Source organism: Scyliorhinus torazame, chromosome 3, assembly GCF_047496885.1.
Source record: "Scyliorhinus torazame isolate Kashiwa2021f chromosome 3, sScyTor2.1, whole genome shotgun sequence".
NCBI lineage: Eukaryota > Metazoa > Chordata > Chondrichthyes > Carcharhiniformes > Scyliorhinidae > Scyliorhinus > Scyliorhinus torazame.
The window spans coordinates 6,756,274-6,900,452 of NC_092709.1; the positions used below are offsets into that span (position 1 = coordinate 6,756,274).

Genomic DNA, 144,179 nt, shown 5'->3' on the forward strand with positions numbered 1-144,179 from the left:
TACACGTAGTCATGGAACTTGTCTATGCCGGTTAACAAACCCAGGCACTCCTCGATCTGCACGTAGCGCTGTTCTGTGGGGGTCATGGCCCGCGAGGCATAGGCGACCGGGGCCCATGATGCAGTGTCATCCCGTTGCAGGAGTACCGCCCCAATGCCGGACTGGCTGGCATCCGTCAAGATCTTTGTATCAGGAAAGGTGTCGAAGAACGCCAATATTGGGGCTGTGGTGAGCTTAATTTTGAGCTCCTCCCATTCCTTTTGGTGTGCGGGCAGCCACTGGAACTCCGTGGACTTCTTTACTAGGTGGCGAAGAGCCGTTGTGTGGGAGGCAAGGTTGGGAATGAACTTCCTCATGAAGTTGACCATCCCGAGAAAGCGTAGTACTGCTTTCTTGTCTGCCGGCTGCGGCATGGCTGTGATGGCGCTCACCTTGTCTGCATCCGTACGCACTCCTGACCGGGATATGTGGTCCCCCAGAAACTTTAGCTCCGTCTGAACGAAAGAACACTTTGCTCGGTTGAGGCGCAGGCCGTGTTCCCGTATCCGCGCAAAGATGCGCTGGAGACGACTGATGTGCCCCTGTGGTGTGGTGGACCAGATGATGACATCGTCAACATAGACGCGCACCCCTTTGATGCCCTCCATCATCTGCTCCATGATTCTGTGAAATACCTCGGATGCCGAGATGATGCCAAACGGCATTCTGTTACAGCAGAACTTGCCGAAAGGAGTGTTGAAGGTGCACAGCTTCCTGCTGGACTGACCCAGTTGGATCTGCCAAAAACCCTTCGAGGCATCAAGCTTTGTGAAGATTTTAGCCCGGGCCATTTCGCTCGTGATCTCTTCCCGTTTGGGTATGGGGTAGTGTTCCCTCATGATGTTGTTGTTCAGGTCTTTCGGGTCGATGCAGATCCGGAGTTCGCCAGAGAGCTTCTTAACACATACCATGGAACTGACCCATGGCGTGGGCTCCGTGACCCGGGATAGCACCCCTTGGTCCTGGAGATCCTGCAGCTGCTGCTTGAGGCGGTCTTTGAGTGGTGCTGGGACCCTGCGAGGTGCGTGAATGACCGGGGTGGCATCCGGTTTGAGCCATATTCTGTAGGTAAAGGGCAGTGTGCCCATGCCCTCGAATGCCTCCTGGTTGTGGGCGAGGAGCGAGTGGAGCTGTGCCCTAAATTCCGCATCCGGGAAGTCTGGTGTGCCGCCTGGAGACAGAGCGTGTAACAGCTGAACGAGGTGGAGAACCTTGCATTCCTGTGCGCCTAGCAGGGAGTCCTTCGATGATCCAACTATCTCGAAGGAGAGTGTGGCCGTGTATGTACTGTGTGTCACCTGGAGCTGGCAGGATCCCATGGCCGGGATAACGTTTCCGTTGTAGTCGACCATCTTACAGCGGGATGGCCGAATTGGTGGTCTGACCTTCAAGGCGTAGAAGGCTGACCATGCTATTAGGTTGGCGGAGGCACCAGTGTTGAAACGGAATGTGATTGGTGATCGGTTGACCGTTAGTGTGGCACACCATTCATCACCCGGATTGACACTGTTCACTGGCATCGGCTGGTGGGTCCTGCTTGGAGACATCCGGTTCCTGTCAATGACCGCAACGAGGAAGGCTTCCCGGTCGTCTGTATCACCGGTTTGTATATCGTCCAGGTATGACTCGGAGTACGGAGGCTGAATGGTCCGCACGCCCCTGTGAGGCTGTCGGAATTGGGGAGCGTTGGCAGGTTGAGCTGCTCGACAGCAGGCAGCGTAGTGGCCCATCTTGCCACAGCGGAGGCATTGTCGGTTCCTTGCCGGACATTGCCGCTTTAAGTGTGCGGATCCACAGTTGCCGCATGTCGTGACGTCATGGCGTTCGTTGCGCCATCGTGCATGCGCAGTTCGGTCCTGCGTAGAGCATGCCTGTGCGTCACGTCCCTCTGCGTCGACGTGTCTTTTGGCACGTTAAAGCGTGGGAGGCCGCGGAAAGTGCGCGAAATGGCCGCCCTCGTCCGGGCCGCGGGCCGGGAGGAACTCGATCGCCTGGACCCGCTCGGCCTCGTAGGACCCCTGCCTTGCCGATTCGGCTGCGTAGGACCCCTGCCTTGCCGATTCGGCTGCGTAGGACCCCTGCTGTGCCGATTCGGCCGCCTGGATTTGGGAGTAGCGGCTGGTCGCGTTTTCATGGAGGACGCAGGCTTCAATGGTGGTGACTAGGGTGAGGCTTTTAATTTTGAGGAGCTGCTGGCGTAGGGTGGCCGAGGTGACCCCAAAAACAATCTGGTCCCGAATCATGGAGTCGGACGTGGCCTCGTAACCGCAGGACTGCGCGAGGATACGGAGGTGTGTAAGGAAAGATTGAAAAGGCTCATCCTTACCCTGCAGGTGCTGCTGGAAGAGGTACCGCTCGAAACTCTCATTTACCTCGACGCTGGAGTGTTGCTCGAGTTTGAGAAGGACCGTCTTGTACTTCGTCTTGTCCTCACCTTCTGCGAACACCAGGGGGGTGTAGATGCCGATGGCGTGTTGCCCTGTCGTGGAGAGGAGGAGGGCGATTATCTTGGTGTACGAAGCATTCTCCCTTTCTGTGGTTTCTAGGAAGAACTGGAAGCGCTGTTTGAACAGCTTCCAGTTAACGCCGAGGTTTCCAGCGATTTGGAGCGGCTGCGGCGGGCTGAGGGTGTCCATGGCGCAGGATGGCGGATTCCTGAGGATGCGTAGGTAGGTCTCACAGGTACTGGGTTCCAATCCTGGTACTATGTCGTGTTGTTTGCTCTGCTACACAGACAAACCAACACGGTTGCGGATGGTACAACTCAGTTTTATTACTAACAATAATAACATCTGTAAACTGGCTACTGTGGTTCGTTCATTACCCTCTAACCTGTGGACCTAGCCCTAACACTACCTTGGAGAAGCACTCAGCACATGGTGAATGTCTGAGTGGCTTGCTGTGAGCTCTGTGCCCTGAGCTGTCTCCTGCTGGAATGAGCGGGAAGTGTCGTGTTCCCCGTTTTATAGTGTGTATGCTCTTGCCTGTGATTGGCTGTGGTGTTGTGTGTATTGATTGGTCCGTTGATCTGTCCATCAGTGTGTATGTATGTTTGCACCATGATGTTTACCTGAATATCATGACAGTGGCCGTGCCTTAATTATTCTGGGCCTTAAACCCTGAAATTCCCTTCCTCCATCTCTCAACGTCTCCACCTCTCTCTCTCCTCCATTCAGATGCTCCTCAGGCCTGAGGCCTATCTCTTTGGCCAAGAGGGTCAAAGGGGGCCATCTGTCCTAATCTCCTTCCCCGTGACAAAGTGTCAAACTTTGTTTGATAATGCTTCTGTGACAAGTCTAGGGACCTTTTGCTAAATTCACGACGTGCAGAGAATGCAAGCTGTCATTATTCAATTCCAGATAGCCCAGGTCCTGAAGAATAGACTGGGCCCAGCTTGACACTCTTATACACTTTCCTTTACAGAGACACCTGTGTATAAACCTGTGTTCCAATACACAGCAGAACAAATGAATCCCTGGTTAATGCTCACTGCCTAAATACAATTCAACATTGAATTAATAGAAAGTTAACAGATAGAGTAAGTTAGAAAATTGGTGGCTACTCCGGGCACAAGCCAAGCTCTGCTCTCCCCTGGAAGACTTTGAAACTCATGGAAAAGCAATAAGATGACATTGACCTACTGAACTATTTTTAATATATGTGAGGAACAAAACCTTTCTCTAATGGAAGGTAAGTGAAAATTGGAAAGAAAGAAAGACTTCCCTTTCTATCGCATCCCAAAGCACTTTACAGCGAAGTACTTTTGAAGTGTAGTCACTGTTGTGGTGGAAGAAATGTAGCACAGCAAGATCCCATAACAGCAATATAACAAACGACCAGATAATCTGTTTTTAGTGATGTTGCTTGAGGGATATATTGACCCTAAACACAAGGGAAAGATGTCTTAACTACCCCTGGGATGGGCAGCACGGTGGCGCAGTGGGTTAGCCCTGCAGCCTCACGGCGCCGAGGTCCCATGTTCGATCCCGGCTCTGGGTCACTGTCCGTGTGGAGTTTGCACATTCTCCCCGTGTTTGCGTGGGTTTCGCCCCCACAACCCAAAGGTGTGCAGGCTAGGTGGATTGACCACGCTGAATTGCCCCTTAATTGGAAAAAAATGTTGGGTACTCTAAATTTTAAAAAAATAATTTTTTTAAACAAAACTACCCCTGGGATCAAGTTAAATAATGGAACATTAGAGGAGGTAACTAGTCTGAGATTACCCTTAATTATACCAGGGAAAGAGAGTGAGTAAAAGTAAAGCACATTGAAAGTGGCTGCAATATTTTCATCACATGCTAACACAAGGCAGGAACTTTCAAATGGTCCACTTAGTTTTATTTGGCTTTACAGAAGAGCTCACATTGCCAACTTGTGAATGATTGAGTGTCTTGTGGAAATGCCAAGGTGGATGTGACCTTAACGCAGAATATACAAATAATTAAGTGATTACAGGGTTATTTCAGAATGATCAATGCCCTGTTCAAGTTAGGGCAACAGACAGGTTTATTTTCCCCAGTTAACAAGAGTTGTTAAATATATCCCACCGCTTACGCAGTTTGCGATTATTGTGGGCTCTCACCTATTTCATAGCAAGGAGGAGGCCATTCAGCCTCTCAAGCCTCTTCTGTCATTCAGTTACATCATAGCTGATTGGTATCTTAATTCCATCTATCATCCTTAGTTCCATAACACTTAATATTATTTTATAACTAAAATTTATCAATCTCAATTTTGAAACTTTCAATTGGCCTCCGGCCTCAACATCTGTTTCTGGGCTGGGCGTTCTGGGTGCGGTAGTGCAGTGGTTACCAAGTAATCTAATGGTATGAGGCGGAAATCTCACCAGAGCAATTAACTAACTCTGGAATAACAAGCTAGCGCCTGCAATGGTGACCATGAAACTACTGGTTGTCATAAAAACCCAACTGGTTCACTAATATTGTTCAAGGAAGAAAATCTGGTGTGGCCCACATGTGACTCCAGACCCACAGCAATGTGGTTGACTCTTAACTGCTCCTCTGAAATGGCCGAGCGAGGCACTCAGCTGCATCGAGCTGCTACGAGAAGCTATAATCCTCACGGACTGCAGCAGCTCAAGATGGCAGTTTACCACTTTCTCAAGGGCAATTAGCAATGTAAATAAATACTGACCTTACCATCGGGGCCTACCCCCTGTGAATGAATTAAAACAAACTGCTCAGTTTGCCACAATGACCTGAGGTGGTTCTTGTATCATGTGCAACATTGGCTTTTTCAGGCCGTCCCCTGCACCTCATTTATTCCTCAAAGTGTGTTCAGAATCATTGCCTACATTTCCCATTTTTTTTGTTGCTCTTTATTTAATAATAATCTTTATTATTGTCACAAGTAGGCGTACATTAACACTGCAATGAAGTTACTGTGAAAAGCCCCTAGTCGCCACATTCTGGCGCCTGTTCGGGTACACTGAGGGAGAATTCAGAATGTCCAATTCACCAGTCAAGTACATATTTTGGGACTTGTGGGAGGAAACCGGAGCACCCGGAGGAAACCCACGCAGGCACGGGGAGAACGTGCAGACTCCGCACAGACAGTGACCCAAGCCGGGAATCGAACCTGGGACCCTGGTGCTGTGAAGCCACAGTGCTAACCACTGTGCTACAATGCAAATTTGACACAGCTGTGCTTCAATTCTGCACACGGCAGGAGCATTTACTTTGATCCAATTTCTTCAAACCTTTCAGGAAGGTGATAAATAAAAGGGAGATGTTGGTGGTCACAAAGGAGCAATGAACACTATTGAAGAGGGAAATGGGTGACCAACTTGAGAAAGAGGAGAGGAATGTGGGAAAATATGGGGAGACAGATGAATGGGGTAGAAAGGAGGAGAATAGACAATGTTGACATCATTGGGGAGAGCAGTACCACCTTTAATTGTGGGGGTTGAGAGGATAGCAGTGCCATTTGATCTAGGGGAATGGAGACCAGCTTTAAAGATGATTGGTGTCAGGTGGCACCTTACACTTGGACACTTGGAGTTTTCATGAATTGCAACAACTTCAAAAAGTACTTCACTGGTTACAAATCACTTTATGACATCCCCGGTTTGCTGAAAGATGCTATGTAAATGCAACTCTTCAAACCTCATGTTAACTTGAGCGGGTGCTGATAAGACATCGGGGTTTGGAGATGGGCATACGCCTCTCTGAAGATATGGTGGGTTGGATGGGGTATTGTGGGGCCAATAAAAATTCAAACCAAGAACTGGGGCTCATTTTAATAGAATTGAAAACCAGGTAAAGTATGTTCACCTTAGTGAGCACATTTGGAGTGTAGTGCACCGTTCCTGAAGACCCATTACAGAAACCTATGATCCCGAGTAGCCATCATTCTCGATTTACCGAATATCCACCTCTACTGGTGACGGTTATGGTCTGTACATTACAAAAGTAGCAGAGGCATTCTGGGAGGTGGATGTAACACACAGAGGGAGGGAGGTTAAAATGGTGTCTTTTTCTCATGTCCTTTGGCGACTTTCGTTTGCCAGTTATAATTCTTTCAGAGCTTGGTGAGGAGAAGGGTGTTCGTCTGGCAATGAAGGATTATCCAATTGTTTAATGAAGAGTCCGTTTGCTTTGCGATTGTTTGTGGATGGACAAGAATAGATGTATTGGGTGACCAATGGCCGGAACGTGGTGATGGGGGGGGGGTGGGAGGGGGGGAACAATGAGCAGGGCTAGGACATGCGGTGGAATATGACCATTCAGAGTCATCCATACAAGCTACAAATTGCCCTCAGTAACTCAGGACTGGCCGGACAGGCTGTGATGGTTCAAGTAACTCGCAGGGAAGGGATTGGGGCAATTTTTATCCAAATGGCACAATCCATGTGATCAGCTACAACACCAGTTTTATGTGGTGTTGTGGACAACCCAGGGAGGCCAAGTTGCCAGTAGCATGCACTCCCATCCTCCAGCTGAGATCTTGAATTGTTCTCAATGTCCCCAAGCCCAATAGTTTCTTGATGTTATCACTCCATCAGTCTCCCTACACTAATAAATATTCCTTCTCGGATCATCTTTTCTATAAAGCAAGTAAAGCCCCAGATGACCATAGGCTCTTTCCCCCTTCAGGGGGAGAGCTGACTGGTGGTGATTTAACCTGAGGGTCACCACACCTCAGGCGAGGTTGAGAAGGCAGGGCCTCCATGATCTCAGCCGGTATGGGAATTGAACCTGCGTAGTTGGCCACACTCTCACAACCCAGCTGGCCAGCCAACTGAGCTAAACCAGCCCCTGATCTTTTCTGCACCATTACTTTACGCCACACACCCAAAGTATTTCATATAATAATAATCTTTATTAGTATCACAAGTAGGCTTGCATTGACACTGCAACAAAATTACTGTGTAAATCCCCTGATAACAACCTGTTTGTGTCATCACCCTGCTGTTACAATACCCGCTCATTCCATTTCACCCTGGGCATTGATTGGATAAAGTTCCGAAGAACTGATCTTTTTCCAATCTTCTTTCAACTGAGCGAAGGCAGAGTGCCAGACTGGAGTTTTAGCGTTGGGCAGAGGTAATTATACAGGCCTGAGGAAAGACTGGCCCAAGTAGACTGGGCACAGATAATTGAGGGGAGGACAGTTGAGGAACAATGGCGGATGTTCAGGGAGATATTAACACCTCTCAATTAAAGTACATTCAGGAAAGGAAGAGGAATTGTAAAAGGGAGGAAAACGTTCCATGGCTAAATAAGGAAGTCAAAGAGGACAAAAAGGCAAAAAGTAGAGCCTACCATACTGCAAAAGGTAATGGTAAGCTGGAGAATTGGGAGAACTTTAAGCTTCAGTAAAAGGTAACTAAAAATAAAAAGATGAACTCTGAAAGGAAACAAGCAGAAAACATAAACACTGATATCAAAAGCTTCTATAAGTATATAAAGAGCAAGAGAATAATGTAAATGTTGGCCCTCTAGAGGACGATACTGGCGAGGTAATAATGGGGAACACAGAGATGGTGGAGGCACTGAACCAATATTCTGTCTCTGTCTTCTCGGTAGAAGATAATAAACATTTTCCAAAAACTACAGTTAATGCCGAGGAACTTGGTGCAATAACCATCATTAGGGAGACGGTATTGAATAAACTGATGGGATTAAAGGCAGATAAGTCTCTGGGCCCTGATGGCCTGCACCCTAGGGTATTAAAGGAGGTAGCAGCAGAGATAGTGGCTGCATTGGTTATGATATTTCAGAAGTCCCTGGATTCTGGAAAGGTCCCAGTGGATTGGAAACACGCTGATGGGACACACCTATTCAAAAAGGGAGAGAGGCAAAAAGTAGGAAACTACAGACTGGTTAGCTTGACCTCTGTGGTGGGGAAGTTGCTGGAATCAATCATTAAGGAGGAGATGACTGAACATTTGGAAAGACAAAGCTCAATCCACCATTGTCAGCGTGGTTTTATGAAGGGTAAGTCCTGCTTGACAAACTTGCTCGAGTTCTTTGAGGACGTAACCAGCAAGGTGGATAATGGGGAACCTGTGGATGTGGTATATCTAGACTTCGAGAAGGCATTTGACAAGTTGCCGAATAAGAGACTGATCCAGGAGGTGAAATCGCTGGGGATTGGGGGTAGAGTACTAGATTGGATTGAGGATTGGCTGACTGACAGAAAGTAGAGGGTCGGGCTAAATGGGTCCTTCTCTGGCTGGTGAGCTGTAACTAGCGGGGTGCCGCAGGGGTCAATCCTCGGACCCCAACTGTTTACAATTTATATAAATGATCTGCAAACAGGGACAGAGTGCAACATAGCAAAATTTGTGGATGATACTAAAATAGGTGGGAAAGCAGGCAGCACGGTAGCATTGTGGATAGCACAATTGCTTCACAGCTCCAGGGTCCCAGGTTCGATTCCCGGCTTGGGTCACTGTCTGTGCGGAGTCTGCACATCCTCCCCGTGTCTGCGTGGGTTTCCTCCGGGTGCTCCGGTTTCCTCCCACAGTCCAAAGGTGTGCGGGTTAGGTGGATTGGCCATGCTAAAATTGCCCTTAGTGTCCAAAATTGCCCTTAGTGTTGGGTGGGGTTACTGGGTTATGGGGATAGGGTGGGGGTATGAGCTTGGGTGGGGTGCTCTTTCCAAGAGCCGGTGCTGACTCGATGGGCCAAATGGCCTCCTTCTGCACTGTAAATTCTATGATTCTATGAAGAGGAGATAATGATTTTACAAACATATATAAATAGGCTTGGAGATTGGGCCAGAATATGGCAGATGGAGTTTAATGTGGATAAGTGTGAGGTCATCCATTTTGGCCGATAAAATAGAAAGGCAAATTATTATCTAAATGGAAAGCAGATTCAAGATGCGTCTGGGCAGAGGGATCTGGGTATCTTTGTTCATGAATCACAGAAAGCCGGTTTGCAGTACAGCTTGTAATTAAAAAGGCAAATTAAATGTTAGCGTTTATTACAAAAGGATTGGAGTGTAAAAGTAGAGAAATGTTGTTGCAGTTGTATAGGGTGTTGGTGAGACCACATCTGGAGTATTGTGTCCAGATTTGGTCTCCTTATTTGAGGAAGGATGTGGTGGCATTGGAGGCAGCTCAGAGGAGGGTCACCAGATTGATTCCGGGGATGAAAGGGTTGACGGATGAGGAGAGATTAAACAGTTTGGGCTTATACTCGCTGGAGTTTAGAAGGATGAGAGGGGATCTGATCGAGGTTTATAAAATACTAACAGGGATTGAAAAGTAAATGTGGACCAAATGCTCCCCCTTGTGGGGCAATCTAGAACGAGAGGTCACGGATAGAGGTTGAGAGACGGTAGATTTAAAACTGAGACGAGGAGGAACTACTTCTCGCAGAGGGTGGTGAATTTGTGGAACTCGCTGCCTCATAGTGTGGTGGAGCCTGAATCATTAAATGGTTTCAAGAAGGAGATAGATATATTTCTGATTTAAAAAATGGTTTAAAGGGTTACGGGGAACAGGCAGGGAGGTGAATTTGAGACCAGGAAGAGATCAGCCAGGATCTGATTGAATGGCGGATCCGGCTCGAAGAGCTGAATTGCCGACTTCTGCTCCTAACTCCTATGTCCCGATGTTCTTTGTGTTCCAACATTGAGCTCATTAATCACAATCGGAAACATCAGCTTTAGACCCAGTCCATACTGGCTTCAGTAGAAAGTCAATTTAGGCGGGGTTAAATCCCGACATCGCTCTCAATTCTACAGTTTCCTGAGAGATGTATTGGGCCGGATGGGATCTACCCCAGAATACTGAAGGAGGCTGGAGAGGAAATTGCTGAGGCCTTGACGGAAATCTTTGGATCCTCGCTGTCTTCAGGGGATGTCCCGGAGGACTGGAGAATAGCCAATGTTGTTCCTCTGTTTAAGAAGGGTGGCAGGGATAATCCCGGGAACTACAGGCCGGTGAGCCTTACTTCAGTGGTAGGGAAATTACTGGAGAGAATTCTTCGAGACAGGATCTACTCCCATTTGGAAGCAAATGGACGTATTAGTGAGAGGCAGCACGGTTTTGTGAAGGGGAGGTCGTGTCTCACTAACTTGATAGAGTTTTTCGAGGAGGTCACTAAGATGATTGATGCAGGTAGGGCAGTAGATGTTGTCTATATGGACTTCAGTAAGGCCTTTGACAAGGTCCCTCATGGTAGACTAGTACAAAAGGTGAAGTCACACGGGATCAGGGGTGAACTGGCAAGGTGGATACAGAACTGGCTAGGCCATAGAAGGCAGAGGGTAGCAATGGAGGGATGCTTTTCTAATTGGAGGGCTGTGACCAGTGGTGTTCCACAGGGATCAGTGCTGGGACCTTTGCTCTTTGTAGTATATATAAATGATTTGGAGGAAAATGTAACTGGTCTGATTAGTAAGTTTGCAGACGACACAAAGGTTGGTGGAATTGCGGATAGCGATGAGGACTGTCTGAGGATACAGCAGGATTTAGATTGTCTGGAGACTTGGGCGGAGATATGGCAGATGGAGTTTAACCTGGACAAATGTGAGGTAATGCATTTTGGAAGGGCTAATGCAGGTAGGGAATATACGGTGAATGGTAGAACCCTCAAGAGTATTGAAAGTCAAAGAGATCTAGGAGTACAGGTCCACAGATCACTGAAAGGGGCTACACAGGTGGAGAAGGTAGTCAAGAAGGCATACGGCATGCTTGCCTTCATTGGCCGGGGCATTGAGTATAAGAATTGGCAAGTCATGTTGCAGCTGTATAGAACCTTAGTTAGGCCACACTTGGAGTATAGTGTTCAATTCTGGTCGCCACACTACCAGAAGGATGTGGAGGCTTTAGAGAGGGTGCAGAAGAGATTTACCAGAATGTTGCCTGGTATGGAGGGCATAAGCTATGAGGAGCGATTGAATAAACTCGGTTTGTTCTCACTGGAACGAAGGAGGTTGAGGGGCGACCTGATAGAGGTATACAAAATTATGAGGGGCATAGACAGAGTGGATAGTCAGAGGCTTTTCCCCAGGGTAGAGGGGTCAATTACTAGGGGGCATAGGTTTAAGGTGAGAGGGGCAAAGTTTAGAGTAGATGTACGAGGCAAGTTTTTTACGCAGAGGGTAGTGGGTGCCTGGAACTCACTACCGGAGGAGGTAGTGGAGGCAGGGACGATAGGGACATTTAAGGGGCATCTTGACAAATACATGAATAGGATGGGAATAGAAGGATACGGACCCAGGAAGTGTAGAAGATTGTAGTTTAGTCGGGCAGTATGGTCGGCACGGGCTTGGAGGGCCGAAGGGCCTGTTCCTGTGCTGTACATTTCTTTGTTCTTTGTTTGTTAATATCATTCCTCCATTGAAAGCCTGGTGAAAATCCTGCACAAAAAAATTACTAATTGCAAAAATGGGAAAATGTGTTTGTAAGTAACCAGAATGCATCATTTTTAACGTCAGTATTTCCTTTGGGAGTTTGAATTCTCTGGAGGTACAACACCAGAGTCCTGTGCCTCTGACATTTGGAGTTCCCTTTTAGACCTTGAGGGTCAGAAGTTATTTTCAATGAATGAGTGGAAGCAAAGTTGCCTTTCCACCTGTTTCGGATGTCAGCAGCTTATAATAACTGACTCACTTCAGGTGCCAACATTTGATGGGGTATTTTTGTTTTGGGATTCCTTGACCAGTTTCCTTTCTGACAGGTTTGTAGCCTGGCAAGATTCCTGCGCTCTGTCTTCTCTGGGAGGGCACTTGCTACTTTCAAATAACTCACTGGGAAAGCATGGACTGCTGTTACATTGCTAGTTACCTAGCAACATACAGGAGGGGGGAATCTCTGGAACATTATACAGTGACACTGCCAGCTATTGGAATTTGCAGCACTCCGCATTGCTCTGGCAAGAACCTATTTATTTATTTATATACAAAAGGAATAGCATTTTGCAACAGGTCATTCAGCAAATTAAGGTCATTGACGCATGCGCCCAGTCAGCCGGTTGTTTGCTCTGGCGTTTTCAGGAGTAATGGTGTAGAGAGAGAGACATGGAAGGTGTGTCTGAGTGAAGGAACTGGAAGGAGGTTGTTTGCAGAGTTCCCCTGTGAAGGCGGACGGCAGGAAAGCGCAGAGACGGGGGAGAGGTGCTGCTCGACCTGAGCTCAGTGCCTGGGACAGGTGTGGAGCCGGAGACAGAGGCTCTTGCTGCTGGGAGCATGTGGAGCTGCAGACTGACAGTGTTGCTGGCGACAGGTGAGCGGGGCTGGAGCTGGTTTGAGAGGCACTCCGCAGTCTGCTGCAATCCCGAGGCAGGAAGAGCCCGGACGAAGCTGCTGGCTGGAAACTATGCTGTTTGCTCCCTTGGCGACTGCCTCCCGTGTGTGTTCTGGGTGGGAGCAGAAAGTTGTCAGAGGGTTGCAGTTGTTTCTCTGTTGGCAACAACACCTGATTCTGAAATGTAACCTTCACCCCGGGGCAAAGTATATCCCTCCTGACAGCGGCAGGTTGGGGCAGGACCCAGCTGTGGGTGAGGGAAATGAGATGCACTCTGTGCACCCAGCAATGCAGCATAGTTAATGTTTAACTTTCCTGTGTCAGTGGCGGCTTTCGTGGGAAACACTCTGGTCTCTGAGTCACAACATTCCAGTACTGAGGGAGTGTTGCACTGTCAGAGATTTAGTACTGAGGGAATGCTGCACTGTCAGCGGGTCAGTACTGAGGGAATGCTGCACTGTCAGAGGGTCAGTACTGAGGGAATGCTGCACTGTCAGAGGGTCAGTACTGAGGGAGTGTTGCACTGTCAGAGATTCAGTACTGAGGGAATGCTGCACTGTCAGAGGGTCAGTACTGAGGGAGCGCCGCACTGTCAGACGGTCAGTACTGAGGGAGTGCTGCACTGTCAGCGGGTCAGTACTGAGGGAGTGCTGCACTGTCAGCGGGTCAGTACTGAGGGAATGCTGCACTGTCAGAGGGTCAGTACTGAGGGAGTGTTGCACTGTCAGAGATTCAGTACTGAGGGAATGCTGCACTGTCAGAGGGTCAGTACTGAGGGAGCGCCGCACTGTCAGACGGTCAGTACTGAGGGAGTGCTGCACTGTCAGAGGGTCAGTACTGAGGGAGTGCTGAACTGTCAGAGGGTCAGTACTGAAGGAGTGCTGCACTGTCAGAGGGTCAGTACTGAGGGAGTGCTGAACTGTCAGAGGGTCAGTACTGAAGGAGTGCTGCACTGTCAGATGGTCAGTACTGAGGGAGTGTTGCACTGTCAGAGATTCAGTACTGAGGGAGTGCTGCACTGTCAGAGAGTCAGTACTGAGGGAGTGCCGCACTGTCAGAGGGTCAGTACTGAGGGAGTGCTGCACTGTCAGAGGGTCAGTACTGAGGGAATGCTGCACTGTCAGAGGGTCAGTACTGAGGGAGTGCTGCACTGTCAGAGGGTCAGTACTGAGGGAGTGCTGCACTGTCAGAGAGTCAGTACTGATGGAGTGCTGCATTGTCAGAGGGTCTCTGCTGAGGGAGTGCTGCACTGTCAGAGGGTCAGTACTGAGGGAGTGCTGCACTGTCAGAGGGTCAGTACTGAGGGAGTGCCGCACTGTCAGAGGGTCAGTACTGAGGGAGTGCCGCACTGTCAGAGGGTCAGTACTGAGGGAGTGCCGCACTGTCAGAGGGTCAGTACGAAGGGAGTGCTGCACTGGCAGATGGTCAGTCCTGAGCGAGCACCGTAGTGTCAGAGGGCCAGTGCTGAGGGAGTGCGGCACTGTCTCGGTCAGTACTGAGGGAGCGCCGCAGTGTCAGAGCATCAGGGCTGAGGGAGCGCTGCACTGTCAGAGGGTCAGTATTGAGCGAGCGCTGCAGTGTCAGAGCATCAGGGCTGAGCGAGTGCTGCACTGTCAGACGGCCAGTGCTGAGGGAGTGCTGCAGTGTCAGAGGGTCAGTACTGGGGGAGTGCCGCACTGTCAGAGGGTCAGGACTGAGGGAGTGCTGCACTGTCAGAGGGTCAGTACTGAGGGAATGCAAGAGGGTCATTTCTGAGGCAGTGCTGCAGTGTCAGAGGGTCAGTACTGAGTGAGTGCTGCACCTACAGAAGGTCAGTTTTGAGGGAGCGCTGCACTGTCAGAGGGTCAGTACTGAGGGAGTGCTCCACTGTCAGAGGGTCAATACTGAGGGAGCGCTGCACTGTCAAAGCGCCAGTCCTGAGCGAGCGCCGCAGTGTCAGAGGGTCCGTGCTGAGGGAGTGCTGCATTGTCAGATGGTCAGTGCTGAGGGAGTGCTGCATTGTCAGAGGGTGAATACTGAGGGAGTGCTGCAGTCTCAGAGGGTCCGTGCTGAGGGAATGCTGCACTGTCAGATGGGCAGTACTGAGGGAGTGCTGAGGGAGTGCCGCACTGTCAGAGCGTCAGTTCTGAGCGAGCGCCGCAGTGTCAGAGGGTCAGTGCTGAGGGAGTGCTGCACTGTCAGAGCGTCAGTTCTGAGCGAGCGCCGCAGTGTCAGAGGGTCAGTGCTGAGGGAGTGCTGCACTGTCAGATGGGCAGTACTGAGGGAGTGCTGCAGTGCCAGAGGGTCAGTGCTGAGGGAGCTCCGCAGTGCCAGAAGGTCAGTACTGAGGGAGCGCCGCGCTCTCAGAGTCAGTACTGAGGGAGTGCCGCACTGTCAGAGGGTCAGTACTGAGGGAGCGCGCCCTGTCAGAGGGTCAGTACTGACGAAGGGCTGCAGTGCCAGAAGGTCAGTACTGAGGGAATGCCGCACTGTGAGAGCATTAGTACTGAGGGAGCGTGCCCTGTCAGAGGGTCAGTACTGATGAAGGGCTGCAGTGTCAGAGGGTCAGTATATGGACGATATGGGAATAGTGTAGATGGGCTTTAGAGTGGTTTCACAGGTCGGCGCAACATCGAGGGCTGAAGGACCTGTACTGCGCTGTAATGTTCCATGTTCTATGTACTGATGGAGCGCCGCACTGTCAAAGAGGGTCAGTACTGCGTGAGTGCTGCACCTACAGAAGGTCAGTACTGAGGCAGCGCCGCACTGTCAGAGGGTCAGTACTGAGGCAGCGCCGCACTGTCAGAGGGTCAGTACTGAGGCAGCGCCGCACTGTCAGATGGTCAGTTCTGAGGAAGCTTCGCACTGTCAGAGGGTCAGTACTGAGGGTGCTCCGCACTCTCAGAGGGTCAGTAGTGAGGGAGTGCTGCACTGTCTTGGGGTCAGTACTGAGGGAGTGCGGCACTGTCAGCGTGTCAGTACTGAGGGAGTGCCGCAGTGTCAGAGGGTCAGTACTGAGGGAGTGCCGCAGTGTCAGAGGGTCAGTTCTGAGCGAGCGCCGCAGTGTCAGAGGGCCAGTGTTGAGGGAATGCAAGAGGGTCATTTCTGAGGCAGTGCTGCAGTGTCAGAGGGTCAGTACTGAGTGAGTGCTGCACCTACAGAAGGTCAGTTTTGAGGGAGCGCTGCACTGTCAGAGGGTCAGTACTGAGGGAGTGCTCCACTGTCAGAGGGTCAATACTGAGGGAGCCCTGCACTGTCAAAGCGCCAGTCCTGAGCGAGCGCCGCAGTGTCAGAGGGTCCGTGCTGAGGGAGTGCTGCATTGTCAGATGGTCAGTGCTGAGGGAGTGCTGCATTGTCAGAGGGTGAATACTGAGGGAGTGCTGCAGTCTCAGAGGGTCCGTGCTGAGGGAATGCTGCACTGTCAGATGGGCAGTACTGAGGGAGTGCTGAGGGAGCGCTGCACTGTCAGAGGGTCAGTACTGAGGGAGCTCCGCAGTGCCAGAAGGTCAGTACTGAGGGAATGCCGCACTGTGAGAGCATTAGTACTGAGGGAGCGTGCCCTGTCAGAGGGTCAGTACTGATGAAGGGCTGCAGTGTCAGAGGGTCAGTATATGGACGATAAGGGAATAGTGTAGATGGGCTTTAGAGTGGTTTCACAGGTCGGCGCAACATCGAGGGCTGAAGGACCTGCACTGCGCTGTAATGTTCCATGTTCTATGTACTGCGCCGCACTGTCAAAGAGGGTCAGTACTGCGTGAGTGCTGCACCTACAGAAGGTCAGTACTGAGGCAGCGCCGCACTGTCAGAGGGTCAGTACTGAGGGAGTGCGGCACTGTCAGCGGGTCAGTACTGAGGGAGTGCTGCACTGCCAGAAGGTCTGTGCTGAGGGAGTGCCGCACTGTCAGAGGGTCAGTACTGAGGGAGTGCTGCACTGTCAGAGCGTCAGTTCTGAGCGAGCGCCGCAGTGTCAGAGGGTCAGTGCTGAGGGAGTGCTGCACTGTCAGATGGGCAGTACTGAGGGAGTGCTGCAGTGCCAGAGGGTCAGTGCTGAGGGAGCTCCGCAGTGCCAGAAGGTCAGTACTGAGGGAGCGCCGCGCTCTCAGAGTCAGTACTGAGGGAATGCCGCACTGTGAGAGCATTAGTACTGAGGGAGCGCGCCCTGTCAGAGGGTCAGTACTGACGAAGGGCTGCACTGTCAGAGGGTCAGTACTGAGGGAGTGCTGCACTGTCAGAGGGTCAGTACTGAGGGAGTGCTGCACTGTCAGAGGGTCAGTACTGAGGGAGCGCGCCCTGTCAGAGGGTCAGTACTGAGGGAGCTCCGCAGTGCCAGAAGGTCAGTACTGAGGGAATGCCGCACTGTGAGAGCATTAGTACTGAGGGAGCGTGCCCTGTCAGAGGGTCAGTACTGATGAAGGGCTGCAGTGTCAGAGGGTCAGTATATGGACGATATGGGAATAGTGTAGATGGGCTTTAGAGTGGTTTCACAGGTCGGCGCAACATCGAGGGCTGAAGGACCTGTACTGCGCTGTAATGTTCCATGTTCTATGTACTGATGGAGCGCCGCACTGTCAAAGAGGGTCAGTACTGCGTGAGTGCTGCACCTACAGAAGGTCAGTACTGAGGCAGCGCCGCACTGTCAGAGGGTCAGTACTGAGGCAGCGCCGCACTGTCAGATGGTCAGTTCTGAGGAAGCTCCGCACTGTCAGAGGGTCAGTACTGAGGGTGCTCCGCACTCTCAGAGGCTCAGTAGTGAGGGAGCGCTGCACTGTCTTGGGGTCAGTACTGAGGGAGTGCGGCACTGTCAGCGTGTCAGTACTGAGGGAGTGCCGCAGTGTCAGAGGGTCAGTACTGAGGGAGTGCCGCAGTGTCAGAGGGTCAGTTCTGAGCGAGCGCCGCAGTGTCAGAGGGCCAGTGTTGAGGGAGCGCTGCACTGTCAGAGGATCAGTGCTGAGCGAGTGCTGCACTGTCAGAGGATCAGTGCTGAGCGAGTGCTGCACTGTCTCGGTCAGTACTGAGGGAGTGCTGTAGTGTCAAAGCATCAGGGCTGAGGGAGTGGTGCACTGTCAGAGGGTCTGTACTGACGGAATGCTGCACTGCCAGAAGGTCAGTACTGAGGGAGTGCCGCAGTGTCAGAGGGTCAGTACTGAGGGAGTGCTGCACTGTCAGAGCGTCCGTTCTGAGCGAGCGCCGCACTGTCAGCGGGTCAGTACTGAGGGAGTGCTGCACTGTCAGAGGGTCAATACTGAGGGAGTGCCGCACTGTCAAAGCGTCCGTGGTGAGGAAGTGCTGCACTGTCAGAGGGTCAGTACTGAGGGAGTGCCGCACTGTCAGAGGGTCAGTACTGAGGGGGTGCTGCATTGTCTGGGTCAGTACTGAGGGAGTGCCGCACTGTCAGAGGGTCTGTGCTGAGGGGGTGCTGCATTGTCTGGGTCAGTACTGAGGGAGTGCCGCACTGTCAGAGGGTCTGTGCTGAGGGAGTGCTGCACGGTCAGAGGGTCACTACTGAGGGAGTGCTGCACTGTCAGAGGGTCTGTGCTGAGGGAGTGCTGCACGGTCAGAGGGTCAATACTGAGGGAGTGCCGCACTGTCAGAGCGTCCGTGGTGAGGGAGTGCTGCACTGTCAGAGGGTCAGTACTGAGGGGGTGCTGCATTGTCTGGGTCAGTACTGAGGGAGTGCTGCACTGTCAGAGGGTCTGTGCTGAGGGAGTGCTGCACGGTCAGAGGGTCAATACTGAGGGAGTGCCGCACTGTCCGAGGGTCAGTACTGAGGGAGTGCTGCATTGTCTGGGTCAGTACTGAGGGAGTGCTGCATTGTCTGGGTCAGTACTGAGGGAGTGCCGCACTGTCCGAGGGTCAGTACTGAGGGAGTGCTGCACTGAAGGAGGGTCAGTACTGAGGGTGCGCTGCACTGTCCGAAGGTCAGTGCTGAGGGTGCGCTGCACTGTCAGAGGGTCAGTGCTGAGGGAGTGCTGCACTGTCAGAGGGTCAGTACTGAGGGAGTGCTGCCCTGTCAGATGGTCAGTACTGAGGGAGTGCCACACTGTCAGAGGGTCAGTACTGAGGGAGTGCTGCACTGTCAGAGGGTCAGTACTGAGGGGGTGCTGCACTGTCCGAGGGTCAGTACTGAGGGAGTGCTGCACTGACAGAGGGTCAGTACTGAAGGAGTGCTGCACTGTCAGAGGGTCAGTACTGAAGGAGTGCCGCACTGTCAGAGGGTCAGTACTGAGGGAGTGCCGCACTGTCAGAGGGTCAGTACTGAAGGAGTGCTGCACTGTCAGAGGGTCAGTACTGAAGGAGTGCTGCACTGTCAGGGGGTCAGTACTGAGGGAGTGCTGCACTGTCAGAGGGTCAGTACTGAGGGAGTGCTGCACTGTCAGAGGGTCAGTACTGAAGGAGTGCTGCACTGTCAGGGGGTCAGTACTGAAGGAGTGCTGCACTGTCAGAGGGTCAGTACTGAGGGAGTGCTGCACTGTCAGAGGGTCAGTACTGAGGGAGTGCTGCACTCTCAGAGGGTCAGTACTGAGGGAGTGCTGCACTGTCAGAGGGTCAGCACTGAGGGAGAGCTGCACTGTCAGAGGGTCAGTACTGAGGGAGTGCTGCACTGTCAGAGGGTCAGTACTGAGGGAGTGCTGCACTGTCAGAGGGTCAGTACTGAGGGAGTGCTGCACTGTCAGAGGGTCAGTACTGAGGGAGTGCTGCACTGTCAGAGGGTCAGTACTGAAGGAGTGCTGCACTGTCAGGGGGTCAGTACTGAAGGAGTGCTGCACTGTCAGAGGGTCAGTGCTGAGGGAGTGCTGCACTGTCAGAGGGTCAGTACTGAGGGAGTGCTGCACTGTCAGAGGGTCAGTACTGAGGGAGTGCCGCACTGTCAGAGGGTCAGTACTGAAGGAGTGCTGCACTGTCAGGGGGTCAGTACTGAGGGAGTGCTGCACTGTCAGAGGGTCAGTACTGAGGGAGTGCCGCACTGTCAGAGGGTCAGTACTGAGGGAGTGCTGCACTGTCAGAGGGTCAGTACTGAGGGAGTGCCGCACTGTCAGAGGGTCAGTACTGAGGGAGTGCCGCACTGTCAGAGGGTCAGTACTGAGGGAGTGCTGCACTGTCAGAGGGTCAGTACTGAGGGAGTGCCGCACTGTCAGAGGGTCAGTACTGAAGGAGTGCCGCACTGTCAGAGGGTCAGTACTCAGGGAGTGCTGCACTGTCAGAGGGTCAGTACTGAAGGAGTGCTGCACTGTCAGAGGGTCAGTACTGAGGGAGTGCTGCACTGTTGGAGGTGATATGTTCAGTCCAGGCTGTCTACCCTCTCCCAGGTGGGTGTGAAATATCCCATGGCCTGTGTGGAAGAGCAGGTATGTTTTCCTTCTTTGTCTCTCAATCAACATCACAATAACAATGATCTGGGTCATTATCACATTGCTGTTTGTGTAATCTTGCTGTGCTCACACTGTCAGCGGCGTTTCCTCCATCACAACAGCGGCTGCACTCCAAAAATGACTTAATTGGTTGTGAAGAGATGTGTGGTGTTCGTGACATGTGGTAAACCACTGTGTTCTGATATTAGAGGTTGTACGGTAGAACCTGCAGTATAGGTTCACCTGTGGCCCCTGCCTGCTCGCTCCGCCCAGGAGGCGGGGTATTAATATGCGTGGCCTCCAGCTTGCAGCCATTTCGGCAGCTGCTGTGGGAGGCCACACATCTGATACTAATAAAGCCTCAGTTTGGATTCAACTTCGTCTCCAGTCAAATTGATCGTGCCTCAATTTATTAGGATCAGATTCAGAAGATGGACCCCCGGGTCAAACCGGATTGCCTGCAGCTGGATCCACACGCAAGCGACGCCAGAAAGGACTTCCAGCACTGGCGAGCTTGTTTTGAAGCGTATATCAACGCGGCACCGACCCCTGTACCAGAGGCTCAGAAGATTCAAATATTGTACTCCAGACTCCGCTCAAGTCTTCCTGCTGATCCAGGATGTACCCAATTACGCTGATGCCATGACTCGACTTATGAGCAGAAGACGAACACGCACTTTGCCAGAAATGCGCTCGCGACGCGTACTCAACTACCTGGTGAGTCAATCGAGGGCTTCTGGAGGGCCCTGATCCCACTAGTTCGGAACTGTGACTGCCAGGACGTTACAGGTAAGGAGCACTCAGATCTCCTTATGCGGGACGCTTTTGTAACTGGGATTGGGTCTGATGTTAAAGGCAGAGGCTCCTAGAAGACACCACGCGCGATCTCGCAGAGACTAAAACACGAGCGCTTTCCATGATGGCCGCCCTGCGCAATGTCCAGTCCTATGCCCCCAACCGCGTGGCCCACTCCTCCTACGCTTAATGGGCCCCACAGGCAGCCGCCCCAGCTGCTACTCCCCCAATACGCCTGCGCTATGCACCAGCCAGTGATCTCCGGGTGGCCCCGATGCTATTTTTGCGGCCAACAAAGACACCCCCGCCAACGCTGCCCGGCCCGCGCTACCCTTTGTAAGGCCTGCGGGAAGAAGGGCTACTTTGCAGCGGGGTGCCAGGCCCGCTCAGCGGCCGCGGTCGCGCCCCCCCCCCGGAAAATGGGCGCCGCTATCCTCCTCTCCTCCCCAGGCCATGTGCGACCAATGGGCGCCGCCATCTTCTCCTCCGCGCAACACGTGCGTTCCATGGGTGCTGCCATCTTGCTCCACACCCACAACGTGCGTTCCATGGGCGCCGCCATTTTGTAATCCCCAGGACCTCCAGGCGCCGCCATCTTGTCCACCCCGCAGTACTTGGATACCAACGGCGTTTCAGGACCCCAACTCAACGGCCGCCTCACTACCCGACGATCAACCATGTCTCGCCTCCATGGAAATCGACCAGTCCCGACCACATACTCTGACCAACGCATCCAGCAGCGTGAAAGTCAACAGCCATGTGACCTCCTGCCGACTGGCCTCCGGGAGCACCGAGAGCTTTGTACACCCGAATAGGGTAAGGCGCTGCTCCCTTGAGGTACACCCTACCAATCAAAGTATCTCCCTGGCCTCCGGATCCCATCGCATAGCGATCCGGGGGTACTGCACGGTCACGCTCACAGTCCAAGGCATAAGAGTTCCGTGGCTTTCGCCTCTATGTCCTCCCTAACCTCTGTGCTGCACTTAACCTCGGCCTGGACTTCCAGTGCAATCTCCAGAGCCTGACCCTTAAAATCGGCAGACCCTTACCACCCCTCACTGTGTGCGGCCTCGCGACCCAAAAGGTCGATCCTCCTTCCCTATTTGCCAATCTAACTCCAGATTGCAAACCCGTCGCCACCAGGAGCAGATGGTACAGCACCCAGGATAAGGTCTTCATCAGGTCCGAGGTCCAGCGGTTGCTTCAGGAGGGAGTCATTGAGGCCAGCAACAGCCCCTGGAGAGCTCAAGTGGTAGTGGTTAAGTCTGGGGAGAAAAACCGAATGGTCGTGGACTACAGTCAGACCATCAATAGGTACACGCAGCTCGACGCGTACCCCCTCCCATGCATATCTGACATGGTTAACCAGATTGCACAGTACCGGGTCTTCTCAACGGTGGACCTGAAATCCGCCTACCACCAGCTCCCCATCCGTAAATCGGACCGGCCATACACCGCCTTCGAAGCAGACGGCCGGCTATATCACTTCCTTAGGGTCCCCTTCGGCGTCACCAATGGAGTTTCGGTCTTCCAGAGGGAGATGGACCGAATGGTCGACTGGTAAGGCTTGCGGGCCACGTTTCCGTACCTAGACAATGTGACCATCTGCGGCCATGACCAGCAGGACCACGACGCCAACCTCGCTAAATTTCTCCGCACTGCCACTCTCCTCAACCTCCCATATAACAAGGAGAAGTGTGTGTTCCGTACAAACCGCTTAGCCATCCTTGGCTATGTGGTCCAGAATGGAGTTCTGGGGCCCGATCCCGACCGAATGCGCCCCCTCATGGAGCTCCCCTCCCCCAAGGCCCTCAAACGCTGCCTGGGGTTCTTCTCATATTACGCGCAATGGGTCCCAAACTATGCGGACAAGGCCCGCCCACTCATACAGTCCACTCATTTCCCCCTGACGGCCGAGGCCCAACAGGCTTTCGCCCGGATCAGAGCTGATATTGCCAAAGCTGGAATGCTCGCTGTAGACAAAACACTTCCTTTCCAAGTAGAAAGCAACGCATCGGACTTCGCCCTTTCCGCCACCCTCAACCAGGCAGGCAGGCCCGTGGCATTCTTTTCCCGCACCCTCCGTGCCTCTGAAATTCGGCACTTATCCGTCAAAAAAGAGGCCCAGGCTATCGTTGAGGCTGTGTGACATTGGGGGCATTACCTGGCTGGCAGGAGATTCACTCTCCTCACTGACCAACGGTCGGTAGCCTTCATGTTCAACAACAGACAGCGGGGCAAGATGAAAAATGATAAAATCTTGCGGTGGAGAATCGAGCTCTCCACCTATAATTACGAGATGAAGTATCGCCCTGGCAAACTCAACGAGCCCCCAGACGCCCTATCCCGAGGTACATGCGCCAGCGCACAGGTAGACCGACTCCGGGCCCTGCACGACAGCCTTTGTCACCCAGGGGTCACTCGGTTGTACCACTTCATTAAGGCACAAAATTTGCCCTACTCCGTCGAGGAAGTAAGGACGATCACCAAGGACTGCCAGGTCTGTGCGGAGTGCAAACCGCACTTCTACCGGCCGGACCGCACGCACCTGGTGAAGGCCTCCCGCCCCTTTGAACGCCTCAGCGTGGATTTCAAAGGCCCCCTCCCCTCCACCGATCGACACACATTTCCTCCGTGTTAATGATGAATACTCCCGGTTTCTCTTCGCCATCCCTTGTCCCAACATGACGTCTGCCACCGCCATTAAAGCCCTTAATTCTATCTTCACTCTGTTTGGCTCCCCGGCCTACATCCACAATGACAGGGGATCCTCATTCATGAGTGATGAGCTACGTCAGTTCCTGCTCAGCACGGGTATCGCCTCCAGCAGAACAACGAGCTACAACCCCCGGGGAAACGGACAGGTAGAAAGGGAGAATGGGACAGTACGGAGGGCCGTCCAGCTGGCCCTGCAGTCCAGAAATCTCCCGGCCTCCCGCTGGCAAGAGGTCCTCCCTGATGCACTACATTCCATTCGCTCATTACTCTGCACTGCTACTAACAGTACACCGCATGAACGTCTTTTTGCCTTCCCCAGGAAGTCCACATCCGGGGTGTCGCTCCCAACTTGGCTCGCAGCTCCGTGAACCGTGCTTCTCCGTAAACATGTGCGGCTCCACAAGGCGGATCCGTTGGTGGAGAGGGTGCACCTGCTCCACGCAAACCCACTGTACGCCTATGTGGCATTCCCCGACGGCCGCCATGATACCGTCCCCCTCAGGGACCTGGCACCAGCAGGTTCCACCCCCGGCGCCACCCTCCCCTCCCCCTGCCCACGCCTGTCGATGAAGAGGATTTTGGCACGCTCCCGGAATCAACTTCGACCACGATAGCACCAACATCGCCGGCTCCACTTCGTCGACCCCAGAGGACCATCAAGGCGCGGGACCGGTGAACTAGAGACATTTTTTTTCCTGCTCTGTAAATATTAAAAATTGCTAATTGTATCTCGTTAGACAACGCCGGACTCAATTTTAACAGGGGAATGTGGTAAACCACTGTGTTCTGATATTCGAGGTTGTACGGTAGAACCTGCGCTACAGGTTCACCTGTGGCCCCTGCATGCTAGCTCCGCCCAGGAGGCGGGGTATAAATATGCGTGGCCTCCAGCTCGCAGCCATTTCGTTAGCTGCTGTGGGAGGCCACACATCTGATACTAATAAAGCCTCAGTTTGAATTCAACTTCGTCTCCAGCCAAATTGATCTTGCCTCATGACAAGTGCCAATTATTGACAACAGGTTTTAGGTTTGAGGTTTACAACAATTTGCAAAGGAAACTTCTTTTTTAAAAAAAATATATTTTATTAAAGTTTTCAAACAATTTTTCCACTTTACAAATCAACATAAAAAATAACACAATAACTAACATTATTTAAATAAAATAGTGAACTAACAAAGTAACAAAAAATAGTGCCCCCCCCCCCCCCCCCCCCTGTGCTGCTGCTGATGACGATCTATTTTACCTTAATGTTCCGCGAGATAGTCAAGGAACGGTTGCCACCGCCTGGGGAACCCCTGAACCGATCCCCTCAACGCAAACTTCATCCGTTCCAGTTTTATGAACCCTGCCATGTCGTTTATCCAGGCCTCCACGCCGGGGAGTTTTGCTTCCTTCCACATGAGTAAGATCCTTCGCCGGGCTACCAGGGACGCAAAGGCCAGAATATCGGCCTCTTTCGCCTCCTGCACTCCCGGCTCCTCCGCTACCCCAAATATAGCTAACCCCCGGCCTGGCTTGAATCGGACCTTCACCACCTTTGAAATCACTCTTGCCACTTGTTATAACCTGCCTACTTACCATTGGCTGGGGACTAATGACTATCCCACAATCCTGTGGGAGTATGAGCTTCCCCAATGAGGGGGGAGGAGAAACCACTAGTAAACTCCTAGTATAAATAAAGCTGGCCAGTTTAGGAACCAGCAGGAAGGAGTATGTAGCAAGGGAAGTTGCTGCTGCTGTTATGTATATAAGTTATAGTAAATAAATGTTATTACTTTGTATCCTTAAAACTCGTGCTGGATTCTTCGTGGCCCTCACAAAACCACTCCCCTCCAGTACTCATCCAGTGCCGGACACGACCAGAACATGTGTGTGGTTCGCCGGGCTTCCCAAGCACCTGCCGCACCTGTCCTCCACCCCGAAGAACCTGCTCAGCCTCGCTCCCGCCATGTGTGCTCTGTGTAGAACGTTGAATTGTATCAGGCTAAGCCTGGCACGCGAGGAAGAGGATTTACCCTACTTAGGGCACCAGCCCACAGCCCCTCCTCAATCTCCTCCCCCAGCTCTTCCCATTTTCCCTTCAGCTCCTCTACCCGCGCCTCCCCCTCATCTCATCTCCTGATATATTTCAGATACTTTGCCCTCCCCGACCCACCCGCCCCCGAAATCACTCTATCCTGGATCCTCTGTGTCGGGAGCAGTGGAAATTCCCTCACCTGTTGCCTCGTAAACGCCCTGACTTGCATGTATCTAAAGATATTCCCCGGGGGCAACTCATACTTTTCATCCAGCGCTCCCAGGCTCGCGAATGTCCCGTCGATAAACAAATCTCTCAATCTCCTAATTCCTGCCCGATGCCAGCTCTGGAACCCTCCATCCATCCTTCCTGGGACAAACCTATGGTTGTTCTTGATCGGGGACCATACCGAGGCACCCGTCACACCCCTATGTCGCCTCCATTGCCCCCAGATCCTTATGGTTGCCACCACCATTGGGTTTGTGGTATACCTTTTCGGGGAGAGTGGTAGCGGCGCCGTCACCAGCGCCTTTAGGCTCGTTCCTTTACAGGACGCCATCTCCAGCCTCTTCCACGCCGCCCCCTCTCCCTCCCCCATCCACTTGCGAAACATCGCCACATTGGCGGCCCAGTAATAATCGTCCAGATTCGGCAACGCCAGTCCCCCTCTATCCCTGCTGCGCTGCAGGAACCACTCCTTACCCTCGGGGTCTTCCCTGCCCACACGAAACTCATAACATTCCTATCTATTTTCTTAAAGGCCTTCGTGATCAAAATGGGGAGACATTGAAACACAAAAAGAAACCTTTGGGAGGACCATCATCTTGACCGCCTGCACTCTGCCCGCCAGTGAGAGCGGCAGCATATCCCACCTCTTGAAATCCTCCTCCATCCGCGTCAGATTGAGTTTCTGTAAAGTTCCCTGGCTACCTGAATCCCCAAATATCGGAAGCTCCTTTCCGCTCTCTTTAGCGGCAGGCCATCTATCCCTCTTCCCTGATCCCCAGGGTGTATTACGAAAAGCTCACTCTTCCCCATATTAAGCCTATATCCCCAAAAATCTCCAAACTCCTTCAATATCTGCATAACCTCTGTCATTCCCTCCACAGGATCCGCCACATACAGCAGTAGGTCATCTGCGTAGAGTGACATTCGGTGTTCCTCTCCCCCTCTAACCACCCCCCTCCATTTCCTAGAGTCTCTCAACGCTATGGCCAGTGGTTCAATTGCCAGCGCGAACAGTAATGGGGACAGGGGGCACCCCTGCCTTCCCCTATGTAACCGAAAATACTCCGATTTCTGCCGATTTGTGACTACACTTGCCACTGGGGCCCCATAGAGGAGTTTGACCCAACTGACAAACCCCTCCCCGAACCCAAACCTCCTCAACACCTCCCATAAATACTCCCACTCTATCCTATCAAATGCCTTCTCTGCATCCATCGCTGCCACTATTTCTGCCTCCCCTTCCGCTGGGGGCATCATTATCACCCCCAACAGCCGTCGCACGTTGACATTCAATTGTCTCCCCTTTACAAACCCTGTCTGGTCTTCATGCACCACCCCCGGGACACAATCCTCGATCCTCGTCGCTAGCACTTTTGCCAGCAACTTGGCGTCTACATTCAGGAGCGAGATAGGCCTATAAGACCCGCATTGCAGCGGATCTTTATCCCGCTTCAGGATTAGTGATATCGTCGCCTCCGACATTGTCGGGGGTAGGGTCCCCCCTTCCCTGGCCTCGTTAAAGGTTCTCGCCAGCAGCGGGGCCAACAAGTCCACATATCTCCTATAAAATTCCACCGGGAACCCGTCTGGTCCCGGGGCCTTCCCTGCTGCATGTTCCCCAGCCCTTTAGTCACCTCGCCAACCCCGATTGGTGCCCCCAGACCTGCCACCTCCTGCTCCTCCACCCTCGGGAACCTTAGTTGGTCCAAGAACTGTTGCATCCCCTCTTTTCCCTTCGGGGGTTGGGACCTATACAGCCTCTCATAAAAAGTCTTAAACATCTCATTTACCTTCCCTGCTCTCCGCTCCGCTCCGTAGTTCCCGTTTCATCCCTAACTCCCCCTATTTCCCTCGCCGCTATCCTCTTACGAAGTTGTTGGGCCAGCAGCCGGCTCGCCTTTTCCCCATACTCGTATCTCATCCCCTGTGCCTTCCTCCACTGTGCCTCTGCCTTCCCTGTGGTCAGCAGGTCAAACTCCGCCTGGAGTCTTCGCCTCTCCCTATGTAGTCCTTCGTCCGGGGCCTCTGCATATCTTTTATCCACCCTCAAAATCTCCCCCACTAATCCCCCCCCCCCCCCCCCATTACCAGGCTTCCTACCTCCAGGTCCGGGATACGTCCCAGCATCCGCTTCATAAATCCCGCATCATCCCAGTCATATACATTTACCAGCACGACCTCCCTTCCCTGCAATCTACCACTCACCATCAGATATCTACCACCGTTGTCCACCACTATATTCCTAGCTTCGAACGACACCCGTTTCCCCACCAATATAGCCACCCCTCTATTTTTTGCGTCCAGCCCTGAGTGGAACACCTGTCCCACCCATCCTTTCCTTAATCTAACCTGATCTGCCACCTTCAGATGCGTCTCCTGAAGCATGGCCACGTCTGCCTTCAGTCCCTTTAAGTGCGCGAACACTCGGGCCCTCTTAATCGGCCCATTTAGGCCTCTCACATTCCACGTGATCAGCCGTATTGGGAGGCTGCCCCCCCCCCCCTGCCGACTAGCCATCCCCTACTCCAGGCCAGTCCCATGTCCAGGTCCCGTGCACCCACCCGTCCCCCAGGCGGCGCACTCCCGCCCCGACCACCTCTTCCCTTGCCAGCTCCCTCTCGCTCCCAGCAGCAGCAACCCAGTTATCCCCCCCCCCCCCCCCCCCCCCGCTGCTAGATCCCCATCTAGCATGGTTACTCCCCCCATGATGCTTCCGAAAGTCAGCTGACTCCACCTGACCCCAGCTTCCCCCGCTCTCTCCTTGACCCCCCCCCCCCCCCGGTGTGGAACTCTCATCCTCCTTGCGCCTATCTTCCCGCCATCATCTCTTTTCCCGCGCTTTCCTGGATCAGCTCCGCCCCCTATGGCGCAGCTCCCCCATTCCCCATCCCCCACCTCTGTCCCTTTTTCCACCGGCGCCCACATTTCTCAGTGTTCCCCCCCGTCAAGAAGAGAACCCCCCCCCCCCCCCCCATCTATCGTCCCGATACTGTGAACCTCCCATTCTCCAATTTACATTTCTGTACATCAACATCGCCATCTCCCCCACAGCATCAGTCCCTCAGTTCTGATCCAATTTCTCTTCTTGGATGAAGGTCCATGCCTCGTCCGACGTTTCAAAGTAGTAGTGTCTATCTTGGTGCGTGACCCACAATCGCGCCGGCTGCAGCATCCCAAACTTTACTTTCTTCTTGTGTCGCGCCACCTTGGCCCGATTAAAACTCGCTCTCCTTCTCGCCACCTCCACGCTCCAGTCTTGATACACTCGTATCACCGCGTTCTCCCACCTGCTACTCCGTACCCTCTTGACCCAACTCAAAACCGCCTCTCTGTCGGTGAAGCGGTGAAATCTCACCACTATCGCCCTTGGTGGTTCTCCAGCCTTTGGTCTCGTCGCAAGGACCCGGTGAGCCCCTTCCGCCTCCAGGGGGCCCGAGGGGGCCTCAGCTCCCATTAGCGAATGGAGCATCGTGTTCACATCAGCCCCAACGTCAGTTCCCTCCACTCCCTCGGGGAGACCCAGAATCCGGAGGTTCTTTCTCCTCGAGCTGTTCTCCAGGGCTTCGAGCCTTTCGATACACCTCTTAATGTAGTACCTCGTGCGTCTCCATTTTTACCGCTAGGCCCAGAATCTCATCCTCGTTCTCAGCTGCCTTCGCCTTCACCCCACGGAGCTCTATCGCCTGGGCGTTTTGCATTTCTTTTAGCCCTTCGGTTTCCAACAACATCGGCGCCAGCACCACCTCCTTTAATTCCTCCACACACCGTCGAAGGAATTCCTGCTGGTCCGGGCCCCATGTCGTCTGGGCTCCATCCGCCGCCATCTTGCTTCTTCCTTCTCTCCTCTGCCGCTGCTCCAAAGGATCGTTCGCAATCTGGCCACTACTGCCGATCTTTTCCATACACACCAAGGGGGACTCCTTACTTCGTCACCCCACACTGGGTTTGGTCCGAAAAAATTTCCGTTGGGGCTCCCAAAAAGAGCCCAAAAGTCCGTTCGAACGGGAGCTGCCGAAACGTGCGGCTTAGCAGTGCATCGGCGCAAAGGAAACTTCTATCCCAAGGAATATTTTGCCAGTGTTTGGACAAGCTGTTGCTATGAGTGAACAGTAAAGATAGATTTATGTATACTGAGTACTTCCAGGACCTCCCAGAGCATGTCACGGCCAATTAGGTAAGTTTTGAAAGTGCAGTTGCTGTTATAATGCAGGAAACACAGCAGCCAATTTGACAGAGCAAGATCCCGTTATCCAGATCACCGGTTTTTAGTGATGTTGCTTGAGATATAAATATTAGTCAGGATGCCAAGGAGAACTCAGTCGCTCTTTTTTTTGAAACTGTGTTTAGATTTTTAGGTCCACTGACACAGACCTAACTCCACAGTCTGCTCCTCTGAACATCTCGCCCAACAGACGGCATATCTGACAGCGCAGCTCACGTCCACAACACCATGTCTCATTTTTGCTGGTGATCGAGAGTGGACTGACGGGGCAGTAATTGGCTGGCCTGGATTTGGCCTGCTTTGTGTTGACAGGATACAGCTGGGTAATTTTCCACACTGCCAGATTGACGTCCTTGTCAGGTCTGTACTGGAACAGCTTGGCTAAGGGTGCGGCAAGTTCTGGAGCACAAGTGTTCAGTACTATTGCTGGAATATTGTCAGGGCCCACAGCCTTCGCAGTGTCCAGTGCCTTCAGCTGTTTCTTGATCCCTCGTGGGGTGAATCATAGAATCCCTACAGTGCAGAAGGAGGCCATTCAGCCCATCGAGTCAGCACCGACCCTCTGAAAGAGCACTCTACCTAGGCCCAACTCCCTGTAACCCCACCTAACCTTTTTGGGCACTAAAGGGTCATTTAACTTGGGCAATCCGCCTAACTTGCACATCTTTGGACTGTGGGAGGAAACCGAAGGACCCGGAGGAAACCCACGCAGACACTGGGAGAACGTGCAGACTCCACACAGTCACCCGAGGTCAGAATGGAACCTGGGTCCTTGGTGCTGTGAGGCAGCAGTGCTAACCACTGTGTCACCATGGCAGCCATAGGTATAAGAATCATATTTGCCGAAGACTAACATATTGGGGCCTCCAGAGGAGGGGGAGTTGGATCATTCACTCAGCACTTACGACTTAAAATGACTCCTTGCACGTCTGCACTGATGTGCTGAGCACCCCCATCATTGAGGGCAGGGAACATTTTGGAAGCCTCCTCCACGCATTAGTTGTTTAATTGTCCACCACCATCCACGGCTGGATTTGGCAAAACTGCAGATTTATTGGTTGTGGGATCGCTTTGTTCTGTTTATAAGCAGGGCTGCTTCCATTGTTTAATATGTGTGATCCTGTGTTCTAGCATGTTTAGTATGTGTGATCCTGTGTTTAGTATGTGTGATCCTGTGTTCTAGCTGTGTTTAGTATGTGTGATCCTGTGTTCTAGCTGTGTTTAGTATGTGTGATCCTGTGGGGTGAGGAATAGGATGAGACATGAGGTTACAGATTGTGGTTGCATACAATTCTGCTGCTGCTGATGGCCCTCAGCATCTCAATGATGCCCCATGTTGGGTCGATAGACCTGTTCAAAATCTATCCCACTTGGCATGGTGGCAGTGCCAGACAATGCATGGAGGGTACCCTCAATGTGAAGACAGGACATGTCTCTCTAAGGACTGTGTGCAGTTGTCGTTCCTCCCGATTCTATGACGGGTAGATTATGTGACGGGTAGATTCTCTTGGATGAAGGAAAGTAGGTTTTTCCCTCTTGCTGGTTCTCTCACTACCTGCCACGGACCCAGCTTGGTAGGTATGTCCTTCAGAACACTGGCCAGCTCGGCAAAATCTCCTGCTGCCTCGCCACACTTGGTACTCCAAAGTCTGATGCAGAGAATATTCTGTTCCTTTGCTACACCCAGTACTTCTTCCAAGTGGTGTTCAACATGGAGGAGTACTGATTCATCAGTTGAGAGAAGGTGGTAGGTGGGAATTAACAGGAGGTTTCATTGCTTGTGATGCCATGAAACGTCATGGGGGTCCAGAGTCAATGTTAAGGACTCCCAGGCCACTTCCTACTGATTATTTCCCACTGTGCCACACTTCTGAATGGGCCAGTCTTTACCTCGGGATAGTGATGAAGGAGTTTTGCGTGTTGGCTGATGGGTCTGATTTAAGCAGAACTAAGTTGGGCTGTTGTATGTCTAGCCTGTTGGGCAGCTTCACAAATGCTACCTGTTTTTAATGGAGCAGGCTGTACAGGGTCAAGCAGTCTCTGCATGCCATGATTCACATGGTTAGTATGGAGGTACAGCATGTAATTAGGAAAGCGAATCGAATATTATATTTATTGAGAGAAATTGATTACAAAAGTAGGGAGCTCATGCCTGTAAGTGACTATAAAAGTTTCTATAAATATGCGAAGAGAAAAAGATTGATAGAAACGAATGTCGGCCCCTTACAGTCAGAAACGGGGGAATTTATAACGGGGAACAAAGAAATGGCCGAGGAACTAAATTCTTTCTTTGCTTCTGTCTTCACAAAGGAAGGCATGAATAATATACCAGAAACAATAATATATCTGGGAAACACCAGTTTTAGTGAGGAGCTGAAGGAAATTAGTACTAGTAAAGAAATGATTTGGGGGAAATGAGATTGAAGAGGACAAATCTCCAGAGCCTGATAAATTTCACCCCAGAGTCCTTGTAGCCCGAGTAATAGTAGATCCAGTGGTGGTCATTTTCCACAATTCCTTGGACTCTGGAATGGTTCCTACAGATTGGAGGGTAACTCATATAACCCCGCTATTCAACAAGTGAGGTAGAGAGAAAACAGGCAATTATAGACCAGCGAGCCTCACATCGGTAGTCGGGAAGTTGTCAAGAGTCCATTATCAAGGATTTTGTAGCACAGCTTTTGGAAAGCAGCGGTGTAATCGGATAAAGTCAGTGTGGATTTACAAAAGGGAAATCGGGCTTGACAAATCTCCAGGAATTCTTTCAAGTTGTAAAAGTTGGAATAAATGATTTTCTGATTAGCAGGCAGTGACTAGTGGGGCACTGCAAGGATCTGTGCTAGGACCCCAACTGCTCACATTATATATTAATGATTTGGACAAGGAAACTACATTTAGTTATGTCCAAATTTGCAGATGATACAAAGTTGGGTGGGAGGGTGAGCTGTGAGGAGGATGCAGAGATGCTTCAGCGGGATTTGGACAGGTTGAGAGAGTGGGCACATGCATGGCAGATGCAGAAAAATGTGGATAAATGTGAGGTTATCCGCTTCGGTAGCAAAAATAGGAAGGCAGATTATTATTTGGGTGTAATTTGAGAGAGGCGGATACTCAGCGAGACCTTGGTGTCCTCGTGCATCAGTCGCTGAAAGTAAGCGTGCAGGTACAGCAGGCAGTAAAGAAGGCGAATGGTATGTTGGCCTTCATAGCGAGAGGATTTGAGTATAGGAATAGGGATGTTTTACTGCAATTGTATAGAGCATTGGTGAGGCCACACCTGAAGTATTATGAGCAGTTTTGGTCTCCTTATCTGAGGAAGGATGTTCTTGCTACGGAGGGAGAGCAGCGAAGGTTTACCAGACTGATTCCTGGGATGGTGGGACTGTCATATGAGGAGAGACTAAGTCGGTTAGGATTATAGTCATTGGAGTTTAGAAGAGTGAGAGGGGATCTCATAGAAACTTACAAAATTCTAACAGGATTGGACAGGGTAGATTCAGAAAGAATGTTCCCGATGGTGGGGGAGTCCAGAACTAGGGGTCATGGTTTGAGGATAAGGGGTAAATCTTTTAGGACTGAGGTGAGGAGAAATTTCTTCACCCAGAGAGTGGCAAATCTGTGGAATTCACTCCCACAGAAAGTAGTTGAGGCCAAAACATTGTGTAATTTCAAGAAGGAATTCGATACAGCTCTTGGGGCTAAAGGGATCGAGGGGTATGGGGGGAGGCGGGATCAGGGTATTGAACTTGATGATCAGCCATGATCATAATGAATGGTGGAGCAGGCTCGAAGGGCCGAATGGCCGCCTCCTGCTATTTTCTATGTATGTTTCTATATTTGCTTCAGTTGAACAGGGCGTTGGTGAGACCACATCTGGAGCGCTGTGTACAGTACTGGTCACCTTATTTAAGGTAAGATGTAAATCTGTTGGAAGCTGCTCAGAGAAGGTTTTCTAGATTAATACCAGGAATGGGCAGGTTATCTTGCGGGGAAAGCTTGCACCGGCTGGGCTTGTATCCACTGGAGTTTAGAAGATTTAAGAGGCGACTTGATTGAAACATATAAGATCCTGAGGGGTATTGACAGGGTGGGTGTGGAGGGATGTTTCTTCCTGTCGGAGAATCGAGAACTAGGGTTCACTGTTTAAAAATAATGGGTTGCACATTTAGGTCGGAGATGAGGGTAGAACTCTCTTCCTTTAAAGGCAGTGGAAACAGAGTCTTTGAATATCTTGGCAGAGCTAGATTCTTGATTAACAAGGTGGGGTGTAAGGTTATCGGGGGTAGGTGGGGATGCCATTCAACCCAACTGTCCATGTCAACACTTGTGCTCCACCCAAGGCACCTCTTGGGGTGGCACAATGGTTATCACTGCTGCCTCACAGCGCCAGGGACCTGGGTTCAATTCCAACCTTGGGTGACTGTCTGTGTGGAGTTTGCATGTTCTCCCCGTGTCTGTGTGGGTTTCCTCTCGTTTCCTCTCACAGTCCAAAGATGTGCAGATCAGGTGGATTGGCCATGAGCAATGCGGGGGTTACAGGGAAACTGTGAGGGAGTGGGCCTAGCTAAGGTGCTGTTTCTGAATGCTGTCCAGGAGATTACAGATAGCTGCAAGAAAAATAGGGTGGTAATAGTCGGTGACTTTAACTTTCCCAACATTGACTGGGACAGCCACAGCAATAGGGGCTTCGATGGAGAGAAATGTGTTGAGTGGATTCAGGAGAAATTTCTCATTCAGCATGTGGATGGCCCGACTAGAGAGGGGGCAAAATCTGACCTCCTCTTGGGAAACAAGGAAGGGCAGGTGACAGAAGTGTTAGTGAGGGATCACTTTGGGATCAGCAACCAAAAGTTTTAAGATAACTATGGAGAATGATAGGTCTGGCCCAAAAATTAAAATTCTAAATTGGGGCAAGGTCAATTTTGATGGTATTAGACAAGAACTTTTAAAAGTTGATTGGGGGAGTCTGTTGGCAGGCAAAGTGTTGGTAAGCGGGAGCCTTTCAAAAAAGTGTTAATTTGGGTTGAGGTTGAGCACATTCCTCTTAGAGTGAGGGGTAAGGCTGGTAAAAGTAGGGAACCCTGGATGACTCGGAATATTGAGGCCCTGGTCAAAAAGAAGAAGGAGGCATATGACATGCATCGGCAGCTGGTATCAAGTGGATCCCTTGAAGAGTGTAGAGGTTGTTGGAGTAGAGTTGAGAGGGAAATTAGGAGGGTAAAAAGGGGACACGAGATTGGTTTGGCAGATAAGGCAAAGGAAAATCAAAAGCACTTCTACAAATACATAAAGGGCAAAACCGTAATGAGGGAGAGAGTAGGGCCTCTTAAGGATCTACAAGGTCATCTATGTGTGGATCCACAAGAGATGGGTGAGATCCTAAATGAATATTTCTGTATTTACTGTTGAGAAAGGCAAGGATGTTGGGGAACTCGCTGGGAGCCTTAAAGCGCATCAAGGTAGATAAATCCCCAAGACCTGATGAAATAAATCCCACGGTAGTGTGGGAGGCTAGGAGGAAAATTTCAGGTCCCCCAGCAGAGATATTTGAATCATCGACAGCTACAGGTGAGGTGCCTGAAGATTGGAGGGTAGCAAATGTTGTGCCTTTGTTTAAGAAGGGCCGCAGAGAAAAGCCTGGGAACTACAGATCGGTGAGCCTAACGTCTGTGGTGGGTAAGTTGTTAGAAGTTATTCTGAGAGTCCGGATTCTCAGGCATTTGGAGGCAAGGACTGATTAGGGCTTTGTGAGTGGAAAATCATGTCTCTCGAATTTGATTGAGTTTTTTTGAAGGGGTAGCCAAGGAGGTAGATGAGGGCAGTGCAGTTGACGTTGTCTACATGGAATTTGGCAAGGCCTTTGTCAAGGTACTGCATTGTAGGTTGTTGCATAAGGTTAAATCTCACGGGATCCAGGGTAGCCAATTGGATACAAAATTGGCTCTACAAAGACAACAGTTGTAGAGGATTGTTTTACAAACTGGAGGCCTGTGACCAGCGGTGCCCCTCAGCGTTCAGTGCTGGGCCCACTGTTAGTTGTTGTTTGTTATTTATTTTAATGATTTGGATGAGAATTTAGGAGGCATGATTGTAAGTTTGCAGATGACATTAAGATTGGTGGCATAGTGGACAGTGAAGAAGGTTATCCAGGATTGTAATGGGATCTTGACCAATTCAGCCAGTGGGCCATTCAATGGCAGATGGAGTTTAATTTAGATAAATGTGAGATGTTGCATTTTGGTAGCTCAAATCAGGGCAGGACCCACTCAGTTAATGGTAGGGAGTTGGGGAGAGTTACAGAACAAAGAGATCTGGGGTACAGGTTCACAGCTCCTTGAAGGTGGAGTTGCAGGTGGACAGGGTGGTGAAGAAGGCATTCGACATGCTTAGTTTCATTGGTCAGAACATTGAATACAGGAGTTGCGACGTCTTGCTGAAGTTGTACAAGACATTAGTAAGGCCACACTTGGAATACTTTGTACAGTTCTGGCCACCCTGTTATAGGAAGGATATTATTAAACTAGAAAGAGTGCAGAAAAGATTTACGAGTATGCGACCAGGACTTGATGGTTTGATTTATAAGGAGAGGCTGGATAGGCTGGGACTTTTTTCCCTGGAGCGTAGGAGGCTTGAGGGTGATCTTATCGAGGTCTATAAAATAATGAGGGGCATCGATAAGGGAGATAGTCGACATCTTTTCCCAAAGGTCGGGGAGTCTAAAACTAGAGGGCATAGGTTAAAGGGGAGAGATACAAAAGGGTCCAGAGGAGCAATTTTTTCACAGACGGTGGTGAGTGTCTGGAACGAGCTGCCGGATACCGTGGTAGAGACGAGTACAATTTTGTCTTTTAAAAAGCACGGGAAAACTGGGCACCGAGGGGAATGGGCCAAATGCGGGCAAATGGGATTAGTTCATTGGTAAAACCTGGGCAGCATGGACAAGTTGGGCCGAAGGGCCTGTTTTCATGCTGTAAACCTCTATGACTATGAATGTCGGTGCAGACTCGATGGGCCAAATGGCCTCCTTCTGCATTATAGGGATTCTATAATTCTCTTGCTTTACTTCATCAGTCTCTATCAGTGTAATCCACAGTCCTCCCTCATGTATTTATTTAACTTTCCTGTAAATGCATCATTTTACTTTTATTCTTTACAGCAGTGTGATCTGAAAAGAGTGACGTTCTGGATCACTTCAGTGGTCAATCAGTCATCATCTTTGTTGTGCTCTTGTCTGGGTGGTTGTAGAATGAGTTGTGACTGAATTACTTTCTCCTCTAAACTCTGAGATGGAGGCTAATTCTGATGTCTTTAGTCTTGACTCCAATTCAACATTTAGTTGAAGCAGAGACCTTTTGTTTAATACCTTACATCGCTCGGGAACTGGACCACCTCCTGGAATCAACCTCCGTCATTTCATCTGGGGTTAGCCTTGTCAACAAGAACAGCATCTTTGTGAATTTGTTTTTAACAATTATAATTTATATTGTTTCCCTGTAATCCTGAAGTGTTTAAGATTGAAATTTGTTCTTCAATGACCGGTTTTATTTTGTGTCCATGAAGAGCTTTGTCAGCAGGAAGGTGCAGGGCAAAACTGGAACAAACGTGTCCTCTCCCGAGTGATAATTCCAATTAAATTTATGATTTTGACATAAACGAGCTTGAAGCCATAGAACAAATAAATTAATAGGGTTGGTTGTTATTTGAGCTCCCCCAATACTCGTTATTCCTAATTTCAACAGCGTCCCGTTCACCACACCCTCTGAGCTCACTGACCTACCGGTTAAGCAATGCCTCAATTAAAACATTTTCGTAGTTGTGAGCCTCGCTGGCCAGGCCGGCATTTATTACCCATTCCTAATCACCCTTGAGAAGGTGGTGGTGAGCTGCCTTCTTGAACCGCTGCAGTCCCTCCCCGGGTTTGGCGGCGGCAAGGGGTACACTCAATAGGAACAACAGCGGTTGACAACAGCGGGCCCAGAAGAGCTGACCGCTGACCGCCAGCAAGCCGCTCTCCGTCACTGCAGAACACGCAGCGGGGGAAGGAACATCCCACCCCTAAAGTTACTTCCAAGAGGTATTTTCTAAGGGATGCTTTTTAATATGTCAGTCATCTTGGCCACTGCTATCAGGAGACCATGATTCTCAAGACTGCAAAGTTGTTTCAGCTTTTAGAAAATAATACTTTGTGATATGGCATATGAATAATTTAAGAATGACGAGTGGTGAAATTAGCAGAATAGGTGAATGTGAATGAACATCTTAACGGAAAGTTCCATTTAGCAGGGGAATACAGCCATAGTTCCAAGCACGAACTAATATGCACCTATTCATGAAGTAACGAACTGTATTCCTTTTACTTCTAAACTTCAACAGTACATTAAGACATAAAGTATAACATGCTACAGTATACAGGTGGGGGTTCCAGGTAACTGTGTAAATGCTTCCGGTTGGTGAAGTTATTGAGGCAACATCAGAAATTCCAGCGAGTAGAGAATCCTGATTGGTAGAATGCCGAGTAACACAAGTTTTACTGTATATGAATATTTACTCATGCACTCTCTTCAATACTGTCCAAGTTGGGAGCGATACCCCGGATGTGGACTTCCTGGGGAAGGCAAAAAGACGTTCATGTGGTGTACTGTTAGTAGCAGTGCAGAGTAATGAGCGAATGGAATGTAGTGCATCAGGGAGGACCTCTTGCCAGCGGGAGGCCAGGAGGTTTCTGGACTGTAGGGCCAGCTGGATGGCCCTCCAGACCGTCCCATTCTCCCTTTCTACCTGTCCGTTTCCCCGGGGGTTGTAGCTCGTCGTTCTGCTGGAGGCGATACCCCTGCTGAGTAGGAACTGACGCAGCTCATCGCTCATGAATGAGGATCCCGTCGCTGTGGATGTAGGCGGGGAAGCTGAACAGAGTGAAGATAGAATTAAGGGCTTTAATGACGGTGGCAGACGTCATGTCGGGGCATGGGATGGCGAAGGGAAACCGGGAGTATGCATCAATCACCGTGAGGAAATATGTGTGTCTATCGGAGGAGGGGAGGGACCCTTTGAAATCCACGCTGAGGCGTTGAAAGGGGCTGGAGGCCTTCACTAGGCACGCGCGGTCCGGCCGGTAGAAGTGCGGCTTGCACTCCGCACAGACCTGGCTACAAAATGCATTTATTTTAAAGGTCATGTACACAGATTTAAAAACGTGAACATTAGTGACCGAAGGAGCCAGGTGACTGACCCTCGAGCAAACCAGAATCTGGATGGGGCACCCGAGGTTCTGAGAGCGAGTGAAAGCCTGGCTGAGTTCAAGAAAAAGGTGCAGGATGGGACTTCCGGTGACGGCGGGCGGGAGGCGGCCGCACAATGGAGGGCTCCCGTTCGGGAACGGCATTTTCGGGGCTTTAAGCCCGGTCCCAGGGTCCACGGAGGCGGCAGAAGCAGGGAGAAGGCATGGAGGAGGCACAGTGAAGAAACAGGAAGCGAGGGTGAGCAAGAAAACGGCTGAAAAAAAACAGCCGAAGGTCCGTCGGGGAGTGGAAAGGTCACCGCGGGGTCACCAAGGAGAATGGAGGCTGGAGCACCAGGGAAGGCCGCACTGCTTACGGCTGAAGAAATAACGAAGGTGATGGCTGCGGAATTTGAAAAGCAGTTGGCGCAGATTGCGAAATGCATGGAGACGGTGAGGAAGGAGATGAGGGAGGTTTTGAGTGCGCTGGTGGAGGAGGCGGTTTCCCTGGTGAGGACGGAGGTGGCGAGCGCAGTGGCGGAGGTGCGAGAGCAAGGGGAGGTGCTGAAGGAAGTGGAGGAGACGTTATTGCAGCACGGTGATCAACTTGCCTCGATGGGGAAGGAGATGCGGAAGGTGATGGACACTAACAAGGATCGGCGAGGAAAAATGGAAGACCTGGAAAACAGATCCAGGCGACAGAATTTGAGGATTGTGGGGCTGCCCGAAGGAGTTGAAGGACCGAAGCCGACTGAGTATTTTGCCGCGGTGTTGGCAAAATTATTGGGGGAGGGGGAGGATCCCCCTCGATATGAACTGGATCGGGCTCATCGGTCATGGAGGCCTGTACCAAAGGCGAGTGAGCCGCCAAGGGCAGTGACTCTGTGCTTCTGTAGGTACAGTGTGAAGGAGAAGGTCCTGAGCTGGGCCAAGCAGAAGCGGGTGGTGCAGTGGGCTGGAGCTGGTATACGTGTATACCAGGACTTTACGGTGGAGCTGGCAAGGAGGCGGGCTGCCTTCAACCTGGTGAAGAGGGCACTGTACATTAGCAAGGTGCAGTGCGGCATTGTATATCCAGCGAAGCTGAGGGTGACTTATAAGCTCAGGGGCTTTTATTTTGGAACGGCGGAAGCAGCGGAGGAGTTTGCGAAGGCAGAAGGACTGTGGCAGAACTGACAAATTGAGGAATGGCCATGTGCCGATGTAACCTCATGACTGTATTTTCTTTTTTGTATCACTGCGCGCGGGTGTAGAGACTAAAGGAGCCAATGTGGTATACATTTGGACAAGGGAAGGGACAGGACTTTCACTCGAAATGAGGGCTCTTTGGGGTGGAGATGGATATGCGGGGTTTGTGTGCTAAAAGGGGATCTTTGGAGACTTCCGGGTGCGGCGATGACCAGCTAAGTCGCACGTTTCGGCACCTCCCGTTGAAACGGACTTTTGGGCTCTTATTAAGAGCCCCAACGGCAATTTTTAACGGCCAAAATCATTGTGCGGTGAAATAGGAGGGAATCCCCCCGGATAAATATGGATAAAGGAGAGGATAGCGGCCGGATTGCAGAGGATCCACTGGAGCAGCGGCAAGGAAGGGAAGCTCGAAGCAAGATGGCGTTGGAAGGTGGCTGTTCGGTATGGGGCCCGGAGCAACAAGAGTTCCTGCGGCGCTGTGTGGAAGAGCTGAAGAAGGAGGTGTTGGCCCCAATGCTACAGGCGATTGAAGGGCAATAGGAGGCGCAGAGGACCCAGGAGTTGGAGCTTCGGGTCGTGAAGGCAAAGGCTGCGGAGAATGAGGATGAAATACAGGCCTGGTGGTAAAGACAGAGACGCACGAGGCACAGCACAAAAGGTGTGTGGAGAGGTTGGAAGCCCTGGAGAATAACTCGAGGAGGATGAATTTAAGAGTCTTGGGTCTTCCCGAAGGCATAGAGGGGGCGGACGTCGAGGCATATGAGAGCACAATGCTTCACTCGCTAATGGGATCGGAGGCCCCGACGGGCCCTTTGGAGGTGGAGGGAGCTTATCGAGTTCTGGCGCGAAGACCAAAGGCAGGAGAAATCCCTCGAGCCATAGTGGTGAGGTTTCACCGCTACAATGACAGAGATGGTTCTAAGATGGGCGAAGAAAACTCGGAGCTGCAGATGGGAGAACGCGGTGATCCGCGTGTACCAGGATTGGAGTGAGGAGGTGGCGAGAAGGAGGGCAAGTTTCAACCGGGCCAAGGCGGTGCTCCACAAAAAGGTTGAATTTGGAATGTTGCAGCCGGCGAGATTGTGGGTCACACACCAAGGGAAGCACCATTACTTTGAGACGGCAGAAGAGTCATGGACATTCATTGCGGACGAGAAGCTGGAATAGTCTGGCGACAGAAAAAGCTTCTGTAATAAAGTGGTGGGGTGATTATGTGGGAAGGAAAGGGGAAGGGAACTGCGCCATCAGGGGTGGGGCCGAGTGGTAACCGGGTGAGGAGCTGGGTTAGAAAAGGGGATGGCTAGTCGACATGGGGGGGGGGTAAAAGAGCCCCCCCCCAACCCGGCTGATCACGTGGAACGTGAGAGGGCTGAATGGGCCGATTTAAAAGGGCATGGGTACTCACACACCTAAAGAACTTAAAGGTAGATGTGGTCATGTTGCAGGAGACGCACTTGAAACTGGCAGATCAGGTCAGACTACGTAAAGGATGGGTGGGGCAGGTGTTCTATTTGGGCTTAGATGCGAAGAATAGGGGGGTGGCTATCTTAGTGGGGAAACGGGTACAGTTTGAGGCAAAGACCATAGTGGGGGTAGATATGTGATGGTGAGTGGCAGATTGCAAGGGGAGGCGGTGGTTCTGGTGAACGTATATGCCCCGAACTGGGATGATGCAAACTTCATGAAGCGCATGCTGGGGCATATCCCGGACCTAGAGGCGGGAAAGCTGGTAAGAGGGAGACTTCAATACGGTGCTTGATCCAGGGCTGGACCGGTCTAGGTCTAAGACCGGGAGGAGGCCGGCAGCGGCCAAGGTGCTTAAGGACTTCATGGAGCAGATGGGAGGAGTAGACCCCTGGAGATTTATTAGGCCTAGGAGTAAGGAGTTTTCATTTTTCTCCCATGTTCACAAGGTGTATTCACGGATAGACTTTTTTGTCCTGGGAAGGGCACTGATTCCAAAGGTGACAGGGACGGAGTACATGGCCATAGCCATTTCGGACCACGCTCCACATTGGGTAGATCTGGAGATAGGAGAGGAAAAGGAGCAGCACCCACTCTGGAGATTGGATATGGGGTTGTTGGCAGATGAGGGGGTATGTCTAAGGGTGAGGGGGTGTATCAAAAGGTACCTGGAGCTTAATGATAACGGAGAGGTCCAGGTGGGAGTGGCCTGGGAGGCGCTGAAGGCGGTGGTCAGAGGGGAACTGATATCCATAAGGGCCCATAAAGGGAAGTAAGAGAGCAAAGAAAGGGAGCGACTGTTGAGAGAACTTCTGAGGGTAGACGGGCAATATGCAGAGGCTCCGGAGGAGGGACTGTACAGGGAAAGACAAAGGCTACATATGGAATTTGACCTGCTGACCACGGGCAAGGCAGAAGCACAGTGGAGTACAATATGAGTATGGAGAGAAGGCGAGCCGGTTACTGGCCCAACAACTGAGGAAGAGGGGAGCGGCGAGGGAGATAGGTGGGGTGAGGGATGAGGAAGGTGAGATGGAACGGGGAGCGGAGAGGGTGAACGGGGTGTTTAAGGCATTCTATGAGAGGCTGTATAAGGCTCAGCCCCCGGAAGGGAAGGAGGGAATGATGTATTTCCTAGATCGGCTGGAATTCCCGAAGGTGGAGGAGCAGGAGAGGGCGGGACTGGGAGCACTGATTGAGGTGGAGGAGGTGGTAAAGGGGATTGGGAGCATGCAGGCAGGGAAGGCCCCGGGACCGGATGGGTTCCCGGTGGAATTTTATAGGGAATACATGGACCTACTGGCCCCGCTTTTGACGAGAACCTTTAATGAGGCCAGGGAAAGGGGGAAGTTGCCCCCGACTATGTCGGAGGCGACGATATCGTTACTCTTAAAGAAGGAAAAAGACCCGCTGCAGTGCGGGTCTCACAGGCCTATTTCCCTCCTGAACGTGGATGCTAAGCTCCTGGCCAAGGTGATGGCGACAAGGATAGAGGACTGTGTCCCGGGGGTGGTCCACGAGGATCAAACTGGGTTCGTTAAGGGGAGACAGCTGAACACGAATATACGGAGGCTGCTAGGGGTGATGATGATGCCCCCGCTGGAGGGGGAGGCGGAGATAGTGGTGGCAATGGACGCTGAGAAAGCATTTGACAGAGTGGAGTGGGACTACTTATGGGCAGTGTTGAGGAGATTTGGTTTTGGAGAGGGGTTTATTGGATGGGTACAGCTGCTATATAGGGCCCCGGTGGCAAGTGTGATCACGAACAGGCAGAGGTCCGACTACTTCCGTCTTTATAGAGGGACAAGACAGGGGTGTCCCCTGTCCCCATTACTGTTTGCATTGGCAATTGAGCCGCTGGCCATAGCACTGAGGAGCTCTAGGAAGTGGAGGGGAGTACTCAGGGGAGGAGAAGAACACCGGGTATCATTATATGTAGATGATCTGTTGCTGTATGTTGCGGACCCAGTGGAGGGGATGCCTGAGACAATGCGGACACTCAGGGAGTTTGGGGAATTTTCGGGGTACAAATTGAATATGGGGAAGAGTGAGTTGTTTGTGGTGCATCCGGGGGAGCAGAGCAGGGGAATAGATGATTTACCGCTGAGGAGGGTAATAAGAGATTTCCGGTACTTGGGGATCCAGATAGCCAGGAGCTGGGGAACCCTACATAGGCTTAATTTAACACGATTGGTCGAACAGGTGGAGAAGGATTTTAAGAGATGGGACATGGTGTCCCTGTCACTGGTGGGTAGGGTGCCGGCGGTCAAAATGGTAGTCCTCCCGAGATTTCTTTTTGTGTTCCAGTGCCTCCCGGTGATGGTCACGAAGGCTTTTTTCAAAAAAATTGAGAAGAGTGTTAGGAGCTTTGTGTGGGCTGGGAAGACCCCGAGAGTGAGGAGGGGTTTTTTGCAGCGTAGCAGGGATAGGGGGGACTGGCACTGCCGAGCTTAAGTGATTATTATTGGGCCGCCAATACCTCAATGGTGTGTAAGTGGATGGGAGAAGGGGAGGGAGCGGCGTGGAAGAGACTGGAAATGGCGTCCTGTAAAGGAACCAGCCTACAAGCATTGGCGACGGCGCCGTTTCCGTTCTCCCCGAAGAAATACACCATAAGTCCAGTGGTGGTGGCAACGCTGAAAATTTGGGGGCAGTGGAGACGGCATAAGGGAAATGCGGGTGCCTCGGTGCGGTCCCCGATAAGGAATAATCATAGGTTTGTCCCGGGGAGAATAGATGGGGGATTTAGAACATGGCAGAGAGCAGGGATTGTGCAACTGAGGGATCTGTTCCTAGACGGGACGTTTGCGTGTCTGGGAGCGCTGATGGAAAAATACGGGTTGCCCCAGGGGAATGCATTTCGGTACATGCAATTGAGGGCTTTTGCGAGGCAACAGGTGAGGGGATTTCCGCAGCTCCCGGCGCAGGAGATTCAGGATAGAGTGATCTCAGGGACATGGGTGGGGGATGGTAGGGTGTCAGATATATACATGGAAATGAGAGACGAGGGGGAGATCATGGTGGATGAGCTGAAGGGAAAATGGGAAGAAGAGCTGGGGGAAGAGATTGAAGAGGGGCTGTGGGCAGATGCCCTACGCAGGGTAAACTCTTTGTCCTCGTGCGCCAGGCTTAGCCTGATACAATTCAAGGTCACATGACCGGAGCAAGGCTCAGTAAATTTTCCGGGGTAGAGGATGGGTGCGGGAGATGCGCGAGAAGCCCAGCGAACCACACCCACATGTTTTGGTCATGCTCGGCACTGCATAGGTTCTGGGTGGGGGTGGCGAATGTGCTTTCGAAGGTGGTGGGGCTCCGGGTCGAGCCAAGCTGGGGGTTGGCTATATTCGGGGTTGCAGAAGAGCCGGAGTGCAGGAGGCGAGAGAGGCTGATGTTTTGGCCTTTGCGTCCCTAGTAGCCCGGTGAAGGATATTGCTTATGTGGAAGGAAGCCAAACCCCCGGGCGTGGAGACCTGGATAAACGACATGGCAGGGTTTATAAAACTGGAACGGATAAAGTTCGCACTAAGAGGTTCGGCTCAAGGGTTCACCAGGCGGTGGCAACCGTTCATTAACTACCTCGCAGAACGATAAAGGAAATGGGAAGGTAACAGCAGCAACCCGGGGTGGGAGTGGGGGGGGGGGGGGGGGGGGGGGGGTCCTCAGGGGTGTTTTTGTATGGATATTTTTACTTGGTTATGTATATTGGATTGTTTGACTTTATTACTTGGGAGAGTTTATATTTTGTTATGGCTGTTGCCATTTAGTTTATATATTATTTATTTATTTGTTAAAAAATGGTCATTATTATTTATATTGTTTTATTGTAAAAAGGGAAAAAAAAATTTACTGTTTTGTTTGGCCGAAAAAAAAAATTTGAATAAAATATATTTTTAAAAAAAGGGGATCTTTGGGCTTTCCTAGGGCCGGGCAAGTGGGAAAGGGACCCGGGCGGGGGCCTCCACGCTGGCCGGTTTAAGCCGGCCAGTGAACAGGAGTGAGGTGGGGGGAGGGGCTGCGGCCATCGGAGCCTGGCAGAACAGGGTCCGAGTGGTCTAGCCGGGGTGGAAAGTTGGGGGGAAGGAACCCAGGTTGGGAGGAGGAGTTTTACAAGAGGCAGTGGACGGGAGGAGCTGGAGACCGGGGGGAGGGGGGCTGTGTAAGATTAAGGGTGACTACGGGTAATCCCTGATTCCTTTTTGCCATTTGTTTATGTAAACATGCGGGTTGAGGTTTGGGGGTTGGTGGGTAGATGGGATCGTTGTTATTATGGGGACTGACATATCTTGCTGATTATTGTTTATTGTTGATGGATGTAAATGTGGGAGAAAATGTGAAAAAGGAGGAGAATTTTAAAAAAAAGAAAGAAAAATGTGCAGGATGAAGAAACCGTTAATGCCTCTTTTTAATGCCAGCAATCTCTGGCTAATTGGTTGCCTGGAGTAATGATTCTCATTGGCGTGATTGATAATTAACTAGCTATTGAATAACTAACCAAGTCCACTATTGCTGATGTTTTTGAGGCTGGGTAGGAGTAATGTTACTGCCAAGTTCAATTCTAGAGAGACATCGTAAACATTTGAATGCCCTCCCCCCCCCACCCCCTTCCTTCCCCCAGAATAAGGCCCAGGAAAAAATAAAAGTTGTGAATGACTTGGGTTTACTCTGTGTGGAAGGTGATCATGGGCTCAAGATGCACGCCAGAGATTTGATTTAATAATCTAGGCCGAATTTTCCCAGCGCAATACTGAGGGGGTGTTGCATTGCTGGAGGAGGGACGTTTTGGATGAGATGTTAAACCGAGACCTGTCTGCCTCTCGGGTGGATGTACAATATCTCACGGCGCTATATCAAAGCAGCTCAGTGGGGGTCCTCCCTGTGTCTTGGTCAATATTCACCCTCCGACTGACCGCTAACACACATTATCCAGCAACTATCGGTGTCTGTGGGAACTTAATTGGCTGCTACATTTCTGACTATACAAAAATGACTTCACTTGAAAAGCACATCATTGGCATAAAATGATGCAGCTGTTCGATAGGTGGGCATTGGGAAGATGTTTCCACTTGTGGGGGAGACCTGCGACTTTAAGGATCATTTCTAATATGTTGAACACTTGTTTGTTTCTAGTTGGAACAAGGTCACTTTAAGAGTTCGATCACATGACGTACTGATTGAGATTTATTGTCCTGTGTACCGAGGTACAGTGAAAACTATTGTTCTGCGTACAGTCCAGGCAGATCATTCCATACATTTAAAATTTTTTTTAGAGTACCCAATTGTTCTTTCCAATTAAGGGGCAATTTATCGTGGCCAATCCACCTACTCTGCACATCTTTGGGTTGTGGGGGCGAAACCCACGCAAACACGGGGAGAATGTGCAAACTCCACACTCTGGGCAATGACCCAGAGCCGGGATCGAACCCGGGCTCTTGGTTCCGTGAAGCAGCAGTGCTAACCACTGTGCCACCGTTTCACCTAGATCGCAGCATACATGGAATAACATAGTACATATGATAAGCACACAATATAAATACATAGGCACAGACATGGGGTGAAGCATACAGGAGTGTAGCACTGCTCAGTAGAGACGATGTGTGGAGAGATCAGTTCAGTCCATAAGAGGGTCATTCAGGAGTCTGGTAACAGCGGGGAAGAAACTGTTTTTGAATCTGTTAGTGCGTGTTCCAGACTTTTGTATCTCCTGCCCAATGGAAGAGTGAATAAGCCAGGTGGGAGGAGTCTTTAACTATGCTGCCCGCTTTCCCAAGGCAGTGGGAGGTGTAGACAGAATCAGTGGATGGGAGGCAAGTTTGTGTGATGGACTGGACGGTGTTCACGACTCTCTGCAGTTTCTTGTGGTCCTGGACCGAGCAGTTGCCATACCAGGCTGTGATGCAGCCCGATAGGATGCTCTCTATGGTGCATCTGTAAAAATTGATAAGAGTCATTGTGGACATGCCGAATTTCCTTCGCTTCCTGAGGAATATCGACGCTGTTATGCTTTCTTGGTCGTAGCGTCGACGTGGGTGGACCAGGACAGATTGTTGGTGATGTGCACACCTAGGAATTTGAAGCTGTCAACCATCTCCACCTCGGCCCCATTGATGCTGACAGGGGCGTGTACGACACTTCACTTCCTGAAGTCCAGCTCCTTAGTTTTGCTGGCATTGAGGGAGAGATTGTTGGCGTTACACCATGCCACTAGGTTCTCTGTCTCCCTCCTGTACACTGACTTATCGTTGTTTGAGATCTGACCCACAACAGTCGAGTCATCAGCAAACCTGTAGATAGAGTTGGAGTCAAATTTTGCCACACGGTCGTTTGTGTGTAGGGCATATAGTAGGGGTCTAAGCATGCAGTCTTGCGGAGCTCCGGTTTGAGGACTACGTGGAGCAGGTGTTGTCATTTATCCTTTCTGATTGTGGTCTATAGGTCAGGGAAGTCGAGGATCCAGTTGCAGAGGGAGGAGCCAAGTCCTAGGTTTTGGAGTTTGGATATGAGCTTGGCTGGGATTATGGTGTTGAAGGCGGAGATGCAGTCAATAAATAGGAGTCTGATGTAGGAGTCCTTGTTATCGAAATGCTCCAGGGATGAGTATAGGGCCAGGGAGATAGTGTCCGTTGTGGTGTATGTGAATTGCAGCGGATCAAGGCATTCTGGGAGTATGGAGTTGATGTGTTTCATGACCAACCCCTCAAAGCACTTCATAATGATATATGTCAAGACCACTGGCCAACAGTCATTGAGGCACGTTGCCTGGTTCTTTTTTGGCACCGTTACGATGTTAGTCTTCTTGAAGCAGATGGAAACCTTGGACCGGAGTAGCTGATGCCATTGGTGGCTTGTCCGGGTTAATAGTTAGCCTATCTTTATAGCCTGTTGAGTAAACACCTTTCTATTAAAGCTCTTGTTTGTATCTTTGTGGTCTGCAAGCCTTTCTTTTTAAAAATACCACAAAGAAAATTGGCAGCAAGGATGGGATGAATCACGCTGGCAGACTCCCAAAGAAGAAAATGAATTGATTTGTGCGCAGCCATCCGAAAAGGATTAAGAAGCTAAAACATTGTTATACCAGAGCTGGAAATGGAATGGTGCAGAATAAAAGCAGCAACCATAGAAGGGACTGAAATTTAAACACCGATATTGGAGCAAAGAGTATCAAAAGAAGCTTGCCATGTGTTCTGCCCGGAAAGTTCTGGAGCAGTGCTCCTCTACTGTAACAAGTAAAGTAACAAATACCCTGCAACAATAGTTTCGAGCTGGGGGTGTTGCAAACTCAGAAGGGAACAGGTTGAGCTCTGTTGAAATAAAAAGTGAGGTAGTGCTTAAAAAATAAAAACCCGTGGCACGCCTGTGCTTGGGTAAGCCTTCCCAGAGTAAAATGGCAGGAGGTTTATACACCGAGCACTGGAGCTCATGCACTGAAAGACTTGAATACTTTTATCAGGCAAACAAAATTTCAGTGGACATAGTAGTCCCAACTTTCCTGAGCACGATTTGGGGGGGGGCGGGGGGGGAGAATCATTCAACCTCCCGTGAAATCTGGTGCAACCATAAATACCAGACTCAAACTTACGGTGAGATTGTGGAGATATTGCAGATCCACTTCTCACCTGAACCTTTGGTCATTGCTAGCAACTTAGGCCTAAAGAAGGCTTCGGAAATCACAATCACGATGGAACTGGGAACTGGCAGCTAAGGAAAGCCAACAATTAGGCTTGGACCCGCAGCAACAGACCAATGGAGTAAAGAAGCAGAATTCAAGAATTGTGGTAAATAGGGGGCAATTAAATGTGCAGGTTGGAGAAAAAAGCAACCAGTTTTAACCAAGAATTCCAATTATAAAAAGCCAGAAGTGTATCAAATGGGAAACAGAATAGAGGGAAAGAAATCCACCTGATACAAAAAAGGCCCAGAGTCACAATCATTGCCATTGAGCTGCCATTGAACGTACTCTCTATTTTGGGCGCAACAAACTGTTACTGGGTCACTCCTACTCGACAGACGAGCAGTGACAATGGAGGTTGTCACTGGAGCAGCCATTTAATTGGTACCAGAAACTGTTTACCAATAAAACTATGACGTACCGCCCTAAAACCCTTAAATATAATAACACTTCAACATGTACTGGGGGAGCAGTGCCGTTAAGGGGCCGTATCAATTTAAATGTGAAGCTAAACTCACACACCGCAGACTTGTCCCTGCCCAACCCTAATGGGGAGGACCTGGCTGGAGAGACTCAAACTAAACTGGGCCGAGGTGAATCTCGTGCTGGAGTCCGAAGCAGGTCTACCGAAGATTCTAAACCAACCTGATACAGCCTTTTAGTGGAGATCTACGAAGCATAAAAGAGATCTCGGTCTCAGTCAAAATAAAGATTTAAGGACAAAAGCCAAGAAAGATGCCTAAAGGCTGGGACAGTGCTGTACGCCATCAGGTCTAAGGTTGAGGTAGAATTAGAGAGGCTGGTCAAGACAGGAATTCTCGAACCCATTAATAGAAGTGATTGGGTCACCGGCATAGTACCCGTTGTGACAAATGCAGGATTTTAGATATATTGGCTTATCAACATTTGGGTTAGAGTGTGTTTGACTTTGGTAGCCATGTTTTTGAAAAATCTTGCTTTGCAAGACCAGGAAACATTTAGGAGCCAGAGAGTAAATTAACCAGCGGAAAAACGGTCGGCGCTAATGCAATGTCGTTTGACTAGTGTGTGTCCCTGCGGAATGAATGTGTTTTCAGCTCCAAGAGATGATGCTATTGCTGGGTGGAGCTAAGGTATTCCGATATTTTGAGAGAGTTTTTTGAATTGAGTTTTAATCTGGCTACCCTTTTAGGCCACAAGTCTTTTGCCCTCACACTAGTTTTTGAAAAAAAAGACAAATATTATTTGAAGCAGTGCAGACTTGTCTGAGGACAAGAAGCTGAAACAAACCAGTTGAAAACCGCTTTTTGAAGATATCCAGCCAGAGTCCGGAGGGGTTCTAACAGGAGCCAAATCTGTTCTGGGAAGCAAGTATTACTCTGTGCCTGGGGGATGGATTGAGAGCTGTACCTTTTTTCCTTTCTTGGTGTTTAATTGCGAATAGAGATAGTAATTCAGTTTTAGGTGTTGTATTTACTGTATTTTAGTAATTGTAGGCTATTTTCGATTGTGATGCTAAAGGGTTTAATATTGTGTTAATAATAAAGTTTAAAAAAAAAAAATACCAAATCCCTATTTCTTCAAGCAAGCACTCCTGGGGTGAATCATACTTTCCGCACAATTTTACAAATGAACTAAAATATTGGGGTTTCGACCCTGTATCCTAGCTATTGTTGTGGTCTGGGCTGGGCTGGTAATACCGTTATGAAGAAAGATGGTTCGGTATGAATTTGTGCTGATTTTAAAGTCACTGACAATCCGGTGCTGTGCCCAGAGCAATGCCCTCTACATTTAATTGATTTATTTGCTGGGTTGGCTGAAGACCAGAATTCAGTAAAGTTGACCCTGGTCATTATCTCCAAATAAATGTAGATACAGATTCACAATATTTGACAATGGGGGCACACCAAGGGCTATTCAGATACAAATGACTTCCATTTGGCATCATGTCCACAGTGTGTCATGGATCAAATTCTAAGCGGACTAGGAGGAGTCCAGGGCTACTTAGACAATAGTTACAGGAAAAAATGAAAAAGAGCATCTTCAAAATTTAGATGCTACATTCCAAAGACTAGAAGGTTACGGACCAGAGTACAGAGGGATAAGAGTGGATTCTTCAAATCATAGAATTCCTGCAATGCAGAAGGAGGCCAATCGGCCAAGCAGGTCCGAACCGACCCTCTGAAAGAGCACCTTACCTGGGCCCAATCCCCCACCCCATAACCCCACCTAGGGGCAATTTGGCATGTCCAATCCACTTCATTGCCCATCATTGGGATTGTGGGAGGAAACTGGAGCACCCGGAAGAAACGCACACAGTCACCCAAGGTCGGAATTGAACCCGGGCCCCTGGAGCTGTGAAGCAGCAGTGCTAATCCCTGTGCCACTGTCCCTTCGTCAATTGAATTTTCTATTGACTACCTGGGACACGTCATGGATTCAAAGGGAACTGCACAAACCGCCTTCAAAAGTAAAAGCCACAGCTGAGACACCTGCACCTTCTGGATTCTCCTACAATGACCAATGGTGAAGAGAAGCAAATAGCGCTAGCATCAAGGTCCTTGAACAAAGCAGAAATGAAAAATGCACAGAGAGAGAAGGAAGATCTAGCCGCCATTTTCGGAATAAAATGTTTTTACCAATACCTATATGGACAGCAATATACCACTGGGAACGATACTTGGGCCACACACCTGTATTCCATCTCTAGCAACGAGCCGGATGCAGAGATGGGCTTTGTTGTCAGCACATACGTACACAATAACAAAATATCAAATCTCCATGGTAACGTTGATGGACTCTCTAGATCACCTTTACCCCAATGTGTCGTCAATGAATGGTTCGAGTGGTTATATTTTCTATTTTGAAGAAATCGATCACACTCCAGTAACAGGACAAGTTAAGAAGGAACCAGAAATAATCCACTCGCGTCAGAAGTTCTGGACATGGTGCTTCATGGCAAGACCATGGGAGCAAACCCGGAGTTGAAGCCACATGTTACCCAAATTCTCAAACTATCCGTTCAGGCTGGAGGCCTCCTCTGTGCTGTACTTTTCTTTGTTCTTTGTTCTATGAGGGTCATCATTCCGCCATTGTTAAGAGAATGTGTCCTAAACCAAATTCATGAAGGTTATTATGGGATAGTCAGGATGAAGGAGATAGCCAGAAGCTATCTTTGGCGGCCAGGACTTGAAAGTGAAATCAAGGAGAAGGCGGGCATGTGTTTGGTTTGTGCAAAGATTCAAACCCTGCCACCACTAATGCCATTAGCATTGTGGATAGCACAATTGCTTCACAGCTCCAGGGTCCCAGGTTCGATTCCGGCTTGGGTCACTGTCTGTGCGGAGTCTGCACGTTCTCCCCGTGTGTGCGTGGGTTTCCTCCGGGTGCTCCGGTTTCCTCCCACAGTCCAAAGATGTGCAGGTTAGGTGGATTGGCCATGATAAATTGCCCTTAGTGTCCAAAATTGCCCTTCGTGTTGGGTGGGGTTAGTGGGTTATGGGGATAGGGTGGAGGTGCTGACCTTGGGTAGGGTGCTCTTTCCAAGCGCCGGTGCAGACTCGATGGGCCGAATGGCCTCCTTCTGCACTGTAAATTCTATGGAAATCCATGGGAATGGCCAGAAGGGCCTTGGCAAAGGGTTCATATAGGTTATACCATTGGAAGGTTTTTGATTATGGTCGATCCACCCTCGAAATGGCCTGAAGCCGCCATTATGAAGACAGCGTCCTCGGAGAGATCAATAGAAAGACTGGGCGAGATTGTTCAAGATTTAATGACCCTGAACAATCTGCAGCGGGATTCTTCATCCCGGCAGCCGGCCAATGGGCTTTCCCATTGTGGCCACCCCACGCCGCCGGGAAACCCGCGTGAGTGCGCTGCCGGCAAAGCGGAGGATCCCGCCGACGGAGAATCCAGCCCTGTATATTTTGATTGTTGACATTATATTGTGTTTCATGGGGCAGCACAGTGGTGCAATGGTTAGCACTGCTGCCTCACGGCGCTGAGGACCCGGGTTCGATCCCAGCCCCGGGTCACTGTCCGTGTGGAGTTTGCACATTCTCCCCGTGTCTGCAAAGATGTGCAGGGTAGAGGGATTGGCCACGCTTAATTGTCCTTTAATTGGAAAAAAGGAATTGGGTACTCTAAATTTATTTTAAAAATATAGAAACATTGTGTTTCATTGAAGGAACCTCCTGATGTAAAGGGGGAGGAATGTGTTGTGGATTCATGTTTGTTCCTAATTGGATTGAGATCACTTTGATCAGGGGATGTATTGATGATGTCACGGCAGTTTGGGCAGGCTGACGTCAGTCCATCTTCACAGCCTGTTGAGAAGTCTCCTTTCCAATAAAGCTTTTGTTTGTTTGTACTTTCTCGGCCTGCAAGAAATCCTTTTAAAAAATACCACAATGCATCCCTTTTCTTTACCCAGAGAGTGGTGCAAATGTGGAACTCGCTGCCACCAGGAGTATTAAGGCAAACAATACGTTTGAGGGGAAGCATGAGGGATAAAGAAATCGGAGATTATATGGTGATGGCAGTAAGAGGAAAGAGTTGGGAGTAGGCTGATGTGGAAACTAGTATAGACCTGTTGCGCTGAATGGCCTGAAAATCCTATGTAATTCTTTTGGGATTTTGAAATGAAAAATGAAAATCGCTTATTGTCACGAGTAGGCTTCAATGAAGTTACTGTGAAAAGCCCCTAGTTGCCACATTCCGGCACCTGTTCGGGGAGGCCAGTACAGGAATTGAACCCGCGTTGATGCCTTGTTCTGCATTACAAGCCAGCTGTTTAGTCCACTGTGCTAAACCAGCCCCATGGTTTTATATGGTTGCGAAGGACAGTAAATAAACGCAATGTGTTCTTTTTGCATGTTTACCACTCCAAAACCTCGGGTAGTGTAAAGTGTTATTTGCTTTTTAACTTTTGTATTTGTTCTTGATCCAGATGTCAGTGAAGTTCTGTATTCTCCTGTTATCTGTTTTTAACCTTGTTTAGATTAAAGTTTCTCAATGTCTTTGCACCGTATTTAATTTCTATCTTCAAACAAGAGGCAAGAAGTAGGTGTGTTTGCTCAGAGTTACGAAATCAGAAGGTCAAAATTAGCCGTGGTATGAACCTGTTTCAAACAGATTTTCTGCGTCACTTTCCTTGGATTACAGCACAAGTCTGTGTTTCCGAACTCCAGGCTGCAAGCCATGTCGTACGCTGCTTAAATATCATTTCCCAGAATGTTTTAACTTCATTCAACTGTCTGTTGCCGCGTGCAAGAATATTGTCTGGCCCACCCACGGATGTATATTAAATGTTTTTCCCCTCTTGTTTTACACTCAAACTATGCAGGGAATTCCTGTGTCTCAGATTCCACGTTAATCTAACAAAACACAGTCCCTTTTATTTTGAACACCCATTTTGCAGTGATGATATGTAAGGATAGTTCAGGATTGGCATTTGTATGATAAGCATTATCCATCTTGTGACATCAGATACCAAGAGAATAAGTTTAGAATGTCTCCCTTGTGTGTGAAGTCATCTGCTTGGGGGAAGCAATGCTTTGTCGATGCTTTAACTTATATTCCGAGTGTCTCCTCTCTCTTATTACCTCACTTAGCCATGGCATCATATAGTTCTTCTCTTTCTCACTCCATTCCAGATTACCTCTGATAGTCACTTATTCCAGATACCCTCATTGGATAATGTTGGCAGCACTCAGGAGGCATGGCATCTGGGGAGGGAGCGGGGGAGAGAGCGGGGGAAGAGCGGGGAGAGAGGGGAGAGAGAGAGATGAGGTTAATGCTTCAGCCCTAATGACTAAGGTCAAGAGGCTTGTCCGATTCTCAGCAATCCCAGAGCTGGGAAGAGGCCAGGTGGAGAATGGAGAGGGAAGAACATTGCAGAAGGAACTCATCCCGTCATCGTGACTCCATGAATGTCTGCGATAGGGTGGAGGGCATTTTAATATGTAAACGACAATAACTTGTATTTATAATATGGCACCTTTTTATAACATAATTCAAAAATGCCCAGCAACACCACCCGAGGGTTGTGGAACAGACTTTGATGCCAAGCCTCAGGAAGTGTGATGGTCAAAAGCTTGATCGAGGAGATAGGTTTTAAGGAGCATCTTCAAACATAGAGAATAGGAGCAGGAAGAGGCCATTCGGCCCTTCGAGACTCTTGCTGCCATACATTATGATCATGGCTGATCTTCCAACTTGGTAACCTGATCCCGCTTTCCCCTCATATCCTTTGATCCCTTTAGCCTCGAGTGCTCCATCTAACTCCCTCACACTCTTTTGGCCTCAACTACTTCCAGTGGTAGCGAATTCCACAGGCTACCACACTCTGGGTGAAGAAATGGCTCCTCATCTCTGTCCTAAATGGTTTACCCCATATCCTCAGACTGTGCCCCCTGGTTCTGGACACCCCCACCATCGGGAACATCCTTCCTGCATCTTCTATGTCTAGTTCTGTTAGAATTTTATAGGTTTCTATGAGATCCTCTCCCTCATTCATCTGAACTCCAGAGAATATAATCCTAACTGATTCAATTTCTCCTCATATGTCAGTTCCGCCATCCCAGGAATCAGCCTGGTAAACCTTCGCTGCACTCCCTCGAGAGCAAGATCATCCTTCCTCAGATAAGGTGACCAGAATTGCACACACTACTCCAGGTGTGGCCTCACCTAGGCCCTGTATAATTGCAGCAAGACATCCCTGCTCCTGTACTCTAATCCTCTCGCAATGAAGGCCAACATACCATTAGCCTTCTTTACGACCTGCTGTACCTGCGCGCTTACCTTCAGTGACTGGTGCACGAAGACACTTGGGTCTTGTTGCACTTTCCCCTCTCCTAATTAATGGCCATTCAGATAATAATCTTCCTTCCTGTTTTTGCTACCAAAGTGGATAATCTCTCATTTATCCACATGACCCTGCATCTGTCATGCATTTTGCCACTCACTCAACCTGTCCAAATCACACCTAAAGGATCTCTGCATCCTCCACACAGCTCACCCTCCCACCCAGCTTTGTGTCATCTGCAAATTGATATTACATTTCATTCCCTTATCTAAATCTATATTATATTGTGAATAGTTGGGGTCCCAGCACCCATCCCTGCGGGACCCCACTAATCAATCACTGCCTGCCAATTTGAAAAGACGCATTTATTCCTGCTCTTTGTTTTCTGTCTGCCAACCAGTTTTGTACCCATCTCAATGCACTACCCTTAATCCCATGCGCTTTAACTTTACACACTAAACTCTCAAGTGGAACTTTGTAAAAAGCCTTCTGAAAGTTCAAATAAATCACATCCACTGGCTCCCCCTCATCAACTCTGTTGGTTACATCCTTGAATGCCAGTAGATCTCCCCTTCATAAATTCATGCCACCTCTGACCAATACTGCCACTATTTTCCAAGTGCACTGTGGGACTGGAGATTCCCACCCACATCTGCATGGACGTGGGATTGAGCACTGGATGAGCTGAGACAGGGACAGAATCAGACAATAGTATTGAGGTGGAAATAGGCAGTGTTGGTGCCAGTGTGGATATTTAACTAAAGTGCATTCCAGCTACAGTTATAACACCGAGGTTGTGAACTGTCTGATTTTAGCCTCGGAGAGTTGCAAGGGAGAAGGATGGAGCTGGTAGCTAAGAAATTGAGTTTGTAGCGGATACCAAGGACAATGGCCTTCGCTTTCCCAAAGGAAGATCTTGTTGATCGTGTGGGTTGAGGGTGGAGTATAACAATTGGCAGCACGGTAGCATTGTGGATAGCACAATTGCTTCACAGCTCCAGGGTCCCAGGTTCGATTCCGGCTTGGGTCACTGTCTGTGTGGAGTCTGCACATCCTCCCCGTGTGTGCGTGGGTTTCCTCCGGGTGCTCCGGTTTCCTCCCACAGTCCAAAGATGTGCGGGTTAGGTGGATTGTCCATGCTAAATTGCCCTTAGTGAACAAAATTGCCCTTGGTGGGTGGGGTTATTGGGTTATGGGGATAGGGTGGAGGTGTTGACCTTGGGTAGAGTGCTCTTTCCAAGAGCCGGTGCAGACTCGATGGGCCGAATGGCCTCCTTCTGCACTGTAAATTCTATGAATTGGATTATTGGGACCATTTGACTTTTTTGTGAGCTGGATTATCCGTGTAATTTAATCTAAATAAATCTGTTTCCAGCTGAATACTAAAACCCTGTTTTAATGTGTTTAGGTTTGGCCTGGTTTAATCCTGCAACTGCTGATGTGAATTCCACCCTCACAATGGAAGCAGAAAAATATTTGTGTGCACAAGGAAAGCAAATCAACTGTACAGGTACACAGACACCGTCTCTGGTGTATTTCGTACAGTTTAACCACCGCATTAATGTGTATCGTGTGGACAGACTTTACAAATCCTTGATTATGTTCCTACTTTCCTCATATCGAAGATTAAGGCGTGATCTAATCTGAGGTGTTCAAGACATTTTCAGAAGTCAGTAGGGTAGAAAGGGAGAAATTAGTTCCTCTGGAAGAGAAGGCGGAGGAGCCAGGTCATTCGGGGTGACATCAGGAAGCACTTTGTCGCGCAAAGGGCAGTGAGAATCTGGAACCCTCTCCCCTGGAAATCTGAGGCCAGGGGGTCAGTTGTAAATTTTAAGCCTGGTATTGATAAGTTTTTGTTGGTTAAGAATATTCTGGGTTATAGAACCAGCTAGTTGAATGGGGGAACAGATCAGAAGGGCTGAATGATCTCTTATTTTGACGTTTCGATTGGAGTGACCTGAATTTGTGAAAGGTGCTATGAAAATGCTATCCCTTTTTAAACACACATTTGCAGTGACCATAAGACTGCCTTAGGCTTTTCCAAAACCTAATCGGGTGCACCTGATACTTGGGTCCTAAAGTCGAAAACCTCTCCATTTACAACACTGACATCACTTACACAGAACACAAAAAATCAAAAGGAAAGGTATTGTTGTATATTTTCATGCCTGGACATTGGAATCTCCCGCTCAAACCTTTTTAGTTTATCATAATCTCTAAAATTGTTGCCTTGTAATTGTGACTTTAAAAAAATATATATCATGAATGTGATGTGGGCGCCATTGGCATTGCCAACACCTATTGCCCATCCCTAATTGCCCTTCGGACGGTGGTGGTGAGCAGCCTTCTTGAGCCGCTGCAGTCCCTGAGGTGTGGGTACACCCACAGTGCTGTTAGGGAGGGAGTTCCAGGATTTTGACCCAGTGACAGTGAAGGAACGGCGATATATTCCCAAGTCAGGGTGGTGAGTGACTTGGAGGGGAACCTCCAGGTGGTGGGGTTCCCAGGTACCTGCTGCCCTTGTCCTTCTAGATGGTAGTGGTCGTGGGTTTGGGAAATTCCATTGAATATTTAATTATCCCACTCTAAAGCTCATTTATAATCTCTGTATCCAACCATATAATTTACTAATTCCCAAATCAGGCATTTGAGGAAGTTAAATTCAAATTCAATTAAGTTTACTGAGTTTTTCACTCACCGCTCTGCAGGATGTATATTTTTTCAAATTGCAGCCCTGTTTGAAGCCGTTTAGTTTATATTCTACACAGTATCAGTAATTATTTTCAGCATGGTCATTCTCTGTGGATTGCAAACACAACCCTCTCCCCCTCTATTTCATCTCGTCCTCTCACCATAACCTTCTATTGTTCTTCCTCTCCCTCGCCCAGCTTCCCCCTTAAATGTCTCTGTGCTATTCACCACAACCACTCCCTGTGGGAGTGAGTTCCACATTCTCACCGCACTCTGGTTGAAGACGTTTCTCCTGAATTCCCCGTTAGATTCCTTGGTGATTATCTGATATTGATGAGCCCTAATTTTGGTCCTGCCACCCTGCCCCTCCCCCACCCCCCTGCCCCTCGGTTACAGAGGAGGAGGTGCTGGAAGTCTTAAAGTGCATCAAGGTAGATAAATCCCTGGGACCTGATATATCGCAGGACGTTGTTGGAGGCTAGGGAGTAAATTGCGGGTCCCCTCGCAAAGATATTTGAATCGTCGACAGCCACAGGTGAGGTGCCTGAAGATTGGAGGGGAGCAAATGTTGTGACCACCTTTAAGAAGAGCCGCAGGGAAAAGCCTGGGAACTGCAGACCGGTGAGCCTAACGTCTGTGGTGGGTACGTCGTTAGACGGTATTCTGAGAGACAGAATCTACAGGCATTTAGAGAGGCAAGGACTCATTAGGGAAAGTCAGCATGGCTTTGAGAGTGGAAAATCATGTCTCACGAATTTGATTGAATTTTTTGAAGAGGTTGTCATAATGTACACCAGTATATCATGGTGCAGACACACACTGATGGACACACAGCGGGACCAATCAACGCACACAACACCGCAGCCAATCACCAGTTAGAGCACACTCACTATAAAGACATGGGGCAGATTCCCGTGCAGCTGATCTCCCTGCTCTGGCTCCAGGTGACGACGTCAGTGTCCATCTTCCGGATGGTGGCTGGTCTGCAACCGCCGTTGTCCTTCGGCAGGTGGCCCCCCGCTCGTTCCTGGTTCGTCTACCGGATGGCTCTCTTCTGCGCTGCAATCGACGCGCCCTTCGTCTCGTTCCACGCTCACCACGTGACCTCCACTGTCGCCTCGCCCTCCTGCTGACCCTGCCACGGACTATGCAGAGCTCCCTGTCACTCTGCATCCCCCTGACTCTGACGCGGTCCAGCCCGCTCCTGAACCGGCGGTTCTCGACCCACCCTTGAGGCGGTCAACCAGAATTCGTCGCCCACCTCAGAGACTTAATTTATGAACTTTGCGGACTTATAGACTCTCTGAATTGTTCTGTTGCTTTGTTTGATCGTTTCCCTGGTTTGTATATAGTGTTGATCTCGTTACTCTTGTTGCATACTGCTTCTCTGCACCAGGCTCCTTCCCATGTAAATAGCTTAGTTCACGTGTACATAGTCCTGTAAATATGTCTTCGCACCCCACACGTAGTTAGGAACATTCTCACCGCACATTATTTATTGCCACACACATACATACTTTTATAAAAGGGGGGATGTCATAATATACACCAGTATATCATGGTGCAGACACACACACTGATGGACACACAGTGGGACCAATCAACACACACAACACCGCAGCCAATCACCAGTTAGAGCACACGCACTATAAAGACAGAGGGCATCAGTTTTCCCGCTCATTCGGGATGCAGCCTCCTAGTAGGACAGAGCTCACAGCTTACAGCACAGATCCTCACCATGTGCTGAGTGCATAGACTGGTTAGGACAGGCAATAGGTCTTTAGTTTAATCTAACATCGTGTTAACCCACAGTGAAAGTGTGTTCAACAGTTTCTAACTTAAAATAGTGGAACACTATTTTATTAAGTGTTGGTGGCCTGTATGTGTTCCACGGATCCAGAGCACCCAACACATCAGAGGTAACCAAGAAGGTAGATGAGGGCAGTGCAGACAAGCACTGACAAGCCGGGAATCAAACCTGGGACCGTGGTGCTGTGAAGCTATAGTGCTAACCATTGTGCTAACCTGCTGCCCACATACTGTGCTATTCACAAACGCCAAATCTGCACTGACCAAGATTTGCGTGAATTATCTTCCAGTCGGATAGGATTGAAAATAAGTGAACCCTGTTGCTTAAGTAAAAGCAAAATACTGCAGATGCTGGAAATCTGAAATTAAAAACAGAAAATGCTGGATGAACTCGGGGGTGGCACAGTGGCTATCACTGCTGCCTCACGGCATCAGGGTCGCGGGTTCTTTTCCGGCCTTGGGTGACCGTCTGTCTGCGTGGAGTTTGCACGTTCTCCCCGTATCTGCGTGGGTTTCCTCCGGGTGCTCCGGTTTCCGAAGTCCAAAGATGTGCAGGTTAGGTGGATTGGCCGTGATCAATGTGCGGGGTTACGGGGATAGAGCAGCGAGTGAGCCTGGGCAGAACGCTCTTCGGAGGGTTGGTGCAGGCTCGATGGGCCGATTGGCCCCCTCCGGCACTGTAGGGATTCTATGGTTTCTATGGTCTGGCAAAATCTGTAGAGTGAGAAACGGAGTTGACGTTTCTGGGTGAGTTGATCTTTGATCAGAATTGCTCTTGAGGTGAAAGATGGCCACAGAACATGAACTCTTTCTGCTGTTGGCCATCCAGCTGAGACCTGCTGCATTGTTTGTTTTTTATTCCGCATTTTCAACAGCCCCAGTATTTTGTCTTTTGTAATATCTCTCGTTGTGGTTCGATGTCAGACGATGCTTTATAAACCCTGCTGTGAAGCATTTTGGGTTGTTCCATTCCGTGTTCAAAGGTGCTACGTCAATGTAATTTGCTGTAGTCTCGCCAATTTTAGTAAATGGCATCAATGAAGCCCTCTGACCCTCGGTGATGTGGAGAAGACGTTGAAGATGAACTGGGGACGAGAGTGGGATTGTCTCAATAGTTCAGCCTGCTGACATTCCTGCTTCAGAACGATCGCTTCCCCCACCATACGTCCAATCACACTCCGTGGTGATGGACTGTGCTGTGAAATGATGTGATCAGAAAATCCATCCCAGATTTTCCATTTACCTTCTGCTGTTTAACTGCCCTGGATCTGAGAATTCTTTTTAACCCTTCTCCCACTTATACTTACGGCTGTCAATGCGTTCAAAAATAATGTTCACGCTCATTGATTCTTTTTTATAATTGTAGTCATCACCTTTGGCATTTTGATGCCAAATATAGACTTCAAAGCCCGCTGAAAGCTTTGTTCTTGTGTTTATGATGCTATTTGAACTCCTCCGTCAGATTTTTACTTTGTAGCCACTCCCGAGATGATTAATCTTTTACAATTTTAATTAATTTTCAACAGCCTTGCCAGTGACTTTTATTATCTTGAAAGTCGGCCGCCTGCTTCGGAGTCCTTCCTCCCGCCGGTTCCCCTTTTTCACGTGAGGTTAAGGGGCAACTTCTGTGGTCTGGCGGTCGTTTTCTGTTGCTGTGGTGCTATCGCCAGGTGAACAGACGCGAGCTTGCTTTCGGGGTGCCCCTGAGGGCCGCTGATAGCCCTGGTTTAAAAAGGGCTTTACTTTTTTAATCTTCTTTCAGAGCAGCCAACCGCTCGATATTGTCGATTTCAAAAACTCTATAGTGGGTGACGATTCCAACAAGGTCAGACCGGTGGAGGGCCTGCTGATTTTAACTCTTTGGTGATTCTCTTCCTACCCTTAACAAAAATAAAAGTAGTTTTAAGGGATTTATATTTATATTGCCGAACATTACAATGAAGGCATAGTTTGAAGTGGGGTATTCGTTCACGCGATGTGGGCATGGCTGGCTGAGCCAGCATTTATTGCCCATCCCAGAGGGCATTTTTCAGAGTCGACCGCATCACTGTGTGGGCCTGGAGTCACGTGTAGGCCAGATGTAAAGGTGGCAAATTTCCTTCCCTAAAGGACATTAGTGAACCAGATGGGTTTTTGTGACAATTGATGACACTGGTTTTATGACAAAAGAGAAAATGCTGGAAAATCTCAGGACGTCTGGTAGCGTCTGTCGGGAGAGAAAAGAGCGAACGTTTCGAGTCCGAGGACTCTTTGTCAAAGCTGGTCATTTGTTTTTCCAGCTTTGGTTTTATGGTCATCGTTGGACTTTAAATTACAGATTTTTAATTGAATTCAAATTTCATCGTCTGCAGGGGCGGGATTTGAACCCCGGCCCCCGGGGATTTGCCTTTGGTCCCTGGATTACTAGCCCACTGACAATACTACTGCACCACCCTCACCGCCTGGGAAGGGTAAAACCTATAGTTAGATTTCTGCTGGACAATTGTGTGGGGGTTGGTGTCCATTCCAACTGTGATTCTATTGTGCTTAGAGAGGGCTACAGCATGAAGTGCAAGTAAAAGGCATAGAAATGTGGCCGTTGCTTAGCAAATGGAGGTCCTTGTAATTTAAAAAGCTTTTCGGTTTAATTTAGGTAGTTTGAGAGCAGTTGGAGACAGGATCACTGGGAGTGAACATCTCTCAACACTGCCGGAAGAAAGACTGGACAGGACAGGAGCTGCAAAGAGGCAGGTTTCCTAAAGTACAAGTTACAGTCCAGATAACCAGGGAATTGGGACAGAAAGAATGTAAAGACGACTGGAGTTAAGTGAAGAGACCAAGATATTGTTCAGAAGAATTCAAGGAAGAGTAAGTGTCCTGAGTTAAAGAGACAATTGCAGTAACCAGATTTAAAGTGGGACAGCAGCCTTCAAAGATAAATGAAACATCTGGGGCGGGATTCTCTGACCCCCCGCCGGGTCGGAGAATCGCCAGGGGAGGGCGTCAATCCCGCCCCCGCCGGCCGCCGAATTTTCCGGCGCCGAAAATTTGGCGGGGGCAGGAATCGCGGCGCGCTGGCCAGCAGGCCCCCCCCCCCCCCCCCCCCCCGGTGATTCTCCGGCCCGCGATGGGCCGAAGTCCTGCTGCTGTCATGCCAGTCCCGCTGACGTGAATCAAACCACCTACCTTATCGACGGGACTGGCGGTGCGGGTGGGCTCCGCCGTCCTGGGGGGTGGGGGGGGCACCCCCACGGTGGCCTGGCCTGCGATCGGGGCCCACCGATCCGCGCGCAGGCCTGTGACATGGGGGCACTCTTTTACTATGCGCGGCCATGTAGGTCTCTGCGATGGCCGACGCGCAGGTGACCCCCCCCCCCCCGCACATGCGCGGGGATGACGTCAGCAGTCGCTGACGCTCCTGCGCATGCGCGGACTTCTGCCGGCCGGCGAAGTCCTTTCGGCCCCGACTTGCGTGGGGCCAAAGGCCTTTCCCACCAGCTGGCGGCGCGCCAAGCACTCCGGCGCAGGGCTAGCCCCTCAAGGTGAGGGCTTGGCCCCTAAAGGTGCGTAGAAATTCGCACCTTTTGAGGCGGCCCGAAGCCGGAGTGGTTCATGCCACTCCATCCCGCCGAGACCCCCCCCCGCCCCGCCGGGTAGGGGAGAATCCCGCCCCTGATGCTATTTTAATACAGTGTGGAAATCGAGAGTTCAAGGAATGTCATGAAAAGTCATTGGCAAATAGGGTTAAGGAAAATCCAAAGGCTTTTTACACGTACATAAAAAGCAAGAGGGTAGCCAGGGAAAGGGTTGGCCCACTGAAGGATAGGCAAGGGAATCTATGTGTGGAGCCAGAGGAAATGGGCGAGGTACTAAATGAATACTTTGCATCAGTATTCACCAAAGAGAAGGAATTGGTAGATGTTGAGTCTGGAGAAGGGTGTGTAGATAGCCTGGGTCACATTGTGATCCAAAAAGACGAGGTGTTGGCTGTCTTAAAAAATATTAAGGTAGATAAGTCCCCAGGGCCTGATGGGATCTACCCCAGAATACTGAAGGAGGCTGGAGAGGAAATTGCTGAGGCCTTGACAGAAATCTTTGGATCCTCGCTGTCTTCAGGGGATGTCCCGGAGGACTGGAGAATAGCCAATGTTGTTCCTCTGTTTAAGAAGGGTAGCAAGGATAATCCCGGGAACTACAGGCCGGTGAGCCTTACTTCAGTGGTAGGGAAATTACTGGAGAGAATTCTTCGAGACAGGATCTACTCCCATTTGGAAGCAAATGGACGTATTAGTGAGAGGCAACACGGTTTTGTGAAGGGGAGGTCGTGTCTCACTAACTTGATAGAGTTTTTCGAGGAGGTCACTAAGATGATTGATGCAGGTAGGGCAGTAGATGTTGTCTATATGGACTTCAGTAAGGCCTTTGACAAGGTCCCTCATGGTAGACGAGTACAAAAGGTGAAGTCACACGGGATCAGGGGTGAACTGGCAAGGTGGATACAGAACTGGCTAGGCCATAGAAGGCAGAGGGTAGCAATGGAGGGATGCTTTTCTAATTGGAGGGCTGTGACCAGTGGTGTTCCACAGGGATCAGTGCTGGGACCTTTGCTCTTTGTAGTATATATAAATGATTTGGAGGAAAATGTAACTGGTCTGATTAGTAAGTTTGCAGACGACACAAAGGTTGGTGGAATTGCGGATAGCGATGAGGACTGTCTGAGGATACAGCAGGATTTAGATTGTCTGGAGACTTGGGCGGAGAGATGGCAGATGGAGTTTAATCCGGACAAATGTGAGGTAATGCATTTTGGAAGGGCTAATGCAGGTAGGGAATATACAGTGAATGGTAGAACCCTCAAGAGTATTGAAAGTCAGAGATCTAGGAGTACAGGTCCACAGGTCATTGAAAGGGGCAACACAGGTGGAGAAGGTAGTCAAGAAGGCATACGGCATGCTTGCCTTCATTGGCCAGGGCATTGAGTATAAGAATTGGCAAGTCATGTTGCAGCTGTATAGAACCTTAGTTAGGCCACACTTGGAGTATAGTGTTCAATTCTGGTCGCCACACTACCAGAAGGATGTGGAGGCTTTAGAGAGGGTGCAGAAGAGATTTACCAGAATGTTGCCTGGTATGGAGGGCATAAGCTATGAGGAGCGATTGAATAAACTCGGTTTGTTCTCACTGTAACGAAGGAGGTTGAGGGGCGACCTGATAGAGGTATACAAAATTATGAGGGGCATAGACAGAGTGGATAGTCAGAGGCTTTTCCCCAGGGTAGAGGGGTCAATTACTAGGGGGCATAGGTTTAAGGTGAGAGGGGCAAGGTTTAGAGTAGATGTACGAGGCAAGTTTTTTACGCAGAGGGTAGTGGGTGCCTGGAACTCACTATCGGAGGAGGTAGTGGAAGCATGGACGATAGGGACATTTAAGGGGCATCTTGACAAATATATGAATAGGATGGGAATAGAAGGATACGGACCCAGGAAGTGTAGAAGATTGTAGTTTAGTCGGGCAGTATGGTCGGCACGGGCTTGGAGGGCCGAAGGGCCTGTTCCTGTGCTGTACATTTCTTTGTTCTTTGTTCTTTGTTGAATTATGAGCAGTTTGCACAGCAGTCAAGACAAAGAAATCCGAAAGGGTTGCTGTGAAATCCTGGACTGAATTCACTCTTGTAAGTGGAACAGAAACTTTGTTTGGAAATGCCATTTATTAAACCTAGACTGGATTTCAGAATACAAACCACCAAGGGAAAGTATAATTATGAGATTTTCTAGCGTGTTTTGGGGAATGGAGTTTGGAAACTCTCATGTGACAATCTTCTGAGGAGACATCCACAAACATTAACTTGGGTTCAGAGTGGGGAGTGTATTTGACCACAGTCATCCTGTGTTCTTAAAGAGACTTTGTGTTAATGAGACCATTGTAGCCTGAGTTTTACTTTGTAAATCTGTTAATCTTTAAATATGTGTGCAGTTGTTAAGCTAAGGGGAGAGTAAAGGAGTATTCTATAATAATCCAATTTTTCATTTTTAATACCTGTTTTTGTAAAATAAATAATTAGCGGCCCTGTAACCCTGCACCTCCACATTTGCAGCAGGATTCTCTGCCGGTGGGATGCTCCGCTTTTCCAGCAGTGTACCCAAGCCCACGGGCCTCCCGACGGTGTGGGGTGGCCACAATGGGGAAACCCCATTGGCCGGCTGTGGTAATGGAGAATCCCGCTGCCGTCGGGGGTTTGCCGAGCCGAATAACACGCCTGGCGGGACGGGAACTCCGGCCCACTATCCTTTGAGCCAGTGTTCCATTCTGGGACCGTCCAATCCAGTTATGACATCAACTGGGATCATAACACCCTCCCACCCCCAAATGTCACCCAACCTGCTTGACTGCCTTGCCACGGAAGAGGAATTTAGTGGCAAGAGGCTGCAATCTAAGGCCCCTCACAGTCACTGGAGGGAGGGCTGGAGGAAGCCTTGCAATTGGTGGGGGTAGGTGGAGGAGTGCCCTTGCTCCTTTGAGACCCATGAGGGCCTCTTACCTGGGGTCTGCTGCGGGGCAGTGAAGGACTCCCCCTGACGATCAATTTGTTGTACACTGTGTGGTCATTATGCTATCAGATGGTGACTTTCAAATGTTCAGATAGATGTTTAACTGCTTTTCGCAAGAGTTAGATTCGTGTCCAAACCTGAAGTAGACACATTGGACAATCCTCTCCCCCCCGCCCCCCCAGGAACCAATAAGAGAGGCTGCCCCCCGCCCCCCCCCCCCCCCTTGACGGGAACCATGGCGTCACAGTCTCGGAATAAGGTTTCGGCCATTTCTTCACTCTGGGGCCCTGCGCTTTTGGAATTTTCGGCCCGGACATGTCCAGCCGTCGAGTATATTCAAGACTGAGGAGATAGCTTTTTGGATGCTCGAGGAACGGAGGGATATGGGGAAAGTGCGGGAAGGCGGAGTTCGATGATCAGCCAAGATCCTGTCGAATTGTGGAGCACCCTCAAAGCCCATTGACCTGCTCCAGCTTCTATTTCTCATGTAAACAGCTGGGGAGGGGCCAGAGCCTGGGAGCCGGGGTCGATTTAAAAAAAATATATCTATATTTTTCCTCCCTCCCCATGATTCATTTCCTGCTGGACTGGGTTGTGTTAAAATCAGGAGCGACGGCCTGTAGCCTGTGACAGACTCCCTGCTGTGCAGTAACGTTACACTCAGATGGTACTTACTTCTTTTAAACTTTGACAGTAAAAACATCTTGTTTGAGATTAAAAACCACAACTGTGTTGTAAATTAATTTGGGGCAACAATACAACGACGGCCTCCCACTCCGGCTATTGACCTTTTGTAAGAAGTGGAAAGAATGAATGGGGGAGATTCTCCGAGCCCCGCACCCGGCTGGAGAATCGCCGCGACCGCGCCACCACGCCGGCGGGCGATTCTCCGAGGTGCGGAGAATCGGCACCGTTTGCGCCGGCGCGTTTGACGCGGCGCTGGCTGCGGGCCGCTGGATTCCCCGGCCCGGATGGGTTGCGCGGATACGACAGAGTCCCGGCGGCGCCGTTAACCCCTGGTCGCTGCCGGCGGGAACTCTGCGCGAAGGGCCGGTGGGCGGCCCGTGGGGCGCGGGAAAGCGATCCTTCACCGGGGGGTGGCCTCCGATGGGGTCTGGCCCGCGATCGGGCCCCACCAATCAGCGGGCCGGACTCTTTCCCCCCCCCCCCCCCGTACCTACTCTGTTGCGCGGCCGGCCCCTGAACACCGACGCCATATTGAGTCGGGGCCGGCGCGCAGAAGTCCCCCGTGCATACACACGTTGGCGTGACCCAACTGCACATGCGCGGGTTAGCACAGCGCGCATTTGGCGCCGGGATGAGAGGCTGGGGCGGCGTTCACGACGGCGCGAACACTTGGTCTCCATTTTGGAGAATCGCCCCCACTATGTTTAGAGGTCAAGTACAGGGGCAGGGAAATGAGTGGTTCGCGGGGGGGGGGGGTTGGTGCGGGGGGGGGGGGGGGGTGTCGTCCTTTCACCCAATCGCACACCTTCTGTTTCTGTCCTACCCCCCCCGCACCCCCCCCCCCGCACCCCACCCCCCCCACCCCCCCCCCGGCACCCCCCCCCCCCCCCCAGCACCCCGCACCCCCCCCCCGGCACCCCCCCCCAGCACCCCGCACCCCCCCCCTCAGCACCCCGCACCAACCCCCCCCCGCACCCCACCCCCCCCGCGCACCCCCCCCAGCACCCCGCACCAACCCCCCCCCGCACCCCACCCCCCCGCGCACCCCCCCCCCCGCACCAACCCCCCCCCCCGCACCCCCCCCCCAGCACCCCGCACCCCCCCCCAGCACCCCGCACCCCCCCCCCCCCCCCCGCGAACCACCCTGGGGACTATAAAGTTAAGCCCCCAAGTTCAAATCGTCCTTCTTGACAGGGTCACTCAGCAATGCGAACCAACCCTTGACAGTGACCTGGTCAGCTGCCGCCAAAACACCGTAAGTCTCAAGTCAACGCTCGCTACGAGATAGGCGCTCCTAGCTACCAGTCCATACCAGCTTTTGAATCCCGCAGACTCAGAACCAGAACGATAAGCCATTTTTCCCCTGACCTGGTGGGCCAGTCCGAAGCTAAGTATAGGCCTTTTAGTTAGAGAAGTAGCTGATAAGTAGAATTTATGCATGAGTAGCGATTTACTGTGTATAATAAATGTGCTTTGATTTGAATCTTACTAATTGGTGTATTGAGTTATTGATCATTACTTGAATTTGAACCATGTGACGGTATCATAAAGATACATGGCGACTCGAGAGCAAAGGTTATAAAACGGAGCCAATTGAACCAACCAAATGTTAGCAACACAGCCCATCGTGCCTGCTCTGCCACTCTGTTTGTGAGTGGCCATCCACTTCAATGGGTGGGATTCCCCTCCCCCACCCTCCTCCGGCGTGGCGGAGCCAGATCCCAATTGGTTTCAAACGACACTCGAGGCTTTTTGAGGCTTTTCCTTGAGGGAGGAAAACTGGAGGTTTCCATTCGCCCATTTTTAATCACTGAGCGACCAATCATCATGTCGAATAACTGATGCGGAAAATAATTCTGACGCCATCATTTTGCCAAAGACTCGTAGCAAATTTAATTTTGCCTTTTTCAAAAACAAGGAATGAATCAATTGATGAAATGTTCTGTCCACTGATCAGGAGGGGGGTTTCGACCACATGGTGAAGGCACAGCAACCAGATTATTATATCATCACGCAACAGGTCAAAGAGCAGCTGACAGTGCGGCACTCCCTCAGTACTGACCCTCGGACAGTGCAGCGCTCTCTCAGTACTAACCCTCTGACAGTGCGGCACTCCCTCAGTACTGACCCTCTGACAGTGCAGCACTCCCTCAGTACTGACCCTCTGACAGTGCGGCACTCCCTCAGTACTGACCCTCTGACAGTGCAGCACTCCCTCAGTACTGACCCTCTGACAGTGCTGCACTCCCTCAGTACTGACCCTCTGACAGTGCAGCACTCCCTCAGTACTGACCCTCTGACAGTGCAGCACTCCCTCAGTACTGACCCTCTGACAGTGCGGCACTCCCTCAGTACTGACCCTCTGACAGTGCAACACTCCCTCAGTACTGACCCTCTGACAGTGCGGCACTCCCTCAGTACTGACCCTCTGGCAGTGCTGCACTCCCTCAGTACTGACCCTCTGACAGTGCAGCACTCCCTCAGTACTGACCCTCTGACAGTGCAGCACTCCCTCAGTACTGACCCTCTGACAGTGCAGCACTCCCTCCGTACTGACACTCTGACAGTGCGGCACTCCCTCAGTACTGACCCTCTGACAGTGCAACACTCCCTCAGTACTGACCCTCTGACAGTGCAGCACTGCCTCAGTACTAACCCTCTGACAGTGCAGCACTCCCTCAGTACTGACCCTCTGACAGTGCAGCATTCCCTCCGTACTGACACTCTGACAGTGCGGCACTCTCTCAGTACTAACCCTCTGACAGTGCGGCACTCCCTCAGTACTGACCCTCTGACAGTGCCGCACTCCCTCAGTACTGACCCTCTGACAGTGCAGCACTCCCTCCGTACTGACCCTCTGACAGTGCAGCACTCCCTCAGTACTGACCCTCTGACAGTGCGGCACTCCCTCAGTACTGACCCTCTGACAGTGCGGCACTCCCTCAGTACTGACCCTCTGACAGTGCAGCACTCCCTCAGTACTGACCCTCTGACAGTGCAGCACTCCCTCAGTACTGACCCTCTGACAGTGCAGCACTCCCTCAGTACTGACCCTCTGACAGTGCGGCACTCTCTCAGTACTGACCCTCTGACAGTGCAGCACTCCCTCAGTACTGACCCTCTGACAGTGCAGCACTCCCTCAGTACTGACCCTCTGACAGTGCAGCACTCCCTCAGTACTGACCCTCTGACAGTGCAGCACTCCCTCAGTACTGACCCTCTGACAGTGCGGCACTCTCTCAGTACTGACCCTCTGACAGTGCAGCACTCCCTCAGTACTGACCCTCTGACGGTGCAGCACTCCCTCAGTACTGACCCTCTGACAGTGCAGCACTCCCTCAGTACTGATCCTCTGACAGTGCAGCACTCCCTCAGTACTGACCCTCTGACAGTGCAGCACTCCCTCAGTACTGACCCTCTGACAGTACAGCACTCCCTCAGTACTGACCCTCTGACAGTGCAGCACTCCCTCAGTACTGACCCTCTGACAGTGCAGCACTCCCTCAGTACTGACCCTCTGACAGTGCAGCACTCCCTCAGTACTGACCCTCTGACAGTATGACACTCTCCCATCACTGTGTTTAAGCTTCTGACATGGGGCCTTGAACCCAGAACCTTCTGACTACGAGGCGAGGGTGCCAGCCATTGAATCATGGGGCGAGATTCTCCAACCCCATGCGCGGGAATGCCGTCAGCGGCCGCTAACGCTCCCACGCATGCGCCGCCCGGAGATGTCATTTCCGCGCCAGCTGGCGGGGAACCAAAGGCCTTTTCCGCCAGCTGGCGGGGCGGAAATTAGTTCGGTGCGGGCACCTTTGGGGCGGTGCGATGCCCGACTGATTTGCATTGTTTTGGGCGCCAGTCGGCGGACATCGCGCCGATACCGGAGAGTTTCGCCCCTGGTTTCCATCTGCGGGCACATTCAAAGTGATTGGTGTGCGATCAATTTTTCTGACTGCTAAGTTTGGATGCTGAATGCACATTTGGGATTTAATTCGACAAGCACACAAGGTGTGCTGTCAATATTACTGACAATGAACTCCTTGATCAGCTTAATGGTAGCAAACACTTCTCAGCAATTCTGTTTTTTTCTGTGCCTAGATTCATTGAGCACATCACTGAATCTCTCCTCTTGTCTCTCTGTATGGGTATGGGTCTATGACCCGAGGAGAACGGCCATAAGAACCGTCCCAACTTCTCCAATCTATCTTCGTATCTGAAGTTCCTCATATCTGGAACCATCGCGTGAATCTTTTCAGCACTGTCTCCAATGTCTTCACATCCCTCTTAAAAGATGGTCCAAGAACTGGACACTATGCTTGAGTTGAGGCCAAACCCATATTTATTACTCTCGAATCTGCTTCCACTGCCCTTTCAGCTCGAGTATTACAGGTCACCAAAACTCAGCATGTGAAAAACTTAATCTCTTGATCTTCCCTCTTTTTGACAATCACCGTAAATGTGTGTCCTCTTATTACTGTCTTGTCTCCTCTTGTCTCCAATTATCTACTTGCATCAAATCCTCTCATAATTTTGAACGCCTCTATGGAAGTATACTTCCATCTCTGATGGAAGGAGAACAATCCCACTTCTCCAGACTCTCCACATAGCTGAATTCTCACATCTCTGGGACCATTCCTGGAAAATCTCCTCTGCCCCCACCTCAAGACCTTGACACCCTTGCTAAAGTGTGGCATCTAAAATTGGACATTATCCAATTATCCTGCTGAGCCAGAGCTTGTAATCCGGGTTGGCAGAACCCCCTTTGCTATCGTGTTCCAAGCATTCATTGAATCTGTAGAGAATTCCTCGACATTTCAGTCAAGGTGAAGCAGTTAACATTAGATTGCCGAATGTGGGTTACAGGCAAGTTGAATCCAAAGATGCAATCGTAATAAATATTTTTATGATTTGATGGCAGTCCATAAAAAACAGTATTTATCCAAGAATGCTTAAACGTGGCACTGGCATGCCTGAGGAAACTGCCGAGTCATCGATTGGCGGTAGTGGTTAGCACTGTGGCTTCACAGCATCAGGGACCCGGGTTCGATTCCCGGCTTGGGTCACTGTCTGTGCGGAGTCTGCACGTTCTCCCCGTGTCTGCGTGGGTTTCCTCCGGGTTCTCCGGTTTCCTCCCACAAGTACCGAAAGACGTGCTTGTTGGGTGAATTGGACATTGTGAATTCTCCCTCTGTGACCCGAACAGGCGCCGGAATGTGGCGACTAGGGGATTTTCGCAGTAACTTTAATGCAGTGTTAATGTAAGCCTACTTGTGACAATAAAGATTATTATTATTATTCAGTGATGACTGCCAAGACCAGGTTAAAGTCCAACAGGTTTGTTTCGAAAACTCGCTGTCGGAGCGCAGCTCCTTCCTCAGGTGCTCCGAAAGCTAGTGACATCGAAACAAACCTGTTGGACTTTAACCTGGTGTTGTAAGACTTCTTACTGTGCTCACCCCAGTCCAACGCCGGCTTCTCCACATCCAGTAAAATAAGCAATGAAGGATTTATTTAACTTCTCCTCCATGTTACATGTATGTACAATCATATTGGGTACTTTGAAAATTAGTCACTGTTGTAGGGAACTTGGCAGTGGAATTGCGCACAGCAAGTTCCCACACAGGCCAAGAGGTAATGATCAGATGGTCTGTTTTCTGATGTTGATTGAGGATACACGTTGGCTGTTGACTCCAGGGGTGGGGAACGTCACTGTTCTTCTTCCAGACTGTGCCATGGGATCTTCAGCGTCCCCCCAAGATGCAGATGGGGCCTCGGTTTAATATCTCACCTCAAAGTTGACACCTCTGGCCATTTTGCACTCCCTCTGTACGGCACTGATCACCAATGTCAAGCCTCTGGACTGGAACTTGAACCTTTGACCTCCTGACTCGTTAGATATGTATCTTATTTATGATTGTTTCTTTTCAATGGAATACTTTCAAAATACTATAATGGCAGAAACGTGGCAGTGTATTTGCACACAGCACGATCCCACTAACTAAAGTGAGATGGCGGCAGGGTGATATTGGTGGAGCCAGTGTTTCCCAAGCTGGGTTCCGCAGGAGACGTCCAGGGTCCCGGGGTAGGTCCGACCATTTAGAATTTGAAAGAAGCTGTCCTCCCAGCATGACAAAAGGGCGATCGTCACACTGCGCTCGCTGCGGGTGGGCGCGATAGTCAGCCCTCCAGCAGCCAATCCACTCAGAAACCCGCCTCTGATCGCACGAGCTGGAAATCAGCCAAGTCACTGTGGAAAGGCCAAGAGAGCTGGCAGCAGAGTGGAGGGCCGAATGAGATGGACTGCGTTCACGGAGCAAGTGTGTGGGCGTGTGTGCGGGGGGGGGGGGGGATGCGTGTGTGGGGGGGTTGTGTGTGGGTATGTGGGGGTGGGGGGGAGGTGGTGTGTGTGGGGGGGGTTGTGTGTGTGTGGAGGGAGGGGGTGTGGGAGGTGTGTGGGGGGAGGTGTGTGTGGGGGGGGGAGGTATGTGTGTGGGGGGGAGGTGTGTGTGTGTGGGGGGGAGGTGTGTGTGTGTGTGGGGGGGAGGTGTGTGTGTGGGGGGGGAGGTGTGTGTGTGGGGGGAGGTGTGTGTGTGTGGGGGGGAGGTGTGTGTGTGGGGGGAGGTGTGTGTGTGGGGGGGGAGGTGTGTGTGTGGGGGGGAGGTGTGTGTGTGGGGGGGAGGTGTGTGTGTGGGGGGAGGTGTGTGTGTGGTGGGGAGGTGTGTGTGTGGTGGGGAGGTGTGTGTGTGGGGGGGAGGTGTGTGTGGGGGAGGGGGAGGTGTGTGTGTGGGGGAGGGGGAGGTGTGTGTGTGGGGGAGGGGGAGGTGTGTGTGGGAGGGGGAGGTGTGTGTGTGGGGGGAGGTGTCTGTGTGTGGGGGGGAGGTGTCTGTGTGTGGGGGGGAGGTGTCTGTGTGGGGGGGAGGTGTCTGTGTGGGGTGAGGTGTCTGTGTGGGGGGGAGGTGTCTGTGTGGGGGGGAGGTGTCTGTGTGGGGGGGGAGGTGTCTGTTTGGGGGGGGAGGTGTCTGTGTGGGGGGGGAGGTGTCTGTGTGGGGGGGAGGTGTCTGTGTGGGGGGGGTAGGTGTCTGTGTGGGGGGGAGGTGTCTGTGTGGGGGGAGGTGTGTGTGTGTGGGGGGGAGGTGTGTGTGTGGGGGGGGAGGTGTGTGTGTAGGGGGAGATGTGTGTGGGAGGGGGAGGTGGGTGTGTGGGGGGGAGGTGGGTGTGTGGGGGGGAGGCGGGTGTGTGGGGGGGAGGCGTGTGTGTGTGGGGGGAGGCGTGTGTGTGGGGGGAGGCGTGTGTGTGGGGGAAGGGGAAGGGGAAGGGGAGGCGTGTGTGTGGGGGAAGGGGAGGCGTGTGTGTGGGGGAAGGGGAGGCGTGTGTGTGGGGGAAGGGAAGGTGTGTATGTGGGGGAAGGGAAGGTGTGTATGTGTGTGTATGGATGGGTGTATGTGTGTATGGAGGGGTGTATGTGTGTGTGTGGGGGGGTGTATGTGTGTATGGAGTGTGTGTGGGGAGGGGGGGGTGGAGGGGAGTGGTGTATGAGGTGTATGTGTGTGGATTTGGATTTGTTTATTGTCACGTGTACCGAGGTACAGTGAAAAGTATTTTTCTGTGAGCAGCTCAACAGATCATTAAGTACATGGGAAGAAAAGGGAATAAAAGAAAATACATAATGGGGCAACACAACATATACAATATAACTACATAAGCACGGGCATCGGGTGAAGCATACAGGGTGTAGTGTTAATGAGGTCAGTCCATAAGAGGGTCATTTAGGAGTCTGGTGACAGTGGGGAAGAAGCTGTTTTTGAGTCTGTTCGTGCGTGTTCTCAGACTTCTGTATCTCCTGCCCGATGGAAGAAGTTGGAAGAGTGAGTCAGCCGGGTGGGAGGGGTCTTTGATTATGCTGCCCGCTTTCCCCAGGCAGCGGGAGGTGTAGATGGAGTCAATGGATGGGAGGCGGGTTCGTGTGATGGACTGGGCGGTGTTCACGACTCTCTGAAGTTTCTTGCGGTCCTGGGCCGAGCAGTTGCCATACCAGGCTGTGATGCAGCCCGATAGGATGCTTTCTATGGTGCATCTGTAAAAGTTGGTAAGAGTTAATGTGGACATGCCGATATGGGGCAGGATATGTGTGTGTGTGGGGGGGTTGGGGGCACTGAAGGCTAACATGCTGGTGCAGCGAGCTATTATGAAGACTAATGGAATGTTCGCCTTTAACACCAGAGGATTTGTGTCCAGGACTAGTGAGGCCTTGCTTCAGTCGGCAGGAGCTTGATTCGACCGCACCTGGAGTACCGTGAGCAGTTTGGTCCCCTTAGATGAGAAAGGATGTTATGACATAGAGGGGGCGGAACAAAGGTTCAACAACCTTGTACCGGAGATGATGAGAGCCTGATGAAGAGGGATTGGAGCAAAAGGGATCTGTCCAAAGACGTGCAGGTTAGGTGGATTGGCCATGCTAAATTGCCCTTTGTGACCAAAAAGGTTAGGAGGGGTTACAGGGATAGAGTGGAAGTGAGGGCTTAAGTGGGTCGGTGCAGACTCGATGGGCCGAATGGCCTCCTTCTGCACTGTATGTTCTATGTATTCTCTAGATTTTCGAAGAGTGAGAGGTGATCTCATTGAAATCTACAAAATACTTAAAGGAATGGACAGGGTAGATGTGAGTGAGATGCTTCCCTTGGTCAGGGAGTCTAGAACCGGGGCACAATTCCAAAATAAAGGGCAGAGCTGAGGAACAATGTGCGCGATTCTTTGAAATGGAGACAGAGTGTTCGCGCCGTCGCGAACGCCGTCGAGTTTAACGACGGCGCGAAATGGCCCCTATCCCGACCGATTCAGTGCCAGAAAATGGGCTAGGAGCGACGGCCCGTCATTTATGCGCGCCAGGCCTTGGCGCCGCGTAAAGGCGACGCTGCATACATGACGCAGCCGGCGCCGCATAACTGGCGTCACCCGCGCATGCGTGGTTGCCGTCCTCCCCAGGTCCGCCCCGCAAGAAGATGTCCGATGGATCTTGCGGGGCTGCGGAAAAAGGACGTCCTCCTTCAGAGAGGCCGGCCCGATGATCGGTGGGCACCGATTGTGGTCCAGACCCCATTTGAGGCCCCCCCCCGGTGCAGGATCCCCACTTGCCCACCCTGCAGGCGCCCCCCCCAGCGTTCCCGCGCTGTTCCCGCCGGCAGCGACCAGGTGTGGACGGCGCCGGGGGCAACACGCCGTTTTGGGCAGGCCGCTCGGCCCATCCGGGCCGGAGAATCGCGGGGGTACCGGTGAATCGCGGGGGTACCGGTGAATCGCGGGGGTACCGGTGAATCGCGGGGGTACCGGTGAATCGCCAGTTTGGCTGTCTCGGGCGATTCACTGGACCGCGCCGCGCAAAACGCGATTGTGCCGATCTGGCCGCTTCCATGAATCGCGGGAGGGAGTCGGACCGGCGTCGCGGGAAAATTTGGCGACCCAGGCGATTCTCTGAATCGGCGCGAGGAGCAGAGAATCGCACCAAACGCCTATACTTTGGGGGGGGTGGGGGGGTGAATCTTTGGCATTCTCTGTCACACAGGCTGTGGGAGCTCAGTTGTTGAGTGTGTTTAAAGCAGAGATTAATAGATTTCTGATGAATTTGACTCCCTGTTGTGGAGCGGATAATATGGCCAACATCACATTTAAAAAAAAATATTCATGAGATATGTGTGTCGCTGGCTCAGTCGGTGTTTATTGCCAATCTCTAATCGTCCTTGATAAGGTGGTGGTCAGCTGCCTTCTTCAACCATTGCAGTCCATGTGGTGTAAGTAAGTAAAGTCACCACGGTCCCAGATGACCACAGGCTGCTTTCCCCTTTGAGGAGGTGGTGGTTTAACCTGAGGGTCACCACACCTCAGGCGAGGGGTGAGGTTGAGAAGTTCATGGATAACCTCAGCCGGTGCAGGAATTGAACCCTCGCTGCCGGCCTCGCTCCGCATCACAAACCAGCCGTCCAGCCCACTGAGCTAAACCAGCTCCCGGTTTACCCAGAGTGCTGTTGGGGAGGGTGTTCCAGGATTTTGACCCAGCGACAGTGAAGGAACGGTGATATATTTCCAAGTCAGGGAGGTGAGTGGCTTGGAGGGAACCTCCAGGTGGTGGTGTTCCCAGGTATCTGCTGCTCTTGTCCTACTGGGTAGTGTAGGTGGCAGGTTTGGAAGGTGCTGTTGAAGGAGCCTTAGCGCATTGCTGCATTGCACCTTGTCGGTGGTGCACACTGCGGCTACTGCATACCAGTGGTGGAGGGAGTGAAAATTGATGAATGGGCTGCCAATCGAGTGGCCTGCTTTGTCCTGGATGGTGTTGAGTTTCTTGAGTGTTGTAGGAGCTTCTCTCATCCAGGCAAGTGGAGAGTGTTCCAACACACCCCTGACTTGTGCCTTGTAGATGGTGGGTGGACTTTGGGGATTTAGGAGGTCAGTTACTTGCCGTGGAATTCCTAAGTCGGGATTCAGTGATGATAATGCAGTTGAAAGCAGCAGCGAGAACAGAAGTGATAGAACATAGAACATTACAGCGCAGTACAGGCCCTTCGGCCCTCGATGTTGCGCCGACCTGTAAAACCACTCTAAAGCCCATCTACAATATTCCCTTATTGTCCATATGTCTATCCAATGACCATTTGAATGTCCTTAGTGTTGGTGAGTCCACTACTGTTGCAGGCAGGGCATTCCACGCCCTTACTACTCTCTAAGTAAAGAACCTACCTCTGACATCTGTCCTATATCTATCTCCCCTCAATTTAAAGCTATGTCCCCTCGTGTTAGACATCAGCATCCGAGGAAAAAGGCTCTCACTGTCCACCCTATCCAATCCTCTGACCATCTTGTATGCCTCAATTAAGTCACCTCTTAACCTTCTTCTCTCTAACGAAAACAGCCTCAAGTCCCTTAGCCTTTCCTCATACCAGGCAACATTCTGGTAAATCTCCTCTGCACCCTTTCCAATGCTTCCACATCCTTCCTATAATGCGGCGACCAGAATTGCACGCAATACTCCAAATGCGGCCGCACCAGAGTTTTGTACAGCTGCAACATGACCTCATGGCTCCGAAACTCAATGTCTCTACCAATAAAAGCTAACACACCGTACGCCTTCTTAACAACCCTCTCTAGGGCAGCACGGTAGCATTGTGGACAGCACAATTGCTTCACAGCTCCAGGGTCCCAGGTTAGATTCCGGCTTGGGTCACTGTCTGTGCGGAGTCTGCACATCCTCCCCGTGTGTGCATGGGTTTCCTCCGGGTGCTCCGGTTTCCTCCCACAGTCCAAAGATGTGCAGGTTAGGTGGATTGGCCATGATAAATTGCCCTTCGTGTCCAAAATTGCCCTTAGTGTTGGGTGGGGTTACTGGGTTATGGGGAGAGGGTGGAGGTGTTGACCTTGGACAGGGTGCTCTTTGCAAAAGCCGGTGCAGACTTGATGGGCCGAATGGCCTCCTTCCGCACTGTAAATTCTATGAAAACCTGGGTGGCAACTTTCAGGGATCTATGTACGCGGACACCGAGATGATAGGGCCAACCTGTTGCCAATAGCAAGTCAATTTCTGTTAAATCGGCCTGTCCTGCTGCCAGGGACGAAAATGGTGAAGCTGGAATTGAGCAAGGTGACTCTTAGTCTGAAAAATGGGTTTCTATTTACCAACTGTCACAAAATTCTGCAAGTTTGTGTTAAGTTTTTAAACGTTTTGGGTGTAGCACCAAGAATTGCCAGCTGGGTTTGGCCTTCTGGAGGTTGAGAGGATCGTGATATTTGCTGTGGGTTTGTTTGAAGGCTAACATTTTTTTGTTTGATTTGTTATTCCTGGTGACTTGTTAGAGAAAACAGAAAAATGCAAAGAAGTATGTGTTACGTAATGCCATTGGAATGTGGTGACATTCCGGAGTTATTGTGGGTGTGGTTGACAATAGTTAACCTGTCACCTGTGCTGTGAGTGGAACCCCTCCTACTGTCAATTTGTTAGCAAGCCAGGTATGTGACTAAGAAGAATTTCCAATACAGTGGCCATACGTTACCAAGGTATCCTTTTGCGATGACCTGTGTCTTACATCCGTTTCATGTCTTTTATCAATTCTTTCCAGTAAGATTTTAAGAAAATGTGGACTATTTTGCTAATTTGAGAGAGAAATAGGCGGTTTTATCATTTGTGGGTGAATAGAACAATTTGAGTAAAGGCTGGTGGAGGTTAATAGACCCAGTAAATAATCAAAGGTTCACAACTATGAGTTTTATCAACATTTGTCAAGTCCGCATTTCACACACAAGTGCAAACCCAGCAGCCATGAGCATTTTACACAGTCTCCCCATTAATCTGTGTATCTCGGTCCTAACGATTCAAAACATAGGAACAGGAGGAGGTCAGTCAGCTCCTCGAGCCTGTCCATTCATCGAGATCCTGACCGGTGAGTGACCTAATCCCATTTACTTGTTTTGGTTAACAAAAATCTCAGTCTTGGATCAAAAATTAACAATTGGTCCAGCATCAACTGTGTATATGGAAGTGCATTCCAAACCTCTAAAACACCGCAGGTGGACATAAGAGGCAGTGGCGTAGTGGTAATGTCGCTGGGCGAGTAATCCAGAGACCCAGAGTCATTCTCTGGGGTTCCGGGTTCGAATCGCACCCCGGCAGATGGTGGAATTTGAATTCAATTAAAAAAATCTGGAATTAAAAGTCGAATGGTGACCATGAAACCATCGTCGATTGTCGTTAAAAACCCATTTGGTTCACTAATCTCCTTTAGGGAAGGAAATCTGCCGTCCTTACCCGGCCTGGCCTACTTGTGACTCCAGACGCACAGCAATGTGGTTGACTCTTAAGTGCCCTCAGGGATGGGCAATAAATGCTGGCCCGCCCAGCCGAGCCCACATCCCATAAATGAATTTAAAAAAGAGGTGTTTCCTAATTTCACTCGGAAAGATCTGGCTCTAATCTTTAGAGGATTCCCCTGGCTCTGGACACTGATTGGATCGCGATTCATATTCATAACAATTTTAACCTTGAGGAATTTTAAAAAGACACAATTAAAATCAGAGTTTCCGCTACCATTTGTTCAACTCAAATTTCCAGTACATTCATGAATAAAATTATACAATATATATTAAAACTACAGAGCAACGAGAGAGCATAGAAAGCAAGGTATTGTGACATATGTTACAGGCCAAAATCACAAGACTGTCGCTAATGAACCATTTCAGGAATTCAGGAGAAACATTTTCTGATTGATTGATATTTATTGTCACATGTGCCAAAATACAGTGAAAAGCATTTTTCTGCGGCCAAGGGAACGTACGCAGAACGTACATAGTAGACAAAGCGTCGGGAGAATGGAGCTCACCCCCACAGAGAGTGACTCGGGTGAATGATGTAGAGGAAGCCTGGAAACCACGAGAGTGAGGAAGGGATAGAAGGAAATGGAGAAGGAGTGAAATGAAGAGGGATGGGTGGGGGCTCGTGGAGCAGTTCGGCTCTGTAGCGCACAATGACTTACGAGAGAGACGAGTAGAGATGAAGTCGATGAGGCTTTATTAAGCGAGACTTGTTCCCAGCAGTTCAGCAACAGAATGGAGCGGCGGGGAGAAGCTCGGGTTCTTATACTCCGCCTTCAGGGCGGAGCCAGGAGTCAACAGCCAACCAGGACCCGGGATCTGTCAGCCAATAGCATCACGGCTTCACAGTCCCACATGACCCCTAATACATACTACCACATTCACCCCTTGTTAAAAAATGAACCCGGCGGGGTGGTGGTTCGCATGGTGGTAGGGGTTTACAAGGCTGGTCCTGGGAGGAAAATTTCGGGCATGTCATTACAGTTTTAGCCCTACACTGGGCTATGTACAAGGTTTGTGAAGTTTGTGAAACTATTTACATATTAGTAAGAGAAAAAATTTTTGTTACAGTCCAACAACATTCTTGGTGTCACGCCGATGCCACGAGTCGAGCGGGCGGTCTGGTCTTCCTCGTCGATCGCCTCAGCCCCGGTGGTGGTGCAGGTGCTTGTTCCGGCGTTGTCGTCTCCGGGAGCGTTTCGGTGTTTGTTCCTGTTTCACTCCTGGGCGGACACGGGAGGAGGACCGATCCTCCCGGGAAGGGGGCGGTCGCGGGGTGCGCCGGTGGCAGGGAGGGGATGATCGGTGTCGGGGGGGTGTGTGTGTTGCCGGCGGGCGCCAGGTCTCGCAGGGAGACCGTGTCCTGTCGGCCGTCGGGGTACGCCACGTAGGCGTACTGCGGGTTCGCGTGGAGGAGGTGAACCCTCTCGACCAACGGGTCCGACTTGTGCGCCCGCACATGTTTCCGGAGCAAGGTGGGTCCTGGGGCCGCCAGCCAGGTCGGCAGCGACGTTCCGGAGGAGGACTTCCTGGGGAAGACAAGGAGGCTCCTCATGAGGCGTTTGGTTAGTGGTGGTACACAGCAGCGACCGGATGGAGTGGAGAGCGTCCGGGAGGACCTCCTGCCACCGGGAAACTGGGAGATCCCTGGACCGTAGGGCCAGTAGGACGGTCTTCTAGACCGTGCCGTTCTCCCTCTCTACTTGCCCGTTCCCCCGGGGGTTGTAGCTGGTCGTCCTGCTCGAGGCTATGCCCTTGCTGAGCAGGAACTGGCGCAGCTCGTCACTCATGAAGGAGGACCCCCTGTCGCTATGGATATATGCGGGGCAACCGAACAGTGTGAATATGGTGCCAAGGGCTTTAATGACTGTGGCCGCTGTCATGTCGGGGCAGGGGATGGCGAAGGGGAAACGGGAGTACTCGTCCACCACGTTCAGGAAGTATGTGTTGCGGTCGGTGGAGGGGAGGGGCCCTTTGAAATCCAGACTGAGGCTTTCAAAGGGGCGGGAAGCCTTAATCAGGTGCGCTCTATCCGGCCTGAAAAAGTGCGGTTTGCACTCCGCGCAGATGTGGCAGTTCCTGGTGACTGTACGGACCTCCTCCACGGAGTAGGGGAGGTTGCGGGACTTTACAAAATGGTAGAACCGAGTGACCCCCGGGTGGCAGAGGTCCTCGTGGAGGGCTTGGAGACTGTCTATTTGTGCGTTGGCACATGTGCCGCGGGATAGGGCATCGGACGGCTCGTTCAGCTTTCCGGGACGGTACAAGATCTCGTAGTTGAAGGTGGAGAGCTCGATCCTCCACCTTAAGATCTTGTCATTTTTAATTTTGCCCCGCTGTGCATTATCGAACATGAAGGCTACCGACCGTTGGTCGGTGAGGAGAGTGAATCTCCTGCCGGCCAGGTAATGCCTCCAATGTCGCACAGCTTCCACTATGGCTTGGGCTTCCTTTTCCACTGAGGAGTGGCGGATTTCTGAGGCGTGGAGGGTTCGGGAGAAAAAGGCCACGGGTCTGCCCGCTTGGTTAAGGGTGGCCGCCAGAGCTACATCGGAGGCGTCGCTCTCAACCTGGAAGGGGAGGGACTCGTCGATGGCGCGCATTGTGGCCTTTGCGATATCCGCTTTGATGCGGCTGAAGGCCTGGCGAGCCTCTGTCGACAGGGGGAAGGTAGTGGTCTGTATTAGCGGGCGGGCCTTGTCTGCATACTGGGGGACCCACTGGGCGTAATATGAAAAGAACCCCAGGCAACGTTTCAGGGCTTTGGAGCAGTGGGGGAGGGGAAATTCCATGAGGTGGTGCATGCGTTCGGGGTCGGGGCCTATTATCCCATTGCGCACTACGTATCCCAGGATGGCCAGCCGGTTTGTGCTAAAAACGCACTTTTCCTCGTGATATGTGAGGTTCAAGGCGTTAGCGGTCTGGATGAATTTTTGGAGGTTGGCGTCGTGGTCCTGCTGATCATGGCCGCAGATGGTTATGTTGTCGAGATACGGGAACGTGGCCTGCAACCCGTGCTGGTCAACCATTCGGTCCATCTCCCGTTGGAAGACCGAGACCCCGTTCATGACACCAAATGGGACACTTAGGAAGTGGTATCGACGCCCGTCTGCCTCGAAGGCTGTGTACTTGCGGTCACCTGGGCGGATGGGGAGCTGGTGGTAGGCGGACTTGAGGTCCACGGTGGAGAAAACCTTATACTGGGCAATCCGATTTACCATGTTGGATATGCGGGGGAGAGGGTACGCATCTAGCTGTGTGTACCTGTTGATGGTCTGGCTATAGTCTATGACCATCCTTTGCTTTTCCCCGGTCTTTACTACTACCACCTGGGCTCTCCAGGGACTATTGCTGGCCTGGATTATGCCTTCCTTCAGCAACCGCTGGACTTCAGACCGAATAAATATCCGGTCCTGGGCGCTGTACCGTCTGCTCCTAGTGGCGACGGGTTTGCAATCCAGGGTGAGGTTTGCAAACAAGGATGGGGGTTCAACCTTGAGAGTTGCGAGGCCGCAGATAGTGAGTGGGGGTATTGGGCCGCCGAATTGAAATGTTAGGCTCTGCAGGTTACAGTGGAAATCTAATCCCAGTAATGTGGGCGCGCAGAGTTGGGGAAGGACGTAGAGCCTGTAGTTTTTAAACTCCCTCCCTTGCACCGTTAGGTTCGCGGTGCAGAACCCTTTGATCTCTACGGAGTGGGATCCTGCAGCTAGGGAAATCTTTTGCGTAATTGGATGGATGGTCAGGAAACAGCGTCTTACCGTGTCGGGGTGAATGAGTGCTCCCGGAGTCGATCAGGCATGATGTCTCGTATCCGTTGACCAGCACCGTTGTTGTCGTCGTCTGGAGCGTCCGGGGCCGTGATTGATCCAGCGTCACCGAAGCCAGTCGTGGTAGTAGTGTCGCGGCGTCTTCTTCGGACCCCGTGGAGCCGTCGATGCTGGGGTCCTTTGTTGTCATCCAAGATGGCGGCATCCATGAATCGCACGCGGCCGGGAGTGGACAAAATGGCCGCCCCCATGGATCGCACGTGGTCGGGGGTGGACAAAATGGCCGCCCCATGAATCGCACGTGGCTGGGGAGTCACAAGATGGCGGCGCCCATCCTCCCCTCGTGGTGGCCGGGACCCAAAATGGCGGCGCCCGCGGGTCGCACACGGGACGTTGGGGGGGGGGGGTTGGGGAGCGTTTGGGACGCGCTGGGCTCGTTCTTCTCCGGGGATTGCGGCGACCCCCCGGGACCGGCACACAGCCGCGTAATGGCCCTTCTTGCTGCAGCTTTTGCAAATAGCTGCGCGGGCCAGGCAGCACTGCCGGGGGTGTTTCGCTTGCCTGCAGAAATAGCAGCGGGCCCCCCCGGGATGATCTGGCGCTTTAACCGCGCAAGCCTGTGAGGGGGGGGGGGTTTGGCGCGATGGGGGTCCACGGAGCCCAAGGGGCTGCCGCGCGGTCAGGGCCGTAGGCGCGGGCGTTTTGCGAGGCCACATCTAGGGAAGCTGCAAGGGCCCGTGCCTCTGAGAGTCCTAGCGACTCTTTTTCTAAAAGTCTTTGGCGGATTTGGGGAGAGTTCATACCTGCCACAAACGCATCGCGAATTAGCATGTCCGTGTGTTCAATCGCGTTCACCGGCGGGCAGCTGCAGCCCTGTCCCAAAATTAGCAGCGCGGCGTAGAATTCCGCTAACAATTCTCCGGGACTTTGCCGCCTCGTTGCGAGTTGGTAGCGTGCGTAGACCTGGTTCACGGGGCGAACATAGATGCTCTTCAGTGCTGCGAGCGCCGTCGGGAAATCCTCTGCGTCTTCTATGAGAGGGTAAATTTCCGGGCTTACCCTCGAATGCAGGACCTGCATTTTCTGGTCTTCTGTGATCCGGCCGGGGGCCGTTCGGAGGTAGCCTTCAAAACAAGCTTGCCAGTGTTTAAAAACTGCTGCCGAGTTCGCTGCGTGGGGGCTGATCCGCAGGCATTCCGGGGCGATCCGGAGCTCCATAGTCCTTTAAGCTCGCTTAATAAATTGTAGCGCACAATGACTTACGAGAGAGACGAGTAGAGATGAAGTCGATGAGGCTTTATTAAGCGAGACTTGTCCCCAGCAGTTCAGCAACAGAATGGAGCGGCGGGGAGAAGCTCGGGTTCTTATACTCCGCCTTCAGGGCGGAGCCAGGAGTCAACAGCCAACCAACCCCCGGGATCTGTCAGCCAATAGCATCACGGCTTCACAGTCCCACATGACCCTAATACATACTACCACAGGCTCTATGTTGGAAACGCGGTGTATTTCCGTCATGTAGCCGAGAAGGAAATCGACCATCATTTCTGTGGAGCTATCCTTTATAAATACAATTCAGCAACTCTTTTTGAAATGCAATGAAATGAAAATTGCTTATTGTCACAAGTAGGCTTCAATGAAGTTACTGTGAAAAGCCCCTAGTCGCCACATTCCGGCACCTGTTCGGCGAGGCTGGTATGGGAATTGAACCGTGCTGCTGGCCTGCCTTGGTCTGCTTTCAAAGCCAGCGATTTAGCCCAGTGTGCTAAACCAGCCCCTTTTAGCTTCTTACCCACGTTCCCAATTATATAGTGCCTGGTGAAACATTTCATATCCTGAAAATCCTCTGTATAAAGAATAAAATTCTCTTGACTGCTCCTTTCATTAATCCAATGGCCCTTTCAAATGGTGGAAATAGGAACATAGGAGCCGGAGTAGGTCATTCGGCCCATCGAGTCTGCTCTACCATTTAACTAGATCATGGCTGATTTTCTACCTCCATGCCATCTTCTCGCACTATACCCGTATCTCTTAATGCCACCGGTATGGAGAAATATATTGACATTTGCTTTAAACACACTGTCATGAATTTGCCTAGCAGCAATAAAATGAAGTTTAAAAAAATATAATAGGATGTGAGATGTCCAGCAACAAGTAGAGATCTGCCTGGAGACAGCAGTAGATGTACCTTCATAAAGGCAGTTCAAATGTTTTCACTGGACCAGGAAAAGGCATTCGCTGTACTGTGTGGCAACTATAAGCTGAGCTTTTAGCTTGTATTTATTTCATTTGGATGTTGTTTGGGGTACAGGGGAAGCCTTAAGAAGTTCGGGTATTGTAGATATATTTTGGAACTAGGGGTACATGTGTGTGTGTTTAGTAATTCATACACTGTAATTGTCTGAGAATAGAGTCCTGTTTAAGGGCGGCGCAGTGGTTAGCACTGCTGCCTCACGGGGCTGAGGACCCGGATTCGATCCCAGCCCCCGGGTCACTGTCCGTGTGGAGTTTGCACATTCTCCCTGTGTCTGCGTGGGTCTCACCCCCACAGCCCAAAGATGTGCAGGGTCGGTGGAATGGCCACGATAAATTGCCCCTTTAATTGGAAAAACTAATTGAAAAAATGCGTGGTCCTGTTTGTGTGTGTTTATCTTTACTTTACTTCAATAAACAGTCTTTAATAATTGTTACATGACGACTGGGCTGTTTACTCTCACTGGAGTTTCACTTGTCTCCTCCCACCAAAACAAAATAAAACGATCCACCCCCACAAACCGATGTTCCGAGGTGGAATACCCTCTCAGATAACGTCAACGTGTTTCATGGCGGAAAGTTGGGGGTCTTAATAAGCTAATTCCTTGGGCGTAGGGAATTTTTGACTTTTGAATATAATGGATGGTGCCGAGTAAGAACGTGTTACATTCGTAAGGCGGCTGCAATAGAGACCCTTGATCCAGCTCAATCTGATCTGGACATAGCCAATGGGCAGCACGGTAGCATTGTGGATAGCACAATTGCTTCACAGCTCCAGGGTCCCAGGTTCGATTCCGGCTTGGGTCACTGTCTGTGCGGAGTCTGCACATCCTCCCCGTGTGTGCGTGGGTTTCCTCCGGGTGCTCCGGTTTCCTCCCACAGTCCAAAGATGTGCAGGTTAGGTGGATTGGCCATTCTAAATTGCCCTTAGTGTTAGGTGGGGTTGCTGGGTTATGGGGATAGGGTGGAGGTGTGGATCTTGGGTAGGGTGCTCTTTCCAAGAGCCGGTGCAGACTCGATGGGCTGAATGGCCTCCTTCTGCACTGTAAATTCTATGAAAAAAAATTCTATGAAACCGTAGTAAGTTTGAAAAGTGTTCCTAAAACCCAATTGATGGAATTGGCAGATAAATTGGAAGTAGTCTTATCGACAGGAGTGAAGACGGCTTAGATAACGGAAAGCTCAGCAACACATTTAAATATAGGAGAGGGGTTAGCCGGACGCAGAATTTCGAGAAGCGAGGATATTGAAATAGAGAAGCTTCAATTACAAAGAGACGTAGAAATTAATCAGTTAGAGATGCAGGAAAGGAAGAGAGAGAAAAAGAGACTTCCAATTTCACACACTGTCAGCAGCCACCGAAAGGTTACAGCAGAGGGCGAAGGAAGGTGGTTCTCGATGGGGACTGAGTGGGGAGATGCTCCGATATGTACAAGCTCGACTGAAATTCGATGAGCAAGTTGCCGAGACATATTTTGTGCTTCAAAAGTAGCACAGTTGTTAGCACTGTTGCTTCACAGCACTAGGGTCCCAGGTTCGATTCCCGGCTTGGGTCACTGTCTGTGCGGAGTCTGCACGTTCTCCCCGTGTCTGCGTGGGTTTCCTTCGGGTGCTCCGGTTTCCTCCCACAAGTCCCGAAAGACGTGCTTGTTAAGTGAATTGGACATTCTGAATTCTCCCTCTGTGTACCCGAACAGGCGCCGAAATGTGGCGACGAGGGGATTTTCACAGTAACTTCATTGCAATGTTAATGTAACCCTACTTGTGACACTAATAAAAAGATGATATTTAAAAAAGTAAAAAGAATAGAGAATTCAAAAGTCATTTTGATAGGTGGGTATGAGCAATGAAAATAGGAGGAACCTCTGCAGCCCATTAGAGAGAGAATTCTGCGGGAGGAATTTAAAGATTCGCTCCCCGGTATGATTAGAACTCCTGTTGAGGAACAGAAAGTTTGAACTGCCACACAAGCCATGGGGGGGTTGCGGACGGTTATGAGCTGGTTCATCGATCAAAACCTTTCTTTTGACCCAATTTTAAATCGAAGAAAGCTGGAAATTGGGAAGGAAACAGAGGACTGGTCAACCAGAGGGGGAGTGGTCAGACACTCCAAGGAGGATTGACCACAAAATACAACAGAGTCTGCTGGAGGGGTGAGAGAGATTTCATAGAATTTACAGTGCAGAAGGAGGCCATTCGCCCCATCGAGTCTGCACCGGCTCTTGGAAAGAGCACCCTACCCAAGGTCAACACCTCCACCCTATCCCCATAACCCAGTAACTCCACCCAACACTAAGGGCAATTTTGGACACTAAGGGCAATTTATCATGGCCAATCCACCTAACCTGCACATCTTTGGACTGGAGATGAAAAAGGTCAGATGTTTTCTTTGTAAAACGATTGGCCACACAAAATCACTGGGCTGGGGTTTAAACAATCGGCCAGTTGGGGTTACAAATCTTAAAATGGGAAATATGAAACTAGTGACTGGAGAAGAGGAGAAGCAGATAGGATTTGTATGCAGGCAATAGGAAGGAAACTGTGTGCACAACTTGCACAAGGGCAGAGTGGCGGATTTGTTTATAGAATTTGTATGCCAGGGTAAAATATTTCCGTATGGACGGGGTCAACGGGGAAAAGATATTAAAATAAAATGAGATACAGACCCATGAGAATCTCCAACGCTGTACGATAAAGATATTTGTTGTCCAGAAGGGACATTAAAGGAAAAGGTTCTGGTCAGCAGCATTCTCTGAGAAAGGAAATCAATTCCTTTAGTAAGAATAAGCTTATAGAGTAGCTTGAAGACAGGGGAAGTAGTAGACGTGGTCAAAACCTTGCCTATTGCAGGCATTCTGTTCATTGTAGAGAATGATATGGAGAGATCCCAGATGGTAGTGGTGCCTACTGTAGTTGAACAGGCGGTAGAGAATCCTACCACAGAGAAATTACAAACAGACCCTCTGGAGTATTTCTGGACTTTGTGGCAATCAGAGGCTTGTAAGCTGAGGCAAAAGAGGGCAAATTTGTGAACCCACGATGAGGACCCACGATGAGGCCAATGAGATCAGGTTATCTGGTACCATTTTTAGCCATCATCAAAATGAGAATGAGCCAGACACCGAATTTGAGGCACATGTATTCAATTTAAAGAGGTTGATTGAATTTCGAAAGGAAATCATTTAAAACCAGCCCAGCAGGGAGTAAAAACCAGGGCTGACATCAGAGTTTGATACCCGGAGAGAGAGTGCTCATGTTGTTACCTGCGTCAGGCAAACCCTTGAAAGCTCGATTCAGGGGGCTGTGAAGGGAAATTAAGTGAGGCAAACCATCTGGTACACACCGCAGATAGACACAGACACAAATCACACAGCATGTGTCACGTGAACATTTTAAAAAGGTATTGGGTTAGAGGAGATGAGAACAAGCAGGAGATCTTGTTAATAATAAAGCAGGGGGTCGGCAAAGGGTCAAATTCTGACAGTGACTTCCCTATAATTCAGTTCGACACTGAGGAAGCTTTGGAACATTTATACCAATGGTTAAGTCATCTCCCAGATAAGAGCCGGAGCGACATGACAGAGTTACTGCATCCTATACATGCTATTGGCGGCAATAACCCAGGTAGAACGGGGTTAGCAATACATGACATCGATGTGGGGGACACGGTTCCAATCAAACAACATCCATATAGGTTAAATCCAGCAAAGTTATCGCCGGTACAGAGGAAATTGAGTATATGCTCAGGACTGACCTTATTGAAATGACTTCTAGTGATTGGAGCTCCCCTATCACCATGGTGTCTGTACCGGATAGAACCCAGAGACCGTGCGTGGACTACAGGCGGGTAATGCCGTAGCCCAGAGGAATTTGTTTTGTATTCCATGTTCAGAAGACTGGACCGAAAGTGACGATCAAAATTCATCACCAAAGTAGACCTGCTAAAGGGCTATTGGCGAGTACCTCTGAATGAGAGCGCAAAGGAGATGTCCGCTTTGATGACACCCCAACACTGTCAATTCAAGCGATGAAGAACGCTGCAGAACTTTTCAAAGGCTCATGAACAGAATGATTCGAGTATGGAGTCACTGTGCTGTATGCATTAATGACCGAGTGGTGGTCAGCCAGAATTGGGAAGAGCATCTACACCCCAGCTAAGGAACTGTTGGACCACTGAGAAGAAGCCAATCTTGTGTGAAGCTAGCAAAAAGTGAATTTGCTCAGACCCAAAATTTCATATCTGGGAACACAGTGGCAGATGGTTAAATGGCCCAACAAGGTGCAAAAATACAGGCCATTTGGGACTACTTGGAACCCACCACCGGAAAAAAAACTTTAAGCGAGATCGGAGCACCCGGTTATTCCGATGGAGTTTGCTATCGCAGCTGTGTAACTTAAAAATCTTTTCATGTGGACGGGAGAGAAAATGTAATTGCGGATGCTTTATCCCAAGCATAAAGGAGACATTTGGGAAAGGAGGGGGGGGGGTACTTTCTGGGGTATCTTCTCTGGTAATGCACGCTCTTGAATTTCGTAATACTTAATAAGATGGAACTAATAAGGAGAGGGTGGAGGAAAGGAACTTCTTTCAAATTGAGACATTTCAGTTTTAAAAACGGGGGAACATATCATGAATTTGCCTAGCAACAGCAGTAAAATGAAGTTAATAAAACCGAATAGGATGTGAGGTGCCCAGCAACAAGTAGAAATCTGCCTGGAGACAGCAGTAGCCAGTATTCAAAAGGCCATAATTAGATGCTTCTCTCCCAGTTTAGAAGGGAGTTCAGATAAGAATCAGGTGTGAATGAGTGAATGACTTATGTTTAGGAACAATTTACATAGACGATTGGGAAAATCAACAAGGTATACATATGTTAATGTCTAGATCAATGAAGTTGATGGGGGCAGACAGCCGCAATCAAAGGAGAATAATTGACCAGACCCTCAGAAGCAATGGAGACCAGTTAACATCGAGAAGGCAAAAGCAGACATGCCACTTTCCGGCCACCAAGCCTGAAGGCCAAGTTTTACATCGAACACCCTCTAACTCTTAGAGCCAAGGCAGTGCAGAAAACCTTTGTAAAGGCAGTTTAAATATCTTCGCTGGACCAGGAAAAGATGTTACCCAGCCTTGATTATCATCCCCATATTATGTGTTATCATCCCTATATTGTGTGGTTATTATAAGTTGGTATAATTTATAGGTTTATTTATTTAATTTGGATGTTGTTTGGGGAAATGGGGTAGCCTTGAGGTTAGGGATTGCAGATATATTTTGAAATACATAAACTGTGTGTTTGTATGTGTGTAGTAATTCATATACCGTAATTGTCTGAGAGTAGAGTCGCCCTGTTCATGTGTATTTGTGTCGTCTTTACTCTAATAAATAGTCTTTAATAATTGTTACACGTTGACTGGGCTGTTTACTCTCACTGGGGTTTCTCACTGGGGTTTCATATGTCTCCTCCAAGCCAAAGCAAAACTGTACACCCTCACTGGTCTTCCGTGTTCAATACCCTTGAAGATAACATCAGCGTGCTTCACGACAGCACAAAACGACTGCGGCTCCCACAGCCCACTGGGGTAGAGAATTCCAAAGATTCACCACCTCGGACTAGGGAAGTTCCACCTCCTCCCCTGTCCTAAATGACCACGTATCCTGGTCGTAGACATCCCCCCCCCCCCCACAACCAGGAGAAACATCCTACCTGCATCTACCCTTTCGAGCACTTTAAGAAATTTGTAGACTTCTATGAGATCGCTTCTCATTCTTCCAAACACAAGGATTATCTCAGCTCACCTCCGCTTTATTTAAGAAAGGGACTTGTTAAGTGCTCTCACATCCTCTTTTTCCTCTGCAGAAACTTCTTTTGATGTGCTCCAAGAGGTGTCACTTATACCTAGATGTTTATAAACATTGCGGTTAGTTTCACAGCAGGGTACTTGGGATCCATTCAAACAACAGCTGAATGTGTGCAAGCTGTCAATCGCCGCCTAGTAAAACCAATTCTCATTGATGTGCCTGGAAGCCTTGCAGATCAAAGGTCTGAGGGGGTTTAAGCCCAGCTGATGTAGTTTTCACTTTTTAGGAATTTACAAGGGCTGCTTTCTCTGCCTGAGCCAGCAGGTCTATTGTACTGGTGAACTTTAAAGCAGTGATATTTTTTTTTTTACTGTCTCTGTCTGGTCTGCTCTCTAACTTCCAGACAGGGGTATCTAGTGGGGGTCTTTGTATTGGGGGGGGGGGGGGGGGGAGGAGGGAAGTTCTGACGGGGGGGTCTCTTTATGGGGATATTTCTGGTGTGAGTCTCTGTAATGGGGGGTAGCTGGGAGTCTCTGTAATGTAATAATCTTTATTATTGTCACAAGTAGACTTACATTAACACTGCAATGAAGTTACTGTGAAAATCCCCTAGTCGCCACATCCCGGCGCCTGTTCGGGTGCACAGAGGGAGAATTCGGAACGTCCAAATTACCTAATAGCACGTCTTTCGGGACTTGTGGGAGGAAACCGGAGCACCCGGAGGAAACCCACGCAGACACGGGGGGAAGGTGCAGATTCTGCACAGACAGTGACCCAAGCCGGGAATCGAACCTGGGACCCTGGCGCTGTGAAGCAACGGTACTAACCACTGTGCTACCGTGCCGCCCAATATTACATTTGGTCCCCACTTCCAAATCATTGATATAGGTTGTGAATGTGTGACACCCAAGCACTGTTCCTTACACTGCCCCGTTAAGTCACAGCCTGCCCACCTGAAAATTAATTGTTTATCCCGACTGCTTTCTGATTGTGAACCAATCTCTCGATTCACACCGGTGTGTTTTCCCCCAATCCCATGAACTCTCATTTTAATGCCCTGTGTGGGACCTTATCAAAAGCCACCTGAAAATCCAAATACACCACATCCAATGGGTCCTCCTTTTCTAATCTAACATCCTCAAAAACTCCAATAGGTTTGTCAAACGTGATTTCCCTTCTATGAATCCATGCTGATTATGCCCAATCTCATCATTATTTTCAAAATGCCGAGCTATCTCATCCTTAAGAAAAATTCTGAACTATTTTTCTAGGTTTACCTTCTTCAGGATTTTTGATCTTCGTTCAATTTTCCCTTTTAACTTTCCAGTGGAAAGCTCCAATATTTCAAATCTTTCTTCATGTAAGTAGTCTCTCTTTCCGGTTTAATTTGAATGAATCTTTGTTGCATTCTTCCCATGGTTCTAATCCAACGGGTTAGTCAGAATTTTATTCAGTTTGCTGAATGACGCTACAAATAGCCAGTGATGAGAAACATGAAGTGAGGGAAAAGAAAAGTAAGACTTGCATTTATGTCACGCATTTCACAGCCTTGAGACCTCCAAGTGCTTCACGGCCAGTGAAGTAGCCAACGTTGCAATGTAGCAAACACGGCAGCACATTTATGTGCAGGAATAAAATGTGATGTTGCCGGTGGTTGCTGTTTGTGGGATCATGCTGTGCAACAGATTGGCTCCAGAATTTCCCATGTCACAGCAGTGATTCCCTCATTGGCTGTGGAATGCTCTGGGAGGTCATGAACTGGTTAAAAGCGCTATATAAATGCAGCTCTTTCTTTATCACGTAAAGAATCCTATCGATATAGAACAACAACTATTCTCGCCATCAAGAGCATTGCCAGGTGCGATCTTTTGGTGTCATATTTCATACACCAATGTGACCAATTGTATTGTTTATTTGTTTAATCGTTTAATCCATTAATTAAAATCCACCTTTATTTCTTGCTCGATTTATGTGAGTAATTTTAGGGTTAAAATACAAGATACCCGATTCTCCCAACTTACTCGTAAGTTAGTGAATCTCTAGTGTGTACCAGAATGACCCTTTATTTGCCCGATTTACTCTTGCCAAATTAATCCATGTTTTCTTTCTGCTCATAGATACCCTTACAGAACCTCCCCAGTTAGGACACTTCAGCAAGTGTCCAGAGAGGTTTCAGGACTACTGTATTGAAGGGGAATGTCGGTTTATACACTCTGAGCAACAGCCTTCATGTGTGTAAGTGTTTACCGGTTGGAATGCATTCAATCCTTTCCCACCTGGAAAAAGCACATCCAGGCTTGGGCTGATAAGTGGCAATTTCACGCCCCACAAGTGCCAGGCAATGACCATCTCCTACAAGAGAGGATCTAACCATCGTCCCTTGACATTCAATGGCATTACCATCGCTGAATCCCCCACAATCAACATTGGTCAGAAACTGAACTGGATGTTGTGTTCTTTGTGTTGCTTATTTCAGGACGGTTGGCGTAGTGTTCACAAAGACCACAGAATAGCTTCAACTTAAACAAAGCTCTGATTTTATTTACACTACGAAACTGGGATTCAACACTCAGGCCTGAAGAATACACAACTGCTCAATAACATTTAACTCCACTCATCTACTGCTAATCTCACTACTGGTGTAAACTATAATCTAACCTTACTCACCCTATCTGCTGTTATGACCTTCTCTAGCATTCTCCTGCATACACTTCTCCCCTAAGGTCTAGCCTTATATAGTTGTATCTGCAGCTCCCTCTAGTGAAAAATGAAATGAAAATCGCTTCTTGTCACAAGTAGGCTTCAATAAAGTTACTGTGAAAAGCCCCTAGTCGCCACATTCCGGCACCTGTTCGGGGAGGTTGGTACGGGAAATGAACCGTGCTGCTAGCCTGCCTTGGTCTGCTTTAACAGCCAACTTTTAGCCCTGTGCTAAACCAGCCCCTACTCTCAGTGGCTTCTCTCGACACAACATTAACCCTTGCAATGCTGATAGCTATGATCATATCACACTGGACTAGCCATATAAATACTGTGGCTACAACAGTAGGTCAGAGGTTAGGAATCCTGTGGTGAGTGACTCTCCAAAGTCTGTCCACCACCTACAAGGCACAAGTCAGGAATGTAATAGGATACTCCTCACTTGCCTGGATGAGTGCAGCTCCAACAACATTCAAGAAGCTCGACACCATCCAGGACAGAGCAGCCCACGTAATTGCTCCCCCTTCCACAAACATTCAAACCCTCCACCACCGACAAACAGTGGCAGCCGTGTGTACCATCTACAAGATGCACTGCAGGAACTCACCAAGGTTCCTTCTTTCACCAATAAAGAGTCACTAAAGACAGTTGCAGATCACTATTGCTGCCCTGTCTCCGATCCGGTAACTTGCAACAGACCTCAGAAAGCATGAAGGATAGCAAGTAAGCGGCTTGCGATTTCTAAGGTAGTTAATTGATTAACGTTAACAAAGCAGTGAGACTGAAGGCAACCTTCAAGCTGTCAATCATCGGTTCTTTGCCTTTGATACCTGTTTTAAAATGATGGATTTTTGATTACATAGTGAACTTAGTACAAGTGGCTGGATGTGAATGAGCAATGTGTGGAACACGAAGGAATGAAGACCATGCACATTGCTTGGTACTGCAGCAAAAGGTTTTCCCATCAGTAAAACTGGGAAGTGTATGAGAAACTTTGCTTTTGAGCTTGCAAATGTAGGAAAGTTTTCATATGTGGCCTGTTCTACTTTAAATACGGGATAAAGGGTTACTTTGGGAGTAAATGCATTTGCAAAGCAATTGAACAGGTTTGATGGGGTTTTTTGTTTGCACATTTGGGAGGTGATATTCGGGCCCCTGTGGGACTTTGAATAGTTGGTGCTTTCAACAGCGAGGAAAGGAAGAAAAATAATCTTGGAATTTTATTCTTAGCCACAGCGTACAACTTACTTTTAGTGTTAGCCCTTATTACAATATCGAACGTGCCCACGGAGTTATTAATAAATTTTGGTGGATTGCGAAATAATCCACAATAAAATTGATTCACTGGAGGCTACGTACGTGCTTGGTTAAACAGTGCACTATCTACTTGTTCACCTTGAGTTGTTGCATAATAGTTGCCAATTCTTTTTTCTGTTGTATCAGCCGTCACCCTTCTGTTGATCTGTACTATCAATTGTGCCACTGTCTTGCTTAAGAGTTTATCTTTATATTCTGAACTCTTACAGCTTAATTTCTTATCTTATTTTCTAAATGGGGAAATGCTGAGGAAATCAGAAGCACAAAGGGACTTGGGAGTCCTGGTTCAAGATTCCCTTAAGGTTAACGTGCAGGTTCAGTCGGCAGTTAGGAAGACAAATGCAATGCTAGCATTCATGTCGAGAGGGCTAGTATACAAGAGCAGGGGCTGTTTAGCACAGGGCTAATTCGCTGGCTTTGAAAGCAGACCAAGGCAGGCCAGCAGCACGGTTCGATTCCCGTAACAGCCTCCCCGAACAGGTGCCGGAATGTGGCGACTAGGGGCTTTTCACAGTAACTTCATTTGAAGCCTACTTGTGACAATAAGTGATTTTCATTTCATTTCATTTTTCATGTACGTCTTGTCTGAGGCCTCTGGTCAGACCCTATTTGGAGTATTGTGAGCAGTTTTGGGTCCCGTATCTAAGGAAGGATGTGCTGGCCTTGGAAAGGGTCCAGAGGTGGTTCACAAGAATGATCCCTGGAATGACGAGCTTGTCATATGAGGAATATTTACGGTCTCTGGGTCTGTACTCGTTGGAGTTTAGAAGGATGAAGGGGGATCTCACTGAAACTTACAGGATACTGTGAGGCCTGGATAGAGTGGACTTGGAGAGGATGTTTCCACTTGTAGGAAAAACTAGGACCCGAGGACACAGCCTCAGACTGAAGGAACGATCCTTTAAAACTGAGATGAGGAGGAATTTCTTCAGCCAGAGGGTGGTGAATCTGTGGAACTCTTTGCCACAGAAGGCTGTGGAGGTCAAATCACTGAGTATCTTTAAGACAGAGATAGGTAGGTTCTTGATTAATAAGGGGATCAGGGGTTATGGGGAGAAGGCAGGAGAATGGGAATGAGAAAATATCAGCAATGATTGAATGGCGGAGCAGACTCAATGGGCCGAGTGGCCTAATTCTGTTCCTCTGTCTTATGGTCATAGACAGCACCATCCAAACCCACGACCGCTGTCATCTAGAGGAAGGACAAGAGCAGTTGATACCTGCGAACCCTAGCTCCTGGAGGCTCTCCCCAAGCCAGGGGCCACCCTGATTTGGAAATAGATCACTGTTCCTTCACTATCGCTGGATCAATATCCTGGAATCCCCTCCCTAACAGCACTGTGGGTGTACCTACAGCTCAGGTTCAAGAAGGCAACTTAACCACCACCTTCTGAAGGACATTTAGGGTTGGGCAATAAATGCTGGCCTAATCAGCGACGTCCACATCCCGTAAATTAATTAAAAAATCTCTGACTTTATTGATTACAGTTTAATTCAGTTTCTACCCATTTCCTGCAATTTCCATGTAATTTAGTTTGGTAATCGTTGTAAAGAGAAAAAAACTTGCATTTCCACAGCACCTTTCGCAACGTGACAGCGAAGGAATGGCGATATATTTCCAAGTCAAGATGGTGAGTGACTTGGAGGGGAACCTCCAGGTGGTGGTGTTCCCAGGTATCTGTTGCCTTTGTCCCAGATGATTGAGGTGGTGGGTTTGGAAGGTGCTGCCTAAGGAGCCTTGGTGAGTTCCTGCCATGGATCTTGTAGATGGTACACACGGCTGCTACTGTGTACTGGATGTGAAGGGAGTGAGTGTTAATAGTGGCAGATCAAACTTCAACGAAGAGGGCTGTCTTTTTCTGGATGTGTCCAACATTTATGGGTGTTGTTGGAGTTGTAAGTGAAGAGTAGTCCATCACACACCTGACTTGTACATCTTGTAGATAATGGACAGGCTTTGAGTAGTGAAGAGGTGAGTTACTCACCACAGAATTTCCAGCCTCCAAGCTGCTCTTTGTAGCCACAGTATTAATATGGCTGATCCAGTTCAGTTTCTGATCAATGGTAACCCCCAGAATGGTAATGGTGAGGGATTCAGCGACAATAGTGATGTTGCATGTCGAGAGGAAATGGGTAACGGTCATTGTCTGTCAACCTGGTACTTGTGTGGAATGAATGTTACTTCCACTCATCAACCTGAACTTTAATGTTGACCAGGCCTTGCTGCACGTGGACATGGACTGTCTAATTATCTGAGGAGTTGTGAATGGGACTAAACATTGTGCACTCATCCACGAACATCTCCACCTCTGACCCTATGATGGAGGGAGGGTCAACGATAAAGTAGGAAAGACAAAGGGGGGGAAGTACAGAGCTAAGGGACGACAGTGGGCAGAGTGGTGGGGTTATTTATCGGCATCATTAATCAACTTGTCACCAATTAGGAAATTACGATTAAAGCTGCCCCTCTGGATACAAAAGGCTGTAGCTCCTGAGAATCTGAATTATTGGAGAAGATGTTCGGGTCACATGGGAAGACATGACTGGAGGATTTGCAGCATTGTTTTGTAACTGTGGGGGTGACACTGAAGCTCTGAGATTGGAAAAACTGTTATTCTGATTGTCTATTGTTATTGGGCCCATTCATCTCTTTAAATTAAAATATTTAATAACGGAATTAATTTGATTATTTGCTCTTGTTTTTGACAGGTGTAAATTTGGTTATGTGGGATCCCGGTGCCAATTGGTGGATATGTTTTATCTGACTGGAAAGCAGGACAAGTTCATCATCGTTGGCCTGATTCTGACAATGCTGGTGCTCATCGTTCTGATAATAATCATCTGTATTTGTGTGCAGTTAGGTATACTTTAATCCATTTCTGTTGTGTCTTAAGGAATTACAGAATAGTTGTGAATGTATTACCAGGCAAAAGCGAAGTACTGCGAATGCTGGAAATCCAAAATAGAAAAACAAAAAAATGCTCAGCAGGTCAGGCAGCGCCTGTGAAGAGAAACCAAGTTCAGGCCGAGGTGACCTTTAGAAACAAAAAAAATAGAAGCAGGAGGTGGCCATTCGGCCCTTCGAGTCTGCTCCCCCATTTATTATGATCATGGCTGATCATCAAGTTCAATACCCTGATCCCACCTCCCCCCCATATTCATAGATCCCTTTAGCCCCAAGAGCTGTATCCAATTCCTTCTTGAAATTACACAACGTTTTGGCCTCAACTACTTTCTGTGGGAGTGAATTCCACAGATTCCCCGCTCTCTGGGTGAAGACATTTCTCCTCACCTCAGTCCTAAAAGGTTTACCCCTTATCCTCAAAGTATCATCAGAACTGTAAACTTTGTGATGTTGTGATGCAACGCAGAGGGAGGTGAGTTGGCCCTGTGTCTGTATTGTTCTTCAGAAGCACAATTGCACAAACATAAAAAGTAGGGGCAGGAATAGACAATACGTATCCTTGAACCTGCATTCTGTATGATCCTGGCTGATCTGCATCAACTCCACTTCCTCGTCCTATCCCCATATCTCTTGATTCCCTTTGAATCCGAAAATCTATCGATCTGAGCCTTGAGTATCCTCAACTGGTTGCCGGTTTAGCTCAGTGGGCTGGACAGCTGGTTAGTGATGCAGAGCGAGGCCGGCCGCGTGGGTTTAATCCCCCGTACCGGCTGAGGTTACTCATGGAGGCCCCGCCTCCTGAACCTTGTTCTCGCCTGAGGTCTGGTGATCCTCGGGTTAAATCTCCACCAGTCAGCTCTCCCCCTCAAAGGGGAAAGCAGCCTATGGTCATCTGGGACTGCGGCAACCGTACTCAACAACTCGGCATCTGGAGCTCTCCTCCGGCCTAAATGGTTGACTCCATTTCTAGAAACCCCTGGCAGGGGAAAAATCCTCTTAAGTATCTACCCTGTCAAACCATCTCAGAATCTTGTATGTTTCAATGGTGTACCTCTCATTTTTCTAAACTCCAAAGAACATAGGTCCATCCAATTCATTCCCACCTCGTAAGACAGCTCTCCCATCTCGGGAATAAATCTCGGGCTTCTCCACCTAATCCCTCAAAATTGTCCTGCAAATGTTCCCTCGTCTAGTATTCATCCATGGCATGGTGGGGCCGAATGCACTCCTGTGCTGTTCGATTCCACGTATGGTGCTCCAGAGCTGCCATTTAAGTAATTCAATTTGGGAGCTGATTGTGGAGTTGAGGTTGCTGTGGTCAAACTCTGTGCCAAGCTTGTTACTGAGTCATCGTTTAGAAAGTACTTTGCAATTATTCGAGGTGTATTGTGTCTGATGCAGTGTAGGTGCTGCTGCTGGGTGTAACTGTTGTTTGAGAAAACATCCGTTACTAGAGAGATTACTAGTGGAGAGTCGGTCCCTATTACCATGTAAATGCTGATGGAGTTTATTTTTAATGATCCTTTTTCTTTATATTCATTTATGGGATGCGTTTGTCACTGGCCATTTATTGCCCACCCCGAATTGCCCTTAAGAACATAAGAACATAAGAACTAGGAGCAGGAGTAGGCCATCTGGCCCCTCGAGCCTGCTCCGCCATTTAATGAGATCATGGCTGATCTTTGTGGACTCAGCTCCACTTTCCCGCCCGTACACCATATCCCCGAATCCCTTTATTCTTTAGAAAGGTATCTATCTTTTTCTTAAAAACGTTTAAAGAAGGAGCCTCAACTGCTTCACTGGGCAAGGAATTCCAGAGATTCACAACCCTTTGGGTGAAGAGGCTCCTCCTACACTCCGTCCTAAATCTACCTCCCCTTATTTTGAGGCTATGCCCCCTTGTTCTGCTTTCCCCGACCAGTGGAAACAACCTGCCCGCATCTATACTATCTATTCCCTTCATAATTTTATATGTCTCAATAAGATCCCCACGCATCCCACTAAACTCCAATGAGTACAGTCCCAGTCTACTCAACCTCTCGTCATAATCTAATCCCCTCACTCTGGGATCAACCTAGTGAATCTCCTCTGCACTCCCTCTAGTGCCAATATGTCCTTTCTCAGGTAAGGAGACCAAAACTGAACACAATACTCCAGATGTGGCCTCACCAACACCTTATACAATTGCAGCATAACCTCACTAGTCTTGAACTCCATCCCTCTAGCAATGAAAGACAAAACTCGATTAGCCTTCTTAATCACCTGTTGCACCTGCACACCAACTTTTTGCGACTCGTGCACCAGCACACCCAGGTCCCTCTGCACAGCAGCATGTTTTAACATCTTACTGTTTAAATAATAATCCATTCTGCTGTTATTCCTCGCAAAATGGATAGCCTCACACTTGGCAACATTGAATTCCATCTGCCAGACCCTAGCCCATTCACCTAACCGATCCAAATCCTTCTGCAGACTTCCGGTATCCTCTGCACTTTTTGCTTTACCACTCATCTTAGTGTCGTCTGCAAACTTTGACACATTGCACTTGGTCCCCAACTCCAAATCGTCTATGTAAATTGTGAACAACTGCGGGCCCAACCCCATTTGGAGTATTGTGAGCAGTTTTAGAACATAGAACATAGAACAATACAGCGCAGTACAGGCCCTTCGGCCCACGATGTTGCACCGAAACAAAAGCCATCGAACCTACACTATGCCATTATCATCCATATGTTTATCCAATAAACTTTTAAATGCCCTCAATGTTGGCGAGTTCACTACTGTAGCAGGTAGGGCATTCCACGGCCTCACTACTCTTTGCGTAAAGAACCTACCTCTGACCTCTGTCCTATATCTATTACCCCTCAGTTTAAAGTTATGTTCCCTCGTGCCAGCCATATCCATCCGCGGGAGAAGGCTCTCACTGTCCACCCTATCCAACCCCCTGATCATTTTGTATGCCTCTATTAAGTCTCCTCTTAACCTTCTTCTCTCCAACGAAAACAACCTCAAGTCCATCAGCCTTTCCTCATAAGATTTTCCCTCCATACTAGGCAACATCCTGGTAAATCTCCTCTGCACCCGCTCCAAAGCCTCCACGTCCTTCCTATAATGCGGTGACCAGAACTGTACGCAATACTCCAAATGCGGCCGTACCAGAGTTCTGTACAGCTGCAACATGACCTCCCGACTCCGGAACTCAATCCCTCTACCAATAAAGGCCAACACTCCATAGGCCTTCTTCACAACCCTATCAATCTGGGTGGCAACTTTCAGGGATCTATGTACATGGACACCTAGATCCCTCTGCTCATCCACACTTTCAAGAACTTTACCATTAGCCAAATATTCCGCATTCCTGTTACTCCTTCCAAAGTGAATCACCTCACACTTCTCTACATTAAACTCCATTTACCACCTCTCAGCCCAGCTCTGCAGCTTATCTATATCCCTCTGTAACCTGCTACATCCTTCCACACTATTGACAACACCACCGACTTTAGTATCGTCTGCAAATTTACTCACCCGCCCTTCTGCGCCTTCCTCTAGGTCATTGATAAAAATGACAAACAGCAACGGCCCCAGAACAGATCCTTGTGGTACTCCACTTGTGACTGTACTCCATTCTGAACATTTCCCATCAACCACCACCCTCTGTCTTCTTTCAGCTAGCCAATTTCTGATCCACATCTCTAAATCACCCTCAATCCCCAGCCTCCGTATTTTTTGCAATAGCCTATCGTGGGGAACCTTATCAAACGCTTTGCTGAAATCCATATACACCACATCAACTGCTCTACCCTCGTCTACCTGTTCAGTCACCTTCTCAAAGAACTCAGTAAGGTTTGTGAGGCATGACCTACCCTTCACAAAGCCATGCTGACTATCCCTGATCATATTATTCCTATCTAGATGATTATAAATCTTGTCTCTTATAATCCCCTCCAAGACTTTACCCACTACAGATGTGAGGCTCACCGGTCTATAGTTGCCGGGGTTGTCTCTGCTCCCCTTTTTGAACAAAGGGACCACATTTGCTGTCCTCCAGTCCTCTGGCACTATTCCTGTAGCCAATGATGACATAAAAATCAAAGCCAAAGGTCCAGCAATCTCTTCCCTGGCCTCCCAGAGAATCCTAGGATAAATCCCATCAGGTCCCGGGGACTTATCTATTTTCAGCCTGTCCAGAATTGCCAACACCTCTTCCCTACGTACCTCAATGCCATTTATTCTATTAGCCTGGGGCTCAGCATTCTCCTCCACAACATTATCTTTTTCCTGAGTGAATACTGACGAAAAATATTCATTTAGTATCTCGCCAATCTCTTCAGACTCCACACACAATTTCCCACCCCTGTCCTTGACTGGTCCTACTCTTTCCCTAGTCATTCGCTTATTCCTGACATACCTATAGAAAGCTTTTGGGTTTTCCTTGATCCTTCCTGCCAAATACTTCTCATGTCCCCTCCTTGCTCGTCTTAGCTCTCTCTTTAGATCCTTCCTCGCTACCTTGTAACTATCCATCGCCCCAACTGAAACTTCACACTTCATCTTCGCATAGGCCTCCTTCTTCCTCTTAACAAGAGATTCCACTTCCTTGGTAAACCACGGTTCCCTCGCTCGACGCCTTCCTCCCTGTCTGACCGGTACATACTTATCAAGAACACGCAGTAGCTGATCCTTGAACAAGCCCCACTTATCCAGTGTGCCCAACACTTGCAGCCTACTTCTCCACCTTATCCCCCCAAGTCACGTCTAATGGCATCATAATTGCCCTTCCCCCAGCTATAACTCTTGCCCTGCGGTGTATACTTATCCCTTTCCATCATTAACGAAAACGTCACCGAATTGTGGTCACTGTCCCCAAAGTGCTCTCCTACCTCCAAATCCAACACCTGGCCTGGTTCATTACCCAAAACCAAATCCAACGTGGCCTCGCCTCTTGTTGGCCTGTCAACATATTGTTTCAGGAAACCCTCCTGCACACACTGTACAAAAAACGACCCATCTATTGTACTCGAACTATATCTTTTCCAGTCAATATTTGGAAAGTTAAAGTCTCCCATAATAACTACCCTGTTACTTTCGCTCATATCCAGAATCATCTTCGCCATCCTTTCCTCTACATCCCTAGAACTATTAGGAGGCCTATAAAAAAACTCCCAACAGGGTGACCTCTCCTTTCCTGTTTCTAACTTCAGCCCATATTACCTCGGAAGAAGAGTCCCCATCTAGCATCCTCTCCGCCACCGTAATACTGCTCTTGACTAGCAGCGCCACACCTCCCCCTCTTTTGCCTCCTTCTCTGAGCTTACTAAAACACCTAAACCCCGGAACCTGCAACATCCATTCCTGTCCCTGCTCTATCCATGTCTCCGAAATGGCCACAACATCGAAGTCCCAGGTACCAACCCATGCTGCCAGTTCCCCTACCTTGTTTCGTATACTCCTGGCATTGAAGTAGACACACTTCAAACCACCTACCTGAACACTGGCCCCCTCCTGCGACGTCAAATCTGTGCTCCTGACCTCTATACTCTCATTCTCCCTTACCCTAAAACTACAATCCAGGTTCCCATGCCCCTGCTGCATTAGTTTAAACCCCCCCAAAGAGCACTAACAAATCTCCCCCCCAGGATATTTGTGCCCCTCAGGTTCAGATGTAGACCATCCTGTCTGTAGAGGTCCCACCTTCCCCAGAAAGAGCCCCAGTTATCCAGAAATCTGAATCCCTCCCGCCTGCACCATCCCTGTAGCCACGTGTTTAAATGCTCTCTCTCCCTATTCCTCATCTCACTATCACGTGGCACGGGCAACAACCCAGAGATAACAACTCTGTTTGTTCTAGTTCTGAGCTTCCATCCTAGCTCCCTGAAAGCCTGCCTGACATCCTTGTCCCCTTTCCTACCTATGTCGTTAGTGCCAATGTGGACCACGACTTGGGGCTGCTCCCCCTCCCCCCTAAGGACCCGGAAAACACGATCCGAGACATCACGTACCCTTGCACCTGGGAGGCAACATACCAAACGTGAGTCTCTCACGCTCCCACAAAATCTCCTATCTGTGCCCCTGACTATAGAGTCCCCAATTACTAATGCTCTGCTCCTCTCCCCCCTTCCCTTCTGAGCAACAGGGACAGACTCCGTGCCAGAGGCCCGTACCCCATGGCTTACCCCTGGTAAGTCCCCCCCCCCACAAGTATCCAAAGCGGTATACTTGTTTCTCAGGGGAACGACCGCAGGGGATCCCTGCACTGACTGCTTTTTCCCAGTCCCTCTTACAGTTACCCACCTATCTCCAATCTTTGGTGTAACTAATTCCCTGAAGCTGCTATCTATGACCCCTTCTGCCTCCCGAATGATCCGAAGTTCTTCCAACTCCAGCTCCAGTTCCCTAACTCGGTCTTGGAGGAGCTGGAGATGGCAGCACTTCCTGCAGGTAAAATCAGCAGGGACACTAACTGCATCCCTCACCTCAAACATCCTGCAGGAGGAACATTGCACTCCCTTCCCTGCCATTCCTCTAACTTTCTACCAAGATCTGGCTAACAACTAAATTACATTTTTTATAAAAAATAATAATAATATAATAAAATATGGTACTTACCTCAGACCAATGGGTTTTATTATTAGGTTAGAGGAGGAGGGCGGGTGGGAGACACTACACGTGTAGTGTCTCGGGTTTCCTCTCCACCAGAATTTATTGGTGAGGGTCTTCCCAGACATCCGCGGGTCGACTTCCTGTTCCCGCCTAAAAAACTAATTTAAAAAAAAAGAAAAATTCTCAGCTCCTGCTGAAATTGACTAACCAGCCAGCTCCACTCCCGCCGAAATCGACTGGCCTGCCCCTGCAAAGACAAGTGCTTTTAAAGGTTGACTTACCTCCCAGCAGCCACTTCCGCACTGCTCCCGCTGAAACTGACTCACCAGCTGTTCTCACGCCGAAATCGACTGGCCTGCCCCTGCAAAGACAAGTGCTTTGAAAGGTTGACTTACCTCCCAGCAGCCACTTCCGCAATGCTCCCGCTGAAACTGACTCACCAGCTGATTCTCCCACCGAAATCGACTGGCCTGCCCCTGCAAAGACAAGTGCTTTTAAAGGACAGACTTACCTCCCAGCAACCACTTCCGCAATGCTCCCGCTGAAACTGACTCACCAGCTGATTCTCCCGCCGAAATCGACTGGCCTGTCCCTGCAAAGACAAGTGCTTTTAAAGGTTGACTTACCTCCCAGCAGCCACTTCCGCAATGCTCTCGCTGAAACTGACTCACCAGCTGTTCTCACGCCGAAATCGACTGGCCTGCCCCTGCAAAGACAAGTGCTTTTAAAGGACAGACTTACCTCCCAGCAACCACTTCCGCAATGCTCCCGCTGAAACTGACTCACCAGCTGATTCTCCCGCCGAAATCGACGGGCCCCGTATCGAAGGAAGGATGTGCTGGCCTTGGAAAGGGTCCAGAGGAGGTTCACAAGAATGATCCCTGGAATGAAGAACTTGTCGTACGAGGAATGGTTGAGGACTCTGGGTCTGTACCCGTTGGGAGTTTAGAAGGATGAGAGGGGATCTATTGAAACTTACAGGATACTGCGAGGCCTGGATAGAGTGGACGTGGAGAGGATGTTTCCACTTGTAGGAAAAACTAGAACCATAGGGCATAATCTCAGATTAAAGGGCCAATCCTTTAAAACCGAGATGAGGAGGAATGTTTTCAGCCAGAGGGTGATGAATCTGTGGAACTCTTTGCCGCAGAAGGCTGTGGAGGCCAATTCACTGAGTGTCTTTAAGACAGAGATAGGTAGGTTCTTGATTAATAAGGGGATCAGGGATTGTAGGAAGAAGGCAGGAGAATGAGGTTCAGAAAATATCAGCCATGATTGAATGGCGGAGCAGACTCAATGGGCCGAGTGGCCTAATTCTGCTCCTATGTCTTCTGGTCCTATGGTCTTATTGTTACTCAAACTGGCAGAACACCACGAGTACAGGCCATCCCCTACCTAAGATGCCACGAGACCACCTTGTGTGCGGTGTTGACATGGCAACCCAGCGGAAATTGCTGGCCGAACCATCGTTGGACCTGCTGGGCCGTGATTGGCTACAGAGGCTCCGTTTGGACTTGGATTTTCAGGATTGGCATTGGGGGAATTGTACGAAGTCCCGGGGAAGTACCTGGACGTTTTACAGGGGGACCTGGGTAAAATCAAAGCTGCCATGTCCAAGGTACACGTAGACACCTGAGGCCCAACTGAAGTACTTCAGGGACCGCCCAGTTCCTTGCACCTTGCTGACAAAGGCAGAGGATTGGTACAATTTGCAGATTGGGCAGCGCCTGTAGTCCCAGTACTGAAACCAGACCAAACCATCTGCCTGTGCGGGGATTAGAAGCTAACAGTGAGCAAAGCCTCTTGTTTGGACAGATACCCGATGCTGCGAATAGTGGACCTCTATGCAAATCTGGCTGGCAGACAAGAAAACTCTATATGAGCCACCTGTGTCTCCAATTGGAGCTACATGCGGATTCCAGAAAACACGCGACCATTAATAGCCATAGAGGCCTCTATGAATATGCAAGGTTCCCATTCGGAGTGTCATCGGCTTGAGCTATTTTCCAGGGAGTCATGGAGAACATCCTCCAAGGGCTACTGTGAGTGGCGGTCTATTTGGACAATGTCCTGGACACCAAAGCCAATGAAAACAAAGGGGTTGAAACACATTCCATGGCAGATGGAATTCAATGTTGCCAAGTGTGAGGCTATCCATTTTGGGAGGAATAACAGCAGAATGGATTATTATTTAAACGGTAAGATGTTAAAACATGCTGCTGTGCAGAGGGACCTGGGTGTGCTGGTGCACGAGTCGCAAAAAGTTGGTGTGCAGGTGCAACAGGTGATTAAGACAGCTCTTACATGTCTGTCCTTAGCCTGCTGCAATCTTCCAGTGACGCTCAACACAAACTGGGGGAACAACATCTCATCTTCCAGTTAGGCACGCTACAGCCTTCCGGTCTCAACATCGAATTCAACAACTTCAGATGATTAGCATATATATATATTATATATATTGTGGATGAAGGAATTGACACAGTTATTTTTGGTGGTCAGGATTAGATGCTCAAATTGAAGAGAAAGTAGGGCAATGTCAATCTTGTGCAAAATTAAAGAACACTCCTTCATTACAATCATTGTATCCATGGGAGTGGCCGCACAACAGAGAATAATAATCTTTATTATTGTCACAAGTAGGCTTACATTAACACTGCAGTGTGTTAAATAATGGGTTAAGAGACATTGCAATTAATTGTCTCATTTATGTTAAGTATCCATTAATTGACACGGATATGTAAAGGGGCTTCAGGTGGCCTCTGTCAGGTGATGTATAGTGAGAGATTTGTGTAAAGGCTGTTGGAAGGAAATAAATGTGTGTTTGTGGAAGAGGAACAGAACTTTAGACTCTTCCTATCACAGCAACTAAAACGTCTAACAATTGGTAGCAGAGGATGGTTGCTGTGTAAATGTGAAGGGTTGAAAGATACAACTTTTCCAGATCAAACCAAGGAGTGAGTGAGAAAAGGGGAAAAAAAGGGATATATGGCTGAACCGAGGATAAAGATGGCTGGATATGACTATCCTCCCTTATTTTCTGAAAGGGAATCGTACGACCAATGGAGAAGTGTCTGACTAATTTGGTAGAATTTTTTGAGGACGTTACCAGTGCAGTAGATAACGGGGAGCCAATGGATGTGGTATATCTGGATTTCCAGAAAGCTTTTGACAAGGTGCCACACAAAAGGTTGCTGCATAAACTAAAGATGCATGGCATTGAGGGTAAAGTGGTAGCATGGGTAGAGGATTGGTTAACTAACATAAAGCAGAGAGTGGGGATAAATGGGTGTTTCTCTGGTTGGCAACCTGTAACTAGTGGGGTCCCCCAAGGATCAGTGTTGGTCCCGCAGTTGTTCATAATTTACATAGATGATTTGGAGTTGGGGACCAAGTGCAATGTGTCAAAGTTTGCAGACGACACTAAGATGAGTGGTAAAGCAAAAAGTGCAGAGGATACCGGAAGTCTGCCGAAGGATTTGGATAGGTTAGGTGAATGGGCTAGGGTCTGGCAGATGGAATAAATGTTGCCAAGTGTGAGGCTATCCATTTTGCGAGGAATAACAGCAGAATGGATTATTATTTAAACGGTAAGATGTTAAAACATGCTGCTGTGCAGAGGGACCTGGGTGTGCTGGTGCATGAGTCGCAAAAAGTTGGTGTGCAGGTGCAACAGGTGATTAAGAAGGCTAATCGAGTTTTGTCTTTCATTGCTAGAGGGATGGAGTTCAAGACTAGTGAGGTTATGCTGCAATTGTATAAGGTGTTGGTGAGGCCACATCTGGAGTATTGTGTTCAGTTTTGGTCTCCTTACCTGAGAAAGGACATGTTGGCACTGGAGGGAGTGCAGAGGAGATTCACTAGGTTGATCCCAGAGTTGAGGGGATTAGATTATGACGAGAGGTTGAGTAGACTGGGACTGTACTCATTGGAGTTTAGAAGGATGCGGGGGGATCTTATTGAAACATAAAATTATGAAGGGAATAGATAGGATAGATGTGGGCAGGTTGTTTCCACTGGTCGGGGAAAGCAGAACTAGGGGGCATAGCCTGAAAATAAGGGGAAGTAGATTTAGGACCGAGTTTAGGAGGAACTTCTTCACCCAAAGGGTTGTGAATCTCTGGAATTCCTTGCCCAGTGAAGCAGTTGAGGCTCCTTCTTTAAACGTTTTAAAGAAAAAGATAGATACCTTTCTAAAGAATAAAGGGATTCGGGGATATGGTGTACGGGCCGGAGAGTGGAGCTGAGTCCACAAAGATCAGCCATGATCTCATTGAATGGCGGAGCAGGCTCGAGGAGCCAGATGGCCTACTCCTGTTCCTAGTTCTTATGTTCTTATGTTCTAAGTGCAGTAGTTATGTGGACTAAGGTAACTGCTTTGGGAAAGAGAAAACAAGGTATGGCATTGGCTCTTTCTCTACCATATGGCAGTAAAATCCGAAACAAAGTGCTTTCTGAGCTGGAATTGGAAGAGTTAGACTCAGAAGAAGGTCTGGAGACTTTATTACATTATATGGATAAGATTTATAAGAAAGATGACTTGTTAAGTGCGTATGAAGCATGGTCGGATTTTGATATGTTCCGGAAAATGGAGGATATCTTCATGGAAGACTATATAATGGAATTTGGCAGACTATATAAAAGGCTGCAGAAACACAACCTGGAATTTCCACAGTCTGTGTTGGCCTTTAAATTACTTGACTGTGCTAGAGTGAGCAACATGGATAGGCTCCTGGTTTTGACAGGAGTTCAGTTTACTGATAAGGATACCTTATTCGAACAGATGACAAAAGCTTTACAAAAGTTTCTGGGGAAACATTCGATTCCGATGGCTCTGATGACCCAAATAAGTCAGCCTGCAATAAGGCAGAATATGGAAGATACACTACTAACAGGGTGGCGAAAGCGTATGGCTACGAACAGGGCTCAAGACTATAGAAGGAGACCGAGACAAGGAAATTATGAAGACAGAAACCTAGTTAGAACCTACAATAGGAAGATGAACCACAGAAATGCACGGGGCATGATAAATCGATGTTTTCGATGTGACTCTCAATACCATTATGCTTTCAACTGTCCAACTCGTTATGATAGAGTGTTTGAAGCGACACATGACACGGAAGAGTCAGAAGAGGAAAAGGATAGTGACCAGAAAGAAGGCATTGTCCTATTGACAAGCAGGTTTACGCCAGTAATGAGGGTGTTGGTTGCAGAATCCTTCAACTGTGCTGTATTGGACAGTGGCTGCACATCTACTGTGTGTGGAATTGACTGGTTAAAATGTTACCTGGACTCTTTGAATGCTGAAAATCGTAACAAGGTTAAGGAATTTGAAAGTTCCACAAGTTTCAGGTTTGGGGATGATAATACTCTGAAGTCGCTGAAAAGAGTGGTGATCCCTTGCAATATTGCCGGAGTGAATCATTTCATTACCATGGATGTTGTATCAAGTGAGATACCTTTGCTTCTGAGCAGACCATCGATGAAGAAAGCACACATGAAACTGGATATGGAACAGGATAAGGCAACAATTTTTGGAAAGACGGTGGACTTACAATTTACACAGTCGGGACACTATTGTATTCCATTACTGACAAATAATATTTCAAGTAGAGTGGTTAAGGATGTGTTAATGGCAGTTGAAAATGGGACTTTAGCTGATAAAAAGCTTGTGGTATTAAAACTGCATAGGCAATTTGCACATCCGTCTCCTCGGAGGCTGAAAAATGTATTAAAGGATGCAGGTGTAAGGGATGACGACTATACTAAACTGATAGAACAGGTTAGTGACCGCTGTGAAGTTTGTAGGAAGTACAGAAGGGCACCAGCACGACCGATAGCCAGGGATTTTAACGACATTGTGGCCATGGACCTTAAGATCTGGGGTAAAGCAAATAATATATTTATTTTGCATTTTGTAGATTTAGCAACCAGATTTAGTCAATCAACGATTGTACGAAGTAAAGAAAAGAGAGTAATTCTGGATCAAATCGTGGAAAAATGGATAGGGACAGGAATGGGTCCACCGGCAAAATTCCTTATGGACAATGGGGGAGAATTTGCTAATGATGAGTTTAGGGATATGTGTGAAAACATGAATATCCAGAGTTATGAATATGGCTGCAGAAAGCCCATTTAGTAATGGTGCCTGTGAAAGAAATCATGCTGTCATCGATGACATGCTTCGGAAAATTTTGGCAGATCGACCAAATTGCAGGCTAAATTCAGCTTTAGCATGGGCAGTACATGCAAAGAATTCATTGCAGATGGTTGGGGGCTATAGTCCTTATCAATTAGTGTTTGGTAGAAATCCTAAAATTCCGTCCATTTTGGATGACCAGCCTCCAGCTTGGGAGGGGACTACAATTAGCTCTGGTTTTGCTGAACATTTAAATGCATTACATCGCAGTAGAAAAGCTTTTTTGGAACCAGAAGTCTCTGAAAGCATTCGCAGAGCTTTAAGACCTAACGTACGGCCATCAGATGCCGTTTTTCAACAAGGAGGCATGGTATACTATAAGAGAGACAATTCTAATGAATGGAAAGGCCCAGGGAAGATCATAGGCATAGATGGCAAAACAATTATTTTGCAACATGGTAATCAAACTGTTAGGGTACATTCATCAAGGATAATGGGTACAGATTACAAATTTTCAAACTTAGACAGAGCAGACAGACATGACGAGGAACCAGAGTCATCTGGTACGCATGTGTTACAGAACTATGAGGACCAATTAACTGATATAGACGGTTTCTGTGGAGGAACACAACACTTCTGATGAATTAGAACAGGCCATTTTTCTGAAAGGGCAACTGCCAAAAGTTGGTACAAAAGTGACATACTTGCCTGAAGGGTCTAGTCAATGGAAGGATGCAACTGTTATTAGTAGAGCAGGGAAGGCCACTGGAAAGTATAAACATTGGTTGAATGTACAGCATTCAGGGGAAGGAGTCAAGACAATGGATTAGGAAAACGAAGTTCAAAAATAGAGGGCACAGAAACGCAGTGCCAGTTCAGATAGTACATTGGATAGTGAACAGGTCCGCAGGAAAAGGTCGAGAACTATTGAAAGGACATCCCACAGCAGAAGGGAAAGATCAAGCAGTAGCAGTACAGAACGAGATACCAGGCGGGAGAGGGGACGTAGTTTATCAAGATCTCGGAACATGAGTAAGACTACGAATACTAATAGGAGTAGAAGCCCACATGCACGTGAGATTTTGGTGGCTTCAAATAAATTAGATGAAAAAGTTATCAAAGAAGCTAAACAGCAAGAATTGCATAGTTGGAGTGAATTTGGGGTATACACAGAAGTACCGGATAGGGGACAAAGAGCTCTATCCCACAGATGGATTTGCACAGAAAAGGTTCTTCCGGATGGAACTTATAAGGCAAAGACCAGGCTTGTGGCAAGGGGATTTGAAGAAATCTTAGAAGATCAGGATTTAAGGGTAGATTCACCTCCAGCAGGAAAGGTTATTTTAAAGATCTTCTTGGCTCTATTAGCCACAAAGGCATGGGAATGCAAATCTATAGATATAAAAGCTGCCTTTTTGCAGGGGCATCAGCTCCAGAGAGACATTTTTCTCCGTCCTCCTAAAGAAGCAGCTAACACAGAAGGGGTACTCTGGAAGTTGAACAAATGTGTATATGGATTAAATGATGCATCTAGAGTCTGGTATTTTTCGGTAAGGTCAGTTTTGTTAAAGTTAGGCTGTTGCCAGTTGAAAGCAGACCCTGCAATGTTTTACTGGCACTATAAAGGAAATCTTTCTGGCATTTTTTATGATGCATGTCGATGATCTTTTGTGGGGTGGGACTAGTGATTTTGAAGCTATTGTAATCTCTGGTTTGAGGAAAGAATTCAGGGTTGGAAGTCAGGCTTCCGGTGCATTTAAATATATTGGATTGGAAATTGGACAGACTAAGTTAGGGGCAACTTTACGTCAGCAATCTTATTTGGAAAGCATCAGCTCAATAGCAATTAGTCGTGGCCGAGTTTCACAAAAAGACGCAATGGTTTCAAAGATAGAAAAAGTGCAACTGTGAAGTTTAATTGGGCAACTGAACTGGTTAGGTAGACAGACTAGACCGGACGTGAGTTTTGATGTCTTAGAGTTGAGTACAAAAATGAATGATCCCAAAGTGGAAGACATAATAAGAGCAAATAAAGCATAAAGCATTGGCCAAACTAAAAATGTAGGAGTGTGTTTTGAAGTTCCCGGTTTTAGGTGACCTTAGGCACTTGAAACTCATAGTTTATAGTGATGCGTCCTTCGCAAATTTATGTGATGGGGTTTCAAGCGCAGGAGCTTTTATAATTTTCCTTTTGGGGAACAATGGTAAATGTTGCCCGCTTGTGTGGGAAACAAAGGAATTAAGGAGAGTGGTAAAAAGCACTTTGGCTGCTGAGACGTTAAGCCTTGTAGAGACGGTGGATATTGCCTTTTATATAAGTATGATATTGAAATTTAGGGTTTACGGGATTTGGGTAATATACCTATTGACTGTCACATTGACAATAAATCCCTGTGGGAAAATGTGCACTCTACAAAAACTGTCAATGAAAAGAGGTTACGGATAGACATCGCAAGTTTAAAGCAGATGTTGGACAGAGGGGAAATAACAAAAATTAAAGGGTCGACAGGAGCTATCAACTGTCGGACTGTTTTACGAAAAGAGAGGCGAGTTCACAGAAACTTTGGGATATTGTTAATGAAGGGCGTTTGTTTCTGTGACTGTTTTTTTTTCTCTTTCTCGTCCAAAGAAAAAAAAAGGGGGAAATCATGTGTGTTGTTTTTGAGTTTCTTGAAATTTTGTTTTCACCTAATTGTTTTTTTCTCCAAGGAAGGGGAGACTGTTAAGTAATGGGTTAAGAGACATTGCAATTAGTTATCTCATTTATGTTAAGTATCCATTAATTGACACTGATATGTAAAGGGGCTTCAGGTGGCCTCTGTCAGGTGATGTATAGTGAGAGTTTTGTGCAAAGGCTGTTGGAAGGAAATAAATGTGTGTTTGTGAAAAAGGAACAGAACTTTAGACTCTTCATATCACAGCAACTAAAACGTCTAACACAGTGAAGTTAACTGTGAAAATCCCCTCGTCGCCACACACCGGCGCCTGTTCGGGTACACAGGGAGAATTCAGAATTTCCAATTCGCCTAACAAGCACGTATTTCGGGACTTGCGGGAGGCAAACCGGAGCACCTGGTTTTATACATATCAAATACATATCAGCTATGCTGGTCCACTGGAGGGACACAAGTTCTTGTGATTGTGGACATGCATTTGAAATGGCCGGAAATCACGATAATGAAGTCCATGATGACTGATCAGACCATTGAGAAACTAGACAAAATATTTGCAAGATTTGGAGCACCGGAGCAGATTGTTAGTGTTAATGGTAGTCCGTTTACATAGAATTTACAGTGCAGAAGGAGGCCATTCGGCCCATCGAGTCTGCACCGGAAAGAGCACCCTACCCAAGGTCAACACCTCCACCCTATCCCCATAACCCAGTAACCCCACTCAATACACTAAGGACAATTTTGGACACTAAGGGCAATTTATCATGGCCAATCCATCTAACCTGCACATCTTTAGACTGTGGGAGGAAACCGGAGCACCCGGAGGAAACCCACGCACACACTGGGAGGATGTGCAGACTCCGCACAGACAGTGACCCAAGCCGGAATCGAACCTGGAACCCTGGAGCTGTGAAGCAATTGTGCTAACCACTATGCTGCCATGCTGCCCAAAAGTTTACTTTGTAGGAGTTTGAGGACAACTTGAAAGGGAACAGTATACACAATATCAGCTCCATATTATCCAGCAATGAATGGATTGGCTGAAGGTTTTGTGCAATTATTAAAGCATTCTATCAAAGCATCGAAGGACCAAGGGACATAGCTAAGAAGAGTAAGCAAATTCCTAATGTCTTACTGAAACACTGTACATCCTACCATGCAGAGTTCACTGGCAATGCTGTTGGGAAACAATGAACACAGTTTGATTCCACCTGATACTTCAGAGATTGTCAAACAACAACAACAAGCAACAGGTTGCTCGGAGAGAACAAAACTCCAAACACTGAGTATTCAACCAGGGAGCGAGAGTGCTAGCTAGGAGCTACACCACCAGGGAGAGAGAGTGCTAGCTAGGAGCTACACCACCAGGGAGCGGGAGTGCTAGCTAGGAGCTACACCACCAGGGAGAGAGAGTGCTAGCTAGGAGCTACACCACCAGGGAGCGGGAGTGCTAGCTAGGAGCTACACCACCAATGAGAAATGGGTACCTACGACATCACGCTGATCAACTATTAGCGTGCAGAAACTTCTCGAAGTTTTTCCCTTGGAAAATCTCGAGAGCGATACTTCGGAATGGGGACCAGACACGATGACAAGTACAGATTGTGTTTTTGACGACTTTTCAGTACCTCTAGTGACAGAAACTGGAGTAACTTCCCCGGAAGGAATAAGGACATTTCCATGGAATCATGACATCAGCAGAGTGTTTGTGCAGACTTGGAGCGAATCACCATCTTGATTGTATTGAGCTACACCCTTAATAAACCTCTCATCATGTTAGATAAGAATACTGAGTGTGGGCACCTCCATACCTTTCCTCCAAGTCCTACCACCCAAACTCAAATATATTAATCAGCTGAACATCCACAACCACCTAGGATAGCGAATTCTAAAGATTGACGGCCTAGCACAGGGCTAAATCGCTGGCTTTGAAAGCAGACCAAGGCAGGCCAGCAGCACGGTTCAATTCCTGTACCGGCCTCCCCGAACAGGTGCCTGAATGTGGCGACTAGGGGCTTTTCACAGTAACTTCATTTGAAGCCTAATTGTGACAATAAGCGTCGTCTTCTTCCTATGTGAAGCGATTTCTCCTCATCCAGTCCTAAATGGACAACTCTTTATCTTGAGGTAATGACACCCAGTTCTAGATTCCCCAACCAGAGGAAGCCGAACGCTTGTACTGCAATCCAGCTGTAATAAAGGCGACCGTACCATTTGCCTTCCTAATTACAATCTCTTCAAATGTTTATGTAGAATTGAAAGATTTACAATTAAAGAAGATTTGACATGAGATCTGATGAGTTACAGCGAGAAATATTTTTTGTAACATCTCTTTCTCCGAATTTTGTTTACCCAAAGTCGATTTCGCAGGAAGCACAAAGCACGAAGGAAGCGTGGTGACGAAGTTGAAGCCTTGAGCTCAAACCCGCTGGGAGGGAAAGATCTACGAGGTGAAGATGAAGACACGCCTATGACCACTCTAGCTTGAGTGAGTACCAATTTATTGGCCCATGCAATTGGCCCATTTCTGCATGGGTCCAATGTTTTATTTTCCAGTGACCAATTTTATTACAGAAACAAGGTGCACGGCCTAAACTACCGAAACACATTTTGATGGATTGAAATTGTGTAATTATGGTGCAGTAATGATCAAGGCAGATGATAAGCAAACTGGGTAAAAGCAGCTAATGCGGTAATACTGGCCAGAGTTATCAAGATTATAGAGAATTCCTCAGTTAATCCCCAGTCTGTGTTGAGTTTATATCTTGCACCCAGAGCAGTGCTGGTCTCGTCTTTTCATCTTTGCCAGGTAACATTCTTCATTCTTCAAGGATTGCCAATCTGTGACAGCAGGTTGGGCTGTTCCATGAGTTGATGGAGGGTGGGACAAAGTTCATGTGCAGCATAAACACCAACCTGTTTCTGTGCTGCAAATTCTTTTTTAAAAATAAATTTAGAGTACCCAATTCTTTTTTTTCCCCAATTACGGGGCAATTTAGCGTGGCCAAAACACCTACCCTGCATATCTTTGGGTTGTGGGGGTGAGACCCAGGCAGGCACGGGGAGAATGTGCAAACTCCACACGGACAGTGACCCGGTGTCGGGATCCAACCCGGGTCCTCGGCTCCGTGAGGCTGCAGTGCTAACCACTGCGCCGCAGGTCCACCCACATGCTGCAAATTCTACGACTCTAAGTGTAATAACGCTGAGGTACGAGAAGCTGACTGGCTGGGGTTCCGTCTCCCAGTTCTTGCTGCACTCTCGAGGTGTGATGGCTGTAAGGGTTGGAGACAGGATCAAATCGGTTAGCGTGCCGTTCCTGGCCGAACGAGCTGTTTAATCTCGCATCAGAGGCCAGATTCTTCGGTGTGGCAAGGCTTGACGCCCTCAGGAGGGAAGATTGAAATCAACAGGGGGGAAAAGATGATCTTGATTTCTCTGTGCAAAGCTTCGTCGCTGTTAGAAAAAACGAATTTTTAAAAAATTTTTATTCCCCTGTTGCAGGATCTTTCGAAGTAGGATGCATCTGCTGGCAGAATGGTCCTTCAGGAATGCACAAAGACCAGCCGTTTTCTGTCATCAAAACCAATCTGAACATTCTCAGCAGCAGATTCAAATCTGAAAGGATGTGGATTAGATTTGGGGGATAAAAAAGCGAGAGAACATGTTACTAACCGTAAACGAAACTAACAATTACCCGCAACTTGTATGATACCTGTACTCGTCCTTCTTTGTGTTTCGAAATGGTGCTGCCGAGATTATAGGCTTCGTATCACAAATTGGGGGGAAAAAATTCTAGACTAGACCACAATCAGACCAGGAAGCCTTTTCCAGACAATACGTCATCCATTATAACCTTGTAGAAATCGCACTGAACAAAAGCAAAACACAGGCTACTAAAAAAAGTCGGGGCAATTGAGGAGGTGAAGAAGTTCTCTGCTAATTTTAGCTAAGACTGTCATGATATTCAAACACATACATCATGATGGACACACTAACAGGCAAATCAGAATACACAACACCACAACCAATCACAGACAAGAACACCAACCACATAAAAAGCACGAGCACGACACCTGGTGGGCAGTTGGTCTGGGGAGAGGGGAACAAGAAAGAGCTGTTGAAACACCACAAGCAGGGAGCCCCCCACGTGCAGAGTGCAAAGACCAAACTGTAAATAGTGAGTTTAAATAAAGAAGCGTTGTACCATATACAACTGTGTTGGCTCATCTGTGTGTCAGAACACCCAACACCACATGGTACAGGAGTGGATCGATACCTGCCTACCAACCTGCCATTCTGGACATGGACCACACCGGCAAACCGCAGCCGATGCAAGTCACGGGGAACCTAGGCACCAACTGGAAGCTCTACAGGCAGCGATTTGACCTGTACATCCGTGCCACCGAAAAACAGAATGTCTCGGATGACTCGAAGATTGCAATGCTCCTCTTCTACGCAGGCCCGCACGCAACCGATGTTTTTAACTCACTGGTGTTCGAAGAAGGCGAAAACCAGGCCAAATATGTCACGGTCATCCTCAAACTGGACCAGCACTTTCAAGTTGAAGTAAATGAAAGTTTTGAAAGATACATCTTTCAGCAACGCCTGCAAGGTAAGGAGGAGCTTTTTCAACCCTTTTTGACGCACCTCCGGATTCTAGCGCAGTCCTGCGGTTACGGCACCACTACAGAGTCCATGATCAGGGACCAGATTGTTTTTGGCGTTGCCTCTAGTGGCCTACGCCAGCAGCTTCTTAAAATGAAAAGCCTCACCTTAGCGTCTGCTGTGGAAGCCTGTGTCCTCCACGAAAATGCTACCTGCCGTTTTGCCCGATTTCAGGCGTCCGAGCTGGCACGGAGGGGGTCCCCAGCCGTCGAATCGGCAAGCCAGGCCGCCCACGACGTCGAACGCATCCAGGCCGTCAATTACCTCCCGACCCACGGCCCGGACGACAGCGGCCGCTTCCCGCGCTTTTCGCGGTCTCCCGCGCAGGTGCGCGCCAAAAATAACGGCCACAACGAGGGACGCACTGCGCAGGCGCGCCCACCGCAAGATCGCACTGCGCATGCGCAGTGGCGCAACGAACGCCGTGACGTCATGACGTGCAGCAATTGTGGAGGTCTACACTTAAAAGGGCAATGTCCTGCAAAAAACCGACAGTGCCACAGATGTGCCATGATGGGCCACTACGCAGCCCGCTGTCGTGCGCCTCAACCCATGGATCTGGCGCATCCTCGACAACCTCGCACACGAGTCAGGACCGTCCAGCCCACGCATCAAGACTTCCAGTTAAGTGATGCAGATGACCAGGATGCATTCCGAGTCTCCGTCATTGATGTCAACAAGGTCAATGCCATCAATCCAGCCGATGAGTGGTGTGCCACCCTGACGGTCAACCGATCGCGCGTCGCCTTCCGTCTGGACACCGGCGCATCCGCCAACCTGATTGCTTACTCTGCAGTCCAGGCCATGAAGGTCAAACCACCCATCACACCATCCCGGCTTAAGGTGGTTGACTATAACGGGAACGTTATCCCGTCCATAGGATCTTGCCAGCTACAGGTGACTCACAAGAGGTACACGGCCACACTCCCCTTCGAAGTTGTTGGCTCATCAAAGGACTCGTTACTGGGCGCACAAGCGTGTAAGGTCCTTCACCTGGTACAGCGTATTATGTCTCTCTCTCCAGATGAGATATCCGACTTCCCGGATGCTGAGTTCCACGCAAATCTCCATTCCCTCCTCGCTCACAACCAGGAGGTTTTTGAAGGCATGGGGACATTGCCACACACGTACAAAATTCGACTCAGACCGGACGCCATCCCTGTCGTTCACGCACCTCGCAGGGTTCCTGCGCCTCTCAAAGACCGCCTCAAGGCACAACTGCAGATTCTTCAGGACCAAGGGGTCCTATCCAAGGTCACGGAGCCCACGCCATGGGTCAGCTCCATGGTCTGTGTAAAGAAGCCCTCTGGCGAGCTCCGTATATGTATAGATCCAAAAGATCTGAACAACAACATCATGCGGGAACACTATCCCATCCCGAAACGAGAAGACCTCACCAGCGAGATGGCGCGAGCCAAGATATTCACTAAATTGGATGCGTCCAAAGGATTCTGGCAGATCCAACTGGACCCGGCCAGCCGGAGACTATGCACATTCAACACCCCTTTTGGCAGATTCTGCTACAACCGGATGCCATTCGGCATCATTTCGGCATCTGAAGTATTCCACCGCATTATGGAGCAGATGATGGAAGGCATCGAAGGGGTACGTGTATATGTGGACGATATCATCATTTGGTCCACCACTCCGCAGGAACACATGCATCGTCTACGACGTGTCTTTACCCGCATCCGACAAAATGGCCTGCGTCTCAACCGTGCGAAGTGTGCTTTCGGCCAGACGGAGCTGAAATTCCTCGGGGACCACATCTCAAGGTCCGGGGTCCGTCCCGATGCAGACAAGGTTAGCGCCATCACAGCCATGCCACGACCGGCTGACAAGAAGGCTGTCTTAAGATTCCTGGGCATGGTCAACTTCCTTGGGAAGTTCATTCCCAACCTGGCTTCTCATACAACAAATATGCGCCATCTTGTAAAAAAATCGACGGAATTCAACTGGCACCAATCGCATCAGCGGGAATGGGAGGAGCTCAAGCACAAACTGGTCACGGCACCAGTGCTGGCCTTCTTTGACACGACTCGCCCTACAAAGATATCAACAGACGCCAGCCAATCTGGTATTGGAGCGGTACTCCTGCAAAAAGACAGCACGTCATCATGGGCCCCGGTTGCGTATGCCTCACGAGCCATGACCCCTACCGAACAGCGCTACGCGCAAATCGAAAAAGAATGCCTGGGCTTGTTAACTGGACTGGACAAGTTCCACGACTATGTGTATGGCCTGCCACGATTCACGGTCGAAACTGACCACCGCCCCCTGGTCAACATCATTAACAAAGACCTGAACGACATGACTCCTCGCCTCCAGCGCATCTTACTTAAACTCAGGAGGTACGATTTTGAACTGATCTGCACTCCGGGGAACGAACTCATCGTGGCGGACACTCTTTCCCGAGCAGTGAGCACACCACCAGATGCAGAGGGGTTCGTGCGCCAAATTGAGGCACACGTGACTCTGACAGCAGCAAATCTGCCAGCTGATGATCCTAGTCTGGCCCACATACGCGCAGAGACGGCGACTGACCCCCTTCTGCAGCGAGTGATGCGCCACATGACGGAAGGGTGGCTAAAAGGGCAGTGCCCCCAATTTTATAATGTGCGGGATGATCTCACCAATATAGACGGGGTCCTTATGAAATCGCACAGAATCGTCATTCCACACAGCGTGCGCCAGATGATTCTTCATCAACTACACGAAGGCCACTTGGGCGTCGAAAAATGCAGACGAAGGGCCCGGGAGGCGGTATATTGGCCGGGTATTAATGAAGACATAGCCAACATGGTGCTCAACTGCACAACCTGTCAGAGGTTTCAGCCGGCGCAACCTCCGGAAACACTTCTACCACACGAGATGGTGACGTCCCCCTGGGCGAAGGTGGGTGTTGACCTATTTCACGCGCTCGGCAGAGATTACATTGTTATTATAGACTACTTCTCAAACTACCCGGAAGTCATGCCTCTCCATGATCTGACGTCGTCCGCAGTCATTGGGGCCTGCAAGGAAACGTTTGCTCGCCATGGCATTCCAAGGACTGTCATGTCAGACAATGGACCTTGTTTTGCCAGCCGTGAATGGTCGTCCTTTGCCGCAGCATATGGTTTCACTCATGTGACATCCAGCCCTCTGCATCCACAATCGAACGGGAAGGCTGAAAAGGGTGTCCACATCGCAAAGCGGCTCCTGTGCAAGGCGGCTGATGCCGGATCGGACTTTAACCTTGCCTTGTTGGCCTATCGATCGGCCCCGTTATCCACGGGCCTCTCGCCAGCGCAGCTACTAATGGGTCGCTCCCTCAGGACGACGGTACCTTCCGTCCTGGCACCGACAACAGACCATGAGGCGGTTCTTCGGAACATGCAACTGCAGCGTGATCGCCAGAAAGGTCGGTACGACACACGAGCGACGGACCTGCCCCCCCTGTCCTCCGGAGACAAAGTACGCGTCCATCAACCGTATGGTGGCTGGTCAGCACCGGCCGAAGTCCTCCGACAAGTGGCTCCCCGCTCGTTCCTGGTTCGCATGCCGGATGGTTCCGTGCGTCGCCGCAATCGGCGCGCCCTTCGCCGACTTCCACGCTCACAGCCACACAGCACGCCAGATCCTCAACAGGCTTCCGAGGATAACTTTGTGGAGCTGCCGCACATCACGCCCTTTCCATCGCCACCCATGGCCATGCCTGCACAGCAGCCGGTGGTTCTTGATCCACCCTTGAGGCGGTCAACCCGAATTCGTCGCAAACCCATTAGACTGGACTTATAATACCGTTCATATGTTTAACAAGTTCCACGATTTTACATGATAACCTGTTGTTGTTTATCGTTCCAGATGTCGTCTGACTGGACAACTGTTCAAGTTTTTTTTTTCTTCTTCTTCTCTCGTTCGCATTTCTGTTATGTTATGGTACAACTTGATTCATGTGACGCACCCGACATCGCCCCATGTACATAGTTCCGTCATAGGCACATGCTGCACACGACACACACACACTCTTAGATGCACTCACGTCACGATCATATTTATTACCACGTAGGCACATATCTTTGTAAAAAGGGGGGATGTCATGATATTCAAACACATACATCATGATGGACACACTAACAGGCAAATCAGAGTACACAACACCACAACCAATCACAGACAAGAACACCAACCACATAAAAAGCACGAGCACGACACCTGGTGGGCAGTTGGTCTGGGGAGAGGGGAACAAGAAAGAGCTGTTGAAACACCACAAGCAGGGAGCCCCCCACGTGCAGAGTGCAAAGACCAAACTGTAAATAGTGAGTTTAAATAAAGAAGCGTTGTACCATATACAACTGTGTTGGCTCATCTGTGTGTCAGAACACCCAACACCACAAAGACAGGAGACCATATAAAAACAAGAACAATAATATGACCATGACTAGTCTCTGTTTTTGCTTCATTTAAGAGAGGGGGGGGGGGGGGGTGGGGTGGGAACAGGCGGACTTTAAGCGAACTTATTTTGACGGCACACACAATTAATGTGAATGTACACGGAGCGAATAACCGCTCCGGAAAACACTTGTGTATCTTAAAAAGAACCACTTTTTTTTTTTGCCTAAGAAAAGTGTTGCGATCTATTTATGAATGTTGCGAAATGTGTTACAGAGGAAAGAAGATATACCTGACAATAAGTTGGCTGGTTCACTTCCATTGCTTGTCGGTGCATCTCCAATCTGTGAAGTACCAACAAACCGATTGTGAGAGTATTAAAAAGCAGTTTTCCTTTTTCCTTTACTGCCTTTGTAGTGAAGGTCGGCTATTCAGAAATATAAACGGATGCATTTTGGGGGAATGTTGCATTCCATTGTTATTTAATAAATGCATTTCATAATTGACCTAAATGTCTTTCCAATGTTTTCAGCTCCCTATTTAGCTGTCCGTACACGTACAGTGATCAGGAAATATAAAATGCGAGGAGCATTCAGCAGGTCTGGCAGCTTTCCGGAGAGAGAAACAAGGAGTTAATGTCTCAACCTTTTATCAGAACACTGTAAGCGAAGGGCTCGCTTGATTGATCAAGACTAGTAGCGGGATTCTCCGACCCACCCCGCCGGATATTCGGCGGGGGCGGGAATCGCGGCGCGCCGGTTGGCGCCCCCCCCCCCCCCCCGACGATTCTCCGGCCCGTATGGGCCGAAGTCCCGCTGCTGGAATGCCTGTCCCGCCGGCGTGGATTAAACCACCTCTCTTACCGGCGGGACAAGGCGGCGCGAGCGGGCTCCGGGGTCCTGGGTTGGGGGGGGGGGGTGCGGGGCGATCTGGCCCCGGGGGGTGCCCCCATGGTGGCCTGACCCGCGATCGGGGCCCACCGATCCGCTGGCGGGCCTGTGCCGTGGGGGCACTCTTTTCCTTACGCATTCGCCACGGTCTCCACCATGGCGGAGGTGGAAGAGACTCCCTCCACTGCGCATGCGCGGGGATGCCGTGAGCCGCCGCTGACGCTCGGGAGCGTGCGCCGCCCTGCAAAGTAATTTCCGCGCCAGCTGGCGGGGCACCAAAGGCCTTTCCCGCCAGCTGGCGGGGCGGAAGTCAGTCCGGCGCGGGCCTAGCCCCTCAAGGTTAGGGCTCGGCCGCTCAAGATGCGGAGGATTCCGCACCTTTGGGGTGGCGCGATGCCGGACTGATTCACACCGTTTTTGGCGCCGATCGGCGGACATCGCACCGATTGCGGAGAATTCCGCCCTATGTGTCCGCCTTTCAAGATATGGGGTGGAATTTTCCAAATAACATTTCAACGCGCCACGTTCTGACTGAAAACCAGCGTGTTTCTCTCCGCAAACACGGCCACATTTTCTGCCGTTCTGTCAAAAAGGAAAGTCGGGGTGTGCAGTTTGCACCACCACCGTGGGAGGGTGGGGCCTGATGGAGGCAGCAAGGCCGGCTTCACCAGTGATTGGGACACCACCTTTAAATGGCACTTCGATCAGCGAAAAAACCAAACCCCATCCCAACCCCCACAGCCATGGATGACCCCCCCCCTCAAGAAGCTTTGGGGCATTTCCCACTCCCCCCAACCCACGGAGGTACTGGGAAGTACACTTCCCCGTCTCCCCTCCCCCCACACTGTTGTCAGTGTGCACCCCTCTTTCTCCACCCACACTAAACAGAAGGGGAACCCCCCTCCCGCCAATAGAGGTGTGTTATCCCCCTTGCATTGCACCTGGCACTGCCAGGGGGCACTACCAGAGTACCGGGGAGCAATGCCAGCACCAGCCCTCAACGTCTGGCCTCCAGGCACCTCCGCACTGCTGGCATGGTCATTGCGACTGGGGATAATTTGTGCCAGTGTGATGTCACGTCGCTGGGGGTTGGGTGTGGGGGGGAGCATCCCACAGAGACAGGAATCTGGGCGTGAACCTGATCACTGACGGGGGGTGGGGGGGAATTCATGTTCTGAAATCTTGCTGGCGCAAACTCGATCATGGCCCTCTCACGGGGTTGCGGCCATAACAGGATTTTCGCCCACGGAGAATGGGCCTGTTAAATCCCGGCCACATACAAACATGCAAAATTGGTGGCATAGTGGTTAGCACTGCTGCCTCACAGCAGCAGGGACCCTGCCTGTGTGGAGTTTGCATTTTCTCCCCATGTCACCCGGTTTCCTCCGCGTGCTCCGGTTTCCTCCCACAGCCCAAAGATGTGCAGGTTAGGTGGACTGGCCATGATAAATTGCCCTTAGTGTACAAAATATTAGCAGATTAGGTGGGGATAAAGGTTGTGGGGATAGGGTGAGGGAGTGGGCCTAGGTGGGGTGGTCTTTCAGAGGGTCAGTGCTGACTCGATGGGCCAAATGGCCTCCTTCTGCACTATAGGGATTCTATGAATTTGCTTTGCTAAATTTCCCCTTTGCGTTCAAAAGGTTAGGTGGAATTTCAGGGATTGGTGAGGGGGGGGCCTCGATAGGGTGCTGTTTCGGAGGGTTGGTACAGACACGATGGGCTGAATGGCTCCCTTCTGCACTGCGGTGATTCTCGTTCTCACAGGGCCAGAAGTAGACCATTGGCCCTTTGAACCTGTTCCACCATTCAATAAGATCATTGCTGAGCTGTTTCGAATCTCATATTTTCATTGACCCCGATAAGCTTTGATTCCCTTGATAAACAAGAATCTATCCTTTTTAAAAAAGATATTGTTACTGAAATTTTCACGATTTTTTTTTTTTACAAAGTTTACAAAACAAAAACCATACATTAACCTGTAATAACAGGAATAAATCCCCCCCCCCCTCCCCCCACACCAATATCAACCAGATGGAGAAATTCCGACAGGTCTACCAGCCAGTCTGCAGCTGTGGGTGGTGCTGCCGATCGCCAGCGAGCAGGATTCTCCGGCGGGCGATTCAGGAAGCAAAGGCAAGGGCGTTGGCCCCCCTCCCCATGAATAATTCTGGCTGGTCTGATACTCTGAAGACTGTCACTTGGCCCCACCTTCACCCCCACCACCTTGGGCATTGCTTCAATAAAGGTTGTGCACCACTTTGAGCTGCATTAGGTTTAACCTTGCACATGTAGAGGTGGAGTGGGCCCTGTTCAGTGCTTCGCTCCAGAGTCGCCACCCTCTTTCTCCTCATTTTTTCCATGACTCGTCCAGCGGGGAGCGTGCCCTCTCTAACAGTCGCCCATACGGGTCCCTGCATTCCCCTCACTGGGGCGTCCAACCGTTCCTCTAACATTTGAGTGTCTCGGTGTCCATGGGTAAGATGTTGTCTCCTTGCGGAGGACGTTTACAAGAATCAACCTGAGGCAGCTCTGTCCAAAACAGTTCCCGCTAGACTAACCCACAAGAGGAAACATCCTTTCCACTTTCAACTTGTTCAGACCATTCAGGATCCTTTATACTTCAATCAAGAGTCGAATAACGCGAGTCAGAATTCAGGAGGGAGATTGAGAATCTAGTGGAGTGGTGTAGCGACAACAATCTCTCCCTCAATGCCAGCAAAACTAAAGAGCTGGTAATTGACTTCAGGAAGCAAAGTACTGTACACACCCCCTGTCAGCATCAACGGGGCCGAGGTAGAGATGGTTGCCAGCTTCAAATTCTTAGGGGTGCACACCACCAAAAATCTGTCCTGGTCCACCCACGTCAACGCTACCACCAAGAAAGCACAACAGCGCCTATACTTCCTCAGAAAATTCGGCATGTCCACATTAACTCTTACCAACTTTTACAGATGGCCCATAGAAAGCATCCTATCGGGCTGCGTCACAGCCTGGTATGGCAACTGCTCGGCCCAGGACCGCAAGAAACTTCAGAGAGTCGTGGACACCGCCCAGTCCATCACACGAACCCGCCTCCCATCCATTGACTCCATCTACACCTCCCGCTGCCTGGGGAAAGCGGGCAGCATAATCAAAGATCCCTCCCACCCGGCTTACTCTTCCAACTTCTTCCGTCGGGCAGGAGATACAGGGGTCTGAGAACTCGCACGAACAGACTCAAAAACAGCTTCTTCCCCACTGTTACCGGACTCCTAAACGACCCTCCTATGGACTGACCTCATTAACACTACACCTTGTATGCTTCATCAGATGCCGGTGTTATCTAGTTACATTGTGTACCTTGTGTTGCCCTATTATGTATTTTCTTTTATTCCCTTTTCTTCCCATGTACTTAATGATCTGTTGAGCTGCTCGCAGAACAATACTTTTCACTGTACCTCGAATCCAATCCAATCCGAAGTCAGCTCTTCAGTCTACTAAACTCCAGAGAAACAAGTATTCAGGCGTCCTGACTCCCAAACACACCAACACCCGTTGGCGCCACACACCTCTTTGGGAGCCTGTCTTGCACAATTTGGGCTTGTCACCTGCTGCAGTATAACTCCAGTCTGTGGCTTTAAATTAGAAACACGAGTTGGCCAATTGGCTTGGTTAGCCTGCTCGAAGCATACCATGAATAGTTGGCAGGATTCCCCCTTTCATCTCATTTCTCGTCTTGTTGGCTTTAGGGAGTACTTGAAAGTACAGCACACGCCTAAATCTGAGTGTTGCCATGGTGTTGCCATGGTTAAAACAATCTAGGCCATGACTAATGTTGGAGATATTTATCAATTACTGGCTAAGTCGCTCACGGATATTGGAACTATCTGGGCATCAGGTAACATAGAACATACAGTGCAGAAGGAGGCCATTCGGCCCATCGAGTCTGCACCGACCCACTTAAGCGCCACCCTATCCCCGAAACCCAATAACCCCTCCTAACCTTTTTGATCACTAAGGGCAATTTATCATGGCCAATCCACCTAACCTGCACGTCTTTGGACTGTGGGAGGAAACCGGAGCACCGGGAGGAAACCCATGCAGACACGGGGAGAACGTGCAGACTCCGCACAGACAGTGACCCAAGCCGGAATCGAACCTGGGACCCTGGTGCTGTGAAGCCACAGTGCTATCCACTTGTGCTACCGTGCTGCCCACACTTGAGAAGGACAGATTTACAGGGTGATAGGGAACGGGCATGGTGACTAATTTTAAAGCTCTTTCAAAAATCTGCCACCGGTACAATGGTCCTAATCGTGGTCTCCTGTAAGATTCGGTGTTAGATTGTAATCTCCAAGGATCTGGCACTGGGACCCAATCAATTTGGGCTCTTAAGAATGCAAATTGGACTTTTAATTCCTGTTACATTTTGCTGTGTCTTGCAAGATGGTGATAAGGTGTGGACTGTTACTTATCATGATCAGAGATACCTACTTGAGACGCCTTTGCTCATAACCCGACTGTGAAAGCTTGTTGGTGAAGTGTTCACTCAGAGAGTTGCAGTGGAGGTCTATTTGCCCAAGGCTGTTTCTGAATCTTCCAGGACACTGCCTCGAACTGGGGCCTAAATTAGCATGACCCAGTTTAACACCAATCTGATCATTTCCCATTAAATCGAGCATCTATTAATGGCAACCAATGATTCTTATTGTCAACCCTGGAAGTCCAATGACTCGGCACGGCAGCACACTGGTTAGCACTGTTGCTTTGCAGCATCAGGGACCCAGGTTCGATTCCCGGCTTGGGTCACTGTCTGTGCGGAGTCTGCATGTTCTTCTCAATTCTGCATGGGTTTCCTCCCGGTGCTCTGGTTTCCTCCCACAGTCCAAAGATGGGCAGGTTAGGTGGATTAGCCAAGCTAAATTGCCCTGTAGTGTCCAAACATTAGGTGGGGCTGCTGAATTACAGGGATAGGGTGGAGGTTTGGGTTTAGTTAGGGTGCTCTTTCAGGGGCTGGTGTAGACTCAATGGGCCGAATGGCCTCCTCCGGCACTGTAAATTCTATGATTCTAGACTCGCGTGGATTCAACTAATACACAAAGAAACATCACTGACTGTAACGTCCCAAAATTCTGAAGTAAAAACAAAAAATGCCAGAAAAACCCAGCATCATGCAGAGACAGAGAGTTCATGTTTAATTTAACGGAACTTCCAGCACTTTCTGTTTTTATCTTAGATTTCCAGCATCTACAGTATTTTGCTTTTGTCCCCAGGACCTGGTTTGACATGATTACTCTCACCATGATGTCATGGGAATGAGTTGCTCCAGTGAAAGCTGAGTAGAACACTCAAAGGATTACTCTAAATTACCTCAATTACTTCAATCCAATTTACAGGATGAATTTGCATGTGGGCTATTAAATTACTGGTGACAAATTCAGCCTGCTGCCAGCAATAAAGAACACTAATGTGGCTGTGGCAAAATGATCTAATGATGATATAGTATTTACAGCACACAAACAGGCCATTCGGCCCATCTGCTCTGTGCTGGTGTTGCTGCTCCACACAAATCTCCTCCCACTCCCCCTCTACATCTCACCCTATCACCATCTTCGTTTATCCAGCTTCCCCTTAAATGTCTCTCCACTATTTACCTCGATCACTCCCCGTGGGAGTGAGTCCCCCATTCGTACCCCTCTCTGGGTGAAGACGTTTCTCCTGAATTCCCCACTGGATTTATTAGTGACTGGACTGTGTCGGTGACCCCAGGTTTTTCTCCAGTGCAATGGTTAAGCAATGCATTCTTGCAGAGAAACAAGCAGTTTGGCCCACCCAGTCCCTGCTGCTCCTTGTGTTTCATTTGAGCCTCAACCCACTAGTCGGGATAATCCTCCACAAGTCATTTTTTAAAACAATTTAACTGTGGATGTTAGAAAGCTGACATGACGGGCGGGATTCCCCGTTTTGCAGCAGGGCGCGCCCCCACCCACAGCGGGATCCTCTGTTCCCTGTTCCCGCAGCCGGCCAATGGGATTTCCCATTGTGGACCACCCCATGCCGTCGGGAAACACGTGGGTGTGGCAACGCTGCCAGCGGGGCGGAGTATCCGGCCAACGGAGAATCCGGCAGGACGTTTCCAAAACTTCAAACATATTGACCCTGCCCCCTTCCACCCCCCGCCCCCCCCAAACCTTATCAGCCATGATTGAATGGCGGAGCAGATTCAATGGGCCGAGTGGCCTAATTCTGCTCCTGTGTCTTATGGTCGTATGAACTCAAGTTGGTCCTGAATTGTGGTGCCACTAGTTACACTAGTATAACTATTCTCTTCTCCAATTCTGGCTTCTCGAGAATGGCCGATTTTAATGACTCCCGCATTGGCAGACGTGCCTTCAGCTAACTGGGCCTTAAGTTCTGGAATCCCCTCCCCCCAACCTTTCCTTAAAACTCACCTGGTTGACTGCTTTTCCAGTCACCTTTCCTGACATCTACTTTCGTGATTCAGTGTCAGATTTGATTTGATTATTGCTCCTGTGACCCCAGGATGTCCGGAAGGACCTTCGAGCCAATGAAGTAGCTTCTGAAGTGTTTATCACTGTTGTAATGTAGGAAATACAGAAGCCAAGTTGTTCACAGCGAGTTTCCATAAACATTTAATTGAAAACGATTATGAGAAACCCTCCTCTTTTTCAAAATAGTTCCATGCGCCTTTATCATCCATCCAAGAGAACAGGCGGCAGCTGTGACAGTGCAGACACTGACACTGGGAGCATCAGCCTGGGCTTCTTGCTAAAGTCCGTAAAGGGCGACTTGAAAGTGGTTATATATTTGTTGCTGCTGCAAAGAGGAAAAGAAGTAGAGGTGCCACACTTTAAGTTTGTAAGATTTTATTGCCGGGTTTTATGAAGAGATGTTGCTTCTACAGAGCAAGGTGGTGAACTCCCCCAACAGCTCGCAAAATGCTCCGCTGACCTCACTGTGTATCACGTGACATTTCATCAGCCAATAGTGTTACTCGAATACATAACACCCCTCCCCCTTTGTTCCTTCAGTGCCAATAACTTTTCTTTTGAACACTTCAACAACAGATCCAACACAATATTCATTACATTTCATCATCATGTTATTTATACATATACACATCTGTAAGACAGTCTATTTGGCGGGCGTCTGTCTCGTGTAGGTAAGATCCCATCACGTTCAGGAACTTGGCTCTTTGAGATCATCAAAGTGTCTTCCTGTTCACTTATTGGTAGTACTTCTTGGGAAAAGGACTCTGTCTCTGTTGGTACCGGTGATTCTGTGGTGAACAATTCAGTAATCTCTGCAGGAGTAGATCTCCGTTCTGTCGTACGGCTGTCCATACACTCCAATGTGAATATTTCTGGCAAAGACTCTATGTTCACTTTGTGAAGCTAATAACTGTTCAGCATGCTGATGCCAAACTGTTCATCGTCTACTTGACCTGTGTCAGATATCAGGCCAACCTTGGCTAGAATGATGGATGGAGTCCATTTTGCACTCATGGTATAAATTCTAGCTAAAACACATTCTCCATGGCTAAAATCTCTATTCTTCGCCTTATTTGACACAAAGCAAAGTGGGACTAGCCTAGTGATAGGAACTGGGCGGCATGGACAAGCTGGGCCGAAGGGCCTGTTTCCATGCTGTAAACATCTATGACTCTATGACCTGCCTTCCCACGGCCAACGGAAAGCAAAACGATTCTTGAATACCTGATTCAATCGTCCAAGACTCTTAGTCAAACAACCTTTTCTGACCCAATATTTTTGCAATGAACAAACCGAATTGTTGAAAGGCAATGAGGTTGTTTTACGCGCCCTTGATGATTTTACTCCCCATGTTCTCCGAGTACTGTCCTGGATGATATTCAAACACTCCAGACCAATTCTGGAGGGCTTGCAGCCCTCGGAGAAATCCAGACTGTTTAATTCATTCACTCATTTCAAAACAATTCTTGGTCATACTTTTTTCATTCATGGGCTGTGAAGATCACCGGCAAAGGTTGCATTTATTTTGAAGGTGGTGGTGAGACATCACCTCAAGGCTGGAGAGAAAGCTGTGGACTACCTTGTACCAATGTTACAGGTAAGGCTCAGGAAGAAGGTCTACTGAGGGAGTATGAACAGCCAATAGTTAAGTTAAAGAGCAGAGATACAAAAATAATAATCTCTGGGTTGTTGCCAGAGCCATGAGCAAATGGTGAAGGTCACGGAGGAAACATCTTCAGCGGCTCCATCAATGACCATCATAAGGTCAGAAGTGGGGATGTTTGCTGATGACTGTTTAATGTTCAGCACCATTCACGATTCCTCAGATACGGAGGCAAGCAGTCCATGTCTAAATGCGGCACGGTAGCGGCAGGGTAGCTCAGTGGTTGGCACTGTTGCTTCACAGCGCCAGGGTCCCAGGTTCGATCCCAGGCTTGAGTCACTGTCTGTGCGGAGTCTGCACGTTCTCCCCGTGTCTGCGTGGGTTTCCTCCGGGTGCTCCAGTTTCCTCCCACAAGTCCCGAAAGAGGTGCTGTTAGGTGAATTGGACATTCTGAATTCTCCCTCACTGTACCCTCAGTGTGGCGACTAGGGGGTTTTCACAGTAACTTCATTGCAGTGTTAATATAAGCCTACTTGTATAATAATAAAGACTATTATCATTAAGACCTGGACAATATCCAGGCTTGGGCTGATAAATAGCAAGTAACTTTTTTGAGTCGAGGGTTCACATGAGGGGAGATTTGGAAAGGCAAAAAGAACATAGGTTGGCAGATAATGATAATTTTTAAACTGAGATGCGGAGGAATTTCTTCTCTCAGAGGGTCTTAGTATATGAAATCCCCCCCCCCCCCCCGCCCCCGAGAGCTGTGGAGGCTGAGCCATTTAGTATATTCATAGCTGAGTTAGACAGATGTTTGATTGACAAGGGAGTCAAGGGTTATGGGGGCGGGGCAGGGCCAGGAGTGGGCAGATAGGAAAGTGGAGTTGAGGCCACAATTGGATCAGCCACGATCTTATTGAATCGGGAACCTCTCAGCTTTTCTGTAAGAAAACCCATACAATCGAGTAATGATTATCTAAAGAGTAGCTAACGAAGGAAAATTTAGAAATGAGAAGAAGTTTCCAGGTGGTCTGAGGTTAAGGGAACTAGAACAGAGGTCAGTAAAGGCAGACATAACTCCATGAAAGGCTGAGATGTCAGAAAAGCATCTGGAATGATTTCCAGTTTTATGAGATTGTACCACAGCCTGTGGAACGTGAATTGAAATACCTGTGGGGAATGTGGTTGGACCCCAAGTGTGCAAAAGCAATTGAGACAAAGAAAACCTATGAGGGGTTGGTGTAAAACCTAGAAGTGGAGCGGAAGTTCTGTTCAAAATAGTTATTTGAAAAACGTGAAGTGCATTTTCGCATGTAAACCGCGAACGGAAAGCCTTATTATGAGAGAAGGTTTTAAAGTGTGTTTTTGGGAGTGGAGTTTGTGGTGTTTTTTGTGTTGCTAAATTCAGGATGGTTGGCGTAGTGTACACAAAGACCACAAATAACTTTTAAATTGAACAAAGCTATAAATTTATAACACTACTTAATTGAATTCGACACTTACTCCTATATAATACACAGTTGATAATAAACATATAATCTACACTCATCTACTACTAATCTCCACACTATTACATTACCTATGATCTGCTCTCACTCACAGTATCTTTCCTTCAGTCTGAACTCTCGCTTTCTCCTCAACCTCTCACTCCCAAGGCTTAGCATCAATGCCTTATATATTTGTACATATAGCTCCCCCTAGTGGTTGATTTAGACATTACATTAACCCTTGCAGTTCTTGACATTTATGATGCTGTCACAGAGTTTGGAAACTCTCATATGACAATCATCTGGGGGTATTCTGAGGAGACATCCACATACACTAACTTGGGTTCAGGGTGGAGTGTGTTTGATCAAATTTAAGGAAGAAGATGTGGAAACATTCTTTATTTCTTTTGAAAAGGTAGCTAAACAGGCGAAATGGCTAAAAGAAATTTTGACATTACTTTTACAAAGTAGACTGGGAGGTAGAGCTAATGAGTTGTGCGCATCATTGTCGGAAAAGGTGTCTATAGATTATGATGCAGCAAAGAGAACTATCCTTAGTGTGTATGAGTTTGTTCCTGAGGCATACAGGCAGAAATGTTGAAACGCAAGAAAACAGCCTGTATAAACTCAATGAATTTGAGACGGTGAAGTTAAGTTATTTTGACCATTGGATTTGGGCGTTAAAGATAGAGAAAACTTATGAAGCTGTTAGAGAGATGATTCTTTTGGAAGAATTTAACGATTCACTTCCTTTGGTTATTAGGACACATGTTGAGGAACAAAAAGTTAAAACTGCTAGACAGGCAGCAGAGCTAGCTGATGATTACGAACGGGTCCACAGAACCAAACCTTTTTTTTTAACCATCCTTTTAAACATGAGAAGGCTAGAAAGTGGGAAGCAGTAAAGAAAACAAATAGGCAAGAAAGAGCTAGAACAGTTGAGAATGGTCAGGACATTCAAAAAGAGATTGCGGTGAGGGTGTAATGAAGTGGGACATATTAGCGCAGAATGTTGGAAACTAGATGGAAGTTCAGTTTCAGTAGTAGGAAAGGAAACATCTAAAAAATAATTGGTTGTTAAAACTGTAGCAGTGGTACAGGTGAAACTTGCTCTTTTATAGTCAATGAGAAAGGGGGATGAATCAAAATCTCTTTTCAGTTGGTGAATGATAGAACACGGTTTTAATTCTGTGAAGTATTAGTTGGAGTAGCTATATCGAGAGTACCTAGCTACCTGTGAATATTATATTGAATCATTCACTGAAAGCTCAGATATTGGGTGCAATCTGGCAATGTCCCACCAAAAAAGGGTGCGATGTGGCTGGTAGAAGCCAGGAGAGGTCACTTCTTAGATTTACCTGCCTCGCCACGCCTCGTGAGATCTCACAAGATGATGCGATCTGGATCCCGGCCAGTGTGAGCGAGATCAGAATTTGGCGAACCTGCATATTAGAGTGAATAGCTACTCTCACTCAGCTCACCTGATCTACCCGAGGTGTTGGGATCTAACCCCGTCGCCTCAGAGACCCTGGGTGAGCGCCGTTCAATACTGGTTCCCACTAATAGATACACAGCACTTGGGGGGGGGGGGGTGTTCTCCCAGGGATCGGAGGTCCCTGGATGGTTTCCCTCGGAACAGGGTGGCACCTTGGCGTTGGCAGTCTGCCATCCTGACACGATCACCCTGGCACACTGGCAGTGTCGAGGTGCCCAGCTTCGGCAGAGCGTTCACACTGAGATCCAGGATTAACAGGACTAAGTACAGCTTCGGCAGAGCGATCACGCTGAGATCTGGATTAACAGGACTAAGTACAGCTTCGGCAGAGCGATCACACTGAGATCTGGATTAACAGGACTAAGTACAGCTTCGGCAGAGCGTTCACACTGAGATCTGGATTAACAGGACTAAGTACAGCTTCGGCAGAGCGATCACACTGAGATCTGGATTAACAGGACTAAGTACAGCTTCGGCAGAGCGATCACACTGAGATCTGGATTAACAGGACTAAGTACAGCTTCGGCAGAGCGATCACACTGAGATCTGGATTAACAGGACTAAGTACAGCTTCGGCAGAGCGTTCACACTGAGATCTGGATTAACAGGAGTAAGTACAGCTTCGGAAGAGCGATCACACTGAGATCTGGATTAACAGGACTAAGTACAGCTTCGGCAGAGCGTTCACACTGAGATCTGGATTAACAGGACTAAGTACAGCTTCGGCAGAGCGTTCACGCTGAGATCTGGATTAACAGGACTAAGTACAGCTTCGGCAGAGCGATCACGCTGAGATCTGGATTAACAGGACTAAGTACAGCTTCGGCAGAGCGTTCACACTGAGATCTGGATTAACAGGACTAAGTACAGCTTCGGCAGAGCGTTCACACTGAGATCTGGATTAACAGGATTAAGTACAGCTTCGGCAGAGCGTTCACACTGAGATCTGGATTAACAGGACTAAGTACAGCTTCGGCAGAGCGATCCCACTGAGATCTGGATTAACAGGATTAAGTACAGCTTCGGCAGAGCGATCCCACTGAGATCTGGATTAACAGGATTAAGTACAGCTTCGGCAGAGCGATCCCACTGAGATCTGGATTAACAGGAGTAAGTACAGCTTTGGCAGAGCGTTCACACTGAGATCTGGATTAACAGGACTAAGTACAGCTTCGGCAGAGCGATCCCACTGAGATCTGGATTAACAGGAGTAAGTACAGCTTTGGCAGAGCGTTCACACTGAGATCTGGATTAACAGGAGTAAGTACAGCTTCGGCAGAGCATTCACACTGCGATCTGGATTGACAGGACTAAGTACAGCTTCGGCAGAGCATTCACACTGAGATCTGGATTGACAGGACTAAGTACAGCTTCGGCAGAGCGTTCACACTGAGATCTGGATTAACAGGACTAAGTACAGCTTCGGCAGAGTGTTCACACTGAGATCTGGATTAACAGGACTAAGTACAGCTTCGGCAGAGCGATCCCACTGAGATCTGGATTAACAGGAGTAAGTACAGCTTTGGCAGAGCGTTCACACTGAGATCTGGATTAACAGGACTAAGTACAGTTTCGGCAGAGCGTTCACACTGAGATCTGGATTAACAGGACTAAGTACAGCTTCGGCAGAGCGATCCCACTGAGATCTGGATTAACAGGACTAAGTACAGCTTCGGCAGAGCGTTCACACTGAGATCTGGATTAACAGGAGTAAGTACAGCTTCGGCAGAGCGTTCACACTGAGATCTGGATTAACAGGACTAAGTACAGCTTCGGCAGAGCATTCACACTGCGATCTGGATTGACAGGACTAAGTACAGCTTCGGCAGAGCATTCACACTGAGATCTGGATTAACAGGACTAAGTACAGTTTCGGCAGAGCGTTCACACTGAGATCTGGATTAACAGGAGTAAGTACAGCTTCGGCAGAGCGTTCACACTGAGATCTGGATTAACAGGACTAAGTACAGCTTCGGCAGAGCGATCACACTGAGATCTGGATTAACAGGACTAAGTACAGCTTCGGCAGAGCGTTCACACTGAGATCTGGATTAACAGGACTAAGTACAGCTTCGGCAGAGCGTTCACACTGAGATCTGGATTAACAGGAGTAAGTACAGTTTCGGCAGAGCGTTCACACTGAGATCTGGATTAACAGGACTAAGTACAGCTTCGGCAGAGCATTCACACTGCGATCTGGATTGACAGGACTAAGTACAGCTTCGGCAGAGCATTCACACTGAGATCTGGATTAACAGGACTAAGTACAGTTTCGGCAGAGCGTTCACACTGAGATCTGGATTAACAGGAGTAAGTACAGCTTCGGCAGAGCGTTCACACTGAGATCTGGATTAACAGGACTAAGTACAGCTTCGGCAGAGCATTCACACTGCGATCTGGATTGACAGGACTAAGTACAGCTTCGGCAGAGCATTCACACTGAGATCTGGATTGACAGGACTAAATACAGCTTCGGCAGAGCGTTCACACTGAGATCTGGATTAACAGGACTAAGTACAGTTTCGGCAGAGCGTTCACACTGAGATCTGGATTAACAGGAGTAAGTACAGCTTCGGCAGAGCGTTCACACTGAGATCTGGATTAACAGGACTAAGTACAGTTTCGGCAGAGCGTTCACACTGAGATCTGGATTAACAGGACTAAGTACAGCTTCGGCAGAGCGTTCACACTGAGATCTGGATTAACAGGACTAAGTACAGCTTCGGCAGAGCGATCACACTGAGATCCTGGATTAACAGGACTAAGTACAGCTTCGGCAGAGCGTTCACACTGAGATCTGGATTAACAGGACTAAGTACAGCTTCGGCAGAGAGTTTAAACTGAGATCTGGATTAACAGGACTAAGTACAGCTTCGGCAGAGCGTTCACACTGAGATCTGGATTAACAGGACTAAGTACAGCTTCGGCAGAGCGTTCACACTGAGATCTGGATTAACAGGACTAAGTACAGCTTCGGCAGAGCGATCACACTGAGATCTGGATTAACAGGACTAAGTACAGCTTTGGCAGAGCGTTCACACTGAGATCTGGATTAACAGGACTAAGTACAGCTTCGGCAGAGCGTGCAAGCTGAGATCTGGATTAACAGGACTAAGTACAGCTTCGGCAGAGCGTTCACACTGAGATCTGGATTAACAGGACTAAGTACAGCTTCGGCAGAGCGATCACACTGAGATCTGGATTAACAGGACTAAGTACAGCTTCGGCAGAGCGATCACACTGAGATCTGGATTAACAGGACTAAGTACAGCTTTGGCAGAGCGTTCACACTGAGATCTGGATTAACAGGACTAAGTACAGCTTCGGCAGAGCGTTCACACTGAGATCTGGATTAACAGGACTAAGTACAGCTTCGGCAGAGCGATCACACTGAGATCCTGGATTAACAGGACTAAGTACAGCTTCGGCAGAGCGTTCACACTGAGATCTGGATTAACAGGACTAAGTACAGCTTCGGCAGAGAGTTCACACTGAGATCTGGATTAACAGGACTAAGTACAGCTTCGGCAGAGCGTTCACACTGAGATCTGGATTAACAGGACTAAGTACAGCTTCGGCAGAGCGATCACGCTGAGATCTGGATTAACAGGACTAAGTACAGCTTCGGCAGAGCATTCGCACTGAGGTCCTGGATTAACAGGACTAAGTACAGCTTCGGCAGAGCGATCACGCTGAGATCTGGATTAACAGGACTAAGTACAGCTTCGGCAGAGCGATCACGCTGAGATATGGATTAACAGGACTAAGTACAGCTTCGGCAGAGCGTTCACGCTGAGATCTGGATTAACAGGACTAAGTACAGCTTCGGCAGAGCGATCACGCTGAGATCTGGATTAACAGGACTAAGTACAGCTTCGGCAGAGCGATCACACTGAGGTCCTGGATTAACAGGACTAAGTACAGCTTCGGCAGAGCGATCACACTGAGATCTGGATTAACAGGACTAAGTACAGCTTTGGCAGAGCGTTCACACTGAGATCTGGATTAACAGGACTAAGTACAGCTTCGGCAGAGCGATCACACTGAGATCTGGATTAACAGGACTAAGTACAGCTTCGGCAGAGCGTTCACACTGAGATCTGGATTAACAGGACTAAGTACAGCTTCGGCAGAGCGATCACACTGAGGTCCTGGATTAACAGGACTAAGTACAGCTTCGGCAGAGCGATCCCACTGAGATCTGGATTAACAGGACTAAGTACAGCTTCGGCAGAGCGATCACACTGAGATCTGGATTAACAGGACTAAGTACAGCTTCGGCAGAGCGTTCACACTGAGATCTGGATTAACAGGACTAAGTACAGCTTCGGCAGAGCGTTCACACTGAGATCTGGATTAACAGGACTAAGTACAGCTTCGGCAGAGCGATCACACTGAGGTCCTGGATTAACAGGACTAAGTACAGCTTCGGCAGAGCGATCCCACTGAGATCTGGATTAACAGGACTAAGTACAGCTTCGGCAGAGAGTTCACACTGAGATCTGGATTAACAGGACTAAGTACAGCTTCGGCAGAGCGATCACACTGAGATCTGGATTAACAGGACTAAGTACAGCTTCGGCAGAGCGTTCACACTGAGATCTGGATTAACAGGATTAAGTACAGCTTCGGCAGAGCGATCACACTGAGACCTGGATTAACAGGACTAAGTACAGCTTCGGCAGAGCGTTCACACTGAGATCTGGATTAACAGGACTAAGTACAGCTTCGGCAGAGCGATCACACTGAGACCTGGATTAACAGGACTAAGTACAGCTTCGGCAGAGCGATCACACTGAGACCTGGATTAACAGGACTAAGTACAGCTTCGGCAGAGTGTTCACACTGAGATCTGGATTAACAGGACTAAGTACAGCTTCGGCAGAGCGATCCCACTGAGATCTGGATTAACAGGACTAAGTACAGCTTCGGCAGAGCGTTCACACTGAGATCTGGATTAACAGGACTAAGTACAGCTTCGGCAGAGTGTTCACACTGAGATCTGGATTAACAGGACTAAGTACAGCTTCGGCAGAGCGTTCACACTGAGATCTGGATTAACAGGACTAAGTACAGCTTCGGCAGAGCGATCACGCTGAGATCTGGATTAACAGGACTAAGTACAGCTTCGGCAGAGCGTTCACACTGAGATCTGGATTAACAGGACTAAGTACAGCTTCGGCAGAGCGATCCCACTGAGATCTGGATTAACAGGACTAAGTACAGCTTCGGCAGAGCGTTCACACTGAGATCTGGATTAACAGGACTAAGTACAGCTTCGGCAGAGCGTTCACACTGAGATCTGGATTAACAGGACTAAGTACAGCTTCGGCAGAGCGTTCACACTGAGATCTGGATTAACAGGACTAAGTACAGCTTCGGCAGAGCGTTCACACTGAGATCTGGATTAACAGGACTAAGTACAGCTTCGGCAGAGCGTTCACACTGAGATCTGGATTAACAGGACTAAGTACAGCTTCGGCAGAGCGATCACACTGAGATCTGGATTAACAGGACTAAGTACAGCTTCGGCAGAGCGTTCACACTGAGATCTGGATTAACAGGACTAAGTACAGCTTCGGCAGAGCGTTCATGCTGAGATCTGGATTAACAGGACTAAGTACAGCTTCGGCAGAGCGATCACGCTGAGATCTGGATTAACAGGACTAAGTACAGCTTCGGCAGAGCGATCCCACTGAGATCTGGATTAACAGGACTAAGTACAGCTTCGGCAGAGCGATCACACTGAGATCTGGATTAACAGGACTAAGTACAGCTTCGGCAGAGCGATCACACTGAGATCTGGATTAACAGGACTAAGTACAGCTTCGGCAGAGCGATCACACTGAGATCTGGATTAACAGGACTAAGTACAGCTACGGCAGAGCGATCACACTGAGATCTGGATTAACAGGACTAAGTACAGCTTCGGCAGAGTGTTCACACTGAGATCTGGATTAACAGGACTAAGTACAGCTTCGGCACAGCGTTCACACTGAGATCTGGATTAACAGGACTAAGTACAGCTTCGGCAGAGCGTTCACACTGAGATCTGGATTAACAGGACTAAGTACAGCTTCGGCAGAGCGTTCACGCTGAGATCTGGATTAACAGGACTAAGTACAGCTTCGGCAGAGCGTTCACACTGAGATCTGGATTAACAGGACTAAGTACAGCTTCGGCAGAGCGTTCACACTGAGATCTGGATTAACAGGACTAAGTACAGCTTCGGCAGAGCGTTCACACTGAGATCTGGATTAACAGGACTAAGTACAGCTTCGGCAGAGCGTTCACACTGAGATCTGGATTAACAGGACTAAGTACAGCTTCGGCAGAGCGTTCACGCTGAGATCTGGATTAACAGGACTAAGTACAGCTTCGGCAGAGCGTTCACACTGAGATCTGGATTAACAGGACTAAGTACAGCTTCGGCAGATAGTTCACACTGAGATCCTGGATTAACAGGACTAAGTACAGCTTCGGCAGAGAGTTCACACTGAGATCCTGGATTAACAGGACTAAGTACAGCTTCGGCAGATAGTTCACACTGAGATCTGGATTAACAGGACTAAGTACAGCTTCGGCAGAGCGTTCACACTGAGATCCTGGATTAACAGGACTAAGTACAGCTTCGGCAGAGAGTTCACACTGAGATCTGGATTAACAGGACTAAGTACAGCTTCGGCAGAGCGTTCACACTGAGATCTGGATTAACAGGACTAAGTACAGCTTCGGCAGAGAGTTCACACTGAGATCTGGATTAACAGGACTAAGTACAGCTTCGGCAGAGCGTTCACACTGAGATCTGGATTAACAGGACTAAGTACAGCTTCGGCAGAGCGATCACACTGAGATCTGGATTAACAGGACTAAGTACAGCTTCGGCAGAGCGTTCACACTGAGATCTGGATTAACAGGACTAAGTACAGCTTCGGCAGAGCGATCCCACTGAGATCTGGATTAACAGGACTAAGTACAGCTTCGGCAGAGCGTTCACACTGAGATCTGGATTAACAGGACTAAGTACAGCTTCGGCAGAGCGTTCATGCTGAGATCTGGATTAACAGGAATAAGTACAGCTTCGGCAGAGCGTTCACGCTGAGATCTGGATTAACAGGACTAAGTACAGCTTCGGCAGAGTGTTCACACTGAGATCTGGATTAACAGGACTAAGTACAGCTTCGGCAGAGCGATCCCACTGAGATCTGGATTAACAGGACTAAGTACAGCTTCGGCAGAGCGATCCCACTGAGATCTGGATTAACAGGACTAAGTACAGCTTCGGCAGAGCGTTCACACTGAGATCTGGATTAACAGGACTAAGTACAGCTTCGGCAGAGCGTTCATGCTGAGATCTGGATTAACAGGACTAAGTACAGCTTCGGCAGAGCGTTCCCCACTGAGATCTGGATTAACAGGACAAAGTACAGCTTCGGCAGAGCGATCACACTGAGATCTGGATTAACAGGACTAAGTACAGCTTCGGCAGAGCGTTCACACTGAGATCTGGATTAACAGGATTAAGTACAGCTTCGGCAGAGCGATCCCACTGAGATCTGGATTAACAGGACTAAGTACAGCTTCGGCAGAGCGTTCACACTGAGATCTGGATTAACAGGACTAAGTACAGCTTCGGCAGAGCGATCACACTGAGATCTGGATTAACAGGACTAAGTACAGCTTCGGCAGAGCGTTCACACTGAGATCTGGATTAACAGGACTAAGTACAGCTTCGGCAGAGCGATCACACTGAGATCTGGCTTAACAGGACTAAGTACAGCTTCGGCAGAGCGTTCACACTGAGATCTGGATTAACAGGACTAAGTACAGCTTCGGCAGAGCGATCCCACTGAGATCTGGATTAACAGGACTAAGTACAGCTTCGGCAGAGCGTTCACACTGAGATCTGGATTAACAGGACTAAGTACAGCTTCGGCAGAGCGTTCATGCTGAGATCTGGATTAACAGGACTAAGTACAGCTTCGGCAGAGCGTTCACACTGAGATCCTGGATTAACAGGACTAAGTACAGCTTCGGCAGAGCGTTTACACTGAG

At 49.2% G+C, this 144,179-nt stretch overlaps 1 protein-coding gene across 4 annotated transcripts; it reads left to right on the forward strand.

The window, feature by feature from the left end:
- The first annotated feature begins 12,457 nt into the window (after positions 1–12,457).
- Positions 12,458–119,332, forward strand: btc (betacellulin, epidermal growth factor family member). Of its 4 annotated transcripts, none has more exons than XR_011940075.1 (6): positions 12,458–12,742; positions 57,806–57,907; positions 94,904–95,021; positions 99,513–99,664; positions 117,475–117,604; positions 118,621–119,332. XR_011940075.1 is itself a non-coding variant. In XM_072495239.1 (6 exons), exons 1-5 carry the CDS (start codon positions 12,706–12,708, stop codon positions 117,602–117,604), a joined length of 534 nt encoding a protein of 177 aa, XP_072351340.1. In that variant the 5' UTR covers positions 12,468–12,705; the 3' UTR covers positions 118,621–119,332. The 4 variants fall into 4 exon arrangements, 3 of the variants coding, with proteins under 3 accessions (XP_072351340.1, XP_072351342.1, XP_072351341.1); XM_072495239.1 differs by having other exon boundaries at positions 12,468–12,742; positions 99,513–99,659; XM_072495240.1 differs by lacking the exon at positions 12,458–12,742 and adding an exon at positions 45,455–45,548 and having other exon boundaries at positions 99,513–99,659.
- Positions 119,333–144,179: the final 24,847 nt, after the last annotated feature.

Bases quoted from the DNA above. Each gene is read 5' to 3' on its own strand.
- btc (XM_072495239.1), top strand. From the start codon at position 12,706: ATGTGGAGCTGCAGACTGACAGTGTTGCTGGCGACAG. The intron at 12,743-57,805 runs GTGAGCGGGGCT...TAATGTGTTTAG, and splicing joins GACAGTGTTGCTGGCGACAG to GTTTGGCCTGGTTTAATCCT. The intron at 99,660-117,474 runs GTTAGGTATACT...GTTTACCCAAAG, and splicing joins ATCATCTGTATTTGTGTGCA to TCGATTTCGCAGGAAGCACA.